The 144,179-nt window shown below is 34.0% G+C and overlaps 14 protein-coding genes across 21 annotated transcripts; 3 read left to right on the top strand and 11 right to left on the bottom strand.

The window, feature by feature from the left end:
* Positions 1–17,434: 17,434 nt before the first annotated feature.
* LOC136413742 (fork head domain-containing protein FD4-like) lies at positions 17,435–18,620 on the bottom strand. The gene has a single exon (XM_066397441.1). It carries the CDS (start codon positions 18,539–18,541, stop codon positions 17,774–17,776), a length of 768 nt encoding a protein of 255 aa, XP_066253538.1. The 5' UTR covers positions 18,542–18,620; the 3' UTR covers positions 17,435–17,773.
* Positions 18,621–28,651: 10,031 nt separating this feature from the next.
* Positions 28,652–47,437, bottom strand: LOC136413731 (uncharacterized). 2 transcript variants are annotated; one of them, XM_066397430.1, is made up of 4 exons: positions 47,190–47,437; positions 30,346–30,538; positions 30,063–30,281; positions 28,652–30,009 (listed from the first exon to the last, which is right to left on the bottom strand). In XM_066397430.1, exons 1-4 carry the CDS (start codon positions 47,217–47,219, stop codon positions 29,228–29,230), a joined length of 1,224 nt encoding a protein of 407 aa, XP_066253527.1. In that variant the 5' UTR covers positions 47,220–47,437; the 3' UTR covers positions 28,652–29,227. The 2 variants fall into 2 exon arrangements, with proteins under 2 accessions (XP_066253527.1, XP_066253526.1); XM_066397429.1 differs by having other exon boundaries at positions 28,653–30,012; positions 47,190–47,435.
* Positions 47,438–57,102: 9,665 nt separating this feature from the next.
* Positions 57,103–64,255, bottom strand: l(3)mbn (lethal (3) malignant blood neoplasm). 3 transcript variants are annotated; one of them, XM_066397432.1, is made up of 11 exons: positions 64,118–64,255; positions 62,027–62,150; positions 59,174–59,305; positions 58,919–59,122; positions 58,749–58,859; positions 58,569–58,688; positions 58,430–58,519; positions 57,968–58,378; positions 57,777–57,914; positions 57,595–57,724; positions 57,103–57,352 (listed from the first exon to the last, which is right to left on the bottom strand). In XM_066397432.1, the coding sequence occupies exons 1-11, from the start codon at positions 64,133–64,135 to the stop codon at positions 57,172–57,174; spliced, it is 1,659 nt and encodes a 552-aa protein (XP_066253529.1). In that variant the 5' UTR covers positions 64,136–64,255; the 3' UTR covers positions 57,103–57,171. The 3 variants fall into 3 exon arrangements, with proteins under 3 accessions (XP_066253529.1, XP_066253530.1, XP_066253528.1); XM_066397433.1 differs by having other exon boundaries at positions 57,968–58,519; positions 58,569–58,613; positions 58,674–58,688; XM_066397431.1 differs by having other exon boundaries at positions 57,968–58,519.
* A 13,484-nt stretch (positions 64,256–77,739) lies between these two features.
* Positions 77,740–78,342, top strand: LOC136413697 (flexible cuticle protein 12-like). Its single transcript, XM_066397381.1, has 3 exons — positions 77,740–77,845; positions 77,969–78,090; positions 78,150–78,342. Exons 1-3 carry the CDS (start codon positions 77,837–77,839, stop codon positions 78,340–78,342), a joined length of 324 nt encoding a protein of 107 aa, XP_066253478.1. The 5' UTR covers positions 77,740–77,836.
* A 2,403-nt stretch (positions 78,343–80,745) lies between these two features.
* Positions 80,746–81,197, bottom strand: LOC136413688 (cuticle protein CP14.6-like). The gene is made up of 3 exons (XM_066397371.1): positions 81,189–81,197; positions 81,022–81,137; positions 80,746–80,955 (listed from the first exon to the last, which is right to left on the bottom strand). Exons 1-3 carry the CDS (start codon positions 81,195–81,197, stop codon positions 80,763–80,765), a joined length of 318 nt encoding a protein of 105 aa, XP_066253468.1. The 3' UTR covers positions 80,746–80,762.
* Positions 81,198–86,076: 4,879 nt separating this feature from the next.
* Positions 86,077–87,289, bottom strand: LOC136413695 (cuticle protein CP14.6-like). The gene is made up of 3 exons (XM_066397378.1): positions 87,145–87,289; positions 86,918–87,039; positions 86,077–86,593 (listed from the first exon to the last, which is right to left on the bottom strand). Exons 1-3 carry the CDS (start codon positions 87,151–87,153, stop codon positions 86,404–86,406), a joined length of 321 nt encoding a protein of 106 aa, XP_066253475.1. The 5' UTR covers positions 87,154–87,289; the 3' UTR covers positions 86,077–86,403.
* A 6,852-nt stretch (positions 87,290–94,141) lies between these two features.
* On the bottom strand, positions 94,142–94,641 carry LOC136413687 (endocuticle structural glycoprotein ABD-5-like). The gene is made up of 2 exons (XM_066397369.1): positions 94,514–94,641; positions 94,142–94,412 (listed from the first exon to the last, which is right to left on the bottom strand). Exons 1-2 carry the CDS (start codon positions 94,639–94,641, stop codon positions 94,142–94,144), a joined length of 399 nt encoding a protein of 132 aa, XP_066253466.1.
* Positions 94,642–97,729: 3,088 nt separating this feature from the next.
* On the bottom strand, positions 97,730–98,305 carry LOC136413738 (cuticle protein CP14.6-like). The gene is made up of 2 exons (XM_066397436.1): positions 98,103–98,305; positions 97,730–98,027 (listed from the first exon to the last, which is right to left on the bottom strand). Exons 1-2 carry the CDS (start codon positions 98,228–98,230, stop codon positions 97,742–97,744), a joined length of 414 nt encoding a protein of 137 aa, XP_066253533.1. The 5' UTR covers positions 98,231–98,305; the 3' UTR covers positions 97,730–97,741.
* Positions 98,306–98,911: 606 nt separating this feature from the next.
* Positions 98,912–122,521, bottom strand: LOC136413735 (histone-lysine N-methyltransferase SETMAR-like). Its single transcript, XM_066397434.1, has 2 exons — positions 121,950–122,521; positions 98,912–99,331 (listed from the first exon to the last, which is right to left on the bottom strand). The coding sequence occupies exons 1-2, from the start codon at positions 122,307–122,309 to the stop codon at positions 98,999–99,001; spliced, it is 693 nt and encodes a 230-aa protein (XP_066253531.1). The 5' UTR covers positions 122,310–122,521; the 3' UTR covers positions 98,912–98,998.
* Positions 104,323–105,007, top strand: LOC136413746 (uncharacterized). Its single transcript, XM_066397445.1, has 2 exons — positions 104,323–104,586; positions 104,655–105,007. The coding sequence occupies exons 1-2, from the start codon at positions 104,414–104,416 to the stop codon at positions 104,941–104,943; spliced, it is 462 nt and encodes a 153-aa protein (XP_066253542.1). The 5' UTR covers positions 104,323–104,413; the 3' UTR covers positions 104,944–105,007.
* LOC136413737 (cuticle protein CP14.6-like) lies at positions 108,472–120,021 on the bottom strand. The gene is made up of 3 exons (XM_066397435.1): positions 119,934–120,021; positions 111,683–111,855; positions 108,472–108,937 (listed from the first exon to the last, which is right to left on the bottom strand). Exons 1-3 carry the CDS (start codon positions 119,940–119,942, stop codon positions 108,682–108,684), a joined length of 438 nt encoding a protein of 145 aa, XP_066253532.1. The 5' UTR covers positions 119,943–120,021; the 3' UTR covers positions 108,472–108,681.
* A 4,619-nt stretch (positions 122,522–127,140) lies between the features above and the next one.
* LOC136413760 (uncharacterized) lies at positions 127,141–128,600 on the bottom strand. Of its 3 annotated transcripts, XM_066397465.1 has the most exons (4): positions 127,975–128,600; positions 127,848–127,916; positions 127,595–127,790; positions 127,141–127,538 (listed from the first exon to the last, which is right to left on the bottom strand). In XM_066397465.1, the coding sequence occupies exons 1-4, from the start codon at positions 127,979–127,981 to the stop codon at positions 127,493–127,495; spliced, it is 318 nt and encodes a 105-aa protein (XP_066253562.1). In that variant the 5' UTR covers positions 127,982–128,600; the 3' UTR covers positions 127,141–127,492. The 3 variants fall into 3 exon arrangements, with proteins under 3 accessions (XP_066253562.1, XP_066253561.1, XP_066253560.1); XM_066397464.1 differs by having other exon boundaries at positions 127,595–127,930; XM_066397463.1 differs by having other exon boundaries at positions 127,595–127,916.
* An 843-nt stretch (positions 128,601–129,443) lies between these two features.
* Positions 129,444–130,501, top strand: LOC136413849 (uncharacterized). Of its 3 annotated transcripts, XM_066397586.1 has the most exons (4): positions 129,444–129,601; positions 130,037–130,105; positions 130,163–130,358; positions 130,415–130,501. In XM_066397586.1, exons 1-4 carry the CDS (start codon positions 129,595–129,597, stop codon positions 130,458–130,460), a joined length of 318 nt encoding a protein of 105 aa, XP_066253683.1. In that variant the 5' UTR covers positions 129,444–129,594; the 3' UTR covers positions 130,461–130,501. The 3 variants fall into 3 exon arrangements, with proteins under 3 accessions (XP_066253683.1, XP_066253681.1, XP_066253682.1); XM_066397584.1 differs by having other exon boundaries at positions 130,037–130,358; XM_066397585.1 differs by having other exon boundaries at positions 130,023–130,358.
* A 599-nt stretch (positions 130,502–131,100) lies between these two features.
* On the bottom strand, positions 131,101–134,773 carry LOC136413686 (uncharacterized). Its single transcript, XM_066397368.1, has 5 exons — positions 134,750–134,773; positions 134,070–134,185; positions 132,523–132,709; positions 131,800–131,943; positions 131,101–131,749 (listed from the first exon to the last, which is right to left on the bottom strand). The coding sequence occupies exons 1-5, from the start codon at positions 134,771–134,773 to the stop codon at positions 131,216–131,218; spliced, it is 1,005 nt and encodes a 334-aa protein (XP_066253465.1). The 3' UTR covers positions 131,101–131,215.
* Between the last annotated feature and the right edge of the window lie 9,406 nt (positions 134,774–144,179).

Genomic DNA, 144,179 nt, shown 5'->3' with positions numbered 1-144,179 from the left:
GTTCAAATTGTAAAAAATTTTTTTTGGTAGGGACGACTAAGAAATGTTACCTTATCTGCACTAATTTTTGAAATTTTTGACCTCTCTAGATTTCTCCTTTTGGAGTCACTTAAAATCTAAAGTTTATGCTACACCATCTGCATCTCCGCAAATGCTTCGAGTACGAATCGTCGTCGAGTGCCATTTGATCATGCCAGAAATACTGTAAAACGTTAAAAAAGCTTTTCAAAATCGCTTGTATTATTGTATGGAACATACAATGGATGTGGTGGACGTTTTGAGCAATACATTCGTTAAATTGAATTGTTTTTAATAACCACTTTTATTTCCTTTCACAGTCATCTAGGCAATGTTATGAAAAACCAATCAATGAAAGTTGAAAAAAAAACATGGATACATAGAGAGTGGAAGCAGCTTCAAAATGATGTGTCACCCAACCCTTCTTGCTATTTAAAGTGTTTGAAGGGGTTGTTCTGTGCGTTAAAGGGATGCAGAAATTACTTCGCAACCAGGATAAAATTTGGTCCCTCCTCAAGTTAAAATTGACATATTTTAGCATTTTTCCCTCATTTGGACGAAGTCGGAGATCTCGTGGGGTGCAAATTTTAGTTGGGCTACCCTGTATATTGTTCACGATTTTTGTGATGAATTTTATAATGAAGTCATTTTTGCAGAAATATAATATTTAGTACGTGACGAAAAAGCTGAAATTCACAATTGTCCATATGAAAGGTAAAGGGGAAAACTACGATGTCACGAAATTACTTTTTCGATAAATCCACTTTATTTTCAAAAAACGTAAAAACTACTTTCGGGCAGCTAGTTAGTTTAAATAAAATTGTTACACAAATTTCTCATTGTATGTATGTATATACAGTTGAAACAAAGAAAAGTGAAATTTTCACATTTTTTGCAAAAAATTAAACATTGTAAAAATTTGAAAAATTGTCGAAAAAAAAGGAAATCTGTACAAGTTACTGCAATTTAACGATAGATCTGCTACGTATTTACATACAACTTTTTGTGAGGCAGCTTTTTGTAGAAACTTTGGACTTCCTGGCTACGAAATTTTTTCAATATTTGAAGTTCTTTGTATTTAGGCTTAGAAATCGGCAGATGTGTCTGATATGTTGAACTAGATAATTCGAACTCGTTATCGGGGAAATATCTGGATAACACTGAATGTATTTTGCCCTTAATGCTTTTTTTTATGGTGATTTGATGACATACTCACTGGCCATTATAGATTATCTGCTGCAGAATTAGTCCACGTTTGGCATGAAACGCTTGAAGTTCCCTAACCTTTTGCAACGTTATAGGGCATTTGCAAACAAATTTATTTTGCAAAAATCAGGTTCACGCCTTTGTCATTTCAAGAGTAACCTCTACCGCTTTAAAGGGCTCTGGTTTTCGCCTAGCCATCTTGAATGTAGTGACCCAATTTTGAGCTCCATTCTAATCTTCAAATTGACTAATCCCACGTTTTTGTGTCGACTGGATTCAAGTCGTTTCGTATTGTGGACAATACAAGGTGGCCCAGTTCCATCCGGCCAAATTTAAAATTTACACTCTTCTAAGCACAGTAAATAAATTTGATTCTATAAACTTTAGTTGAATTCTTCATCAATTTCGAGATATTAATGCTCAAAAAATGTCTAATTTGGCCTTGCTGCAACCGTTTTTAAGAAGTTGTAAATGAGATTTTTGCTCATTTCAAAACATAGAATTTTTTTTCGGCAATGTGAGTGAAATATGATAATAAAAATCCTTAAAGTGTTTGCTTCATTGAAATTTTCACCTCCGAAATAAAAACAGGGTCCTTATCAGTCTGACTGAAAAAAGTTTCTACTGCAAAAAATGCTTATTTTTTACAGATTTACGTAAAAATCGATAATTTTAATTGTGATTTGATATTGTTTAGTGTTAATTCTTTTTGCCAACATTTTTAATTTCCGAAGTCAAAATCTCTTACCTGTACTCGAATGAAGAATATGCTGGCATGCATTTTTATTATGGTGTTCAGAGTATTGCTAGAGAAGCCCGAAGGTTGAACATAGCTGCATTTACTCAAAGAAGTTATCCCCATTGTGAACTTTTTGTACGACTTCATAGAGTTCTTAAAGAAACAATATCGTTTAATATAATGAGATATGATTATAAATATGAGCTTCCTGTTGCGCCTGAATGAGATAATGTTATCCTCAATCAGTTCAACAATGATCTTTGTACAAGTGTTACATGAGTCTCTAATGTGTTAAACGAGCCGCAACATTTTTCACGAAATTATCAGACGAACTTTAAAAAGAGACGAGTAGCACCCTTTTCATATTTGCCAAGTGCAAGAACTTTTAGCTGAAGATTTTGGAAGACGTATTAGATTTTGCCAATGGTTTATTAATGCTGTTCAACTTGGTAGACAACAATTGCAATTGATTTTTTGGACTAACGAAGCTATGCTTACTCGAAGAGTTCTGTTCAATATGCGTAACGAGCGTATATGGCTCACATGAAAATCTTTACTCAACGCGAGAAGATCGCTTTCAAAACCAGATCAGCGTTAATGTTTGGATTTGACTGACTCATTAACAATTGACTTGTAAGTTCATTTTTTCTGCCAAATCGAATTAATAGCGAATATTTTTTGCATTTCTTGTAAGAAGAGCTTCCTGTTCTTTTGGAAGATTTGATGTTGAATGTAAAACAGCATCACTGGTTTCAATTAAGTGGGTGTCCTGTTCATTCATCACCGCAGATTCGTTCGAAACTGGCTAAACAAGAATTATGCTCTACGCTGGATTGGAAGAAATGGATCTGTAATCCGGCCTGCTAGATCGCCAGACCTTACCTCGCCCGATTTTTTTTTGTAGGGAACTTTAAAACCTTTGTTTTACAGAAACTCTCCTGGAACAAGAAAAGAGCTAATTGCTTCAATCCGAGCTTCCTGTCAACTAATAACACCATGTCAGATAACAGCTGCAACGCGTTCGGTACTTCAAAGATATCGAAGTTACGTAGCCTACAATGGGGTCTCTTTGACGCGCTTCCTCGTTAATTAACGATTACACAAGGGGCAAAACAAAAACGTTGGAAACAACGAAACTAACGGAAAAAAATTATTTACAACTTCTTAAAAACGATTGTAGCAAGGCCAAATTGGAAATTTTTTGAACATTAATATTTCGGTATTGATGAAGAATTAAACCAAAGTTTATAGATTTAAATTTGTTTACTTTGATCAGTAGAATCTAAATTTTGAATTTCTCTGAATAAAACTGGGTCACCTTCTATAGTGAAGCAGTCGAACTATCGTGAGATTTTTATGTTGCCCGTCTGCAGAATCGCAAAAAACGTGAAGGTGGCGGACTAGAGGATCTAGCTCGTTAAAGATGTAGAAAAAATACTACTTGATTTGATCCCTTTTTGGCAATATATTCCGGGGATGTGAAAGACTACATCGAACGCTGCCTTTGGTAATATACATGATTTTGTCGAAATGTTCGGTAATTGAATACTTTTTTGAAAGTCCATTGCGGTTACTTCATAATAACTGTCTGTCTCAGCCTTTAAACGAGCTGCTCTTTTCCTCCGATAAAACACTTCAGCACGATTTTTGTGTAATTTATTTTCTATTTTAAGAGTTGTTAGTTTTGATGCATCTTTAACTGAATCCATGTTCTTCGCTTTTGCAAGAAGCTTGTCGCAAGTAGGGCACTTAGGGTACCCCAAGAAAATGTTAAATTTTGTCTTACTGATTGTACGATATGTATCGTACGAAACAATCACGTTTTTATACTTCCCTTGAAACAACTTAAAAATTTTTGAAACATTCAGCTCTCCACTCAAATACAACCTCTTGGAGTATGTGAACTATGGTGACTTTCTCTTCTTCAAATGAAGCGATATGTTCTTCAATTTTTTTGCAAAATGCGTCGTTCAGCTTTCGATGTTGTACTAAATGTTTACCCCTTTTATCTTTTGGACCAGATCCAAAAGTCTTCAAAGACTTTTGAATATGAATCAATTTTGATCTTGTAATTCCGGGAATAGACGTAAAAACCTTATTACAAGAATTTATCCCTTCATAAACATCGTTCCTTTTTATCCTTACCTTATAACTTTATGTTGAGTCATGATATTCTTCAATGCTCGCTTGTCTTCCTTGAAGTTTCATAACATGCAACACTGCAATTAGCCCAGCTAAATAAGAGTTTTGAGCATTCACACATTCCAAAGAATTAAACGCACTGATAGATTGTCTATCTTAATAAGAAATTATTTGAAAATATTTTAACCTTTTGCACCTGCGGTCTTTACCTATCTCGTGACTCTGCAATCTTAATTTCTTCGTTATATCTGCAGTGTGTCTCGTTTTTTTTCGTTTCTTTTAACTGCTCGCACTCACTAAAATTTAAATGGAACTTTCATCCGAACTCATTTTTAAATTGCTTTTAACAACGTCTGTGTGTGGAGCGGGTATTATAAAGTAAAAAACCAACAAAAAAGTAATATTGTTAAAATTTTGATATTTTTTTCTCTTTTTTCGCGGAAGGTTTGAATTATGTCGGTTTAACCCCTGTATGCTGCAATAAATATAAATAATATATTATAAATATATATAATATAATAATATTTATAAAATTGAATCTATAGTATATATAAATTAAATTTCTATATTAAATTTCCAGGGGAAAATGCATGTACAGGATGTCCTACGCTCGACTCTCAACATGGGGATCTCGGAAACCGTAAGAGATTGGTTACTAGGAGGTTGGTTAAATGGAGGCAAAGTTGTGTCTTTATGAGAGGAGTCTTTTGCTTTTCTAATTTAAAAAAAAATCGATTACTCCCGGAGATATCCGGAAAAAACTGAAAATTACTATTTTCTTTTTATATTTTTTTGCCTGAAATTACAAAGAAACATGAAAATGAAGAACTCTTCCTTAAGGCACATTTTCCCGCACTACAATATGAAAATAGTTTGTCGGAGATACGATGTTTCGGTTTTTCAATACCATCATCAACTTTTTTTCAAAGAGGGATCTAATTGTTTTTTTACGAATTCGGCAAGTCATTGAAAATAATTGAAAAACAACCATGCGTCATATTTGCCGATTTGCAACGTCTAGATCAAAAATATTTATTGTCAGAAAAAACAATACTTTAACATTTTCACATTCTTTATTAGTGCACCTTACTTACTCCACTCTTATGGTAGAAACTGAAAACCCCTATGTCAAAATGAATAGCTTAATAAATATCAGATATTGATTACATGACAGGCATAAACGGGTAGCGATTGGTATCATAGACGCGGCCTACTTTTCTATTATTATTATTTATATTATTATTGCTAAACTGAATATTTCCAAATAAATGGATGGGTAACCGTAGTGCGGTTCATTGGCCTGCCCGCAGTCCAGATCTGAATCAAACATCAGAATGTTCAAAATATATTTTCAAAACCTTGACATGGGTTTTTGAATCAAAATTCTGTGTGAATATACATCTATAGAGGGTTGATCTCATGGAAAATAATTAACTCCTAAACAATATTATGAAATTTCGAAAACTGTGTAAATAGGAAGGTTGTTTTAATTTTCGATGCATTTCCCTTCTGTAGCTGTAGCTATGGACTCATGATTTTCTAGCTTACATTTTATTGTTCACCTATACAGGGTTGTGTGATTATCGAACTGCGCAAACTTCGAGAAAATACCTCATTCTTAAGGAAATTTACGAAAAATTGAAAATTCAATTAATTCATTGTCATTAATTCATTTTCATTTCCTCAAGCCTCTCCCTTCTGCGGCCTTGGACGCACAGGTTCGTTGATAGAAATTTAAGGCAGAATTTGGTACAGGTATTGAACGGTGCAAACCTTGAGAAAATAACCAATTCCCAAGGAAAGTTTTTTTAATTGAAAAGTTGAATTAAATGGACAGTGCGCTAGATTTCGTAAACTGCCTTCTCTGCAGCTTTGAAAAAAAGGCTCTACTGATCAAACTGCCTATCGTCACATGTACAGGGCGAGCCAATATATGGCTGCAGACCTGAGATTGTTGGTAGTAAACGTAAGGTTAACACGAAAATTTGAATTTTTATACACTCCTAGAACACAGAAGCTGGAACATATAAAATTTTTCTGATTTTTTTTTGATACTGCATTGCATATTTGGTTTCCTAACATATTTGTGGAAGAAACTCTGCTCAAAAATACATAAGACGATATGGATATATCCTCCAGCATAATCCAGTTTAAATATGTATTAAATATGCATCTCTTATGCGTTTTAACTTAAAAAAAGTTTTATTAATTTTTTTTAATTTCCATTTTGGACACTCCATACTTATGCCATATTATTGGCATTTGGGTCACAATTAATATAACAAATGGCACAAATTCATTCATCAAAAACTGCACCAGCAATATTTTCGTGGGAATCTCAATAACGCGAAGCGTTGGGAACAAAACCTGGAAAACGTGCGCCTTTTCGTGGAAATGAAACAAGATAATCCTTATTAACTTCACTTTTATTGTTCTAGCTTATAGATACTAATATACATGAATATCCATTAAAAAGGAAATAATTTATTACAATTTACAACGAAGCGAAGCTCGAGCTTGTAACAGAAAAAAACTTCTTATGCAAATGTGTAACATCGAGAGATTAAAATGAAAAGCTTCCGGTTACAAGTTACATAATGAACCGTGAAACCAGACGGTTGTTGTTACATTTTAATATTTCATTACATAACATTCGAAAGAAATTACTACATTTTGTCTTAGTGTGATTTAATCGCCGACAGAGACAAAAACATTTCAGTGGTTAATTCTCTGGAATGTTATATTGTTGCTATCTCTTTTTAAGGTCCATTAAAGTGAGCTTTAGTTACAATCTAATACATAATATAATTGCACTAAGTCTTTAAGAATATCCACAAATGGATAGTTATTGTTTACGGATATGTGCAACCAAAACGTTTTCAATAAATAAATTTGAAAAATCAATGAAGCAAATTATTGACATTACAGCTACGCTTGGTGATGTTACAGTTCTTGAGATATCGATACATTTTGGACTAAGTACATAATTAGACATTTTCCTACGAAGCATATTACACGATAGCTTATATGCCTACAGGGTGTCTCACGTAAGTGGATTTCTGTGCTTCGTGTTTGAAAATTTATAAAAACGAAAATATCGGTTTTTAAGCATTTTGCCGCGAAGAATACTGTAGTTCCTTTTTTATAAAAATTCAACTATTAAGCAGATACATCCTGTATTTATTTGCTTCTGACTACAAGTAGGAGGTATCTCAAACCCTTCTCTTTTTAACTTAAAATATTATCACATTTATTCGGTTAAGTCTATACAGAGTAATATAATTTCTAGGCTATTTACATAGTGTGGTGAGTAATAAAAAATTGCAAAATAAAAGTGTAAATTTTTCATTACCCGTTTTAATCTCTTGTTGAGGAACTATACCATTATATTTACATCAATCTGAAAAAGAAGCTTTAGTCCAGGTCGTTACGGAATGGTACCTATTACTACACAATTTTCCATAAGAGAACGCGAATAACTTGGACTTCGATGCACAGTTTATTACTGGTCTTTGTCGAGCAGTTGCAGAATTTGCAGTGGCAGAATCGAAGAAGAAATAGTTGCGAATGAATGACAAATCAAAGTAAACTTAGTTTTAAATAAGGGAAAACTGAAAATATGTAGGAGAAATAAATTTAAAGATACAAAATGGAAAAGGATGAAAATACAGAAAATGGAAGGTAAAATTAATATAAGATAAAATCACAAAAACGAACACTCGGTCTGTCTCAAAAATAATTTGTGTACTCACTGTTCTCTATTTTAGTTCCACTTTGTAGGAAGAGAAATTAAGGGAGAAAAAGGAGCAGCTACAATGTGTATATTTCTCATTATTTATTACTGGTGAAATTTAAAATATTTCTATTAACATATCCCTGTTTGGAAGCCCAGCTCTAGCTAACAAGGGTCCAATATAACAATGAAGGCATGAGTTAACTTAAATTTGGTTTTGTTTGTAACGTTTTCACTCCTTTTATTAAATTGTTAGTTCGTGTTTAAAGAACCGATGTAAATAAAATACATGTAGAACACATTTAAAACTGGAATCTTTGTTTTATGTTAGTTAGGGAACCCTATTAAAATAACTGACATAGATTTCATTAATGAAGTGCCTAGCACTGATAATCACAATATACAGGGTGTCCCTTAATTAATGGAATATAAGTACACCACAGATTCCTTAGGTAAAAATTAAAGAAAATGACTTAACTTTCCTGCGTCGATAAGTTCATAATAAACAGTGGCAAAATTGTTTTTCAACATTTTGAGAACTAAAAAATATACAGTGTGAACATAAAGTATTTATTGAGAATTTATCAAATAATTTGTTATGTAAAATAGTAAAAAAGTTTATGTCTTGTACGTAAAAAAACGCGCCCTTTTTCGTAAAATTATTAACAAATTTAACATATCTGGAACAACGATAACGTCACAGCTAACATTATCCAACCAAAATATGTGAAATTTTAAATTAAAGTCGACGTGTCTAAGCATTTTTTATTATTTAAATTCCAGACCGAGAAAATGAATTTATTCCATACTTTATGTAAACACTGTATACAATTGTGTATAAGCTTGTTAAATGCATTTAGAGCGCTAGTAAATTAGGACCCTGATAAAGGCTTAAAGTATGGGGTACATATCTAGAGTTTTATTTTAAGTATATGTTGCAAATCAGGAATTCAAGAGTGCACTGAATACTGAAATTGTCAATATCTCGAAAACAGACAGTCGGGGTCACATTTATGAGTTACATTTATGATTACACGTTTTTTATGTAAAAAGGTTGGCGTAATTAAGTTTGTTAAAAATTTTTTAAATATTCGAATTTTTCATTAAATAAATATCCTGGAGGCTAAATTTTGAGAAAAATTCCGTTTTTCCATGAATTTTAATAAAAAATGTAAAAATAATTTTAAACTTCGGCACCCCGCATTTCGGCCGTTGTTATCATTTGGGCAATCATAAGTATTTGAGTTATCATAGGTATTTGGGTAATTATAGGTATGTGGGGATAATAGGTCATCATAGGTAAATTCGGCTAAATCTGGATACTTTTACAGAAGAAATCTGCCATTTGGTCATGTACCATTAATTTTGAGATACCTTGGATAGGTTTACCAATTAAAGATGTGTTGTATGAGCAGGATTTGACGCATAGTTTCACTGACAAAAAATTGAAAAATCTTGTTCTAATATAACACATAATACATGTTTAGAGAAGGTAAAATGTAACAGATAACGTCGGTACAAGGAATCTGGTAATTAGTGATAGGACAAATAGTTTCTATGAGTTAACATTTAAAGTGTGAACATTTGAGGAAAATAACTGTCAATGCTTAATAAATATTCTCCTAAAAGTTATAAATGCAAATTTGAGAATAAAGTGTAAACGTTTAGGTCATTTAGGGTACCACAATTAAATTAAATTACCAAATAATCATATGGTACTAAGTTGGATTATAAAAGCGGTCCTACTGAAAATTTCAATTTATCTGAGGTGTCCATTAACACTAAGATCTCGTTGTTGCTATTTAAAAAATCTAAAATAATTAAAATTTTTCTCTATAATATACAAGGTGTCTCCGGATATAGTGCCATAAATTCAACCACGTATTCTAAGTCTCAAAATGCGACGAAAACTTCTTATAAACATATATCGAAAGGCGTTTTATTGTCGATATACAGGGTGTAAAAGTTGATTCCTGAGGATGATTTTTATTAATATTTTCGAAACGTATCGATATAAATTAATGAAATTGAGTATTTTATTATAACTTTTTAGTCTCTTTTTAAATCTCTATAAAGAAATCGCCACATTTTCCAGGAGCGGGTAATGCAGGGGGTACAAAAACGTTTAGGCACTTTTTAAGCATTAAGCCTTTCTGTCACCCACTCCTGGAAAAATGTGGGAATTTTTGTAAAGATTCAGAAAGAGTTTAAAAAGTTATAATAAAGTAAAAAAAATCACTAATTTATCTCAAAACGTTTCGAAAATATTAATCAGAAAAACCATCTTCAAGAACCAACCTTCCACATCCTGTATATCGAAAACGAGATACCTTTCGATATATGTTATATGTGTATAAGAAGTTTTCGTCATATTTTGGGACTTAGAATACGTGGTTGAACTTATGGCACTCTGTTCAAAGACACTATGTATATATACATACATATAGACTACACAACTGCTTAATATACCTGCATTAAGCAGTTGGCAAACTTATTTTGAAATACCCTATATGCAATAAACTGAAAGCCAACCTCAGGTTCCTCATTTAAGGTCTTTGGATTTTCATCATTTTATGCATGTGTACACGTTTTTTCTTTATAGAGAATTAGAGAATTTGCTTCCAGACATATGGGCTTGGCATAAAGCGCTATTATGTGCCCACATGGTGTTGGGTTGGGTTCCCTCCAAGATCCTCGACCGACTAACCCTCTTTTCATCTCTTGCCCACTCCGAGACCGCCGCTAGGCATTACGCCAGACGTGTATGTGTATACCTGAACTAACCTGAACTAACCTGAACAAATTGCAGGTATTCCAACCTAACAGATAGATTTCATATTATTTTCGATACCGAAAAAATGTCGAGTTTAGTTTAATGCGGGGGCACTAATGTATTTGTGCTTAAAAACATGGATTGGCACGAAGTACCGAGATTGGCAATTTTTAGTACAACACAGTCAACAACACAGCAATGGAAACTGCACAGGGCAGTGGAAAAGGGATGAGGCCTAGACCTCCATGTCCAGATTGGCAAATTCACTCCGTTCTCCATCCGACTCAGGATAACCCAGGAGCGGCATTGATTGCCTTGTTGAGGTTGGAGGAACTCTCAGGGGGTCTAATCAAGAAGGATGCTGTGGCATATTATAGGATAATTGAGGTCTGAAAACAGTGAAAGCAAACACTACTGTCGTTGTCGTACTGTCGGAGGAGGAGGAAGGCCCAAATTACCGACTAAGACCAAAATAGTCCGTTACAGTGAACATTTCAAGGAGAGAAGCGCTCACGATATATTCAGCCACTATTGAAAAACAATTAAGTTTGATATACTGAAAGATCGCAAATGACTGATACTTTCAAGTAGAAAAAGAGTGTCCCAAGCAGTTATTAATCTGTGAGGAATTTGCGGGAGGGGTGCGCATCTGTTTACCAGCAGGTCCTCCTAAGTGGAGTTGGATTCTATGGGCCAGCTATGTTGATTAGATCCAGGAAAAGCGGGTTGGGAGCCCTTGAGACATTGTCACGGAGCCCTATGTGTGTCGGTAAAAGTAGGATGAGTTTAAAGCTCGTCGCTTCATCAGGAACTGGCTGCCACAAAGAGAGTTAAGGATGGCCCTGGGCTTTTCGGGGACTATTTCTGAGATCGCAAAATAATTTTGGATGGAAATTATAAATTTGATACATGAGCAGTATGCAGGTTTACCACAAGGATCAATATTAGGCCCATCGGTATGGAATTTTCAGTATGACCCAGTACTAAAATGAGTGAACTCTGAAAGTGTAAAGGTTGTCGGATATGCGAATGATGTAGTTCTGGTCGTAAATGCAACGCAATCTAGGTACAAATTAGTAGGAAGACAAATCACGCAGTGTAGAGGCTAAATTAACGGCTCGCTGTGGGATTATTACAAGTCGGACCGGAGAAGATGAGACAGTGATACTGAGTAACAGAGGAAACCGCAAAGATTAGTTACTGCAGTAGGTAAACCTACAATAATCTCTAAAAGGGCTATTAAACATGTGGGTTCAGAGGTTAATGTTAAATCTTAATGAACAAAAAGTATTTAAGAATAATTTGTACGACGCGTTATTGACCCTCATTTTGTTCACAGCCCCGATTTGGTGCGATATAATTAAAATAAAAAAGCGTGAGGAACTGCTGCTCTCTGTCCAAAGAAGAGCGTTTTTACGAGTCATGATCAGCGGATATCACACAGTGTAAATGGGGGAACACAAGTATGATAGCGGGTGCTCCACCCATATCTGTTGATTGCAGAGAGGGTGCAGGCGCACGAAATGGGCCTAACACCAGGAGCGCGCAAGACGAAACGCTACGTAAGTGGATGGGGAAATGAGATATCAAAACTCAATCATTTTAAAATTGGAATTAAATTATTTTGAACATTGATACGCCAAAGTTACAAAAAAATATTAGGGTTGACAGATTTTAACATTTGTTTATCAATTTTCAAAATTTGTGTAGTTGGTGTTGCAGAGTTTTGGCAAATTGTGAATTGGCATTTGACGTTAAGTAAATGGCAACGCCGCGCAGTTCTTAGTACAAATATTGACGCACGTCAAGAGTTAGGCAATGTTGCCGAATTTGCATTTCTTCTGAATATTCTACCTTCTCTCAAACATCTATATTATAATGATAAGTATGGTAAGTAGGTTGTTATGGCAGGTGAGTGAAATTTGCAAACCGAATCGGTAAGTCGCAAGAGAGAAGGTTTCCACGTTTTGAAGCCCCCAGTACTTGTTGTTTCAAATTTTAACCTAAGCTGACCTGACTTAACTTGGTTTTGCCTTGGAATTTAAAGTGACTTGAACTATTCACTTTTTTTTCACAATTTCACCAACCGGCCAGTCTTTTCTTCAGGGTTTGAAGTAACATGAATCAAATAGTAACTTTTTTTGCCACATCTCATCTGAATTTGTTTTATACATTCAATTCAGTTGAAGTGACTTTATTTTTTTCTGAATTTCAAGTAACCTCAACTTTAGCAGTTCTGATCCTTTTATAATAGAAAATCTGTGCTTATGTGAGTCTTCTATTTAAATCGCCAAACACCGCGTTATTTCAGTATAAAGCTTCGCTTCCAAAATACAAATTCTCTTGTGGAGTGAATCACAGGAAAATTCGTAGATGAACACAAAATTAATTCCTAAAATAAACAAAATGAGTAAATTATGCAAACATCCAATCAAAAATTAGTCTTGGCAGAGAGCGTGAACTTCTGCAAATTTGATTGGTCGCAGCAAATTAAATCTGAGGTTGAGTTCATTTTATGATCATTTTAGCACTTCACGCTGTAGTGTAATAGATTATTAATAAAGAGGTTTTCATTACGCTTTTAATAATGAAAAATGCAACGAATATTGTAATTAGCTCATGGTTTGTTGGGTGAATTAACTTTACACAATTCGTTAATATGTATCTTGGCCATTGTTCAGACTTTCTGTGACCTTTCCTATAGGATAATATACCTTCACATTAGCTGCTTCTTCTTAATTCGTAATTTAAATAAATTCAATTTAATATTTTCTCGGTTTTACAGACTATAATTTGAAGACCGGTTGAAAAACAAGCGGACCTTTGTCGGCCCGGTTTGCCGGCCATGGATGTGTCCAAAATATTAATAGTTTTTACGGATTCTTTCACGTCTAACTACCAATTATGGTGGCTGCCGCTGGTATAATTTTAAGAGCATCTAAATCATAACTTTGGGTCTATGGTTGGGGAGATTAGGTTTGGATGGAGCAGCGATTTTTATGTGTTTTTATTTACTTATTTAATAATGCATTATAGAGGAGTATAATCACGGTTACAGAGGGATTCCAAAAAGGCTCGGACACGGAATTATTCGTGATCATTAGCCGACATAATAAATTTATATCATAGAAATATGCTAGATCGCTGATTATGAGATATTTTTAAGTAAGATCGACGGTCTAGCGAGTGGGCATATGCTACAAGAAACAAAAGTTATGTATATAAGTATCTGAACTCGGACACGAGTTCTGCCACTGCCTTCATTGATGAATTCGCACTTTTCAAAGCTAAGGGGCCATAAACTGAATTTTGCAATTTTTCTTGTCATCATCGAGAATCTCAGAGAAGGATTATGATAGTACTTCGTCCCTTCTGGCACCTTTTCTAGTACTATTTTAATCAATTTTTGTTTTTAATTTGTTTGAAAATGTTATAGTTAGAATCTATGCCCCAGAGGTAATTTCAAGCGTTTTTTTTGGATGAGCTTTGTGTGCGAAAACTCCACTTTTCTCCAAAATCAAAGACGCGGCAAATAGGGTTTAAATAGTTGATTAACACGATTAAGTCAAGAAAATTTCTCTCTTAATTTTTTTAAATTTAAACATTATATTTGAATTTAGTGACCATATCACTTGGCCTTTCTAAAACAATTTTAAGCCAAAATCTTATTCGCAGGCACAAGTTTAATTAATTCATCAACTGATTGATGCTTTAATTTCTCTAGTAACTATACAATTCTTGGCAATCTAATCTACCAACGCTAATGACTTTACTGCCGTGTTGCAATCCATAGTTTCCTCTATAACGCTCAATTTTAACAATATAATTCAGTAATTTACTGGGCCATGCAAGAGGGAATTCGTGAACTTTGAAATTTTCATTTAAACTTAACAATTTTTGAAACATTTTAATAGTTACAAGGAACTACCTACGCCTATGACCTTACTACAGGTTGATAGGTCAGAGTTTCCTCTATAATCCCCGATTTTAATAATTTAATTTAGGGATTTTCAGGGCCGTACTACTCAAAGAATTTGAAATGTTAACCTAATTTCACTATTAGAGATTTTGATATATTTGACACTATATTCGCCAAGCATCTACGTTAATGACTTTAATAAGAGATGCTAATATAATCCTCAGTTTTGATCATTTAATTCAGGACTTCAAAGGGTAGTATTACAGGGGAACTTCGCTAACAATATCAATTTGATAAATTTGGGATTACTTATATCTTAAAGGGCATGCACGCCAATGAGTTTGTTGTCCTTAGGCATGTAGACTATTTATTCCTCCAAATTCTGGGAATTTTATAATATGATTAATAAATTAATAAGAACTTATACGACTAACATTAGAAGAAGTAGAACTTTTCATTTATTTTCAACACCAAATTTGAATCTGTTTAAGATTTATTTGTTTAGAGTTCCCTCTATACCCTTCAATTTTGATCATTTAATTTAGGTATTTACAAGTATTCGAAGATGTTGAAATTCTCAATTGATTTAACTTTAATACTCGTTTATAATTCATAAATTCATTAAAAATTTTTGATTTTGATAATTTAATTCACAAGTGTCGTACAAAAGAAAATTCTGAAGAAGTAAATAAAATTTCCTTTTGGCCATAAAAGCTGAGGCCGGATTCTTGAAGTCTCTATTCGATTTTAAGTGTCATTTTATTAACTTTAATTGCCCTATTAAAAAAATATAATTTATTATTGAAGCATAAAATTAACTTTCGGCAAGATTTGGCAGACATGTCAAGAGCTATAAAGATCTTCGTAACACTTAAGAAATTTTGTGCCAAATTCCCATTTAACTTTCATTGAATTTATCTCCCATTAAACTCTGTAAAATAACCATTCAAATTTAATTTAGTTTTCAAGAATATGACTTCAGTACTGTATAAACATTAACGTAAGATACGCCACTGTGTTTTCCAGGTTAATTTTAATGCGAAAATTGTATCAGTTTCAAAAATCATAAATGTAGTAAATGAAGATTCACTCGGGAGAAATATGGACATTTCATTGTAAAATGGAGAAATTTACATAATTTAGCTTTAGATTTATTTCACTTTAAAGTTCTATTATTGAACCTGCTGACAAGCTCCGTCACTACGCTTTTGAAGTTAACTTCGTTTGTAAAAATCAGAGGTGTAGCAAACGAAGGTTAGCCGGGCACAAAGTAAAATCGTTTATTAACACAATTAAAGATCTCAAATTATGTAACTTTTAAATTTATATTTCTGAACGTAGAGACTAAACATCCGACTGCATTTTTTGAATGAATTTTACATTTAAAAAACTCATGCTATTTTAAAAATCAGTCGGGTAGCAAATTGAGATAAACCAGAAGAAATTTCAAGAATTAATTGCAATAAAAGTTGAATTAAATTGATGCTTTATTAACGCACCGTCACTGCTGTTTTTGAGCTAAATTTGCCAGTAAAAATACTGACCTTTTCAAAAATTAGACTCGTCTAAAATGAAAATTGTTCAAGTTAAATTTAAGCTGTTGAAGAAATGAAGAAAAATTGTTTCTAAATTTATTTATCTTTAAACGTTGTTTAATTGCAACTGGGGAAAAATTATTGCAGCGATCTTATTAGCAGAAATTTTACTACCGAACATTGTATTTTACTCGGAAATTAGGGCGTGCCGAAAGCTTCTTAAACAAGAATTAAGTAAGCGAATGAAAGTGAAAGAAAGCTATATTAATTTTAAACATTGAATGATTAAACTTGGATAAAAGTTACGCCACTGCACTTTATGTGCTAGTTTTGATTCTTATATTTTTAAAATCAGTAACGTAGCAAATGGCATGCCAGGAGGAATTTAAACGTATCATTAACACGATTATAACAAAGAAATTTTACGAACATTATTTAAGTTTAACAAGAAATTTGAAATCGATGAAAATTAACTACGCCACTGCACTTCTTGAATTAAGAGATCCTTAAATGGTTTATTAACAGGATTAAATTAGGACAATTTTTGCCTAAATTTATATGACTTTCTGCATCAGTAAGTCTGGAGAAATGTGACGTAACTATACTTTTCGGGAAAGAACAACCGTGTTATTTTTGGAAATTAAAAGCGCGTAAAATGGTGGTTAGTCGATAGGAATTTAAACATTAACAACAGATTGAAGTTAACGACCTTTTACATAATTTTTTTAACTTTAAAAACTGCATATCTGAATTGATTGAGACCGGTTGCGCCACAGCGCCTTTATGTCAATTTTACTAGTAAGAATCTTATTCTTTGAGAAAATCATAGACGTAGATAATGGAGATTATTTAAGAGGAATTTCACCTATTGAATGTGAAAACGATTGAAATTTGAATTAAAGTGCACCACAGCGCTTTTTGCGGTACTATTGCTGGCAAAATAGTGTTTTTGTTCGAAAATCAGGGACGTAGCAGTCGAATATTATCCAAGAGGAGTTTAGTTAAATTACTTTATATCTAAAATTACGTAAATGCGTGTAGGAACACGCAACAGCGTTGCTAATTTCTAATTGATTTTTTATCCAAAAATGGCATTCTCTTTGAAGACCAAAGGCGTAGTAAATGGGAGAAAACCATGAGCAGCAGGCGGTGGATAACAGGAATAAATTAGAAAATTTTGGTAGACAAATTGTGAGACCTTAAAAACTGCACGCACATATAACGGAACCGAGAGAAAAAATTAGATTATTTTTCAAAAGGAATTGTTAATTTTTAATGGTGTAGATCCTTCAAAGTCATTGGCGCACCAAATAAAAAGGAGACTAATTAAATTTCAGGTTTAATTCCTGTTGCTTTAACACACATTTGATTGTGTTTCAGCCACAAAATCTCTTCTCCTTGATTCAATGAATTTTTGCCTAATTTGTATTTTAACACACATGCAACTACTGACAAAGGCTTGGAAAAGTCTGACTTACAATAATTATTACAAATATTTTATTTGCACAAAGCCTCTAGCTCTTCCTAAATTAAAATATCCAGGAGCAAACCAAATTTCCTACCTTGAATATTCTACAAAATCTCTGGAATTTCACAAATTCTGCGTGCTTTCAATTCTCCTCTTCTTGCAGCCAAATCTTCACTTTGCTTTCATCTTCACAGCTCTGACGAGTCTTCCAAGACGAATTTCACACTCTAAGATCTAGAGCTATAACTGGGACACTCTAAACAATTCTTCGCTAGTATTTGTTAGTCCATAATCGAAGCTATGGGGCGGCGCCCCTTGCAGCAACATTGGGGCCGCATACGCACTTAAATCGTAACAAGATGTCAGCATCCAGGGATGGACTTGGGGGATGAAATGGTGAGTGGTACTTGGGGTAATTGGTACCGGTTTGTCTGGTGAGATCAAGGACTCTATCGTAAATGACCTTTTAGGCCGAATTATTGTCGTTTGTTCTGAAGGTGTTTTCGCTAGTGTTGGAGATGGAGGTTCTATTGCTGGCTGAATTATTGTGGTGGGAGCCATGGTGGTCGCAGGGTTGATCACCTCTCCAGGGTTGGCAGGAGGGGTGAAGAACAGTCTGTTGATGTTGGTTAGAGCGGCCAGCTCATTCTCGAGGATTTCTTTATCGCTTTTTGGTAATTTAAACCTCTTTCTTCGCCGCAGGAGACTTCCATTGACAAACATATCGAAAGCTGCAGGGTGCAGGGCCCAATAAGCTCCCTTTCCAGGCCTGTCAGGCTGTCTGGGAATTTTAATAAAGCAGTCGTTAAAGGACAGGTTATGTCTCAAGGAATTCTGCCACCTCTGCGTGTTTTTCCTGTAATAAGGAAACCTATCGGTGATAAATTTGTAAATTTCCGATAAGGGGAGCATTTTCTCCGGGGAATTCCAAATTGCCATCGCTGTGAGGGAGATGTAGGAGTAAGGAGGCTTCTGATCACCATAACTGTCCCTGCTGGGTCTGGGCATTGTCACCAATGAAAGTCACCACAATTCAACAACACATTGCACATCAGATAAGCACTACTCAAGATACTACCAATGTGAGTTTACCATCGAAACTGTTTGAACTGATCCAGTGAAAACATTTACACAAGATTGAAAGGACGAGTTACGCCCCTGCTTTTCATTGGTGATCATTCAACAATGGCACGACCGGATCCGCCCTTTGCCCATATTCCCCTTTGCTTCGTTATCCTTCTCCCTCTCACCAATAGCAGGAGGTTGAGCTTCGGTTAGGTCTAGCCAATGGTGTGGTGAACGCTGCCTTAGTAATGAATCGCTTATTTAAGCAAAGATTCGGTTTGTTATGGCTGGTACTTGAGCAGGATTTATGTGGTCGAGTTCGAGGATGTGTCGATGGGTCGGATGGGCAAACGGGGTGGCGATTTGGCTCGATTCGTATGAAAAGAGCTGAGCAGTATGTGTATATAAATTACAGTAATTGCTAATGACAATGAGGGTCAATGATGCATGTAAAATAGGATTTGTTACTTGTTTAGACAAGATCCAACTTTTAAAGATATTGTGTGATGTTTTGATTTGAAACCGAAAAAAGCTTCCAATCGATTAAGCAGTTATGTATTTTCTAAAGTAGGACGCAATAGCCGTATTCGGTAGAGGTAACAGTTGTGTAACAGCCAATATATCAGCTCCCATGTAGATCTATTTGAAGAGTAGAGCGTGTTATTCAGCAGGAATTCCAACGGTTGACCAACTGTTGACTCGGCAGAAGCCAAGCAATGACGTTCAAAGTATGATGGAATTTAATCTATTATATTTATTATTCAAGTTTGATGTGGGTTGTCGATATCAAACATCACCTGCAAATTAAAAGTTTATTTATAAAGATGTTTAAGCAAATACCAAACGATGACGTTTTTACATCAATTTACTTTTTTATGGTGGAAATGATGAAAATTCATTGGAGAATGAAAATGAGAAAAATCTCTTAAAAATAGAGTCTGTCATAGGAATGGTAACAAGTCCCATCAGGATTATTAAGTTATGGGAAAACTGTACAAACGAACAAAATTGAAAATTTGGATCCCCTAAAAGGTCTTAGAGAGAAATTCAAATATTCTCCGAAAAGGGGAAAATCTGTTATAAATGCCAGCGGTCGATACAAACCTTCTAGGAATTTTGAAAAATCATTGAAAAATTATATAGCAACTTCGTAGTTCGAAAACTTCAAATACTATGTCTTCGAAATTTGATTGAGAAAATTTCAAAATTTTAAAAAATAGGAAATCTCTATATAACGCCAACCTGTCAACAGTCGAAACAGGTCGTTGAGAAATTTTTCCTCTTGAAGAAATTTAAAAAAAAACTCTTCAAAACTTGAGAATTTCAGACCTTTTTCCTTATAATTAGCTGTTAGAGTGGGTTGGATTATATTGCAAACAAACTGAAGACTGTACAAACTCGTTAAGAGGCTGAAATCTTTTGTAAATTCCTTAAGGCAAAATTTTTTTTTCAAACGAAGACAACACTATTTTTTCCAGCAATTCTCTAGCCATTTGTGAATTGACTTGATTCTCAAGCTATCTGACTTGATTTAAAACCGAATCGATTGAAACTTGACTGAAAATGAAAATTCACATATACTTAGAATATCAACTCAAACATCCGCTTTAAAAATCAACTATTAAATGCAGAAATGATGAAGACATGTTTTTTGGCTACTAAGATTCATGTAATGCAATCATGCAAATTCATGCAATCTTCTGTTAGGTGCTCAATTGCTAATCATGCCCAATATATGGTAAAGATGCTGATGAGAGACTGAGAATGACTCTGTGGAGTGCCCTCTGTGTGGGCAAGCTACCAATGGTGAGTGGGGTAACAGGAAAGACCGTAATCCCTATGAAATTTGGCGCAATTGATTGAAATATTCCCGGTATTGAATATTTAGGGGTGATATCGAGTGCACTTGGGAAGGCCGATGGGGTGGCGAAGCTACAGCAATACATCAAAACCTCTGAAGACGAAGATTCACTATCATCGGCTAACAACGGCAAACTTCAGACCACATTTTGCAATGCAAGGACTAATAGCTTGTATAGAGGTCCTATAACAACTCTTTTAAACCTGAAGAGAAACCTACTCTCTGGGTAGATCTGGGTCTATCTGAATCTGGGCCTCTCTGGCTTTGAACTTAATTCCCTACTAGGGGATATATTACTTACTATAGTTTTTTTGTGTAATTGAGAATACTAAAGACATTTTTGACTAGGAGCAAAGAATGGTGAAATAAGACGTTTGAGGTGGTTCTTCACAGCGTGACATCTATAAGTAGTATTAATCCATTTTATGTACTTAGGATATGAAGCTGGATAAACATAGAGTGTGATTGAATAAACCTATTATAAGAATTTTTAAATGTCATTTGGAAAACCAGCTCAAATTCTTAAAAATATGGACATTTAATCTGAAAAATTCCTGAAATTGCAATTCTTTGAATTGCAATTGAATTGTCACTGAGAAAATTAAAAAATCTCATTAGAAAAAAGAGGAAACAATGCTTTATAATCCCAAAAACAGGAGCTTTGAGTCAAAAGGAATTCTGAAAAGTCATTGCAAATCTTAATAAACTACTTAAAATTTTGAAATTTTCAAATCCTTTAATAAATACTTTAAGAAATATGCCGAAATTTCACTCGAAAAACTAGTGAAATTTCGTTATAACTTTAAAATCTAATAATCGAGATGAACCAGTTTAAAAGAACCATAAAAAAAACTAAAAAACCTCAGAAGTTCGAAAATTAAAAATCCTTTGAAGATCTTGAGATTGAAGAAAACTCCAAGAAATAAATACCAGAACAAATCATATACGGGATTCCACTAATATAAAAAACTGATCAGGAATTTTGAAAATCATTGGTAAATTATACAAATTCCTGAAAATCCTTTAATGAGGAAAACTACAAAATTTTATCAGGAAAAAAAGTTAATATCTGTTACTGATTCTTAAAAACGAATATAAACCCACAAGATTCCGAGTTAAAGAAACTTAGAGGAAAAATGCAAAAACTTCGTAAAATTTCGAAAAAGTCAAATCATTAAAAATTGGTACAGAAAAATTTCAATTCCACAAAAAATCTGCCATAAATCTAATATTACCAAGAATTCAAATAAATCCCCTCAGGAATTTTAAAAACTGTATAAAAACTGTGAAAAACTTTCAAAAGTACAAACATATCCAAGTGCTTCAAAGATTTCTGAAAAAATGCCAAAATTCCATTATTCCTCTAATACATCCCAGATTTATGGAAAAAAGACTCTCAGGTGACCGTAAATGTATTTGGAAAGCTGCAAAAACAGCTTTAAAGTTTTAAAAATTTGTGACAAACAAATTCTAATAATCTCATGATAATAGAGAAAAGTCCTTTATAAATCCGAGATTCTAAAAAAACATTAGGAATCGATAGGAAAAGTTTTTAAAAGACCAAAAACTCTACTACAAAAATTGAAAAGATTGACTTGATATTTTGAATCAAGTTAAGCTTGAGGTATACTCAACATATCAAGTAAAGTACTCCAGAAATCAAATGCTCAGTATTAATATCTTCACATGCAACAAAGTGAATGTATTACGTGACAAAGAAAGGTAAACACCCATTAAAAACCATTTTATTTTGATAATTTTTTGCATGTTGACTTTTCTTAAAAAAAGAAAGAAATGATCAAAATTTCAAGTTTATCTGTTAATTTTTTTTTTAGTTTCCATGGGTCGTTTCTTAAAAAAATAAAATTTTGTTTAAACATTTTTGTTCACATTTGCATCGCAACTTTTGTGAAGTGTGTTGCAATCGGTCATAATTTTTACTCATTATGCCTAGAGTGCGTAGAATTGAACAGATCCGTCAGCTTAGTGACTTTGAGAGGGGGCGGATTGTTGGGTTGCGCGAAGCAGGTCTGTCGGTCAGAGAAGTGTCTAGAAGAACTAACAGATCCGTAGGAACCATAGTGCGGTGTTACCAGGCGTGGACTTAGGAAGGCCGTGGGCACAGAGCCAGAGGCACTGGGCGACTCAGAGGAACCACAGAGCGCGAAGATCGTCGATTGCGACTTTTGGCTCTTAGAGACCGATTTAGCAGCAGTCGAGCTATTGCAAATCAGTGGTTTGAAGAACATGGGAATAGGGTTGGTATGCGTACAGTATATCGCCGAATACGAAGTTTTAGCCTTTTGTCCTATCGTCCGCATTGGGTGCTGCCTCTCACTCGCGAATATCGATCTAACCGCTTACAATGGTGTAGAGAGAGGATTCAGTGGGACCAAGAATGGACTCAGGTGATCTTAAGTGATGAATCCCGCTTCTGTCTGGGGATGAACGACGGTCGGGCAAGGGTGAGAAGGCGACGGGGTGAAAGGCGAGATCCACAATTTGACAGAGAGCGTCATGTCCACCGTACTGTAGGCGTTATGGTATGGGGTGCTATCGCATATGGTAGCAGGTCACCCTAGTTTTCATTAGAGGCAACATGACTGCCCAACGCTATATCCAAGAAGTGTTGGAGCCATATGTGATTCCATATTTTCGAACTATCCCGAACGCTATTTTCCAGCAAGACAATGCGAGACCTCATGTTGCTAGGCAAACAATAACGTTCATGGATCAACATCAAATCAACCGTTTACCCTGGCCACCTCGATCGCCGGATCTGTCTCCTATTGAACATGTCTGGGACATGATTGGCCGCAGACTGTTGAATTTACAGCACCCTCCACAGACTTTAGCAGCCCTTACTCATGAAGTTCAGATTGCCAAGAATGAGATACCTCAAGAAGACATTGACAATCTTATTAGATCCGAGCCCAGGCGTATCAATGAGTGCATAAGGAACCGTGGATGCTCAACACACTATTGAAAAAAAAAATGAAGTTCTTCCTCTGATCTTGCTGAAAATGTAATCATTGAATAAGTATGTGGTACTGAACACGTACAAAAAAAATTATCAAAATAAAATTATCTTTAATGGGTGTTTACCTTTCTTTGTCACACAGTATATCAAGCCCATGTAATGTAGAAATGCTTGCTGATTAATGAGAAGTTTACTTAGTTTCAAGTTATGTCTCCATCCCTAAAAGTTTTCCATCAAAAAGGGACTTTTGTGTGATTTTAGGTGATTTAAACAAGCTGATAAGGATAAAAAATCAAAAGATTATTAAGGAAAATTTTTAAGGCCGATGTTTCCAATCAAATAAGTATAATCTAAATTCAATCTGAATTTTCTGGGACCTTTTCACGATCATAAATTTGAAGGACCATTTTCATAGTTTCATCGAATAGAATCTTTCGTTGATTTTTTTTTTCATGTCGATTTTCAAGATATCTCATAAGTAACATTTTACTGCCGAGCTTTTACGCTTATTAAGAATATCTACCAGCTGTCTCAACAATACTAAATACCTGTAATTAATGGTAATTTTAATTTCTGCAAATACTTTTTAAGCCTGCAACAACTTTTCCAAAAAGCTGTAATTTCCTCTAGAAACTGCTTAATTTTACAGCTAATTTAATTCGTGCAAAAATTTAATTGTGGGCTTATTACGAAGATAAAAATGTGGGGTTTGAACTCATGTCTTTGCCATGCAGTTGGGAAAATTGCTGCCTCTCATTGAAGCAGAATAGTGTAGTAATAAATTATTGTAATAACAGTAACAACAGTTAGATTTTTTAAAAATGTGTCAATTATAAGGAGAGATCATTAACGAAGTCATTGTTTAAAGGAAATCGTGTATTATTTATAGTCCCCCAGCGGCCACTTTTCAGATGAAGATTTTTCAATCTTCTATCTCTGCATTTCTTCTTTCCCAAGCAAAAATGTGCAAGTTCGAGGAGAGGGTATAAATTTTAAAAGCGACATTAAAAAGACATTAACCTTTTTGTAAAATATACATTTCGTAAACCATATGCCATCACGTTTGTTGAGTTACTTGACCAGTCCTAATACATGCCTGTGATCTTCGTAATTGAGTTATTTAAAATACAGTAAATCATCTTAATGTGTATACATAATATAATGTTCAACAAGCAGTTCTTGTTTCATTATGATGCTTTGTGCCATCGCATAAATATTTTAATTGGTCATTAAGAGGTCGTAAAATGGTATTGCATATGTAGTTTCTTGTTTTGCGATGTTGATATTAACGGGAATGGAGAATTTGATGGTATTTCTATTTGATGGTATTTCTTTTTGATGGCTAAAATGTCGAGAAAAAAGAATATGAAAGTTGGAGCAGAATTTGAAGAAATGAACGAAGAAAATACACTGCTCTAAAGAATTAACGCACCATTAACGCACACATTGTTAAACTTTAGAATGAATTTTTCGCCGAAACTACCGGTCCGATTTTAATATGTTTTTCTTACAGAAATGCAGCTTCTGTCTTTCTAAATTGACCTGATGTTTAACATGCCATTAAAATTTAAAGTTCAGGCATATACAGGGTGTATAAGTAAAATCATATAATTTTATGTATGTAATTTATTACAAAACCATTTGTGGTTGGTTTTTGAATCACGCTTCCATTTCTTTTCTTAACTAAAATATTCGACTTTTAGTTTTAACGATCTAACTTAATTAAAAACACTTAAGCTATGGAGAAAACGCGATTCATTTGTTATTTTTTATTTGCTACGAACTGTCAAGACACTGACTTACTGTCAAATTATGAACAGTTGTAGACTTAATTAAGAACTAGTGTTTTCACCTCTGCTTCTAACGATATTCTGCCATTTACAATTCATGCTCGAAATTAATCTTCGAATATCGTCTTGAGCGATTTCGTTCCAGATTTCGACCAGAAGGTGCCCCACGTCTTGGGCGGCGGTCGTGACTCGATTTGTACCTTGTTCATTTCTTCTGATACACGCATCAGTTTCTTTTCACCGTTCAATCATTCGCAATATTGAAGTATGGGAAATACTAAATCTGTGTCCTACTTGGCGATAACTAAAAACTTCTTCGTGCAAAGCAACAACTTGAGCACATTCAGCAGACGTCAAATTTCTGTATTCGTGTTCCTTATTAACAACATTGATTCAATGATATTGAAAAACACTTAAATTTAAATTTAAGATGCAAAAACCAAATTTTGAAATGGTTTAAATCTCACTTTAACGCACAAAATGGGACGATTTGACAATAAGTTATCGTTTTGACAGTTTATGGCTAACAAAAAAATAACAAATGAATCGCGGTTTCTTCACAGCTTACTGTATTTTAAGTGTCTTTGATTAAATTAACACGTCAAAACTAAAAGTCGAATATTTCAGTTAAGAAAAGAGATGAAAGCATGATTCAAAAAACAAGTTCTTCAAAAATACACCAGTTGGTCGACATTATCGATAAATGACACACTTGATACTCACCACAGATGGTTTTGAAATGACATAAAATTACATGATTTTATTCATACACCCTGTATATTCCTAAAATTTTTATTTTAATGGCATGTTAAATATCAGGTCGATTTGGAAAGAAACAAGTTAAATTTCTGTAAAAAAAAACATTAAAATCGGACAGGTAGTTTTGGAGAAAATTCATTCTAAAGTTTAGCACTATTTTAGGTGGTACGTTAATTCCTTGGGGCAGTGTAGAAGCCGCTTTCTCTATTTCAGCGGAATCGTAGAAAAGTCTACATCAACCAAATCGAAGAAATATCTGTTGAAAAACTTCAAAAAAGATAACAAGCTGAGGAAGCTCCCGGCATGAATTAATTTCGGAACATCGAGACTTCATCCTGCATATAAGAGTGCTAATGGTTGCATGGGTTTAATGAAGAAGTAACATTTATTGGTATTGCCTGAGAACGTCGCCGCCAGTGTTTTCGCAAAGGAAAATTTACTGAAGAAGCCTATTTAGGAATTATTTCACTCTAATTCTCAAGCAGCTCGTTGAGAGAGTAACGAAGATGATTGAAGAACCGAAAAAAAACAGACAGAAAATATTATAAAGTTTATTCGAAAGCTTTATTACTGATAAAAAGGAGGAAAGTGAAATATTTTGATTAATAGGAATATTCTAATATAGCTTCCCAAATCTCACTTAACACACTACAAAAAATCATAATATATAGCTGTGTATATTAAACAAAATCTACAACTAGTTCCATCTTTGAAGAAAAGTGTGGTACTACCCAATTTTATCTTATTAGAGCTCACAGTACCCGCGTGACTTCAATGGTACTACCAGTACATTATATTGTTCTGGTGATTGCAAGCTTTCCCTAGCGTCTTACAGATGGCTCTGAGGTAACCAACATACTGCCTATTACAGGTAGTTTTCTTAATGAGGATCGGTAGAATTTGTCACATTCGCATAAAAGCAAGTAGATGTCGCTTACGTCGTCGTAGTTACTAGGGTCGAGGTATCATAATCACCAGCCACAGACTACAGTACTACATCTCATATACTCATATAGCAAAAAGTATGTTGTTTTTTCAAGAACTTTGACCGCCAATAGCATCTAAACGAGAAACTTTCTTCAAATAACTTTTGACCTAAATCTTATTGTTTTGACCCAAATAATCTCGTGATAGCATTTTTGACATTGATTTTCAGGATACCCTGTATATTTCTTTTTCTCACAATGATCATTCTGCGTTTATCTTGGTTGCTCTTAAATCAATAATTTTCTGATAAAATTATTCCAAAATAGGACCATTTATGACTGACAAATCTTTGTTTTCAATTTTGCTCTTGGAAAAGTCCAGGGCAATTTGACAACGAAAGTAAAGTAGAGAAGGGAAAATAACTAGAGAAATTATATTAGATCTAAAGTGAAAATTTTGGACGCAGAGATTTCAAGTTGATTATAGTAATAAACATTCTTTGAGACGGAAAAATTATCTCTAAATTTTTTTAAAAATTACCAAATAATTAAGTGGAGCAAATAAAAAAAAATTCATTGACTTGGCGGAAACAATTTTTCATCCAGTCAATTTCGATTGATTCTCGAGAAATTCAAGTATTAAGCGTAATAGACCTGCTCGCTCGCTGGATCTAACCCTTTCTGATTTTTACTTCGGTATTATCTAAAAAGTAATAACAGCTTGCTATAAAGATCACATTCTTAAACTCTTTCGTTTCCGCAATTTAAGGTAGTTACACTTTATATTTTTTTAAAATTTTACTTTACAGCTTTTTCAATCGCGATCACAGACTGGTGTTCCTGGTGTAATAAAATGTATCTTTGTTAGCATATCTTATATACTTTTATAAGCGGAATAATTTAAATATGCACTGTACATTAATAAATCTTAAAAATTCCGGTTGTAAACTCTCATTTTAAACACGAACTGACGCTTAAGTTTCGGATTTGACGTAGGTAGTATCTCTTTTTATGCATTACAATCTTGATTATAACTGGCAATTGCTTTTAAAATTAAATTACATAACTCACCTTGAACGATTATTTCATACACCTTTCATAGTCTAACAAATAACCATTAGATTACAAGAAAAACTATCTTGAATCTAAAAAGACAAAGACACGAATTAATAAATTAGAGACCCATCATTGTCTAAATACTCTAAAAGCAAGCTTACCTAGAATATTAAGGTTTTTTGAAAACTTTCTATTTCAAAGCAATATACCGAGTGAATATAGAGAGTGACGAGATCAGAGTTCTGCGGCCTGATGGTTCTATATTCGGTGGCAGAGGTAATGGCAGTAATTATTGGAGGAACTTTGAGTGTTTTGGGTTTATTATGCAAAATGAATTCTTTATGAGGTAAATTAAATACCCAAACTTATTTTTTAGGTCTGGGTCTTGAAGAACTTGTCCTCTCAGGCGAAGAGCTGGCATCTTCAAGTGAATAGCTCTCTCCACGGATTACCACACAGTAAAATTGAGCGTATAAAAGGAGCGTGAAGGACAGAATGAATAGAACTGATGATCAAAGCTGGGCCTTAGTTTAAGCCCTCAACTAGGGGTTTACGTTTAAAACCGCTATAGATAGATATGGATGTCGAAGTTCAGGTCCGGGGCTCCTCCAGATTTGCAAAGGTAATAAAAACTACTCAAACAGTACTTTAACATACATTTTATTACATTTCACTGAAAATGGAATGTGCATTAAACTAGTTTTATTAGATAATCTACTATTGTTACCCAGAACATCTATCAGTAGTGTTAATTATCCAATTTTAAACCGATGAGAAACCTCTAAATTCTATATACAGGATTTTGCAGAATATTTTACTTTATATGGAGTACCACTGCTGAAGCATCTCTTGATTTCAACCATCATTAAATATTCTGCAAAACGTGGGTTCCTGGACTAGAGCTCACAATAGGAAACAATAAACAATTGGACTTTAATCCTAGGGATCCAGTTATGGCACCTACTGGTCGAAGAACTACTAGAAATAAATATCCAGCGTCTACTAAAAAATAAAAAAAGCGCCCTAAAATACTCGTTTCCCTATAAACAATGTTAATAAATAATTAATGTATTAATAAATTACGAAGTTGTTAAGACCTTTAAATCACAAAGCTCAACTCAATACCGAGAAGGAATCTGGAATACTCCTGGAAATTAATGAAGCAATGGTAACCGAATTGGCAAGACACGTGAAGGTCTTTTTCAATTGAAGGCAGCATAAAAAGAAGATCACAGCATTGACTACACCTCGGCATCTTCAGTAAGGGTTAGGGTCATAAGGGGTGGCTCGAAAGCCCACATATCTGTTGTTTTTCCTGTGTTGAAATCCCTCTCCAGGTTTCGCATTGTAGTAAATAACCCGCCTAATCCCGAAGGGATCGATGTAGCCAAAACTGCCAGTTTTCTCCTCCCCAGGCCCGGTCTCCTCCTCATGATACGCCCTTGGAATATAATACCTGAACCCATCATTGGTCACCGACACTCCATCATATTCAGGAAATTGCTTCTCATAGCCATTTCCAATTCTAGCTTGACTAGTGTATCTTTTGGTTCCCCTATAGGTGTGTCCGTTGCGGTCTATTGGATAGGTAGGCCCATTCTGGAAGAACACTTTCTGCCCCAAAGGATTCACGTAAGGATTATACTCTAGAGAGTTCTGGCCGGCCTCAGTATAACTGGGCAGTCCATCATAGCCCGCATAGGGCCCCGTGGTGGACGTTTCATGGTATTGCAAGTTGTTGATGTCTTGCACGTTTGTTTTGAGGTACTCCAAGGGGAGGCCTGTTGAAGGTACCAGATCTGGTGCTATTGTAGTGCTCACGGTACTGGCCAACAACCCTGAAACGCCTCCAGGGTTGATTTCCACATATGGCTTTTCAGTGGTGCTGAGCAGACTTATTGAGGCTGGTAGAGCGTTGTTTGAGATCTCAACATGGGGCGAGATTTGTCCGATTTCCGGCTTGTAGGTGGTCGAGGAGACGATGCATGAAGCACAAGGGGTGGAAGGGGACGATATTGGTGGTAGAGGAGTAGACGAGACTACTAAACAGAACGTTTTTCATTGGTAATTAATTCGGATTTAAAGTACTTACTTCCATGAGGTGAAGGAGTGTATCCAATGGTCGATATTGATGGACGGACTGACACAGGACGGGCCTTGGCAGAAACCAAAGTCCCAGCTGATGCAGGGTATTTTTTCGCTGTTTTAATGGCATCGGCCACAGGTACGTTTCTTCCAACATACAAATTCTTGCTTTTGGTTATTCTGTAACCCGCATGGTCCGCTATGTAGTCTCTTTGCCGTAGAATTCCTGAAAAAGTAAATACAATGAAGATCAATATCATCGAATTCTTCAAAAGTTTATGGTTACAAACCATCATCATCTATCCAGGCATAAGTTCCAATCACGGTGCCATCTTCCAGTCTCTTCTCTTTCCGAAATTGGCCGCTCAGTGTTTGGTATCGAAAGTACCTTTCTGGTCCCTCATCGGTTTGAATGTGGTATTGGGGGTTAGAGGGTGTGTCGTAGCTGTTGGTGGTGCTGGTCAGCCAGGTTGCGTATATCAACTGCAAAGGAAATATGAGTGAGTCCAAGAGAGGTCAAATAAATTCAGAAATTGGGATATTTTCAATCTGAATGTGATTATAAGTTCTTTAAAGTCACCGAAGAAACTTACTGTAGAGCCTAGAAAAAAGTCGTAGGATTTGAAGGGATTGTCGCAATGGATCCAGACCATGGAACCATTTAAAACCACCCTATAAAAGTGGATGTCTTGACTGGGCCAAAGTTTCCAAAATATTATTTGGAACACTAATTTTCTTGAGACTTGTCAAAATCGTTGATCGCCATATACAGGGTGTTATGTTTTTTTACTATTTTATGCTTTTTACCTTTTTTTGGAACATCTTGTATGAATTCTGGTATCAAATTTAAATTTCTTTCTCAGTTTTATCCCAGTCAATTCCTTTTAATTTTTTGGTTTCTTGAAATATTTTCGTATCTTTCACCATTTTAATAGAATTTACAAAATATCTATCGATGGTGGGACCGTAAAGGAAGTACGGAAAAATAATCATCCGAGTCAGTTATCAACTATCTGAAGCGATTCGTTATACTTAATCAAATTTCTTAAAATCAAAATTATAAAAACTGTTAAAAATTTTCTTTAAAAAATGTAAAACTGCCACCCTGTATATTGAAAATGGTGCGTTTTTGAGTTACGATTTAGATATTTGGCCTCTCTTAAAAAGTAAATTGACTGCTGAAAAGCTCTTTAGAGATTTAATTTTTAGATTTTAAAATTAAACACAGACACAAATAGGAATTAAACCCATAAATTAAATAGACATGACTGGATCAAGGAACCAAATTACGTATTCGTAACCACTATCAAATGGTAATGATCTTGATCGCGATTCGTGGTGCTCGTCATCGTTTGCTCTGTGCATTTCGGTCACGTAAATAGAAATTGAAAATTGGTGCCGTTTTGGGTCAGTAATGAAATAAACAATGACAAATCTCGCGATTTTGCGTGAGTTAATGGCGATTTCCCTTCCTTTTATGGGCCTAATTTAATCGTCGTTACGTCGTCGTGCTCCTGGTCTCGTTTTGAAATTTTTGTTGACAATAATAGAAATGCAGACCGCAGCCAGCATAAAAAAATGTACGCAATTACGATTCCTATTGCTAATTCGGCTGCTAACACAAGCTCAATGTCATTACCATCAGCCTACGATTATTCAAAATTATACGTATTCAAAGTTTTGCTGGAATTTCTTTATCCGATTTCCGCGGTTAGGCTTCTGAACTGGGTCCTTTTACTATCAACCATGAAGTGAAGTAGTGACATCATCAATCTCGTTTACTGACAAATTATAAAGTAGGCGAAATACCCGCGATGAGTGGGCTAGATTTCAAAATTCCTGCCACCAAACATGGGCAAGAGTGGACGCGTAGCACGCCCGACCCAGCCTTTAGTGACTGCAATTGGCTGCAAAATTGGTTAGCAAATTTCAATGAGATCTTTGTAATATTTTGCAAAAATTCATGGAAACGTGGGTTTTTATATATTTTTCCACTTTGAACTACATGATCTTGCAAATACATCGGCCAATTATCCTCATAAGCAATCCTTGCACCCATTATCAATAGGAACTCCTTGAAAGGCGAAACATGATCATCAACTATAGATTGAAAAGGCATTCTTGTATGCTTTCCTTTCGCTTAATATGTTGCAAATGACAAAAACAGATATTGAGATAGGATTGGAGAAAGTTGTTCGGCAATAGTAGTTGTTGTCCCTTTCAGGAATAATATCTCTCAAATATGGTGTGAGTTATGGCACTTCCGGATATGCTGACACTGAACATGATGTATTATCGAGAATGGCGAATTTGCTGATAAATACGCGCAATCCTCGAGTAATTGGTAAAATTAAGTTGTTTACCTGTTAAGCAGCTGTAGTTTCTAATCAATTACCCTTCGTCAGGTACCAATGGAGATTGAGATTTGCGTTACTGTGGGCCAGAGCCAAATTAATTAAAAAAAAAAAAACAGTAATTTCAAATTTTAAACTCATAACAATAATCTAAAAATAATAAAATCTCGGTTCAATTTTTGTTGAATTGCACGTAAAAACCCGTGAATAACGGATATTTCTGACGCAGTTTCAATGTTCACTAACACCAAACAAATATTGCCATGTAAGGAAAACCAGGTCAGGAATTAGTAACAAGCTCAAACGAATGACTAAAAAATGCGATTGATTATTGATTGTTTCCTTGGGTGCTCATTTGAATATTAGCCGACCTTTGATGCGGTTTATTGAGATTAAATATTCTCAATTCACGTAGAAAATTGCAAAATTCATGCATGGTAAGTTTTCATCAAAATCGAGATATTCGGATAGACACTTTCAACTGAATAGCAAACAAATCAATTAATAAATAACCTTATATTTAAATGATATTAATTAGATTGCTAATCGGAAATCAGTTAAACCGCTTCCTCTATAGGGGATCAGGCAAGAACCCGTTATTACGTAATTTCATAGTCTTATCGATGTTATTTAACATTCAATAAAATTGCTTAAAAAATACTTTCTCCGCTGCTGGTGCGGCATAACGACCGTAATTATGTCAGGAGGAAATTAAAAAAGGTGCGAAATTTGCACAACGTTTTTAAAACCCATTTTCCGCATTATTTAGTCGTCAGACCTTTGTCTTAGTGTCTTCATTTTCTGAGGCTTAGATCAAGATCTGGTCAATGTAAGTCACGAGAAAATGCAAATGAACTGATAAACTGTTTAAAGAAAATCAAGTCGGGTTATTGAAACACCTCCATGTTACGCTGGGGTGGCATCGAAAGAAAAGTTGTGACTAAAAATCATAAAAAATGTTCGGGCTACCGAAAAGTGTTAGAATAAAAGCAGGTGAATTTAGATTGTTGGGAAGTCATGGGAGCATTCAAGGTAGGTTAGAGAAACGCAGGAACGATTTCGGGTTGAGTCAAGTGACTATACTGAAAGTCAAAATTGCCTGAGATTTTAATTTTTCCAGAAAACAAGCATTAAAAAAATATTTACAGTATTTTACTAGTTGAAAATTTAATAAAATTAATTAAAAAAAGTGGAAAGAAGAAAAAAGAAAACAAAGTTACAAAAAAACCAAGAAAGTCTACAAATCCGCTAACAAAAAAAGGTCATTTTTTTCTAAATGAAAAACAACACATTTAGTAACGTGTATTGCTTCCGTGAGCCACGGCGTCCATGCGATTTTTTCTGGTGAATTTGCTCCCATTTCAAGTTATTTATATATTGAGACTCAGCAAGATTAAGGAATATCCCATGCATGTTCTATTAGGTTCAAGTCTGGACTCCTCGGGGGTCACAGTAATAAAGTACTGCCAACTTCATTCACATACTCTCACGTTGTGTTTGCAATGGGTGGACGAGCATTGACGTACATTAAACAAAAATTTTAAATTAAAACAACATAAACAAGATATATACAAATTTAAGTGTTCGGTTAATTTTGCGCTTAAGTATAGAAAAACAAATCAATATACTGAGAAACCTTGGAAGAGTTAATGAGAGAGTCAGGTCACATCAGGATTTTGAAAAATCGTTAAAAAGTTAGGAGTCACGGTCGAAGGGTGTTAATAACTTTTTCAAGAGAATTAATTATATCTTGAAATCAAGTCCTGGGTCTCTTGGAAATAAAACTACAGTTATTTGCGTAACCTTATCAGGGTCGTAACATTTAAGAAGTAGAGAAGCTTTTAGGGTCTTTGATCTCTTTGAAAGCCATTCTATGCTTTTGGGTCAAATATGGGGGAAATTGATGTTTTTCACGAGAAGTTTTTCCAGGTTACCTTCAATGTTGGTCGTGTTTAATCGGATTACTTGCCAAAGAACGGATCTCGAACTACCTGAAGAATCTCATAATAGACTCCATCCGATCGGATAGTATAAATTATTGAATAAAACAACTGTAATGACAATTAGATTTTAACTTATTATACTTAAAATAAGTTTTTGATTACTGCGTTAAAACAACTCAGTTCGGTTATTTATTTCGGCAGATCTAAAGCGGTTGTTGTTTGATTATTTTTCGGTGAAATGATTATTAAGCAAAACGGCATCACAAGCCAGTCCGGCTCCAGCAATCATCCGAATAAGCACAACATAACGGGAACAATCCTTTTTTGTAATAGTAATACGTTTTTTAATAAAATAATTATCACTGTGTTCATCATTATCCTTTTTTTTCTGGCAACATAAATTGACAAAGAATTCGAGTTCTATATAGCAAAAGGAATTACGCAAGGATCGGTTCTGGGCTCACTCCTGTGGAACATCCTGTACGACGCGATACTGGAAGATCCGAAAGTCACCCATGTCGAATACGCTGATGGTATAACCCTTATGGTCTGTGGAGACGGCAGAGAGAAATTAATGGAGGAAACGGACTTTGCCATCTGCAAATGCGAGGGTGGCTCTCGGAACACTTGTTGAAGTTGGCCTCGAAAAAGCAGAGGCCGTCGTTCTCTGAGAAAAAATATATAGAGAAAATAGGTATTTCAGAATGAACGCTTTCCGGATAAAACCCGAGAAATTCATTCGATATTTAGAGATTCAATTTAGAGCAAATATGTACTTTGCGAAGCACGTCGTGAATGATTGCCAAAGTAGCTTAAAAAAGCTAGGCCAGCTTCAAGGGATAATACTAATGATAGACTTACAGGCAGATGTTCCCAAATGTCTAAAGGAAAACCCCGATACTGGTCATCTATGAGGGCCACATGATAGCCTCATAAGCAACCCAGGCGGCAGGACTGCACCAATCGATGTCCTCTTGGAGGAGCGAATCATGCTTAGTGCTTTCCCTCGGGTCACGATGGCAGACAGACGAGAGGTCAGATGAATGACCATCCTGAAACGGTACACAAGCCTGGAGGACAAGGGACAGAGGGCTAAACGACTGATCGCTGACTTAGATCTATGGACCTCATGCAAACATAGACGCCTGAACTTTTATTTAACTCAGTGTTCAGCGGATATGGTAGCTTCAAGACCTACACCCACTGAATAGGGAAAATGGGTCTGAATTAAGGGAACTGCGGAGTCGTCGATGCCGCAGCACGCTGCATTTTTTAATCCCCGTTATTCGAAGACCAGCAAGACGTGCTAGAAGAATACATGAGCAATCTAACTCCAACATCTCTCATCAACGGGATCTTGGTACCCAAGACAAAGTGGCATCGCTGTAGCCATGCCATTTCTGGGATGGTTAAGGAAAAACGTTATTTAAGATAGACGATAATCCCCAGTTTAGAAGTAACAGATAGCAGAATCTCTAAGCCCCCCGACACTGACGTTTTATCCCTCAGTGACTAATTCGGGTCGTTGTAGGCTGCAGGAAAAGGGAACCCGAAGTGGGTGCCCCAGCGAATCCCACACTATCTGGTCACCAGAGCATCAGATCGGATGTCTTTAGAAGATTTTCCTCGCAACAAAAAAAGGTTACCTTGAATGTAATTTGTTGATGAACTATCCTTAATCATTTATTTGCACTATTAAAAACGGACATCTTTCTGATTTTCAGGACGACACAATTGTTCAATGGCCTCTATCGAAGTTTAATTGGCGATGGTATCATTTCCTAAGACAATTATACCAAAGTACTTGACCTGGCCAGCATGTAAAACCTGCATTTCTGCAGTTAAAAACGGAAACTGCAGTCCCGTAATCGTTGTAAAATTTGTTGAAGTCGACGATTGTGCTCGTTATGGTCAGGAGCCATGACCAGAATGTTGTTGAAGTAAATAACGACGCCACTGAAAGGTTTCAATGGTGTGTTGGAAAATCGGAGGAATCTTCATCTTTGGGCAATTACTCATGTTCTGCGAAACAGGTTGGGAAAGAGCTTTTGAAGTGAGTCTTTGATCATATAAAGGTTCACTGATGTATTTATTACCTACGCAGTATAAAATAGTTTAGAGTCTTTTTCGATTTGATCAAAAAGTATTAATTTTTGATAGTTATGATGAATATCATATTTGTTCCTTTTTTCCCTACCAATTGAATGGTACAAAAATAATTGTAGGGTGCTATTTAAAAAAACTCACTTTTCTGAATTTAAAAATTCTAAATTTCAACAATTTTTTACTTCAAACTTTTTCAAATATTTTTCTTCATTGTTAAATTGTCTATAAAAATGTGTTACTTCAAAATTTACTTCATCAATTTATGTCAAATAGCCTTGTAAATCATTGAATTTTAGTAAACCTCTATAAGTCGAAAAAGCTCGAAAAATCAAAATAAATCAAAACCGTTGAGAATCAGTATTATATTGTATTATGAAAATTATGTTTATTTCCAACAAGAAATTTAAAATTATTATATTTAAAAAATGAAGTAAGGGTTAGTTTCCGGTGTAACCGGAAGTTATATGAGGTTGAAAATATTTTTACATCAGGTTTTTTCTACAAAACAAAAACACAAACTTAAAAAGTACATTAAACTTGTAAATTTCCACATACGGAATGTGTCAGCTCCCAAAGACGCACCCTGTATAATTGGACCATGTTTTTTGGTGTGTAAAATTTTTATTTGTAGTTTCCTACTTTCTGATGAATTATTGTAATAAAAAGTTAATAAAAAAAGGTTTGATTACGGTCGCTATGGAAATGAGAATGGAGCTTAGAAAAATGTTCAACTAAGTGGATCTATTTTTCAAAATTTCTCTGTAACAAAAAGGAAAATTGTAGTGGTGAGGGTTGATTGAACCGTTTTGGAACAAGCAAAAACTTTCGTGAAAAGTGAAAAACAAGAAACTTTCTCTTCCTGGCAACCCCATCTGGGTACATACTGTATAATCACTGAATTTTCGTGTTCCTTGCATTTTTTATTTTTTAGAAATTATGTAAAAGTTGTTTGGGGTTAGCTATAATAAAATTTATATATGAAATTCTGTTAGATCAGTTCATGGCCTTAAAACGGCTTATTAACATATAATTTTCGCACCATCTCTTCTTACCAGAATGAAGCAATTATTCAATTACTCATTTATACATGTTATGATTACAATTCGCTCTATTGTAATGAATAATCTTTGCCGACATTGAAATTCGTGGCAAGGTTAGCTTCATTATTATGCATCGGTATTGGTGACATTGAGTTTACATGTGGTGTGTTAATTGAAGAGCAACGATGTTATCGAATTCCTATATTTATGAGCAATTATGTATTATATCGAATGTTCTAAAGAATATTAAACCATAATAGAAAAATTAACCAATAATTTGGCTTTAAATCGCAGATTTCTCTGTGGGCAAATAAGTAAGAGAAATTATTATGGGGGACAAAGTTTACCCACAACAAAGGCTGTGCCTAATCGAATCGAAAAACGAAAGTAGTCTTTGGTTAAAGCAAATAAACGGTTAGTTTTTCACTAAAATACTAATGTATAGGGAAATGCAACAAAACAAGAGGATTCTGGTAATAGCCGTGTAATATGAGTGAAAGTGAATGAGTAATGATGGGTTTTGCAATAATGTCGAGTCGTCTGCCCGATTTAACTTCTTCTGAACTGAATTGGTCAAGCTCGTGTTCTACTTTCGTTTATCTGCTCATTCAGAAGAATAACGTTTGATACAAGATATTTCATATGACCGCCTTTGAATGTGTTAAAATAATGTAATATAATATACAGGGTGTTTAAAAAAGACGCCGCAATATTTAAGGAGGTGATTTCTCAGGTCATTTAGTGAAAAAGAGTCCCTATAAACATAGGTAAGGAAGTGTATTGTTTCCAAGATACAGGGTGTTCAATTTTTTTTAAATAACGGTTTTTCAAAAATAATTCAAAATCTTTTGACTGATTTTTGTGAAATTTAGTAACGTTGTTTGTGGTAATAAGGAGCTGATTTGGCCCTAACTAGATTAAAATTATTAGTGGCGTCAGGGGGGGACTCCTTACCCAAATTTATTAACAAAACAATGTATGCTACTGTCTTTAATTAAATTTCTATATTTTTTTAAGATAAAGCTACTAAAAATACAACTTTTTTGTCTCTTGAACTTTCGTCGCGTCTTGCTTCGTTTACGAGATAAAAAACAAAAACTATTTTATTGCTTGCCCGTTTATCATGCAAAAACGCCACAGGACTTAATAGTATTAATCTAGTTAGGGCCAAATCAGCCCCTTATTGCTACAAACAACGTTACCAAATTTCAGAACAATCGGTCAAAAGATGTTTGAATAATTTTTCAAAAATCATTATTAAAAAAAAATAAATAACACCCTGTATCTTGGAAACAATACATTTCCGGACCTACGTTTATAGGAACTTTTTCCCATTAAATGACCCGAGAAATCACCCCCTTAAATATTGCCGCGGCTTTGCTAAACACCCTGTTAAGGGGGTGGAATTAATTCGTAGTGCTTTCCAAAAGGTGACCTTACTCAACTACCCATGGTTACACATAGAAAAGTAAGTGTTCTCCATAAAGCTACTGAAAAGTCGCATTTCTTCCACTATGTGCCACTTCGTTATTGTGTTCCTAACATTTTGTTGTGCGTTATCAAACACGTCGATGTTTGTGCCTGAAAAATTATTTTTGTGGAGAGCGTTATCATCACTTCCACATGAAGAAAAGTACCGTGGAAAGTCACCGTATTTTAATAGATGTTTATGGTGAATATGCTCTAGCTGAGCAAACGTGCAGAAAGCGGTTTGCGCGGTTCAAAAATGGAAATTTTGACTTGGAAGGCAAGGAATGTCCCGAACAGCCGAAAAAATTCGAAGATGAAGAATTGATCACATTGCTCGACGAAGACTGATGCCGAACACTCCTAGAGATGTCCGAATCTTGGAGTTGACTCATCGACAGTTGGAAAACGCCTCAAAGCCAGTTAAATGATATAAAAGCAAAGAACGTGGGTCCCACATGAGTTGAAGCCAAAGAACGTCGAACGAAGTTTAGTCACCAGTGAGCAGCTATTCCAACGGCATGCAAAGAAGAGATTTTTGTATCGAATATTCACTGGCGACGAAAAATGGGTGCGGTACGAAAAAAATCGTGGAGTTTGCCCGGTCATGCATCGATATCATTTCCCAAGCAGAATATTCATAAGAAGAAGATCATGCTGTGCATATGGTGGGATCAACTGGGCGTAACCATCACTGGGGACCCCTACAGACTTCAATTGATGCACTTGAGCCAAGCATTAAAGGAACAACGTCCGCGATTTGAGAATCGACATAAAGCGATTTTGCTCTACGACAATGCCAAACCCCATGGTGCAAAAGTCGTGAAAACTTATTTGGAAACTCTGAAATGGGAAGTTCTGTCCCATCCGCCATACTCACCTGACATTGCTCCATGTGATTTCCACTTGCTCTGGCCCATGGCGCATTGCTGGAGCAGCGCTTCGATAACTACGAAAGTACGAAGAGATGGATCGATTTATTTATCGAATCTAAAGATGGAGAATTCTTTCGACGTGGTATCCGCGTTTTGCCAGAAAGATGGCAAAAAGTAGTGGAAAATGATGGACAATACTTTGAATAATGCCACTGTAATGATATTTTTATAATAAGCCATCGAACTTTGTGAAAAAACGCTACGAATTAATTCCATCCCTTTATAATATAATATAATATAATAAAAATAATTAAATAATTTTTTGTGTCAAATGTAGAATTTAGCGACTTCGTCATGGGGCGTAGTTTCGGAAATCTTTGAACCATCCGACTGTTGAACCAAATACTAAACCATATTACGTAATGGGGACAATTAATGTTGAGAAGAAAAATGTCAAAAGTGCAACAATAATTTGTACAAATCGTGCCAAACATGAGGCATCTTAAACCATTTATTTCTTGCAGGTTTTTCTCGCTTCTACTGATGTTAGCTTCAACTTTCACCCAATTGTGTCATAAGAAATAATTATTTAACGGCGGAAACATGTGTGAGTGCTCGATTGGTTCTTGACCAGCGTTTTATTGTAATTTAAACTTCAACTGAAATGCAATTAAAGCAAAATGAAGAGTTAAAACAGAAACAGTTCGATTTTATCCTAAAAGGAAATTTAAAGATGGCCTAATATTACTAATTTGCCCTACTTTTCAAGTTTTCTGTTCAAAAGGTTCTTTAGTTATATTTGATTCACATAAAAACTTTTCCTTAGAGACGCTTCTTCAATTGGCCAAATGTTCCATCTGGTCATCAGCCTACGCTTAAAAATGATCTCGAAAACGTGACCTTGATAAAAAAAAAGTGAAAATCGTCTGAATATTGATTATTTGTATGTTATCGATTCTGTAAATAGGCCTTTCTCACAAGATATCAAAAAACTCACCATGGAAGTTACAGATATTACAGGAAAGATCACAAGAATCCAGAACATGTAGAGAGGGACCATGCGGTAGACTAAAGATGTGCCGAGATTTGGGACAACTAAAAGACAACTTTTCCTCTTAGGTAACTCACTTACCAAAATCCGAATAGCGAAGGATAGGTACTACTTATCACCTATATGCCCAAAATTCGCAACACAAAGAGGTTCAAGTTTGCTCTGTAAGGGGGACAAAGCTCATTAGCGAACGCTTGCTTATTTGGGAGTTGCAAATCAATTTTACTTCATGGTTGAAGTATGACTGATTCAGATTTAGCTGACGCGACCTTGAGGCTCATTGAGTTTAGTATGTCGAATATTTGGGATGCATGGGACATAAGACAGGCAACAAGAGATTTCCTGCAGTGCTGCTTGGTGTACTGTCTGCACTGTACAGGATGTCTTTAGCTAAATGGTCATTGGAAGTATTTAGAGAACCTCGGAAGCTAGATTTGAGAGAGAGGTGTCAAAATTGACAAAAGATTTTTGCTAATTTTGACATAAAATAATTTTTATCTCTAGAAATTTACTCTTTAGGTTATCAGTATGTTACATAAAGTTGACTTGAAATTCAACTTAAAATCATTAAAAAAAATTAAAAAACAGTAATTCCAATTAAAATAACAAAGTTGTTATCAATTTTCGACACTTCCGGAAGAGCCGTCTTTTTCTTTCTGATTGTAGACTTAAATGGCCGCATACCAAATTGTGATTTTCCAGCTTTCGCGGTTCTATAAATACTTCTAGTGAGCACTCAGCTATTGAGCACCCTGTATGTATATGATGAAAGTCAATTCATTTTAAACGCATGTCGCACGAAGTATCGACCAACAGACTAATGTATTCAAATGTTGTTCTGGAAGATTTGTCAGAGCAGATTAATCGATGTCTTGTCTCATCCATCATTGGTGTGCTGGTGAATAAACCTCTTATAAACCTTGAAAACTTGTTATCGAACTGTTCTCTATTTTCTGCTTTGATCATGAGCGGCAAGTCCTCCGCATATACAAATGACTGATAACTCCCTCCATATCTTGTCGCAGGACCTTGTTGTAATAGATGTCTCACTGTGTTTGTATCATTTGTCTTCACTGTGCTCATCCTCACTATGCTCCAGATGAGCAAACTACTGAACTTATTCAGCAAAGTTGGGTTGCATTTGGCAGACTTCCTGCAGGTTCTTCGCAGACATGTTGAGGTGCAGTCACCATTTTTTGAGGCATCACTGATAGGTCCTCATGTTTGATCATTTTATGGAAATTTTGAGTAAAATTCTTTTTTTTTTCGTTGTATTTCGAAATTCAAATGACAGAGTCATCCGCATATACAAACGAATGAGCCCATTTTCTCCATTTCTTCTAAGATCTTGTTATTGAAGATAATAGTAGAGGACGCTCTACGCCTCTAATATGAAGGTGCCTGTATGGTTTTTCCACAGCGATTCTATCATCCTCGGGGTGCTCTAGACGAGCGATTGATCGCATTCAGCTGAAGCAACGGTACCCAACTTCAAAAAAATCGGTTAAAAGATGTTTGAATTATTTTTCAAAAACCGTTAGTTAAAAAAAAATTAACACCCTGTATCTTGGAAACAATACATTTCTGGACCTATGTTTATAGGAATAACCATCATCATAAAATTCCCATAAAATGACGTGAGAAATCACCCCCTTAAACGTTGCCACGTCTTTCTTAAACACCCTGTATTATATATTTTTTACGATTTATACGAGGTTTTATAAAGGTGGCAGATCAGATCGTGTTCCGGGCATTATTCCATTCTCGGTGCTTAATATTTCCTCATGCACCCAAGCCGCGGCCAGCCTAATCTAAACACCCGCAAAGAGAACCTTTTATTTCAATTAATAATATTACTCAGCCATTAAGTTTCGCCATTACATTTGATGGTTTAAGTGTTATGCATAATCCAATTACTTAATGAAAAGCTTTAAAGAGATTCGGAAATAAAGAGTTACATAATTTGAGGAAACGGATGGCTGACGTGGAGGAGAAAAAACTTGAGGAAATTAAATTAATAAGACTAGCTATTAAAAAAACAATGAACTATAGGAAGGAAAGAACAAAACATTATTAAGAGCTTTCGATGGGCAGTTATGAATTAAGTTTTGGTGAATGGCTTCGATGTATGTTATAATCTATTGTGACCTATTAGATTACTTATTTAATTGCTTAGGTTTATGATCAACGATAAAATTGCGTTTCTTCAAATAAATTACTAAATTTAATCAATTTTTCGTTTGTTTTTGTTCTAAATTATAACCGTTTTTTGACGTTAATTTCTTTGCTTTTTTTTATTTCTAACTTTCTGTACTTCTCAACTACTCCTTAACCATTAATTATTTGCGAACAATTCCTGATCAACGTTATTTGTAATTCTTAATGGCTGGGTTAAATTATTTCATACTTCACCTACCAGGTTAAATTTTACTGCCTCTTCATCAGCAAATATTAAAAGGACATCCCGCCTATTCATTTCATTGGGTTCGCATTTGTGGAGGTGTTAAGTCGCGTTAGTTACTAAATCGCAGAGTCTACAGGGTGTTTCTTAAGCACACAGTCCACATTTAAGGGCATAATTAAAATAAGAAAAACAAGTTCGTACGGACTATGTCCAAAATATATTTCTATAAACAGAAACAACAAACAAAAAATACAAAATACAAAAAAGTTGATAGAAACTTCATAGAAAAAGTTTCTAACAACTTTTTTGCATTGTTACCCTAGGTACATCTTAAATTTGCACCGTATGTTTAGGAAACATTCTTTATATAACCGGGATTGAAAACAATAAAAAATCCGTGAAATTCAAGTTACTTGCACCCAAATTCTGAACAGCCAAAATAGAACTAAACTGTAAGCGGTCGAAGACAATCAATCATTTAAGTTGGACTTATGAATTTTTTTTTGTGCTGAATTAAGATGACGAATCAGTTTTTAAATCAACTTATCAAAATACATAGTGTTTCAAAAAGGTTGTGCCAAACTTAAGAAGGTTATTGGATACCTTACAGTGAATATTTTTGCATAGAAACCCCTAAGGCCGTTTTGGCTTCAGAGCCATTTCTGTTCAAAAGACTTCGATATTCAACTTAAGCGAATAAAATAATTGTTAAGAAAATACACTCTTTTTGTCTCCTCTGTTTAATTAAGGACGTTTATTAAAACGTTCCTATAGAAATACAGGATAAAATATTATTTTAATGTGACAGTGCACCTGCAATTTTTGTCCATACTGTGCAGGATTATGTAAATCAATATTTTTATGGGCGATGGATCGGAAGAGGCGGACTTATCAGGTGGCCAGCGCGAAGTTCCGATTTAAGCCTGTTGGATTCTTTCCTCTGAGGTTACATCAAATCATTGGTGTGTTAAACTCCTGGAGCCATCCAAGAAGAACTGTTAGAAAGAGTGGCGTAGCCTCTCTTTTGGTGCAGCAAGATCCGCACATCTCACAAGGGGTGCACGATTCAATGATTGAAAGAACAAATTTATGTAACCAGGTGGGAGGTTATCATTTTGAACCTTAATTATATACTTATTTGCATTATCTTTAATAAAAATGAATTAAATGTCGAAGTCTTTTGGTGTCAACGAGTTACTATTACATTTTTGAACAAAAAATTACTCTAAGCTAAAACTGCTCATTTTTGACTAGAGATTTCCATGCAAGAATTATTTACCGCAATGTCGCCTATAACCTCCTTAAGTTTGACACAGCCTTTTTGGAACACCCTGTATGTAGAGTCCATTGAAGATCGCTTCAAAACTTCCATTATTAGTTTTCTCTACATTTTCAGTAGTTCTCTTCGCGACCCAACAATTGTACGCAACAGCCCGGACTGGCTTCAAGAGAAATGGTTGTTCGATTTTGGAAAAATCCGAAATAACTTTTGAGTTATTTCGGACTTTCTTTGGAAAGTTAATCAGTTAGTTAGGAGTAGTCTCACCTGATCTAATGTAATTTTCCGGGTTATTTCGAGGGAATCACCTGAACCAACCTGAGATATGGTAATTTGGAGGTAATTTCTCGCAGGGAAAACTCTTCTCCAAAAAGGAGATTTCCATAGTTGCGCTGTATTTTACAATTTCCTGCTCGAATCAATTAAAATCGCTTAGTTACAGGTATATTATTTGTGGGTTTGCAATTCTCATTAGCTCCGACCATACATATGTTCAGCCTACTATACGCGGACAAATACACTTCGTTTCTGCCTCCCACAAACTGTCCTTTAATTCCTCACACCCTTGTATAATTAACGCTTTTTTAAGCTACTTTGTTGCGGCCGACCTTGTATCTAATCGCTGAAATGTTTAATTCATCGCTGAAAACTCATTGTTCGGTGCCGCCAGTGATTTGGCAAAGAAATCGCTTCTAAAAATGGTAAATAGTAATGAATTGGGTAAGAAAATTCTTAAAAGAGAATCAAACTTGTGACCAAAACAGGGCAACTTTTACTACAGCGTTACCGAAACAGTGGCTGGGCAAGAGACATTCAGAATTCTGAAGCGATGATGAAAACATTATTGTAAGTGTTCGAAAAGGTTATTTAATACCGAATTTGAAATGTTGAGACATTAACATTTTGCTTAAGTCCGTTTTCTAAAGCCGCTGGTTAACTGTTGCACGCTAGGGCGTCCACGCGGCCCAAGTACCTCAAGCACCTGAAGACATTTCTTAGGTGAAACGTTGCATCAATCTATGGCACAATTACCAAATTTAAAGTCGCCTCACTTTCCTATGAATGAACGGAATGTCGTTATGATCCACGTAAACGAAACCATAATGATCGAATGCTCGCTGAGGTCATCGCGAGCAGTCGTTTTGGTCTAGAGAAAAAGGATGAGTAAACGTGTGAAGTGGATCACTAGGCGGATCTCGCTCCAAATTTCTTGAATTCATTTAAATGCGCTTCTGGTGGTCTATTGACATTGAATTTTTATCAATTCGTGAATCGCATTCTCGAGCCTTTTTAAAGAATTTTCCTCGGAATTATGAAAGTTGGCGCATATTCCATTGTGGCGTGTTACGTAACGCGCTTAGCTAACACACACATTATTCTAATTATTATTCCCATAGAGAATAAACAAATACCTGTATAATGCCGGAATTGAAATTAGTGCATATGTGCAAAAAATTTAAAAACCATTAATACGAGAATAATGGCTTTTCAGTAGATAAAACCGAGTTATGAGGCGGAACGCATTGTTGAGAAATCTGATGAGAAAATTGGGAAAACCCTGGGCGTTGGCAGATTATTGTTTTTGCATTACCCACTTCTATGCGTTTTCTTCATCTAGGTCAATTTGCATAATGTTTGCATATTGTCAATTGAAGGCTATCTGCTCGCGGCTTGGGAAATGCACGACATATTTTCAGATCCTAACCGAGTTCAAAGTGAAAAATTTCAGATGGCAACTTGATAGGAAGTAGTACTATTATTCAGTACTTTCACATAACGACACACCCTAACATGACTTGAATATTCGAAGTTAGGTAAGTGGTCTCTTGTAGAGGCAATTCGCTAGGAAATTGTAGGTCTAGTTGCATATGTGTAATAGATCCCTCAATTACTCAGATTACTCCTTAATTGCCTTAGCTAATTTCTCAATTCGACCTCATCAAACGAGGGAATTTGCACCATCGCGCTATTAATACCTATTAACCCATATAATCCGTAATAACTCTAGGTTCCCTTGATTTGTGGACTGTCCCTGTTCTTTTCGCAATATGTTATAATTTACGTGTTATATGCTTTGGCGTAAGCTTGGTATGCTGGTTATGCAATTTTTAATACCACATGAACTTGCTGGGACACCAACCTTTTATAAGGTCGCCGATTAATAAGTCGATTTCTTCGATTAAATATATGTTTACACAATCGCTTAGGAGCTAAGGTTTGCGGTATGATTTCCCCGTGGACTCTCACTGGAAAGCTTTTGATGATGCTCCAGCAAGTTGATGATTTTAGGCACTAAACGAAGTTCTAGTCTGAATTGATTTTCCGGGAAAAGGTATTTGCGTAACTTTCGTCGAAGCAAAAAGCACCCTGCAGTCTGCAACTCCCCTCATTTGCACCGGAGTCGCGTTGCTTGCCAGGAACCACTTACAAGACTCCACTGCGTCTCGTCTCTCTGGACCAAAGCTGGTCGCTAATGTAATATCTAACATTTTCATCCATTTCCTGTTTTGGTCTTCAGGGAAATTACTATAACTCCAGGGAAATTGCTATAACTCCTGATCCACCTTCATGGTGATATACTATGAATTCAATGGGCGTCAAATTTTGAAACTCACCAGAACCAAAGAAACCCCAATATTCCTCATGATTCCCTCCAATTATCACAAATCACTCGTTCGCGCTAATAAAAAAATTCGTTCGTTTATGAATAACAATGCTAGAGCATCTGCATCCGCAAACAGCTCTGTATCATCCGCGAAAGTCCGAACCGCGACCACTCACCGACATGCAACTTCTGCACGAATCCCGGCCGGCATGTTCGAAATGGTCTCGGATTGCGAATTGGTTGTGGTAGTGCTGGTACTGCTGGTAGTATTTTCCCCGCCAAGTCAGAGGTCGACTTCATCGTAATCTACGTAATCTACATTGTTAGTTATTTGGTTATTTATGTTCCTGTTGTTTTATGGTTGCGGGTAACGAGAGGCCCTCAGATGGAATGCCATAAACTCAAAGAGACATTGATGGAAAATACAGGGTGTTCGTTAATATCGTGCCAATTTTTCAGGGTGTGATTCCTCAGGTCACTTTATGAATAAAAGTTCATATTAACATACGTCCGCAACAATCCAGGTTTTAGTTGTAGAGGGCTGAAATTTTTCATTAGATATTACTTTAAATGTTACTTTCAATTTCGGCGTTAATAGGACATGAAATCCCGTACTAAGGAAAGTAATTCTATTGCTTAACCAGTGGCGTCCCTGCGCACATGTCTTCCGATATTATTTAGGAAAAAAGAGACACGCCCCTGGCATTCTTTCGCAGCAATATTTTTTCTGATTAGGCTGGCCAATTTTACATGAAACAGGTCCCTTACGCTTTTCTTTTAGACGAGCCGTTCTTGATTAAAACAATAAAAGTTTATTATTTTACATATATTAAATATTATGTATTTTATAGTCGATTATAAGAAACCTTTTTCATGTAGAATCGGTCAGCCTAATTAGAAAAAAATTCCCGCCAAAAATGTCAGTGACTTACCACTTTTTTCCTAAATAACACCGAAAGACATGTATGTAGTGACGTCAGTTGTTGACTAATTTAATTACTTTTTTTTTTAAATTAAAACACGGGGTTTTATGCCCTATTAACATACACCGAAACTGAAAACAATATCGAAAGTATTTTCTGAGAAATTTAAAAATAACGATTTGAAAAAAACTTCAACTCCCTGCATGGACATATGTTTACTAGAATTTTTCTGCATAAAATTGCCTGAGGAATCGCACCCTGGAATATTAGCACGACATTAAGGAACACCCCGTATAGTCACAGTTTCGATTATTTTTAAATTCCAATGTTCTGGAATAAAGCTTTTAAGAATTTACCTAAAATACCTGAAAGCAGAAAAGGGACGCAAAGGAAAAAAACTGAAAACGGTAGCTACTAATATAAATCAGTAAGGGAATGCATATTTTGCGAACTAGAGCGATTTTGCAAGACAAGTGGAACGAGTTCCGATACGAGTTGCACAAAATAACATTTTCTAATGATTTTTTTTACATATTTTAAAAAAATTTTATTATGCGGCAACCACGAAATCAGACGAAAAAAAGCAGAAATTTGGACTTTTGAAGTTGTGCTGAGTATTCGCAGAACAATTACAGTAACTATTTTTGTTACTGGTCCCATTTGTTAGCTGTGTTTCGAAATGAAGCTTTTATTGTGTTTAAGGTAAGAAATGAAACCCGTTTAGTCACCGGTTGCAGATGAAGAAAATTGTCACTTATTTGTCAAATTGAAAGAAAAAAAACTTCCTAATTTTTGCAAATATATTAACAATTTTCTTAATAAAAACCGGTAACTAAACAGGTTTCATTTCCGTATTAGTTAAATAATCATAGTAGGTAGATACTTTCATTTCGCAACGCGGTTAACAAATAGGACAAGAAACACAATGGTTGCTGCAGTTGTATACATACGGGGGCAACTGGAATAAGATCAAGTTATACAGTGTGTCTACTTAATTTGGAATCATATGGAAAACGTTTTTATTATTAAGTTTACAAATAGGTTTATTCTTCATAATAAGTTCTGCATGATTTTAAACCTAAAATGAAATAATCAGACATCAAATTTTTAGAGTCGTAGATCAGCTTTTTTATATACGTAAATTTTACCCAAGAAAATTTCATTATTGTCAGTTTCAATCATATACATTTATCTCTTGTTTATTGATAACATGATGACTTTTTGTCTCTTAATATGTTCCCATAACAATTGCGCAATTTAAATACGTTATTAATGCATAACAATTATTTATTTTGCTAATAGGAGAAGACAAAGAGTAAATAATTTGTTTAACAATATAGGATTATTTACTTTAGTTTTAAGCCATTCCATTAGTGCCTTTCTTTCAAAATATTTAATAGTTCTTTGAAAGTGAAGTTTAATATATGCTAGAATATTAAACTCTGACAAAAACATCGGCAAATTTGGTTCCAAGAAGATGGGGCCACAGGCCACAATACGCTAGCTGCTAAAGAATACCTTCAAAATATTTTCAAAGGAAAAGTAATTCATAGACATTAAAATATGTTTTGGCCTCCTAAACCTCCTGAATTAATCCCTATGGATTATTTCTTATAAGGTTACTTAAAACAGGAAGTTTACCAACACATGCCATTCCAAGATATTAATCATTTGGAAAGGATTATTTTGGAAAGATGCCAGGAAATTACTCCAAATATGATAATAAATGTATTAAGGGAATTTCGCAAAAGAACGATTAAATGTTTCGAAAGAGAGGGTAGATATGTCGAAACATTAGTGTAATGACTTGAAACTAAAATAAACAATCCTACATAGTTACACAAATGTTTAACTCCTTGTCTTTTCCTATTAGCAAAATAAATAATCGTTATAGTTTAATTGCCTATTTAAATTGCGTAATTGTGATGAAAACATATTCAGAGACGAAAAGTTGTCATGCCTTCAATAAACAAGAGATAAATGTGTGTTGTTGAAACTAACAATAATGAACTTTCCTTGAGCAAAATTCATATTTTCAAGAAAGCTGGTATACGACTTCAAAAATTTGATGTTTTATTGTTTTATTTTAGGTTTAAGACCATGCAGAACTTTTTATGAAAAAAACATTTTTTTCGAAAAATTAATAATAAAAAATTTCCCATATGGTTGCAACTTAAGTAGACACTGCATATATTTAATGCATGGAATGCATGGAAATAAAACAAAAAAAATTGAAAATGTTCCAATAGAGTGGTTGAAGGGAAAAAAAGCAGGTTTATCTTGTAACACAAAGAGTTCAGAATGGTCTCGGTAAGGAAGAATTCTTTTCATCTGGCCTGACTTTGCAACAGTTTTTCAGTTATTCCTGTTATGGGTATGGGTTAATACACTACTTGGTTGGGTGCTTTATCTTTGTGATCAGTCTTACTGCAATCTGTTGTGTTGTTTCTCTGTATTATTTCGCTTTTTCCGTTGCACTTGCCCTCATTGTTTATTTGTAATCTAACAACGGTCTGCCAACCAACTTGTAATTTTGTTGCAATTTTTGTACTGATTTTGAAGAAACGATGGACTAGTTTCTACTGGTCAATTTTCAATATAAACCTACACAAAAATGAATTTTTTTTTAAATGGAAAAATGATGCGTTTCAGATATTTGTGGACTATTGTTATGATATTATATTATATATTAGCGATTTTTTTTTATGAAACAAAGAGAATCATTTTTTTTTCGATTTTTTCTTATTTAACTCCAATAAAATTTGATACGTCTGTGTGCGCAAATAAGTGTAGATTCCATAAAGTAAGTCGGAAATAGAAGGTCACATTTGAAAAACTAAAATTGAACCTTAGTGAAATATTTTGGGTTCAGAAAAAACTTCAAGGTCATAAAAAAGAGACAACAACTTAGCTTTGTAAATTTTACTTAAAACGTTTTTTAATATAAAAATTATTTAAAACGTTATTTTCATTATTTCATATATATCACGCACCCTGTATACAGGAGAGCGTTTATAGAACTTCCCCGTCCCCAACTCTAAAATTTCAAAAGAAATAAGTTATTATCATTTCAATGACAAATTTTCAATGAATTTAAAAACAGTCTCTTCACAACTGTTAGGACTTGCGACGTATTGTTATATCATGGATTATAGTTATGTTATTTATTAGTTTAAATGTTCAAAGTGAGTTTAAGAAACTGATGTTACGCCCATGGACAACCCCAGCCATTGGGTAATACTGTTGGAATTCCCAGCGCTTAACACCCATCTTCGGCTGAGGGAAGTTATTTTATGATTGGGATTTCCAGCACTATTCTTTGTCGAACTAAAATTGCGAATCTAAATTAAAGGTACCGCCAAACGAATACAATGGCTGGGCTCCAATAAAAGCCCAGCGACCATACCTCTAAGTGCTACGCTTCAACGCGACAAGGTAGCCTAGAAGCCGCTAATGGGGCCTTATCGGGAGTACGTCTATGGGTGTTACACCTCCGTATCAGTACTTAAGGAGGGTGCGAAACTGAAGAGGCTCTTTTCTCGCTACTTCATCACGGACTCGTGCGCGCTAGATTCTTCTCGTCAACATTCTTTACATAACGTATCTCTCGATATTGTATGGTTGTTACTGTTACCAATAAACCTTTATTAAGTTAAGAAGGTTTAGTTTATTTTATACGCAAAAACGGTGTCTCTAAGACTGCGAACTCAGGGTGGTCCTTCATAATCAATCAATCCAGTCCACGATCTACGTAGTTCACGGTTATCGTATCGAAAGAGGTGAATCGACCCAACCACGTACACGCGCCAAATTTGGACCAAACAACAACTTTTATTGCAAATTATCTGAAATTAGTGCAAAATTCGAACAAAAAACGAAAAATATTATTATTTTTGAATGCAACAGGATACTCAATTCTCGAGGTATTCACGTCCAGTGGCGCACGATAAAAAGTTTGGGGTGTTTAAAGGGAGCCTGACTCCTGAAAAAGTATATTGTATGAGACAAAAATCGGAAAAGAATAATTATGTGTTGTGCTTTCTAATATTGCCCGTAATCTCCCACAATGTCTGAAAATTGCAAGAAATTTATAAATGAAATGGTGACAAGAATATTCCTCAGTAGGTTCCAGGAACCATTTTATCGTCTTTGTTTGGTACGAAGACGATTTGTCCATGTTCCGCCTGATTTTATAACCGGATCCGGAATAAATTAATAAATTTTCGGATTCAGTAATTTATGTTCATTATTAAAAATACTTCGTTAAGTTAACGCCACAGGTGTCAGACGACCAGAATCAAAAACGCAGAAGTAGGGTGCTTAGTAATGATGTTCTTGGAGGTTCAATGTGATTTTCTGAAAGGTATTAAGAAGCAAAATTGCTTGGTAGAAAGCAAATAAACAATTTAATTTCTACTTAAACCAGTTACTATTAAGCTACCTATCTAAACAATAACATTCAGCCGACAGCCTAAAGCCTTGTTAGGATCGAAAATGAAAGTATTTTCGGTACTTTTCTCTTCAGTAGCAATTTAAATATTAATTTATAAATACCTCTTAGCATGGGAAAAATTTGATTTTCACTTTCAAAAACGGTATCGCGCTTTCGTCATACAGTTATCGTATATTATGCATGCGATTTATGAGTACCCCGCAGCCATTGAATAATGATTATATGAAAAGGGTCCGATTTTGCCACTTTGGGATTGATGATAACATTTACACGTTACGAAATTTTAATGCAATGGACATTAGGGCTAGTTTTCCAAGCTCTTATTAAGTTTTATCAATAGGTCGAAGCCCATTCTTAATTCGCCATTTCGTCAGAAATTGTTTAATAAGCGTTTTTAATCCTCTCGCGGTCTGTTTCATCTTTAACATGGTTAGTATGATGTTACAGTGTATCTTTACCACGTACCACTTCTTTAATAGATTAATAATTTCCATTAGTGCTTTGATCAGCCTTAATAGAAATGCACTAACCAACCACGATCTCCATCAAAGGTGTTTATTAACATAATTCAGCACACCTATTTATGCTTTGTTATGTGGATGAATAGATGCGTATCTCATCTTCAACAAACATTGGTATGTTTATGCCTTTCACATCTATTCCGCCCATTGTCAGCGAAATTCTAGCAGCATTGTATCATCATCAGTTCGGATATCAAGGCCTTGATTATTTTTCTTTTTTAATGCGTATATTCAAACTGTTTTATTCAGATATTCAGGATTTTGTTTTGTTTACAATTTCCTCTTAGTCTGGCAAAAAAAGGAATGATAGTGACGTTAACGTATAGCCCGGAGATTGAAAATCGTGACTTCATGGCATAACAATCCTTAACCTTAAGACTGCGTTTTTGACCTCATAACGTCTTTCTTATCAAGATTTATCGTTCTTTATTGTTTATTTAAATACCTGGAATGAATGCTGATGTGATGTGATTTACATCGTTTTCTAATTGCATCAAAACAGTATGGAGAAAACGCTCTGTGTATGCGTCCTAGAAACAGCATTTTAGAGGAGCTTTTGAAATAGAATCTGGAAACTTCAAATTTTTGGAAAGCTGCGCTTTAGGTATAGCACGCCCACAACTTTGGAAGGTCGTCATTCCAACTGAAAAAACCCGTATGTTTGAAGCGGTACAATTTTTCTGGACACCCTGTACGGTTCTTATAATTTTTAGAACGCAGCCCGAGCTCTTCGACGCAACACGACATCTTTTCCCCCTTTTTTACCCTGTATAATTACTGTTGTTATTCATAATGCTACACTACCATTATTCCCATTGAAAAGAAAATCATGGGATTATTCTTGACCATTACATGATACGCTATAATCTCATTGTTGATAGCAAATTATTTCTTTCGAGCTTAAGGTCGGGAATTACTTAGCATAAAAAAGGCAGGAGTGGTTGATTCAGATAATGAACCATGTTTGATTCTTTGAACTGTGACCTGGCGAAGGTCTCTGTAGATGTAGATATCGCTGTCTATCTCAAATTTCACATCAAAGCCATCAATATCTGTTCGACCTTTACCCGAAAAACCTCTTTATCCCATATCAATCTGAGGATAACTGTTCTCTCGAACATGTATTGCTTCAGCAAGTTCTTCCATTAGAACCTAATCGATCTTCCGTGATTTCCTTCTTCGCATAAAAAGGTCAAACTGCGTTGTTTTGTTATTGTTAATTGTATAATATTGTTCTTGGCATTGGTATTGAATTGATATGAAAAGTTGGAAATCTCAACAGTTCTTGTAGATCCGTTTCTCAGGCTGCAGTGAGAAAAAATGGCGAAGCCCACGACCAGCCTTGGTCGAATCGTGGTCAACAACCATATAACTCTTTTTATCTGTAACAACCAACGGTCTCTTTGGTTAGTGGTACTTTTAATCACTTACCATATTAGTACGGTGGCTCCGATAATGGCAACCACACACCCACTCTCTGCTGACTTAACGCCTCGATATAAACTTGATATACCGCCGTATCCGTAGGGGGTATAACATAATAACATTGTTTTGATACCATTTACAGTTTATAAATGTAGTTTTAATGGATCTGGTAACGAGCAATTCAGTCGAGAGTCTTTGGCCTTTGATCAAAATGACAATCAAAATTAGTCACTTTTGTTCTTAAATTTGCCTGTTCAGGAACTGGAATGTTTAATATGCAGTAGGTTCATTTAAAAATTACCATTTCAATAAGTTCAGAACGAAAAGAGATACTGAAATATGGTTTGTGGGAATCTCTAAGGTTGCAAGGGGAAACATTTTTGGCAGCAGTTATGCACACCCTTTCACCTCCAGCCACCCCAACTTCAGAATCTCAAATGACCTTATACCTCGATATATATCTCATATTAAAGGACATTTAAAATGCATTATTTTCACGTAAATTATCCTAAAATTGATCAAGTTGTTTTTGAAAAATTTATGAATAACTAATTGCAACTTTTTAATTCGATTTTTATAATATCAAACTCAATGTCTTTTCGACAAAAACAGGAAATATTCTAAAAAAAATTACAAACTTAAAAATTAATGTATTAAATATTCAAATATTCTCTCATTATTTTCCAAACAATGATATAATCTTCTTCCCACCTGTTTTCGCACTCTTCTGAAAATTTCTCTTGTACTCTTTCGACATTCTGCAGTTATTCAATTTTTTACATCAATAATATCATTAGAAATCATTTTGTAAACTACAGATTTAATGTAAGCCCAAAGGAAAAAATCAAGTGGCGTTAAATCAGGAGATATTGCCGGCCGTTCTATTGCACTTATTCTGTCAATCCACCATCAGTTTATGATTTTTTGTTACTTTGTGCACGGAATCGACAGAAATTCCGGTTTCATGGGACATTTTCCTCAGAGAGGTAATTGACTCAACTGCAAAGTATCCTAGCACTTTGATCTGAGCAACTTTATCTAACACCCTGTGACTACTTCATTTTAGGTTCACTACAAATCCAGTCATTCTAGATTTTTCCAATAGATGAATGGCGTAAACATGCAAAATTATTTGTCAGTATGTCTTTCTTTGAATACCGCCGCAGTTTGCCTAGAAGATTCATTATTCGCACCATAAATTAACACAATTTCGACTGTTTCTTTTATGGTATAAACCATTTTTAATAAACTAACACTTTAATAATAGTAGTAAATTATTTATTAATCACTAAATAATACTATTCAAATCTAATTGGGTTCTGGCAAGTTTCTTTATTCGGTTACAGATTGTTTTTTTTTATTTCTCGCAAGAACTATCAATTGTAGAATTATTTACTTCAAAATAATGCATTTTAAATGCCCTTTAATATGGGGCGCATATCGAGGTAGGGTGTCGTTGAAGATACTGAAGTTGGGGTTGTTGGATGTAAAGGGGTGTGCGTAATATTAACGTTGCTACTGCCAAAGATATTCCCCCTTACAATCTTTAAGATCCCCACTAATGGCATTTCAGTGTCTCTTTTCGTTCTAAGGTAGGTAGATGAATTGGCAGAAGAGGGGCAACTGAATGGCCTCCAAGATCTTCTGATTTAACGCTTCTTGATTTTTTCCTTTGGGATCGTCTTAAACCAGTTACATATAAATCACATTCTGAAGATATTGATGAACTACAAAATCGCATAACCGCAGGTTGTCGGATTATTACTAGAGACACTTTTCGAATGGTCCGACAAGAATTCGAAAGCAGATTGTATTTGTGTATATCATTTTGAACATGTAGTGACTTAAATGTGACAAAATTATAAGTCTAAAAACGTTATTCCTCCACATGTACTACCGGTGAGTTGATGGTTTAGCCCCATTGATAAATAACATTAAATTGACTTTTCTGTCGTTTTTCCTTGATTTTTCGAAAACGCTTTGACAAATCGAGTTTCTTAATGCACCAATATTTTTTACTTTTAATTACCTTTAATATGAGATGCAACTCTTCGGGGGTTCCGTTTAAAATTTTCAAGCAAGGGGTGCGAAGTGGCAAGGGGTGAGAATTAGGTTTAAGCAGATAATACCCAAAGTATTCCTCTTCACAACCTGGAAGACCACCTTATTCAGTACTTTCATATGCATTTCTGTTTTTACGATATTTGGGGTGATTACTTTTTAGTTGAACACACTGTATATAATTTTTACACTTAAGAGACACTACACACTAATCTGTGGTAATCTAAAACTAAATGTATTGAGCAATCTGAAGTTGCCTGATGGGAAAAAATGAGAAAGTACTTTGGGATCACTGGTATAAATCTACGTTCTGGAATGGACTTTGCTTTGCCCTCTGTTCGTATAACCATGCAAGGTGGTTCTAATTTTTGGTAGAAGTTCTTGCTTCCTACAGGATTTTAAGCACAATTTAGTAACTCACAAGTCTTGATTAAGATATCTATGAATTATTAAATTATGCTTAAAATCCTATAAGAAGCAAGAAAGGTTCTCGGATTGTTGTTGAAACTACTGAAAAGAAACAATAACTAAAACGACAAATTTTGTACACAAATGTATTTATTCTTTAATATTAAAAACTCTATAAATAAAACAATAGCAATTCTCCTTTTATATGGGATACCAAACGAATTCAAAACTCTTCAATCCAAACGTTTTCTCCGTTTCAGCCTTAGGGGTGTCTTCAGATTCCAAACCCAAGTTGATAAACTTCACTTTGGGCCTATAACCATTCTCATCTGCTATATAGGTCACAACTCTACTGATTCCATCTCTTCCATTCACGAAATATCTAGAAAATCGATTAAAATTGCAGAGAAAGTTTTGTTGGAGCGAGATATCAAAGAAATGTGGTGTAGATACAAAATGTGGGTTTGGGAAGATTTCGTGAAGAACCTCTGTGTTGGAACACTTAAAGAACGTTAGAATGTGTTGTTAAATCGAAAAAAGCAATATCTCAAAAGTCAAAATTAGAGGTAAATGATACTTTTGCAGTAATCTTTTCATTTTATCAGTAAACATGTTTTTCCCTACCCTCCAATTTTGGCCCCATTCTTCAGACCTTTCTCGTAATGTCCATGGAAACCAACAGTGTAATGGAACTTATACAGGAGGTCAGTGATATCTTTCTCATCAATCCCTGCAGGTAGGCCATCTTCCATTCCTGAAGACATTTTATTGCCAAATTGAATGAATTTTCCTTTTTGAGAACTTACCGGGAAACTTGTCTTTTATAGGAATGTCTTGCTTCCTGTCCCCATCTACATGGATGACTCCATTAGAGACTGCAATGGGGGGCAAAGTTGATACTGGATTTTGCACTGGGAGTTGCAGAGGGTTTGGTTCAAGATTTCCTTAAAAAAGAAATCTTATTAGGGTAAAAAATAGAAAACTTAAAGTTTTTAACCTGATTGAACCTGACTGAATAACTGGGGCAATCCGGCAGGATTCTTATCATTACTCAAAGCACTTCCAATTTGTGCAGGGGTTTTTTCACCTATGACAGAATCTTCATTAGCAATTCCTCGATTGGCAGTATTTACTCCCACTTCGCCAGTATTCAAGACATTATTGACACCAAATTTCTTATTTTCTTCAGCAATTCTTGCATTGCTAAGAGAATTCACATTACCAGTAGCACCAGCATCATCATTACCATTGATTCTACTTGGAGTGTCACCAACTGCACTTGAATAAGGATTGGGTTGAGCAGCAATATTTTCATCTAAATTGGAAATTTGAGAATTCTCTTTTCCAACGACATTCTGATTAGTTTTCTCTTGTGAGGATTGAACATCGTTAAATGTGTTTTGAGGGCCTGCGGAAGGTTTGAAGGCATTGAATTCCCCTTGCGGGGCCTGAATATTACCAAAGGTGTTGTATTTGGTGTTTTGAGGGCCTGCAGATGTTTGATAGGGAGGTGGTCCATTCTGGGAGACTCTGTTTTGGGTAGGTCCTCCTGAAGGAAAAAATTTAAATCATAACGATGGAAGAAAATTTGCTCTCACCATTAGCAGGAATTTGTTCTTCAATTGGTGATGTTTTTGGATGATCTGAAATAGTATGAATATTGGTTGAGAGGTTGGGTTGTTGGGAATTACTTTCATTTTCACCTTCTGGAAGTGCATCTACGAGGATTTCAGCTGATTCAGTTAATGCTTAACTTTGGAAGTGTTTAAAATTTTTACCTACTGATTTGTCCTCTACTCCATTTCGATTTTGCCCTGCGCTGCTTTGGAATGGTGAGAATACTCTTTGACCTGCCTCAGGCTTTCGAGTTGTGATATAACCACAGCTGGCTGAAAATACATATTCATTCAGTATTAAGGAAAACTTATAGGAAATGAAAATTTCTTACCACATCCAGGTTTTATAGTTGGTTGGGTGGTAAACTTAACATGGTCAGGTTTGCTAGTTGATGTGATTTTCTCCCGAAGGACTGGCTGCTCCGCCAAAGAAAGGGGATTAGGGGATGGTTCAGGTAAAGGTTGAAGGTTGGCTTGTTTCCTGTATTTATTGGCCTCAGGGGAAATTTCCCCTTTAAATGGAGAGCCATCCAACGCTAAATTTTCTCAAAAATTAGACTGATTCGTTATCAACTTGAGCTACTTACGAGCGCTAATTCTGAGATTTCTCATGCTCAAAATTTTGAAACTCCCATTTTCGTCTGTAGCATAAACTGTCACGTGGTATATTCCATCTGCTGTGATGAATCCAAATTCGCCCTGGATTATTCCCTTGTCATCTAAACGGGTATTCATGAATTGGTTCTTAAGCTCGACTTAACTTGAAATCAGTTGGAGGAATATCGCAAAATGTCCTCATAAAATTCTCTGAAAGTCAGTTTGAACTTCCTGACTGAAATTAATTTGGGTTTGGATATTTTCCAAAAAATCTTTTGGAATCTCTTGGAATCCCGTGGATATTCTAGAGAATGAATGTTTGTATAATAATTGTTGAAATCTGAACATAAACTAAATTTACGAAATTTAATGAAAACGTTCTTAATATCAAAATCAGCGAAAAGAATTTCAAATGTGGCTGAAGCTCAACTGCATGAGCTTAAATTTAACGACTCAAGTTGGTTACTGAATGAGGATTTGATTCTGGCAGAGCTTTACTTGGTGGTTTTAGGTGAAAGCTTGAATATGTTTTTCACATTTAATCACTGAAAAATGGACTTGCTGAACAACAATGACAAGAGCAAATTCATTATGAATGCCGAATGAGAAAGCGCTTTAAGGGAAATATTGGAAGTTTTAAAGCTTTTAAAATAAGGGCTGCATTAATTTCAACGTGCTCTGAAAGTTAATTGTCAGCAGGAAAAAAATACGACCCTTCATCTGGATGCAGAACATCCGGAGCATTTTCCTCACATTTGTTGCAATTTCCAAAGGAATGTGTGTATATGACCTACGATTTTTTTGCCTTTCCAATACAGGGTTTCACTTCAAACAACCCAATTGAACCTGAACGATCCAGGGGAAGTATGGAAAGCGGGCAACAAGGAAAGCTTTTATAATATTTTCCAACGGAATAAAGACTTGAAAGGCTTTTATTATATAAACGGTCCCATTCGTTGGAAGGCCCTTTTATATTCATAGAGTTAATATTGATTTTTTTCCGCCATTGTGCATTGTTTGGCCACGCTGTTGAAAAGGTTTCGCTGTTTTAGTTTTCGCTGTTTCATTTCGACAATGGATTTTTGACATGGCACAATACATTTACGCAACGATTTCTTGAGAAAATCCCCACAAAGAGAGCGGAAATATTATTAATAGAGCTTTTCTTCGATACGCAAAATATGATTTATGGAAACGGGCAGGAAAGGGAAATCGTGGTTGAAAGGTCGCGAGGAACAAGGAAAATTAGCTGCTGATGTAATTTCATTAAGTTATAAGTGTGATAATTAATTAAAAAACAATTGAAACCTTGAGGTTTGCAAAAATGCATTGCAGCTTCAAGTTCTATTAAAGAATCGTAAAAATTCTTCATGACGTTTATTAAATGCGGAGATTCATCAAAGCGAGTAATGCTTGACTTGATATGCGATCAAAATCAAACCATGAAAGTTTTTTTTTACTTTTCTAAACCGTATTGACTTTTTTTGATTTATGCTTTTTAACGAGCTTTTTCTCCTTTAAATTTTAAAAAATCTTGAGGAATTTTATGAAAAATTTTAGGGATTCATTAGATTTTCAACCCAACCTAAGCAATTCATTAAAGAGTTCTATAGATTTTTTTGAAATGATCATAGGAGTTTCGTATAGACGTTCAAGCAATAGTCAGGGATTTCTAGGGAGTTTGAAACCAGTTTTTTTAAGGTTTTTTAAGGTTAGGTAAAACTGAACTTTACTTTCAAACAGTTTTCCAGATATACCTACAGGGCGTCTGGAAATAACGCTGAAACATTTTGGGAGGTGATTATAGACATTAAAATAGTAAAAAAGTTCTTATATACATATCCCAAAAATTGCTTCTTAAAAGAACTAGAACCCCTAAAGGGAGAACTCTGAAGATGGTTTTTTCGCAATATTTTAGAAACGGTTTGTCCTATAATTATGAAACTCTGTAATACTGTTATAAGTTAAAATGGAACATTTTTTTATGTTAATAATTGCAAATTTTGGTCAGGGACGTCACATACAGGGGGTCCCCTAGGTAAATGTTGCCATACATTTTTTGTTTATGATATTTCTTAATTTTTTAAATCAAATTATTGAAGGGCAAATATTTTTAAGCAAAAAAGTTCCTCTTATTTCATCTTGTTAGGGTAGACAGTTAATCAATACCTGTATGTTTTTACCTATATGTAACGTCCCTGACTAAATAAATAAAAAAAATCTGCAATTAATAACACAGAAAAAGTTTTACCTCCTCCAATTTATTACAGTATGTTGAATTTTATTACTTTAACGCAAACCGTTTTGAAAATACTGCGAAAAAACCATCTTCATAGTTTTCCCTTTAAAGGGTTCTGACTCGTTTAATAAGCAATTTTTGGGGTATTTTTATAAAAACGTTTTTTATTATTGTAATCTCCAGAATCACCTCAAATATTTCAAAATATTTCAACGCCATTTCAGGACACCCTGTATATCTAGATTTTTAAGAAATGCAGTTCTATGAGGCTTTTTAGTATATGAAATGACTTTTGAAAATTTTTCGGAAATTGTGAAGTCAAATATTTATAAAATGACTTCAGTCTCAAGACATTTTAAAGAGGTGCTATTGAACTTTATGACATCTTAAAGATATTTTCAGAAATTGCTTGTGATTTTGAATATATTTTTAATTCAATTTTATGAAATTTTATTTAAGTTTCCAGAACCTTTAAAGTTTTTCTGTAATTTTTTTTGAAGTTTTGGACAATATATTTTTCCATGAGGAAAATTTATTAAAGGCATTCTATGGATCATCTTTTTGAAGAATTTTAAGAATTTACAGATTATATTTAATGTTGTACCTTTCTTTTCATGCCTGTGTTGCTGTCCGTCTATGGTAAATCCGAATTCATAAGGACTTTCTTCGTCTGGATCTTTCTGGGCTATAGCAAATGATGTGCAGTAGAACATTGTTAGAAAAAATACCTAAAAATTGGGTATTTTAAAAAAATTGCAAGGAAAATAGACTTTAATTAGAAAAAGTCGTAAAGAGAGGAAATATAAAGGTACTATCTAGGCAATTGCAAATTTTCGGGAAACTAGAAACTTGGAAAAAAGAGAAAACGATGTTAAGACGTATTCATATACTTTTGAAAATAGTGGAGAATCTTCACATTCCTTTGCGATTTTAAGTAACGTTAAGACACACGATTGTCCAATTCGATTATTTTCGTCTAAATTTGTCCATATTTTAAACATTTTTTTATATGAAGCCTTTGAAAAAAATGTATAGACTTTATTGTTGAAGCTCAAGCAATATTCCTAATTTTATTACTCAAACTTAAGTTTTTAACTTAAGTATTTTTTAATCTTTGAATTCCCACATGTTCTTCGGAGTTTCAAACCTTTTTACAAAAAAAAAAAAGTTCTTATGGATCTAATACCAATTATAAATTTGTGTACTTCATGACTTAATTTTTAGATTTTGGCTTTCATTTGAAAATTTTGAGAAGAATTTTGGAAATTGCGAAAATATATCAATCCCATACATATTAAGAACTAATTTGTGCAGGCTTATAATTTTCACCGAGACGATTCAGCTTCAGCCATTTTCTAAGGCAATTCCTCACTAATTTCTGAGATATCGAGGATTAAAATTTGAAATGTGGTAAAAAATAGAATTTTTCAAGAAACTGAAAATTTGGACGAAAACTTTGAGGCACTGTTTTTCGCTTAAATTACCTGATATGGATCATATATTGTTTCTGAATATTTAAACTTAGATTCTGAAGTGCTCGAAATGAATTTTTAAACCACTAATAAATCAATTGAAAATGAGATTTTCGATGTCAATTCATCCATACATAAAGTAGACTCTTCGAGTTCTATCTACAAAGAATTAATAATATTCGGAAATGCAAATATCTCCAAAATGGATAGAGTAAGACAAATAATAATTTACTACATCTGATATTTCTTCATGGAAAAAATGAATGTAACTGATGAAGATACCCGATGATCTAAATGAGAAAATAGAAAAATAGTTCAATATCACCAAAACTGCTAGAGTTGTAGAAATTTGAATTTAAACAGGGTTTTATAAGAAAATATGGTTGAAAACGGGGGAAAGTCCATGGGTCTAACGTTGCAAATAACTAAAATGGAGATGGAAATATTTCCAAAACGGCCAAAGCAAAGCAGTAAAAAATAGTGAATTTCATATTTAGGGTAAGTTGTGTTGTTTGATTAATACTGGGGTTTTAGGTCTGCTGGAGCTTTTTTCAGAATTTTTTCATGTGTTTATTTTTTAATTTTTATTTTTAATTGCACCAAATTTATGCAATATTTACTTAACAATTTACTCACAACTTCCTAGATTAAAAACTGCTTTGTTTGTCAACCTTGTACGGGGTTACATGCTAGTTCAAATAAGAGATACTCGTCATTGAATTATTACTAAATGGTACAAAATATCAAATATCCCAATAATAATTGAGGTAAAGGCAAATTATTGCGATTCAATGCCATTTTAGGTGCCTAAGAACAAATCAAACTCTTCAAAGGTAAATTACATATGAGCAACTGCGAAGCTCGAATCAAGCTAAAAATGAAGCTACTGAAATTGCATGTAAATGAAATCTTGAGGAACCAGAGAGGTCTAAATTAAAGGTGAGGTAATATATGAATTCAAATCCGAGGGTCCAAAAGGTGCAATTAATAAAATTTTAATAAACTCAAGGTTCTATTACATTTAAATAAACTGACACACAGGAATTCGAATTTAAATTTTAACAATATAAATGAATGAAGAAATTTAGCTAAAAAAATTTCGAAATTGTATTAAGGCAAGGATGATCATTTTTTGCAACAAAGCCTGAAACGAACCAAAAATTAAAAATTAAACTCTACGTACATTTTATCAAAATTATAGCTTTTTGTATAAATTTATTTACCTTGTAAAACACAACCATGGTGCACTATGTATTACTCACTGAGGGTAATTTTTACCAATGCGAAAATACGCACTTTTCTGCAGCTTAAAAAAAAATTATTATTAATAATTTGCTTACCCTCAGCAGAATGAATTTTCAGCATCTTTCAGCTTTTATCATTGCTCCCTCCACTAGGCAAAGAAGATGAAGCATAATGTTGCAAGAAACGAACTTCGAGAACTAGAGAAGGTTCGTGGGATTACCAGAGAAACTTTCGAAAGTTTCGGAAGTTGCGATTTGAAATTTTCTCTTGCAGTTTTATTTTTTCTGACTTGTTTTCCAGATTTTCCTCAATTTTTTTGCAGCTGAAACCGCCACAAAACTTCGTTCATTTGCTTATCTCCTACCTAAATCTTCATTGGCAACAACAATTGGAATCAATAAATAGAATCGCCAGCGCTATCCTTGAGTGTTCAATATTCTTTTCATTAGCGACATATGGATAAATAACAATACTTTAATTCACAAAACACCTTTACACTATAGAAACTATTTGTCATAGGAAATGTACTGCACAATATTATAAGTATATAAAGCCATTAAAAATGGTTTTAACATCATTATTTATATTTGCAAATTCGGTAGTTTTTGCCCACGGTCACCTGCGCGTCTTCCTGAGAGATCTTCCTGAGGTCGCACGCGAGGAAGTACCTTAGAAAAATGGAGAGCATGAAAAATTGATTTTATGATTTGTGGATAAATTGAAGAAGAATGATATCATACTTTGTGAAAGATCACGAGGACTGAAGGTTGCAAGGGCTTGGTTCTAATGAAGATATGTTAATTTTGCTTGTTTTGCCTTGATTGGTGTGTCGGTTGGATGAAAAGGTTGTGAAGAAGAGCAATTGATCACAGAAATACGTATATTGTGTGTGTATAGGTAGTCGCAATTAACTGTTATTAATATTCCTATGTTTAAAATATTCTACAATATATCAATAAGTGAAAGAGAACAAATGTTTAAAAGTTCATCAGTAATGCCCCATCATTTATTTAAAAATCAAAATTGATTTTTCTCAAAAAAAATGGGTCGTGAGTTCTTTTTTTTCTGTCTCCAGGAAAAACCTTCTAAAAGACACCCGGCCCTGGTATTCTGGTGGCCAATGCGCCTACCCTCTAAAAAACCTCGGGACTTCCTTCCAACCTGTGAGGACCCGGAACTGTCTCTGGGGATGATACTTCGGCGTAGGGTCGTGAATTCTGAGGGAGGAAAAATGAAGATTTTAATTTCCAAAAGGTGGTGCCATCTGTTTGAGGACCCTGGAAAAACAGATCGATTCTGTGACAGAAGTTTGTTCAAGCTTTTGCCGTCAGAGTTTTATCAGAATAAGGCGCAGATCGCGATAAATCATACCGACAAAAATCTATTGACTCGATTTTTGGCGGCACCTATGGGAGACTAGCGCAACTGAAAAGCAATCTTCGCTGCACTAGTGACTTGATGTCCTTACTCACCTTCCCTGCAGATGGCGTCAGCAATATCCATTATGATTGCGCTTCGCAGCAGAATGGTAACATTGTCATAATCATTGATGTCAAGCTCTGTAAATAGCTGCTTGAGGAATTATTATTAAGAGCCAATTGATCAAACTATTGGCAACTTTACCTGGAGAATAATTTCTATGGAACCAAGAAAACAGCTAATGATGTGCGTGATTTCATGATTTCTATAGGAATTAACTTCTTCTGGATAAATTCAGGCAGAAAAATCTAACTTTCTAACTAAAGTAAGAATTAACTTGGAAGTTGGAACCATGAAGGAACCGGATTATTGGATATGACAAATGCAACAGGAGCAATCTTGAGATGTCCGCATGCCGCTTCAACCGTGGTGGAAATTAGCATATTCTGGATTTTGCAGTGTTAAAAACGCCTATCTTTGGACAAAGTTCTGGCTTAATCCAATAATCCTCACAATTCCTGAGACTGTCAAGACCAAATCAAGAACTGATCTCTTGCCAGGAGTACAGATATGTCCAAAAGTTTGGAATATGGAGAATTACAAGACGTATTCCCCTCGTTTCCGATGAAACTAGAATTGATTTGGTTTCTGGATTTAAGAAGAACGCTGGTTTAGAGAGCTCCAGGAAGACAAGCCCAACTGGATATATGTCAAACCCGTGGCCCTTTTGAGAGTGGAAACGTTATGTTTTGAAGTGGAGTTATGAAAGGAGCACGTAATTTTTTACTGGCCCTTTAGCGAAACATCAGTAGTATTGTTTAAATCGAGGAAGTTTTACATCCAATTATGCATTTATTTCAAGGAGTAGTTGGCGAAGGGTTTATGTTTATGGATGACAATGCATCTCTTCATCGAACCACTGCAGTACAAAATTATCTCGAAGAAAGAGCACAAAAATTACCCTGGCCTGCTAACTCTCCCGATATGAATTGCATAGAACATGTCTAGAATATGTTAAACAGCCGCATTTACAAAAGGAATAATCCACCTTTTATTCTACGGGAACTTAAAGACGCTGCCTCGTTACTCGTTATTTTAGGTTCTGTTTGTTTGTTTTTTAATATTGTTATTTGTTTAAATACATTGTTCTTATTTGCCTGTCTAAGAAGTTTGTTAATTTTTTTAATGAAAAAGTGTTTTTTTTTCAATAGTTTTAATTATTGCAATTTTCTTTAAAATTTTCATTATTGACTTTTCTTATGATCTAATGAAATTCGTTAAAAAAATTGTTGTGATTTTTTAAAGTTTATTTCCAAGGATATTTTATTAGGATTTACAGTGACAAACTTTCCTTTTTGAATTTGTTCATTCTTATATAGGTCACCCTGTATAAGTAAAAAATAAGTAAATGCGAAAAATATCGACTTTAAATTAACAAATGAACTTTTACTGCTGAAAAAAAAAGTTGCTTCAGTCAAAAGTCAATCACAATCCTTTCTTCATATTCATCATATTTCTATCTTGATCCATCTGATAAAACATTATGATATTGTTAATTATTGTAGTATAAAAATAGCTATTTAACATCAATCTTGTTTTGTAATACTCGATTATTTGTATGTTGAATTAATTAGTAAAAATACCATTACGTATCAATAGTTGACCTTAATGCCCGATCGTTAGCATGGAAAATTTCTCCCATACTGGCAGATACCTCTTGAGACGCACACATTTCTCCTTGTTTCAAGGCCTTCACCTGCAGCTCATCCTCTTCGTTGACATTTAAAGATTAAATATCTGTGTAAATGGTTTTATTCTCACGTAAAGATTTTTACATATTTTTACACGAAATGGCTAATTGAGCCGGAATTTCGAGGAGAAGCCTTGATCGTTCTCCATTCCCCGAGAAGACAAGTAAAATGTCGAGGAAATTCTTCGTTAGTTTTTCGATTACTGGAGTGGATTTCAAATGCTGATATACAACAAATAATCATTATTCACCTTAGCTAACCAGCTAATGAAGATCAATCACGATTAGGGGCGAACTTTGGTATTTTCCATATCCATCATAATATTTCCTCGACTCAATGGGAGGTCGTTTCTTGCGTCCAGTACAATTTAATCAAGGAAAGTAGTGTGAAGGTCATATACCAGTTACCTTGAATCATCTTCACTTTCATTTTCTGCTGACGATTGATCGAAACGGAAACCAAGCATTGTGGAGGTGGTACGTACAGCCATTCTTAAATAAATGCCCAGATGTAGGTTTTCAAAAATTTACTAATCGAAAAATGTTCATTTAAAAAATAATTTTCGCAGGTTTTCCCGGATTTGATTTTAAACAATATAAGATGGAAAGTCAGAAAGTGCTTGCAGTAAAAATCTTAAATGAATTTTAACGTATAAATTTTCGTCTTTTTTTTTGGTGTACAGCAAAACTTCTTTCAATTTTGTTGCTTATGGTAGACACACAAATCTATCAAGTTATTTTTATTTTCAAAAATATTTAGGCAAGGTCCTTGATTCTTCAAAGAAACATACAAAACTATGAAAAATCGTGCAGATTTCATATCCATATACAGTATGTCAATTTGACAAGGAACCACCCTCGATATTTCGGTGATTATAGGAGATTTATAAAAATGAAAGGACATGTCGATTTTATTTTCAAGGGGGACGTTCTTTAAGTCGGTTTTCCATTAAATGCATGCACCCTCTAGCTAGAAACAAGCACTAAAATCTTAAATGAGAAGGGGGGGTTGAATTATACCTCATTTATAAGGTCTTTCAATTATCTTTCAAAATGTACCTTTTTTTTATTGAGAGGTTTTCAAAAATCATGTCCAAACCGTAAACGAGCTTCGGTATCAATTGTATTGTAGGAAAATTGTTTGTTAAAATTTGAAGTGTCCAAAATGCTGTCCATTATTTTCTAAACAATAAGAAAGTCTGTTTTCAAACCCCACTTTAACATTCACAAATTCACAAATTTTCCCACGCGCAGCTGTAACTCTTCAATTCTTCCAAATCTTGAAGGTGGGTTTTATAAACTACAGATGATTATTTTGGTTTTTACTTATTTATTTGTATTTGTAAGCGCATTTAGTTAAATATTCTACTAGAAAAAAACAATAAGAATAAGAATGTTCGAGTAAAAAAGGACGATAAAATTTTTGACTTTTTTTTATTAAATTTTATTTTTTATTGTAAATTTTGTTTCACGAGTTAGTGGTTGTGTCTTTATAAGGTTATTTATAAAAATGGTATACACGCTTCAACAAAGAACCGAGATTATTTTCATCTATGGAGAATGTGGGAAATGCGCAAGAACAGCAAGAATTTTTAATGATAGGAATCCTACCACTAATTTGCAATATAAACACGTGTTGACGTTAGTTGCTAAATTTACTGAAACTGGTTCCGTTTTCAACGAGAAAAGAGCTCATATGCGTGTTTTGAATGAAGCAGCTCAAATTGAAGTTTTAGGCCTTTCTTTGCCGAACCAGCCAGCTCTGTTCGTACTGCAGCGCATGAAGTAGAAATGTCTGATGAAACAGTAAGAAAAGCGCCAAAATTAAATAAATTCCACCCACATAAAATACAAATTCTTCAACAACTTTTTGACCACGATTTTCACAGATGGATTCAATTCTGTGAAACAATTTTGTCAATGACAACCGAAATATTGACAAAATATTTGCTTTAGTGATGACTGTACGTTTTTCCTTAACGGACATGTTACCAAACAGAATTGTCGATACTGAAGTGATGAAAATCGTTAACTATTTAGAGAAGATAATACACAATATCTACAAAAAGTAAATGTTTTGACTGCTGTTCTTGGGAATGCCGTTACTGGTCATAGAGGAAAACTTAACTGGCGAGCTCTACTTAAATCTACTAGAAGAGATAATAGATCAATTAATAACAACAAATTTAGAAAATCAAGTTGACACGGCTGGTAATAGCGTTTTACACGGAGATCTTCTTTATTTTCAACGAGACGAAGGTCCACCACACTATTCTGTTTCTGTTAAGCAATGGTTACACGATAGGTTTCCTGACAAAGGGATTGATCGAAGAGGACCAATGCGGAGTGGCCACCGCGATCGCCCGATTTAACACCTTCGAATTTTTTTCTCTGAGGGCATCTTAAGTCTGTTGCTTACAAAGCCCATCTTCAAGATTTGAAAGAATTGAATAGAAGAATTACAGCTGCGTGTAGGGAAATCCAAATAGAAATTTTTGTAAATATTAATAAGAAATTTCTTGATGTTTAAGTATTATTCCCGCTGATTTCCTTGCTATTTATCGAAATTTTTGTCTTCACCTCCCACATTTTCTCCCTTCTCAGTACCCAGTTAAATGTTGGCAATACTTATTTGTTCTAAGAGTCGCTCGTTGCGTAATACACATATGTTGTGATGTCTTCAGCACAGATGAGTTTCAAATTTTAAGGTGAACAGGTTTATTTGGGCAATAATTAATTATCTATTTCAAACTTATTATGCACGTTTTTAGAGTGGGCCATTTGTTTTTGTAAGAAATTGACTTCTTCGAAGGAAAAAAACTCATTTCTTCAACAACAAAAGACGTATGTTCATTCATTTTGCATGCTTCCAATACCAGAGAACTCACTTGCATAATTTATCACTAATTTTAGATTTATTGAATAATAATAATGTAACTCCGTATTCGGTAACTATGACACAAACAACAAAAATTGCCTGTTTAGAATAATTAAAGCAAGAAGTAAGTACGCGGCAATCGAAAATGAAAATACCGAAAGGTCAATATGTCAGGTATGAATCAGTTGATCATTTTCATGTTATATAAGGACGTGTGGTTGGCTAACGACAATTAGAGACAAATACATAGATCTCTTAGGTTTGATAAATAGGATGGTATTATGATCATGTAATGCGAGAAAACTTATTGCAGTGCGATACAGACGTTTGAGAAGCTCATTTACGTGGTTTAATAGCTTCTTCATCGCAGTGATACTAAATATGTGGCCTAAAAACCAAACAAAGGCTGAAAACTTGTAGCTTTTAACCACTTTTTATATAGGTATCTATGAGAGTTCATCGTGATATTGGTAGCTTAGGCAGGTATACAGGGCGCGTCTAAAAGGTATGTACAAAATTCTGTCACAGGTTTTTAAGGTGAAAACATGACGATTTCACCCAATTTACCTTAATGCGAAAGTGGGCGGTTTCCAAAATACAAGATGCCATAGGGAAGATTAAAAAAAGCAAAAAATGAATTACTTCGTTTGTAATGATACCATCGGAACAAAATGGTGTATCGGGGGTTTTTTAGGGGCGAGAAATCGAAATCCGTTTATAATTTCGATGCACATTGTAGAGGGTGCTGTCAGCGCTAAGTGAACTCTTTTTAGAGAGGCACAATTTTTTCATTGCCCGGTATAAAATTTATTTATGACTAAATTTGTGTTTTCCTACATGTTTTATGAAAAAAAGGTATCTTGGCATCTGCGGATATTTCTTCTTGAGATATTTGAAGTTTAAGTTCGCAAAATGTCTTGAAAAATAACTTTAAAGTATATATTTATAGTACAGCAGAATAAATAATAAAAAATTGGTATAGTCAAATAAAAACATGAAGATTCAAAAAAAGTAATAAGAATTAAAGATGAATTGAAAGTTTCGATTTTTTTTCGTTTCGACTGTATGAATAAATGTGTACTTTTAATTTTCAAGACATTCAACGAACTTTAAACTTCAAATGTCTCAAGATGTGATGCCCATAGGGACTTGTACCAAAATGTCTTTTTTTCATAAAACATATAGGAAAACACAAATTTAGATACAAATAAATTTTATACCGGGCAATGAAAAAATTATGCCTCTTTAAAGAGAGCTCACCTAGCGTTGACAGCGCTCTTTAGAATGTGCATCGCAAATGTAAACGGATTTCTCACCCCTAAAAACCCCCCGATGCACCATTTTGTTCAAATAAGAGTATTACAAACAAAGTAATTCATTTTTTTTTCTTTTTTGAAAACGGTCCACTTTTGGACTAAGGCAAATTGGCTTAAATCGTCATGTTTTTGCCTTAGAAATCTGTGGTTGAATTTTCTATAGACCTTTTAGACATCCTGTACATATCTATCTACCATTAGTGAGGCGCAAATATACGGAATGATCTTTTTTAGACCTATTACGATTTTTACATAAATGAACTTAATCACGTAAGAATATCTCGCTGAAAATGCAAACATAATATTGTCTTATTATAAGATTAGCATATTTCACTATGTAAATATCTTACCGTTTAAATTACATAACCACTAGTAATCACATGGAAAAGCTTTTTGTATTTACCAGGTATACAAGTTAGAGGTGTTACCTAATTAAAATTTAAGTGATCGTTTATTTAAACGATTTAATAAGAAAATTTAAAAATACATACTCAAGGAGCATTTCAACTCAAAATCGTAGGATTATGAACTGTCCATGGTGAATCAATCTCTAAGGAGTTCTAATTTTCAATCAATGATATCTTGAAAACATGAGGAGCATTCAAAAATCCTTTTTTAGTTTTCTAAATGAAGTGGGTTGTGTTTTAGATTTCTTCCAATTGTGCCATGACTTTGACTTACGAGCCACTTTGGGTGGATCTTTTGAATTTATCGTAACATTGCCAAATTAGAGACATGCAGGTTTTAATCTTTAATTTTTATCTATTTTTACTGTTTGATATACCTCTATTCTTTTTGTATCATAGATTCTTCATTTGCTTCTCTTTCTAAAGGAATCTTGAGACTTTGAACTATAATAAAATCAGTAGTATGCTTGCATAGGAAGGCAATAATGGTTTATTTCAGTGTTGAATGTTAATGTTGTGTGTTGAATGAAAGTGAGGGAAAACTGAACATCAGTCTCTCCTGTTAAAACCCCATTAGATACGACCCTGTTTTTGTACCAAGAATTCTTTTTTTTATGAGGGAATCCTAAGAGTTTAAACTCTAATAACCAGTGACGTAGCTTTCACAGAAGGCAATAACGATATTTTAACATAAAATATTAATAGGGAAATTTAAGTTTATTTCTCCTGTTTAATTCTGCAGTTGATACATCCCTGCTTTTATGCCACGAGCTTCCTTTTTTTTGATATGGAATCCTGGGACTCTGTACTGCGATAAAATCAGCGGCGTATCTTATAACCTGGCCTTAAAATGGGTATAAATCTGCATATTTAACGATGATTTTTTAACATCTAGACGTGATTTGTGCGGGAACAATATTAATAATTCAAAATATGAAGCGAAAATGAAGCCTTAAAAATTTTTTTAATTTAATCACCCTGTATCTCAACAACTAAGTATTTACAATATCATGTTGAAATGAATAATCATTTTAGTTTACTCCAAATAATCGCCTTCTCAAATATTTGGGCGACATTCTCGGAGCAAAAAAGACTCATTTTAAAGTATTGTGGTTCTACAATCACTCCCCCTTCTCCCCCCCCCCACTTTTTAATAAAAAATTTTTTTTTCAAAAGCAGCATTAAATAGAACAAAAAAGTACTATCTTTTGATATTTTTTTTATGCTACTTATGTCACCGGTAACACAAAATGACTGATTTTTTAAAAATGAAACATGAGTTAAGTAACACCTCATATTAAAGGTCTTTCAAAGAATCATTCAATGGTGTATTGCGATTCAAAATCTATCGATTAGTTTCTGGAAAAAACAGGTATAAATTTGGTAAAAAACGCAATACAAACTCAGTTAAATAGTACGTAAACAATGGAAAAACTGGTTTATTGATAGGAAATTGGCATATCTTGTGCAAAACATAGCTGAAGAAAGAAATTCTGTCATTAAATAAAAACCAATATTTAGTTGGAGTCATCTGTAGTAACTGAATTATTATTTCTTATTGATTAAATAATTTACTTGAGAGTAGTTCAACTACTTCTGAATACCTCAGTTCCTTTTAAGAGCAAATACATGCATAATTGAATTAGAGTCAACTACTTTCTTGGAGCAATTGGTAATTCAATTACTGTTGTAAAAGATTAGTAATTAGTTGTTCAATGACGTCACAATTTTAGGAGTAATTTGTAATCATGAATCGATTACTTTTTTACACTAGTTGCGACAGCTCTGGCTGAAATCAGTCTTCATCGGCCACATAGAAGACACTGTAGATAACCCCATCTTGATCAATCTATAAGAAAGAACCTCGAACTGCAATTATCTCATTTTCATCTCCAGCACTGATTCCTTGTTCTTTTCACATCAACATTTTATAAAATCCAATTTCTTTACTAAATTTACCCATAACTGTAGCGATTTACTCCAATATTGTCCAGATGGCTCTTGAGGACTTCAGCTTAGGATTTAGGGCTTCGAGGGGCAGCTACAGCAGCAGCAACGAGAGCAAATAAGGCTATTATCTACCGTGTATCCTCGGATAGGTGAACCAACTCTTGTAAAGGGTAAAAAATTTTCAATTTAAATTTTCGTTTTTTGAGGTTCTGCCCTGCTTGATTAAAGACTAATTTTGAACTTAATTTCACTTTTAGAAAATCAAGTATGTCTTGGAAATTTTCAAAAAACCTATTTTCCTGTAGAGTAAAGTATTTTTCTGTGTAAAATACAACATTATGTTATTAAGAAAAGTTGTTTAGAATCGGTACTTAAGCTCATACACCAAATTTGAAAGTCCTCGGCCAACTTTCATTTCTCATATTTTATTGTATTTCCCAAATAAAAGAATTTTAATTTTATTAATTATTTATTAACGAACTTCCTTTAAACATTCGGCAATCGCATTACTTCCAAAATTACGGTTACCCTGCGAATTCTACACAAATGATTACTGATTGGCTAAATGATGAATTCGGTGAAAGATGGTTTGGGAGAATAAGCCGGTCATCTTGGCCGCCCAGATCGCCAGACCTTATGATAATGGATTTTTTTGTGTCAGCAAGAATGAAATAAATAGTTTATGAAGAACACATTCCAAGTGCTGCAAAAATATTAATAAAAGGATAACACAGGCAGTTTGGTTAACTCCTAGAGAACACGTATAGGCAGTTTTTAAAGAATTCCGACACGGTATTGAAAAATTTGCAAATTTAGGAGGAGATTTAATAGAGCTTTAAGTTTGATATGAGATTATACATTTTTTGATTTTTCTAATGATAATAGTTTAACATTTTAATGAAACAAAAATTTATAAAAATAAAATTCGTTGATTTGGAAAATACGACAAAATGGGAGAATTTAAAATTGGCCGAGAACATTCATATTTAGTGTATGAGCTTAGGTCCCGATTCTAAACAACTTTTCTTCGTAACATTATGTCGTATTTGACACAGAAGAGACACTTTACTCTACAGAAAAATAGGTTTTCTAAAAATTTCCGAGACATACTTAATTTTCTAAAAGTGAAATTATGTTAGAAATGAGTATTTAACCAAACAGGGGTAAACCCCGAAAAATTGAAATTTAAATCGAAAATTTGTTACCTTTTACAAGAGTCGGTTCACCTGTTCGGGGACACACTGTATATAAAATTAAACTTGAATTGGCCCTAATTCACTATACCTGTACAATTTCGCTCATTCGACTATTTCCAAATCTCATAGTATGCAAATAAAGTGGTAGAAAACATGGAGTATTAGAGATCTATCAATGCAAATATTTTACGTCTCATTGTTGGAGATGAAGCCATTAGATAATCGTTGAAAGTGGGACATTCAGAGGATGGAATGAGCTATGCTGTAACATTACTTACTACTTTCATGGTGTATTATGGCGGGTGTTGATACGTTGTTGATGAAACTATATCTGATGCTGATTAGCAAAGACAATTCTTTATATATTCATTAGCGTTGCAATTTTGGGTATTAAACGGGTTTTTTTTAACCTTTTCATAGTTTTTGTTAAGGACATCGAGAGATGCAACACATTAAAGATTTGAATTATTCATGTAAACAGTGTGGTTTTAACGTTGGGTATTGTTATGTAAAGCTCTGCTTCTATTTAGGAGAAAGTAATCTCAGAAGAGTGGGCTCGATGCCCTAAGATGAGAACTACTTCAAATTTGAAAAAACAAAGTGAAAATAGAAATAGTAAAGAGCATTGGGTGAAACTACATTAAAAAAAGGCCTGGGTAGTGGTTGAAACAAAAATCTTCATTATTCAACATAAAAATGTTCATTACCAAACAACATGATTTATTTACAGTAGAAAAACCAACATGAAATTTATCTGTAAGCTCTAAAAAGCTACTCAAACCTGGCTGTGACATCTCTTTTGGTTTTCAAAAATCCGGATGCAGAAATATGTTTTTACTCTTTCAATATTTTCAAATTCAATATTTCACTGGCCGGATATTCATTTTGTGGCCCGCACTTTTGATAGTGCAAAATCAAGGGCGTTGTATTGAAAAGATCTGTTAAATCAAAAAAAATTTCAATTAGTTCCTTTGAAGTTTTATGAGGAATGATTATTTTTGTTACAATACGGCCCTTGAGCGGACGGAGAGTGGCTCAGTTGTAAAACATAGAAAATTGCCAAATTTTAGCATGTGGCTTTTCAAATTTTACTAGTCCCTTTAAAGACATACTACAGAAGTGAGCTTTATGAGGTTTCTCTCTGATGTCTGATGTCTGAAGTCTGATGATTCGGTCTGTAATCTATCCGTTATTTACTCGAAAGTTAAGGTAGTATCGATAAAATGTTTTTAACTTCAAAATACAGAAAACCTATTAGCCTCACATTTTCCAAAAAATATCACGCCACTGGATTTTACAAAATCTCAGAGTCTGAAGGATCATCCCATTATCTATCCATTTGGCAGATATTCAAGTAGCAAACCCGTACCAAGGAAATTTTCTTAATGTGCAAAATTTCGAATTCAAAAAGTCAAACATAATATATTAAAAACAATATTTAGTACATACACAGGGCATTTCAAATTCTGCTCTCTCCAATAGGATCTCGGAAACTAGAGGAGTGGCAAATCTGAAAACATCATCGCGTAGCTGATATAAAGTGGCAATGAAACTGTGCTTGTAGTTTTTGGCTTCCTTGTCAAATAATGTTAAAAAAATAAATCTCTAATGTTTGTTTTTTTTGGATATCTTCGGAAGTACTCGGGAAATTTAAATTTTGAAAACGGCATTTGGTTAAGCGCTGAATTGCGTAATTTTACCCCCATTTAAACTTCTTCGAATTTCTTCTAGTTTTTGAGATCCCGATGGTGAGGATTTAATTTGAAATGCCCTGTTTATTACTCCACTGAGTTTTTGTAAGGATTTATGTCTAAAGATTGGTTCCGTGATCCATGAATTTACTCCTCAAAATCAGAGGCGTGCTGAGGAGATTTCTCAGACACGTGAAACTTCAAAACCTGTGCATCACATCATTTATTACATTTGATTAATTATTTCAGAGATATATTATACCACTTTTCAAATAAAAAAATCAAGAAACCTTTTTTGTAGTACAATGTTAGCAGAGTCCGAAAATAATAAAAATGTCAAAAAATTCATTGGCGTTCTACATTTTATGACGAAAACATCGGCTGATTCGCGCCTAACTACGCCACTGGCGGCATATAAAAATTGGCTTTGTACAAAAATGTAGCTCTTTATCAACACACAATAACTGCAAATTTTTAAAAACTGGAAGTTTCGAATATGGACTGTTTCAAACCTATTTCAAATAATACTTTTTTCTTATTTAAACAACCTGCATCTGGGAGTCTAAGCGTCTCCGGTCACATCGTTGTAGGAGCTTTTTTTTCCTTAAAAATCATAAGAAATTGTGTTCTGAAGTTACGGACCGTACTTGGGAAACACCCTTTGTACAGAACGAGAAAGATTTTCAAGAAAATTCTCTGGCAAATCTCGTTATGATCACCAAAATATTCTTTCCGCCCAAATGCAATTTCATCTAGATAACCATCAGAAGAGACAAATTCTTATCCGAAATTTCGCGATACTGTTACATAATACGCACAAATTTGGTACTAACAAAGGTAACACATGAATCAATCCTGCATCATACAGACTATCATCTCATTAAGCAACAACCTCTAAAAATGTTTATTAGACCGTGTTAAAGGTCAAACAATTTAAAATATGGAAAGAAAACTACCAAAATACGTAAAAGCATTGTGCCAAATCTTGGAAGGGGGACGATTCGTCTCGTTATAAGAAGAAGATCTTTACTATTGATATCATCAGTTGTTTGTCTGATAACTATCTGAATCCAACAAAAACCCATTCAACATGAAAGTAGTGAGTAGTTATTAGCATCTATTATTAGCGTCTGTTTTTCGGTTAATGAGTGGCGTAGAAAACTTTCGATTTATTTCAAAATAGGTTTCAATAACAATAAAATATAAATTCTTTGTGTTGCAGGCAATCGCCTTTGTTGCCTTGGTCGCTGTTGCATTCGCAGCCCCTCAAACCAACCCCGATGCATCGGCTCAAGTGCTCCGATACGACAGTGACAACATTGGAATTGATAAATACAGCTATGGGTAAGCAATTTCACCTCTCACCCTGTATACTTTTCAGCACAACATGTTCAACTTTCCAGATTTGAGACCAGCAATGGCATTTCCCAGCAGGAACAGGGAGAACTGACCAATCCAGGATCAGAGAACGAATCCATAGCTGTTAGGGGCTCGTTCCAGTACACTGGGCCTGATGGGGTGGTTTACCAAGTCAACTATGTAGCAGACGACAATGGCTTCCAGCCTCAGGGCGCCCATTTACCAGTTACTCCATAGATCCGTTGTTAAAATTATGTTTTGTTGCAAAATAAAGAGGCTGTGTCAGACTATTAATGTTTCTTACTTATTTCTTAATTTAGTTGAATTATTAATCCAAATGATGGTTAAATCTTTTAAAATATTTATTGGAAAATGCGAGAGAAGTTTTATGAGATAAACGTAGTCAGTATTGCAACAAATGATTCTTGATTAGATCACATGTCAGATGTCATAAACACTGACAGAAGAATGAACTGTATTGGTTAGATTTACCTCGCAGATTTTCTGCCACCTATATTAATGAAGGATCTGCAGTTGATTAATATTCTTTGTTATGTGGTCTCTCCAGTTCCTTAATCGGTAACATCAAGTATCATAGTGATTTCAAAGGAAAGTCTGATTGTATTTTCGATATAGGTACAAAGTGAATTTTCTGTCTATCTGAAAGTCAATTTTTCAACCTGATGTCAATTTGGGGAGAATATCTGTTAAGTATTATACAGGGGCTTCGATCTGTAATATTCCTTAATGATAAATTAAAAAATCTGATGCCAAATATTTTGCAATGCAATAAATGATTAGAGGAACGCATACAAATAACAAGAACAACTGAAAGACTACTGTAAATTAGATATGCACTACCGCCCATAAGAATTTGCACATCTCAAAAAACACGCTCAATTCCAGTTTAGATTACAGAATTTCAATGAAATATCTATTTTTGATTTAAAAACATAAAGATTTATATTTTTAGACCACAATTAAGATATTAGGTACTTTCTAATTAAATTTTAGATTCGTCGATGTGGCCGCCTTTATGTCGAATCACAGCGGCACACAATCTTGGCATTATATTCAGTAATTTTAGAAGTGTTTCGCTGATAATTTCAGACAACGCTTCTTTCAGCAAATTTCACAGCGTTTCTGTTGACGTTGGGCACATTGTTTTGACCTTCTGATCTAACTCATCCCATATTAATTCTGTCGGGTTTAGATCAGGCGATTGTGCTGGCCAGATCATCACATCTAGCTTATTTGCCTTCTTCTGTGACTTCAAATATTCACAGCAAATTTTTGAGGAATGTTTCCAGTCGTTATCATGTTATAATATAATAAATTTGGACCCAAAAAATTCGCTCCCAGATGACAACATTTGATGCTGCAAGATACTTAAATATTGTTCTTTCCTCATTATTTCTTCCACCCTGTAAAGCTTTTCAACGGAAACTCCTCCGAAGCACCCCCAGACTATCACTGAACCTCCTCCATATTTAACTCACGACACCAAACATGGCTCAGTACAATGTTCGCCCGGTCTTCTGCAAAGATCTCACGCTTTGACCCAAATACTTTGAATTTAGATTCGTCGCTCCGTAATTATTTTTTCCAATCTTCACATTTTCAATCTTTATGCAACTTTGTCCACTACAGTCTTTTCTGTTTATTCGATTTTCTTAAGAGTGGTTTTTGGCCAGCGATTCTTGCATTAAGGTCACTTTCTGCTAGTTGCCATTTTACCATGAAGCTTATAGAATAATCAGGAGATAAGTTTAGAGTTGCAGTGATTTCCAGAATATGAGTGGTTAGTTGAAACTTAGTAAAACGTGAAAACAAAGTACTCTAATCAGGTTTCAATTTTTTTAGAATTGCTCAAAAAGGACAATTCTCTTTGATAGGGAAATAAAAATTATAGTCTTAGCCAAATGCAACTAGAAAATAATTTTAAGATTAAATTTTGCGTTATCTACATTAAACTATCGCTTGATTGAAGATATCGTACCCCCAGTATTATTTAATGCAAAATAGAGGGTGTTTGGTTAAGTTCCAATGTATTCTTTCATTAAAAAAATGTTTCCAATGCGGCGCTAGCTTAAGAAATTCCAATAGTTTTAATCAATAATCTATGTGCATCAAATGGTCACTTCGTTTAAAACGATTCAGTGATACCTAACTTTTAAAGATCGTTCCACCCTCATTTTGAAGTCTGCTGCTCTTATTGTGATAAGTTAATTATTAACTACATAAAAGCTTTTTTCCTCGCAGACTGACAACCTGTCATATCAGCGGGAATAATGGCTGTGAATTCAAGTGTTGAGGTTATAATGAGGGTGCAATTATCTTTAAAATGAGATATCACTCAGCAGCCTTTCCCATTAAAAATTTTGGGGGTAACTGCCGTCCCTCTTCAGGGGTTGAATTTGAGGGATTGAAAATATAATAAAAAATTGTCCCTTCTAAACCAAAAATCGACGGATTCGAGTGTTTTTACACATCTTCATTTTAAATATCGAGGTGCGAAATTTTCGTTGAGCCACCCCGTATTTTTGTCGAGACTAATTGGTATGAAGACCAGGTATCGAATAACTGACACAACTTTACAACAATTCTCTATTTTATTATATATATTTAATTTAAACCATTTTGAACACATTTTTAACTTAAGGAGCAACAGGTAAGTGCGCTGCCGAGGGCTGGAATCCATTCTCATCAGCTACGTAGCTGACTTGGTATACCACACCATCTGGACCTGTGTATTTGAATGCACCACGAACAGCCAGAGATTCAGCTTCACTTCCTGCATTGTTAAGGTGACCCTGTTCGTCTGCGGAGATACCATTACTGGTTTCATATCTAGGTCAAGAAAAGAATATCAAAAGACGTTTCTTAGTCATGATGATAAATTTGTTTTTTGCTTACGCATAGCTATAAGCATCTGGGGCTACATCTGCATCATTCTTTAGAATGAACGCTTCAACATCCTCTGCAGCTGGAGCAGCGACGGTTACAGCTACAAGTGTAGTCAATACCAAGATCTGCAAAGTTTCCTGTTATAGTTTGAAATTAAATCAATGAGCTTTACTTACAAGTTTCATGTTGCTTTAGTTGTTGTGTTCTTGTCACCTAAACTCGACTAGATAATTTCGGTGCTTCTCCTCTTCTTTTTATATTACAAAAACGTACCCTCACCTGAATCGCAATTTTAAGCTGGTTTCGGGCATTTTTTCGTTGATATTTAGAAATGGTAATAATTTAACCTTTGTGACTAAGTTTTAATATCATGGATAAAAGCGAATGTCATTGTAACTAAATCGTAAAAATCTACATAATATTAATGAACTTTTGGTGTACCTACGTAATATTCAGAGTTAGAAGATGCGTTTCCCATTTTCAATATTCAAGTATTCTTTATGAGATAAATTCAAGTGTGCAGTTCGCAATCTTGAATCATCAAAATTGCTTTTATTTTAAGGCACTCTTTAAAAGTGTCTTTCATGGGTCATCAACTGATTCAATTCGTTAACACCTACACGAAGGAAAAGTGAAAATACTGAGTAGCATTGAACTCAAAAGGCTGTTGTAAAATTATGCAAAATATAATTGGCCAAACTTATCGATGAAATTCAGATGAAAAAAATATATATATTTTAGATAGTCACTTTATTGGATTTCTTCACCTCACATTAATAGCCTTTCATTGGTTTCATATTGGACTTGTTAGCCAAAAATTACCTCTTTGAGACTCAAATAACACGACTCTGCTTTTTGAGGAAGTTATTATATCTTTTGTACAGTATGTAAGGGCTTTTTTCAGATAGAAGCTGGAGAAGATTCAGGTCACATGCAAGCACCTTGACCTTAAAATTTTTTTTAAAATGGGAGGCGTATCTCGATTTTTACAATTTTTGGAGCTCAATTTTAAAAGTTTTTATACATTTTAAAATCATTGAGAGGCACATAAAGTCACCTGGTAATTTTGTTTAATTTTTACTCCCATTAAAATTCGTACAAAAGTCATGTCTTTTAAGTATTAAACACTGGAAATATTCCTACCCATAAACCCACTTATGCACACAATGAAAAATTTATTCTAGTGGTGTACTGACCGCTGGACTTTTTGCTATTCGTTCAGTTTATTTGTATTTTAAAATCCAACGAGTTCATACTTTTAAGGAAATAGTCTAAAATTTCGACGAAATTGACTTCAGTTCAATCAACGCGTTTAACAAAAAGAGGAACAAATTTCTATGTTTTTGCATGAAATTTGTGTAGTACATTTTAAGAAATAAATAAGAAGATATTAAGACTACATGCGTTTCTAAAACTAAGAAAACTTAGTGGCTTAGTCTCGTTGTAACGCTTGAACGATTTTTTTAAATCGAGTTTTTCCCCATTTTAAAAATAATTCAGTACACCCCTGATCTTGGAAAAGAAAACCCAAATATCTCAGATCTAAGACACATTATCTTAATCTAAAAACCTTGTAAAGTATATATAAGGGCATAACTAAATATTCGAGATTTTTATGATTTTTTTAAATTCTACTGAAAGAATCTCGTTTTTGGCTAAATTTTGCTGACTTTGAAATTTAGATTATATTTAGATATTTTAACTTTTTAGAGGCAACCTGAACGCCTTTTTTATTTGGCACAGCAGATTGGTGGAATGCTTTACATGCTACTTCAGAGCATTGATGGTACAGCATTGTTCGACCTCCAAGTATAGGACTCCCTCTGTCCAATGTGTCTCTATATCAACCTTCTTACTCATCATCCCTTCATCTTTTAGATAAAAGGTAATACTGTTAGGTTATCCATGAATTGTCACCCATAAAATTGAAGGAGCAAATAGCTCTACTTATACAGGGTGTCTTTAAAAGGTCTATACGAAATTCCACTACAAATTTACAAAAAAATAAATTTTATATTAGGAGATAAATAAGTTAAGCTCCTTTAGAAAGAGTTCACCTAGAGCTGGTAGCCCCCTTTACAATGTGAGTTGATGATGTAAACGGATTCTGATTTCTCGTCTCTACCCCCCCCGGATGCGCCATTTTCTTTAGATGGTACCATTATAAACGAAAAAGTAATAAATTTTTACTTTTCTTTTTTAAATTTTCACTTTGACGTCCTGCATTTTAAAAACCGACTACTTTTGGACTAAGGTAATCTGGGTTAAATCGTCATATTTTCGCCTCAGAAATCTGTGGTAGAATTTTGTACAGACTTTTTAGAAACACCCCGTATACACTGAGGTAGGATTCACTTCGATCAATTGATGAATGTCTTTGGGACTGTTTTATTAACTTTGTGGGGTATATGGAGGAGGAGGAGGAGGAGGAGGAGGAGGAGGAGGGGGGGAGGGTAAATTGACGTTTGTTGCCAAAAGAGTGCAGAAAGGGGAAGGAAAAGTGTGTATGTACTTCCAGTTATTCATTCCCAGGCTAAATCGAATTAACTGAGTTAATACAATGTTAACTTTTATTTTGTTACTGAGCAGGTTAATGATAGTGAATTTATTAATCGTAAGAGTGATACAAATTCCACGGAGCTCTAAGAATTGCAACATTAAAATAAGTAGCATTCACGCATATTATTGTGTCCTTGTCCTTTTTCTTCAGGAATTTTAATTAGAAGATTATCACTGCGCATCTATCGTTTTCGTAATAAGAGCCTGAACGTGTAAACGTGAATCTGGATCAAAGGGCAAATCTGCTTTGCAACTGAATTTCTATTATCTAAAAAATATTGAACAAGTACAGATCGTCCAGTGCAAAAACCAACGCACGTCATAAACCACGTGATTTTATTGCCAACCCTCACATTCAAAATACGAGAAACTTTCAACGAGGAATTCGCGTCTAGGCAAACAATAATTATATGGATGAACTGCAACTAGTACTTGGACTTAAGGGCAACCTACCTGTTAACGTTTAGTAAAATATTTCAACTTAACATAAACATTAATAGTGGCAATGTTAACAACAATGTTGGCAACAGAGCGCGGTGTCGCCAAATTTCCTATACGTTTGTCTGTTTTGACATTATGTCTTTCTCATTCTGCCATTTTATTTTGTTGTGACGGTTGAGTTTATTTAAATGCATCCAATATTTCGCCGTATTTCAGTAAAATTCCCGTTTTACTAGTGATTTCTTTACCACAAACTGTTCTTTTAAGAACACAGGATAGTGTGAGTATACTCTACGATTATTATCAGTGTTCTTCGATATGCTAAAACACTTAAATAGCCGGTGTAAGTAGCTTGTTTACTTCATTAATAGAGTATTTTGAACAGGAAAGGAACAACAACGGCCCTTTATTGCCATCGAAAGCCGTAAGGGAAATATGTTAATCACTTGTATTAAATTACACAGATTGTGTATCTATATTTTGTTATTCGTATCGAATAGCTGCATCATAAGAAATATTTAATTAATCCTACAACCGGGAACACCGCTGGATTTCGGCGTTAAGATGTGCATCGAGTTTTGAATTAAACTAGCTATAATTTCGCACCAGAAACCTCATATATTTCCCCTTGCAATACATTGATTAACAGATAAGACAGGACATATTAACTTCGTCCAATTCACGACTGCATTTGGAAATATTGTACAATTTTTTTAACGCATCTAGTCGAGTGGGAGGGGGGAGGAGGAGGAGTAGTCCGTTACCATTGTCTTCATGGGGTGTACTTATATAACCACCTCCTCCGCCCATCCCCATCCCCACATAGACGTGCTGCTGACTAGCAAGTAGAACATGACATTATGTTGAGGTAGGATTGACACTAAAAAATACACCATCTAACTTCTGGTTATTTTATTCTCAGGCTAAGTCAATTTAATTATGTTATGTAATATCATATTCACGTTCCGTTTTACCAGTGATGTTAATGATTATGAATTTATTGATCAAATAAGCGATACAAATTCCGCTGAGCTCTGAGAATTGTGACATTAAAGTGAGTTACTTTCGTGCATATTATTGTGCCCTTGTCCTTTTTCCTCGGCAATTTTGCCTCGCCGATTATATCCACACATCCGTCGGTTAATCGGCTTTATAACAATAGTGCGGACATATAAAGTGCATTGCATTCCTCAAATTAAAAATCTCCCTTGAAAGGTGAATTTTTAAAATTTAAAAAGTATGTAGTTTTACGTCAAACACACATCTATACGGTTTTGGTTTCTATTACAGTTTTATAGGAACTCAATGATGTACTAGAAACACTTTTAAATTATGAAATATGGTAAATTTTCTAACAATTATAAAGAACGACACACCTACATACGTCTCTGTCTTTAGCAGACGTTAAAATCTCGATTAATTGACAACGAAATTAAAAAATTTTAGTTCAATTTAAATAGGACAATGTCGAAGGCGAAAAAAGTAGAAAAACTCTAGGAGAACTAAAAAATATTTTTTTTACAGTCTTCAAGATTTGAAACTTTTGTCAGTTATCTATTGAAACGTTTCATGTTAATGTTGCAAAGCTTGGTGACGAAACTAAAGAAGCATTAGAAATCTCATATTTACCGAAAATTGCACTTAACAACGATTCATAGGAACTATGAATACTTATGAGTTTCCTATTATTAGATTTATGTATCCCGCTAGTCTAGATCCAAAAGGAATAAATAATATTAGGTATCAATTAAAGCAAACGTCTAGACCCATTAAGAATATTGATGACTAGATAAAATAAATAAAATGTGAAATAGGACGTACATGCCCCATACAGAAGAGGTGTGTAAGTCAGTCAGTCTAAAGAGGGACGCTGCCCTTGCTTCTCATATATATATGAAAATAAAACGCTCTAGCTCGCATTGATATCTAGTGCTGTGTTTCATTGACACCCATTTTTCTATGAAAATCAAATACCCATTAATTGTAAGATGACGGAAGGATTAAATTACAGATTGAAGATTTTATTACACACAAATAAAAAACAAATAAATACAAAAATTCAAAGCTTCCACTTTATTTAAGTACTTCATAAGTATAAAACAGTGTATTTACAAAAAATGAGTGACAAGAATATACACAATAATACTCATCATAAGCTCCTGCTCAGATTCCAACAAGAAACCTGCAGGATCACATAATTTAAAAATACGTATCACCATAAATATCTTTTTAATAAGAGGTACCAATATGATATCAGTCAGTGATGATGTAGTGATGGTAGAAGTAAATCATTCAAAATGGATATAAAAGGCAAAGACTAAGAAGGATGATGTGCAGGAAAAGTTGAAAATGTGCTCGTTGAAGTTGATGCCATATTTATCTATTGATAAGTTATTTCGATGGTAAATGAGCCCCTTGAGGTTGGAATCCGTTTTCGTCAGCAATGTATGTCACAGTATAAACCACCCCATCGGCTCCAGTGAAGGAATAACTCCCCCTTACTTGCATAATCTCGTTTTCTGATCCTGCATTCTGAAGAGTTCCTTGTTCTTGTTGAGAAATTCCGTTGCTAGTCTCAAAACTATGACAAAGAAAAGAGCAAATAATGCTGACTGATGAATAATTGTAGGTTTTACTATTGCCCAATAAAGTAGTATTACTAAAGCATAATGAAAAACTTGTTAGTTGACCTTGTCCTTGATATATGCCAACTTATGCATCTGAAGAAGTATCAATTAAATTTGAATAGCTTAAGGTTAATACGATGAATTAATCATAGTAATTGTTATGTTGTTTTAAGGGCAAGGCTAGGTGATTTGAGAAATTGTTATTTTTGTCTTTTCGCAAGCATCTCTTAATTAAAAAAAAAAAACAATTATCAAGCATGATGTGTGATGATGCTTACTTGAAGTTATATCCATCGATTCCTGCATTATCACTGTCGTATTTTAGAACTTGAGCCTGAGCATCAGGGTTGCTTTGAGGGGCTGCAAGAGCTACAGCGAAAAGGGCGAAGAACAGTACCAACTAAAATTAAAAGAGAAACCTCAGTGAGAAGAAGAAAAACACTTTTCTATAGCCATCACAATCACTATAAAATCACTTTTCATCGCACAATCCCTCGACACTCACCATCTTCATTTTAAAATCAAAATTGAGAATTCTACAGAAGAAATGCTAGGAAGTGGTCAACAAAACGACTGTTTTTTAACATGCACAAAATTCTCTTTTATACCCACATATCCTTGTGCCCCATTAAGAGAATCCCCAATGAGTAATTGACATTTACCCCTCCTTCAAGGTACCATCTTCATTTCAGTGCTGCCGACTAAAGTTCATAGTGTAAGGAGGATGCACGCTGCTTATTGCAGCTTCATGCTGGTTACCACAAAGCAGTAAAATGGATTTTAATACTCGGTTGACGTATTGCGATACGTAATTACCAGCCTGGTAATGTTTCTGTTTTAAGTTCTTATTAATTACGCATTCTTTCGCCATCTAGGAACTGCCGCATTTCGGCTTTTTCATCTTGGAATTACTTATAGTCAATGGGTCACAGCTTAAGGTGTTATTTTCACGGGATTAGGCAACTTGAATATGGCGGAATATTGCCAAGAAATGTAGTTTTGATCTCTACAATATGAGACATTTTTAGTTTTGAGTTCTTGAGGAAGCACAATTCAGAATGAATAAATCCAGTTGACCTGGAAATCAAACAAACAAATATTTTCAACATTTCCGTACATGAAACCATTTATTAATAAAATCTAGATGTTTTTGTTGTCACCTGAGCAGTATTTAATTACAATTATTGTTAAAGAAAATTAATAAAAAGATCCAGAAAGAGCAGAAAAAGTTATAGTAAAGAACAAAATTTTATTAATTTATCTCGAAACATTTTGGATATAGTAATAAAAAACGACCTTCAAGAATCAACTTTTTACTTGTTTATTAAAAACGAATTGCCTTTCAATATACAGTGGCGGCAAAAAGTATTTGCACACCGCGATTTTCGCGATTTCTAAGTTTATTGTTGTCAATAAAAAAAAACACTTTACATATAAAGAGTATATTAAATAATTATATGGTCTCTGTCAACCAAAAGTTTATACAAATTGAATATTAGTGGGGAAAAAAAGAAATGATTAAAACCGCTTGGAATAAAGTATTTGCACACTGCAACTGGCTTGAATTTTTAAGGCTTACAAAGCTTTAATATTTAGTAAAAAGTCCATTTGTATCAATTATCGCTTGTAAGCGTCTTGGCATAGAATGGACCAGTATTTGTATATAGTTGCAATCAATTCTTTCCCATTCTTCAGCTAATATGTCTTTAATTTGATCGCGTCCTGAAATTGTATGTTTCCTGATTCTTTGATCTAAATGGTGCCATAAGTTTTCAATTATATTAATGTCAGGAGATTGTGGTGGTGTATGCAATTGTCTGCCAACATTATATAATAGCCATTCCTTGGTTTTTTTGGCAGTATGTTTCGGATCATTGTCCTGTTGGAATATATATTTATTTTCAATGCCCATTTTGACAGCACTTTGCCTTAAGTTATTTCGGAGTATGTTGATGTAACTTGTCGCATTTAAATTCCCTTCTATTGGAACAAGCATACCCACCCCATGGTAGGAAACACAGCCCCACACCATAATATGTCCACCACCATGTTTCACTGAAACTCGAACATTTTGTTTCTTTAATTCTTCATTGCGTTTTCGCCAGATTGTTTTCCTATCATCTGAACCAAACAAATTGAACTTGCTCTCGTCTGAAAAGATGACATTTTCCCAAAAAGTTATCGGCTTGCTGATATATTCCTTTGCAAAGGCCAGGCGCTTTTTCCGGTTTGCTTCACTGATGTATGGTTTTCTCCGAGAAACTCTACCATAGAGGCCTTCCGAATTCAAAGAATTTCTTATGGTTCTTTCACTAACCTGAACTCCAGTACTAGTTCGGACCATATTTGCTAAGGTTGATGCGCTTATGGTAGGATTTTTGAGAGCTTCATTTTTTATTTTCCTCTGTGTTCTCAAATTAAGCTTCCGTGGACGTCCTTTGCGAATCTTATTTTCGGTTGTACCTCGCTCCTCATATCTTTTGATAATGTATCGGACAGTGGAAAAGTTTAACTGAAGGTAGTCAGCAATTTTCCGATAAGAATTTGCCTGATTTCTAAGTAAAATCACGTTTGCTCTTGTACCAGCACTTAGTTCTCTTGTTTTCACCATGTTTGCGAACTGAATTATTTTTAAAACTACCTATAAGTTATTTGAAACATCGAGAAATATTTTAGTGATATCGATGGAAAAAAAGAAATTTTTAATACACCAATAAACAGATAAAAAAATCCGAGCAGTTGCAGTGTGCAAATACTTTATTCCAAGCGGTTTTAATCATTTCTTTTTTTTCCCACTAATATTCAATTTGTATAAACTTTTGGTTGACAGAGAGCATATAATTATTTAATATGCTCTTTATATGTAAAGTGTTTTTTTTTTATTGACAACAATAAACTTAGAAATCGCGAAAATCGCGGTGTGCAAATACTTTTTGCCGCCACTGTATGTTTATATGAAGTCTTCGTCACATTTTGAGACCTAGAATACATGGTTGAATGTATAGCCCTTTTTTCAAAAACAATATAAACTCTGGTACAAAAGTGTTACTCGCCGTAGGTTTACTTCACCAAGCTGTCAAGAAACTTGATATTTCGTTATGTGTAGCTTTTCCTTTGCTTCACTACATGTCCATTTTGTATGTTATTTAATGGTTATTTTAACACTTGGAGAAATCAATTCATCTTTGTTAATTATCAGAGGCGTATTAAAAATGACAAGGCTGTCCTAATTAATCAAGCACAAAAAGATTTCTAAGTTTTCGGAATTTTAGAAAAACTTCCAAGTCATTTAAGGCAAAACTTTAATGCCAATGAATAAACATTAAAATTTTAATTTTTCTCTGCTAAGAATCTGAACTGATCGTTTTAAAGGTCAAGATTATAAACTGTTGTAAAATCAACCAATTTATTGTTTTAGAAACTTTCGTAATTTTTCTAAATTCCCCCTGGACATGTCAGATTATCTTTGCTCATTTCAATTTTTTGCTGTTGCAGAAAACAAACATTAAAATTTTCAACGTGTTTAAAAGTAAAATTTGTCGTAAAAAACATTAACTGATTATTTTAGAAATTCTCCTGGCCTTTTTAGGCGAAGTACGCCAATGAATTTTGTACATTTTGTTCTTTGGAGGTTGCAGAACAAAAATTAAAAATTTCAACTTCTTATGCTCAACATTAGTAATGCCCTGAAAACGAGCAGCTTGACTTAAGTTCAAGCAAAATGTCACTAGTTTAAAGGTTTTTATAATTTTTAAAAAATTCTCCCACCATTTGAGAATATCTACGGTAATGTTTTTTGCAGATGTAGTTCTTTGAAAGTGGCACAAAAAAATAAAAATAGAAATGTTCATGTTTCTCTAATAAATATTGTAAATTTCGTAAGGAAACTAAGGCAGTCTTAAAAATGAAGCAGGCATTCATTATTTCTAGCGGTTTTCGCAATTTTTGGAATTCATTCCCGATTATTTGAGACTTAGTCAATACTTTTTGCCCAATTTTTTCTTTGGATCTCATAGAACAGAAATCGGAATTTCAATGTCCTCTGCTTAATATGAGGAGCGCCTTGAAAGAATAAAAGTTGACATAGAATCGAGCAAAAGTTATTTTGAGGAGCATTCGTAATTTTTAGATATTTCTCCCGGTTATCCGAATAATGTAAACAAATTTTCTTTCAAAATCTACGCTAACGAATTTTTCACATTCTGCTCTTTGACAGTTGTAGAGTAAAGGCAAATATTTCCAACCTCTTCTGTTGTAGGTCAGGAGCGTATTGAAAGTGTCAAGGCCGTCTTATAATCACGCAGTTTCTTAAAATAGTTTTCGCAATTTTACATGTTCCTTCAGGGCATTGCAAACAAGACAAGTCATTTAACAAAAATTTAAATATTACAATATAAATTTTACTGTTCGCCAATACAAAAGAACATGTTAATACTCTTATATTTAGAATCACTACCTTTTTTTTAATGGGTTTTCGTAATTTTTCGAAAATTTTTTTGGTCCTATGCGACTATGTCCACGCTAATGAATGTCGCACATTTCGCTCCTCTGACATTGCAGAAGCAAAAACAATCATTTCAAAATCCCGATTCTAAATATCAGGGGCATACTGAAAACAATGAAATGATTGCAGTTTGGTTTTGGCATTCATACCCTATACGATTTATCTGATCTTCAATTTTTTCTCATAAAAGGACCTATGAGTATTATTCATACACATCTATAATGTACAGTCTTAATGTCACATTTACTTACATCAGAGTACAACAATTGCTCAAGAACGATTATATAAGACAATTTTCGTCCATTGTTTGTTGACATCAACATGCAAGAAAGAAGAGCGATAATTGATTTCATCTGAAGAGATGATTAAGGACTACATTGGCGTGTCAACCATTCAGAAGAAGTAACTGCAATATATTTCAAGATTTGATATCAAATCTTCAATTGAAATGCCGTTTGTTGTTATGTAGTTATGTTATTTGACACAAATCTCTCTTAGTATTGCAATTTGGACGTAGTTGATTTACTATTATAAATTCTTTGAAGCAACACAATATCTTCACATTAATAGAATGCTATCGGTAAACTATAAAGGTTTTTAACGATATGCCTATAGGCGATAAAAGTATCTTGTTATCTCAGCAACGATTCACCCTGAGAGTCAATCAAATGTGTGTACCACTTTCTATGACCGTGTTTTAATAACTATTAGAAATAGTTCCTAATTACCATCGAAATTGGAATGAACATGTTTGTGAGCGCGTCCTTGCCCTTCTATGAGAGGTTTCACATTATGTTTATTGCCTTAGGTCATCTACCTCAGGTTTGTCTTAGAACGGTAAGTATTTATATTTTGTAGTTTGGTGTTTTATACAGTGTGCTCATTTAGAAACTTATCATCATTTTTACATTAGCTCAGAACGAAATACTGAAATGCAGTTTGTGAGAATCTCAAAGATTATAAAAGGGAACGTTCTTGGCAGTAGCATCGTTAATGATACGCATACCCCTTCACCTCTAGCCACCCCAACTTCAGTATCTCAAACGGCACCCTACCTCGGCATGTGCCCCAAATTAAAGAGCATTAAAAAATGCATTATTTTGAAGTAAATAATTCTAAAATTTATAGTTATTTGCGAGAAATAAAAAAAAACAATCTGTAACAGAATAAAGAAACTTCCCAGGTTAGATTTGAATATTATTTTTTAGTGATTAACAAATAATTTACTACTATTATTAAAGTGTTACTTTATTAAAAATGGCTTATTCCATAGAAGAAAGAGTCGATATTGTATTAATTTATGGTGTCAATAATTGATCTTCTAGGCAAACTGTGGCGGTATTCAATGAGAGACATGCTGACAAGCATATTTTGCATGTTTGCGTCATTCAGCTATTCGAAACATTTTAAAATGACTGGATCTGCAGCGAACGGAAAACGAAGTAGTCACAGGGTGTTAGATGAAGCTGTTCAGATCGAAGTGCTTGGACACTTTGCAGCCAAACCAACCACTTTCATCGTTAATTTGCTGAACAGCTAGCAGTTCAGGATATTGGGTGGGTTGGACACAACTGTTTGAGTTTATGTCCCAGAACATGCTCTTTGTGAATCGGACAGTGGTCTGTGATACCACAGTATTTACACTGGGAGTCTCTTCTTCCTCCAACTAGGTAGGCAGAGTCGAGACTATTATAATAAATACCCTCTTCCTGCTTATAATATTTCCTTATATCAAAGATATCGTCCTCGAATGCAGGAGACCATTCTCAAATGGCCTTACAGTGGGTTTTCCTTTATTACAGCTCATTCATCAACCGCTAATTCAGAAACCATGTTGTACAGAATATTTTACATTCTTTAACATGGATCCAGTTCCTTGCTCTGCTCTAACAGATTATGTGTCTTATAGAGCTGCCTATGGGACACAGCAAAATAATTTCAGTTTTTGTTTTTGTTACGGAGGCAGGTTCGACAAGGGAAGCGAATTAAAGTCTTTATTCAGATCAGAAGAATACATTTTCCTTTAAATTAAATCCCCAATTGTATTCAGCTCTCAAAAATGGCTATTAGACCTTTCAATGCAATAAAATAAAATTTTTAACGTATTAAATTTAAACAGTCTAAGAAATTACAACGATAAAGACAACCATGCCGTGATAGATGTGAAACGATAATGATAGATCTTAGATTGTTGTATATTAACTCTTTAATACAAATCCACAATGTTTAAACTATAAGCTTTGCAGTGTATAAGAATTCTGCAAGATTTTAATCTCTGACAATGAGCAAAACATGTTAATCTAAATTAAATCTGATTTATTTTTTAAAAGATTTGAGACCTAAAAAGGACATTTGCATCCACCATTATGTACAGATATACTGTTATTCAAAATTATTTTTTGATAATGAAAATTGTTCTGAGCTAATAAATTAATTTAATATTTTAGAATACATGAATAAATCTTCTACTCTAGTACTGAAATTCGTTCAGAACTTATCAATTTCACCTCAAACCGAGGTCTGAGAAAGATATTTTTTTTCTAAATGTGAATAACTGATTTTGGAAGCCTCATTGATTCAGTAAGTATTTATTTTCGAACTTAATTTTTGAATTATTATTAGAAAATTCACCACCATCCCAATTTTGAAAGTATCCTGTATAGATAGAAAACCTAGTTACTTCTTTTCATTAATTCGGCAAGTAAATATGCCTAATGAGTACAATTATCAAACTCTTCAAAAACTATTTAAGTTTATTAAGTATTATTAAAGCGTTAAGTTGTGTAATTGGCAGAACTATTCTCATTACTTATCCTACTAACATTTGAAATACGTAAAAATTCTTTAAACTAAGAATGCAATAAATAAATGCTCAATTACTGAAGTGGTGTCTAACACGATTTTATGCATTGCAGATTACATATTTATATGTTCGGACAAATAAATCAAACAAAACGTTGATTATTAATTAAATTTATTACCTCAATTCTTGCAAATTTTAACCTAAGCCACCTCCTGCTAAAGAAGCCAGCGCTGCTGGTGGGATCCCGAGGGAGGGAACATTTTTACGAGGTGGAAGAGTGGCTACTTCTTCCATATTATGTATTAAAGGGAGATATCCATTTTCGTCCGATGTGTAAATCACAATGTATCTCTTACCATCGTCTCCAGTAAAAGCATAGGAACCACTTACGGTAAGAATTTCTTTATTATCTTTTACTTTGATTTCTGCAACTTCGTTTCTAGAGATTCCATTATCAGTTTCAAAGCTAAAAATTAATAAATGTCGATAGTATCATTCATGTTACTTATAATACTTTAAAGTGCTGCAACAGTTTTTTTAGCATCAGAAAAAGTTATTTCTTTTTACCCATATTTATAGGTATCCAAATTCCGATCGTCTTCATATCGAATTAATCGACTCTTACTATCAGAAATAGGCACTGACTGACATGCTCCTATGAAGAATACTACCAAAAAATTTAAGACACTATTCATCTTGCAGGACGTAAGGTATATGAATTACATACATAGGTATAAAGGTTTTTATAGTGCCCTCCAATTTACGTCACAATTTACAAGCTACCGGTTAATGGAACTAGTTATAGAAATTTTGATTAATAAGTAGAGGCATGAAGGAAGTTTTCGATCAGCTCAAGGAAAAGGTCAACTACACTTAAAATTTTTCTTACTATATGGGAGGTATGAACGAATTTTTATTCCGAAACCAGTTCTTTGCGAATTCTTGTTTGCAACTTTTATGAGATGATTGCAGTACCTTATTAAAACCATCGGTACTTATGGCGAAAAAAAAGAAAACTATCTTTATGATGCTTGCAAGTAATAAGAAAAAAGAAAGACCTTCATAAGCTTTTTTGTTCTGTTTGCCGAATTAACAGGTTTTTTTTGCAGAAATCCCCGAGCAACTACTGCATTTTTCATTTTTAAAGTCAGGGAAACGAACAGTCGCTCGATACAAAAAAAGTGTTCTAGAGCAGAAGAAGAAAAATTCGGTATTGTTTTTCGCATTTGAGGATTGAGAAAAAGTCTTGAAAATTTATTACTTTTGTAACGAGTTAACATAAATAGCTTTCAATACTTATCCCGAAAATAGATATAAAAGTAAGTCCCAATCACGAAAAATAATGGAGTTATAAAAATTTTGGATATATGGGCTCTCTCAGGGCACATTGTAGCAGTAAATTTAATTGTAAAAATTATTGAAAATTAGTGAAATTATTAAACTTAAAAAATTACAACTTATGCTTACATGCAAACTTATAGGCATCTCCCCCATTTTTAAAAAAATTATTAGGAATTTTTGTAATTCTTGAAGTGTTTTCTTCGCTCAAATTGAGAGATTTAAATCCTATACTGCCTCTGAATAACTCATTTGAGACGAACAGTCATGGAAATGTACTTTGAGAAATCTTTATTTAATGCTACTTTTAAAATCACAATAAATTTTTCACCCTCACGAAGCCCAAAGTAAACCTCTCTCCTTTTCTAGGTCAATTGCTAGTAAATGCAGTGCAAATTCAAAAAAAAAAGGTTGTTAATACGTTTAAGGCAATCGACATACTTATATCGATATTTATATTGAGACGATTTTACAAACTTTGAAATATACAAGGTGACCTATACATATAAACTTGTAAAATTATGGCTGAGGACAAATCATTAATAGTGAAAAAAATTAAAATAAAAAAAGTTTCGGAGATACAAATTTATTTTAAATAAAAATAAAAGAAGTAAACAAAGCAGGGCGATGTGTTTAGTATTTTTAGCAATTTTTTTTTAATTGTGGTTGTATTAGAGTTTATTTTCACGTGATTAGAATAAAAGTATGGCGCATAATTTCTCAAACGAAGAAACTTCAAGTTATTGTATTTTTATTTGAAATAAATTGATATCTCCGAAACCAAAAATGTTTTACTACTATGTTAAACTACATTTTTTCCAGTATTAATCATGATTTGTCCTCAGCTATACTTTCCCAAATTTATGCATATAGTTTAAGAATCACCCTGTATACAGAGGTGCTGCAAACTTTTATGGTTCATACGCAGTTTTTATTGCAACACGAGTTATTTGCAAATCTTTCTAAATCAAATAATGGACAAGAATCATTTAAAAATCTAAAGGAACACCAACACTCCTGATGGGACGGATACCAGGCAATCTGACCACATACTGAGAGGCTGATGAATGACCGTAAAGTGCACTTTTTGGGCAGAGTATTCAGAATAGTCGAGAGAAAGCCACAAGCACCTATTCCTGCTGCATGCAACCGATACAACCTATTTGACCACTGTACAGAAAACTGCAAATAACCAACTAAATGCAACAAATGCCAAGGACCACACACAGCGATGTCTTGCAAGTCACCAGTCCCCGTAAAATACAAGATGTCCCAAAAATATATTCACAAACCTTAAGGAGTGATGGGGGACATCAGTGCAAAACTATTTTCTTTAATAAACATATATCCACAAAAGCACTATTAGGGCTGTAGGGCAAATAAAATATTTTAATTTATATCAAATAATGAAATTAATTTTTGATATAGTTGGACACTAGTTTTTCATAGAACATTTTTTGTTTCAATTATGTTTGTTGTTGGAGAACACAAACATTTCACAATTAGATATTGCAAAAATGCCAATTTTAGGAGTGTAGTAGGTATTATTTGTATATTATGATTATTCAGTTGGCAGAGTAACAATCGTTTTATTGATTTTTAAATCAAAATTTGTATTGAAAATGGACGTTAATTTTTCATTGGGGAATTTATTTATAAGCACCAGTGGATTGGAAGATGAAGCCCTGTAGCCCGGTCCGCGCGTTCTCCCGATCTCAACACCTTAGAATTTTTTTGAGATTATCTCAAATCTCTGATCTACGAAACGCTTATTTAAAATGAGGAAGATCTCTTAGCAAGAATATTCCTGGAATATTCCAAGATCCGCGAGTCAATGAACCGACGGTGCAATCTTTGTATTTAAGCAAATGAACAACATTTTGAACAATTACTGTAAGCCATCGTTTATTTATCATAATAACAAAGTCTAACAAGAACAAAAAGTGATTACAATGACTAAAACCATATTGCCTTTTTTTCTGATCAAACGGCTCTTTTGCAGACGTATGTTTATTTAAGAAAAAAAGTTTATATTAATGTCTCCTACCACTCCTTAAAGTGTGTCGATATATTTTTGGGACACCCCGTATACCACTGGTAATTCAGAGGATCATGTAGCTTGGAACATGAGATGTCCAAGCAGGCCGACAGATTCAATTGATGGTACGTGAACTTAAACTTTCTCAATAAGGAAACAACTGATATGTCAAAAACACATGGGGGAACGAAGTAGAATTCACTCGCCTATCAAGCTCATTTACTTCTTCAATTATTTCTACACCGGGAAGCGCAAAAAGTGAAAACAGAACTGTTTCCAGTAATTACCTTATCCTACTAACATTTAAAATACGTAATGCATCAATGCTCAATTGTTGAACTCTTTTATTACTGCAATGAGAATGAGAAATACAAAATATTTATTATTAATTCAATTTATCACCTCGATTATTGCAACTCTTAACCTAAACCACCTCCTGCCAAAGAAGCCAACGTTGCATACTGTATTTGGGGAACCGTTGGAAAACCTAGAGAAAAACCTTTATCATATGGGAGGGAGACTAATTGTTGCTCATTTTGTATTGAGGGACGATATCCATTTTCATCTGATACGTAAGTCACAATGTATCGTTTTCCATCGTCTCCAGTAAAGGCATAGAAGCCACTTACGGTAAGAATTTCTTGATTATCTTTTACTTTGATTTCTCCAACTTCGTTTCTTGAGATTCCATTATCAGTTTCAAATCTAAAAGTTAATAAATTTTGGTTTCATTCGGGTTAGTTATAATACCTTTTATTGTGTGAAAATGTTTTTTCTTACCCATATCTGTATTTATCCAAATTCCGATCGTCTTCATATCGAATCAATCGACTTTTACTTTCAGAAATAGGCACTGAGTGACACACCCCTATGAAGATTACTACCAAGAAATTAAAAATAATATTCATCTTGCGGGAATTGTTCAATTATGTCGAACCAAAGGCAGACTAGCCTTCGAATTTTTCTTACAAATGTTCTTTTTCAAAACAAGTTGTTTGCCACTTTGTACTTAGCGCCTTTATAGGATTACTGCTGCGTCTCATCAAAATTGTGGGTTTTTATAGCAAAGTCAAGTGTACAGTATTCAAGATGCTTGCAGGTAATATCAAGAGAGACCTTCAGAAGATTTTTTGTTCTGTTTCCCTGATTAACAGGTTTTTTTTTACAGAAATAGCCGAGTGACTAGTGCATTTTTATTTTTAAAATCAGATGATCGACAAACACCTCGATTCCCCAAAAGAAGTGTTCGACGATAGCATACTTTTTTTTTCGTTTGGTTTGTGACATTTGAGGATTGAAAAACGCTCTGAATTATTTAATAGTTGTTTAGCGATTTAAATAAAATTACTCTCAATCTCTATCCCGAAATTAGATACAAGAGTGGATCTCAATTTTTTTATAAATTTTCAGGAAAATTTTTAAATTCTTGAAGTGTTTGTTTCCCTAAAATTGAGCGATTTAGATCCTATACCTCTAGACTCTGAATAATTCATTTGAGGCCAATAGTGGTGGCCAAAAGTACGGAAACTTTATTTATTTTAAAATTCTACAGTTTTGTACCATGAAAAGAAAGTAATAAGTATTTAATGGAAAAGATATTAGGTCGTGTAGTATGAAATGAGTAGAATTGAATTGAAACTTTAGTCATTTTTTTTTCATAAGAAATGTTTTTATTGTCAATCGAAATATGCACCACCATTATCAATACACTTCTGCCATTTAACGGGAAGTTCATTGATTCCCCTGCTGTAACAGCCTGCAGGCCGGGAGTCGATAAACTCTTGGAAGGCAGCTTTGACAGCCTCGTCGGAGTTGAATGTTTTCCCTACCAAGAAGTTATCCAAATTTTGAAAGAAGTGGTAATCAGTAGCTGCTAAGTCGGGTGAATACGGTGGATGACGAAGAGTTTCCAATTCCAACTCCTGTAGCTTGGCCAAGGTGACTTGTGCGGTGTGTGGCCGAGCGTTGTCGTGCAACAATAGCGGTGCGCTTCGATTGACTAATTTTGGCTGCTTGGCTGGCGTCAGTTGCCTCATCATTTCGGTCAGTTGTCGGCAGTAGACATCAGCCGTAATCGATTCACCAGGTTTCATGAAGCTGTGAAGGATGACACCTGCGTTGGACCACCAAACGGACACCATAAGCTTCTTTTGATGAAGATTTTTTTTCGCACAATGTTTTGGTGGTTCATCTTGATCCAACCACTGCGATGAACGTCTGGTATTGTCGTATAGGATCCATTTCTCATCACAAGTAACAATCCGATTCAAAAATGGATCGTTATTATACCGGCACAACAAAGAAACACAAGCTTCAAGACGTCGTTCTTTCTGTGTGTCGCTCAACTCATGCGGTACCCACTTGTCCAGCTTTTTCACCATACCAATTTCAGCCAAATGAGTCAATATTGTTTTTTTGGTTACACTGAATATTAACGATAATTCGCTTGCACTTTGACGTGGATTCGCTTCCACCACGGCTTTCAGATAATCGTTATCCACTTGAGTTTCAGGTCGTCCACGTGGTTCATTTGTTCAGGATAGTTCAGGTCAAAATTGCCAGAACGAAATTTCATGAACCAACGAGATACTGTTTGCTGTGAAGTGACTTCAGTACCAAACACATCATTAATATTGCGAGCCGTCTGAGCTGTTGTGGTTCCACGGTGGAACAAATATTTCATTAACACACGAATTTCACTATTTTGCATGGCTGCACAAAAATGTTTATAAAAATAAAAGTTTTCAATAATTTTTAACACTTTAAACTCTGATCGAAAGAGGAAGAATGTGACTTTTCCACATAAAAAAGTCAAGTCCAAATATAGATTTAGAGTGAAGTTATTCGCAGTTGAATGTGGCATTTCAAGAATCTACTCATTTCATACTACACGACCTAATAATATCAAATAACACTAAAAAAAATGAAAATAGAAAACAACCTACATTGACTTTATTACACTTTAATGAAAAACTGCTGATCAAAAGTATGGAAACTAAAACAGTTACACTCTTTTTTGATAACTTTAATTAAACGTTCAGTACTTTGTTGCATAACCCTTTGCCTTAATGACTGCTGCACATCATCGTGACGTAGAATTTACCAGAGATAATGTTGCGTAGAAATCTTTTTCTATTCTTCATTTAATAAATTGAATAGTTCATTAATGCTGGAATTCTTGTTTTGATAAACTTGTCGGTCTAAATGCTCCCAGAGATTTTCTATGGGATTTAGATATGGTGACTAAGACGGTCAATCTATTAGAGATATATTATTTTCATTTAACGAATTTTTAACTAAATGCAATTTGTGCTTAGGGTCATTGTTGTGCTGAAAAATCCATTGGAACGGCATTTCTTCTTCAACATAAGATAACATGTTATTTTCCAACACGTTTTGATAGACAAAACGATTCATAATACCTTTAATTTGAATTAATGGCCCAGTACCAGATCTAGAAAAGCAGCCCCACACCATCATGAGTGCCACTTTCGTGTTTCACAGTAGGTAATTAACATTTATAACCATATCTTTTACCTTTTGGTCTTCTGACATATTTTTTGCCATCACTCCTAAATAGCTGGAACTTACTTTCATGACTAAAAAGGACAATACTTCATTTGGTCGGTGACCAGGATAGATGTTCACACACAAATTGAAGTCGCGCCTGTCGATTCTTTTTTGAAATTAAAGGTTTGTTTACTGCAACTCTTCCAAATAATCCCTGAGCATTTAGACTTCACCTGACAGTTCGTGGCGATACCAAAACTTCTTGACAATAACACAGTCTACTTTGAATTATTCTCTAACATTCGAAAACATATCAGCGGCAAGGGTGCTTCATTTCAACACAGTGCTTTGACCTAAAGCTTCGAGGTTTGATCCTATAAACCTTAGATTTCAAATACCCCTATGGAAAGAAATCCAGGGGAGTGAGGTCTGGAGAACTTAGTGGCCATTCAATAGGACCTGTTCCATTTAACGCATCATTAATAAAAAACGGTTTAACAATGTGATTGCCCTCGATTGCAGCTCAAATATTTATTTTTACCGGATACAAGGGTTGTGCTTTTCTCAGTAAATGTGGATTATTATCAGTCCAGTATCTGCAGTTGGTGCCTATTGAGTTGTCCAATTAAGAATAATGTACATTAATCGAAAAAACATGTATTGTAAAATAAGTTGGGATTATTCAACAACTGTTCACTAAATGTTTCACAGAATTGAAAACAAAGATTTGGATCATCTTGAAACTACAATCAGTGTGCCCTAGCGAATTGTCATAAACTGTAATGAACTAGTTATTCGGGGTGTCTAGTCTTTGCTGGGACACCCTGTATTCAAGCCAATGGTTGTTTATCTAAAGCGAAATCCGTGTTCAATAATTTCATTCGTTACTTCCAGTATTCCTACATCGGGAATTGTAAAAAGTGAAAACAGAGGTGTTTCATTACTTATCTTATCCCAGTAACAGTTGAAATATGAAGTGTAAATTAGCATAAATATTCAATTAATGAAGTAGTGTCTTATACCATTTTACATTGCAGATTATAGTATATTTACATGTTTCAACAAATAAGAAAAACAAAATGTTCATTATTGTTAAATTTATTAACTCAATTGTTGCAGTTTTCAACCTAAACTACTTCCTGCCAAAGAAATCAGCTCTGGGGATGAGATTCCGGGAGGGGGCACATTTTCACCAAGTGGAAGAGGGGCTATTTCTCCCCTATTTGGCATTAAAGGGAGATATGTAAGTCACAATGTATCTTTTTCCTATATCTCCAGTAAAGGAATAGGAACCACTTACGGTAAGAATTTATTTATTACTTTTACTTTGATTTCTCTAACTTCGTCTCTTTAGATTCCATTATCAGTTTCAAATCTAAAAGTTCATAAATATTGGTAGACTCATTCAGATTAGTTATAATACCCTTCATTGCATGTTGTTTCTTTTTACCCGTATCTATATTTATCCAAATTCCAATTGTCTTCATATCGAACTAATAGACTTTTACTATTAGAAATAGGCACTGAGTGATACACTCCTAAGGAGATTATTGTCAAAAAATTAAAAATAGTATTCATCTTGCGGGAATTGTTCAATTATGTCGAACCAAAGGCAGACTAGCCTTCGAATTCTTCTTACAAATGTTCTTTTCCAAAACAAGTTATTTGCATCTTTGTATTTAGCGGTTTTATGAGATTACTGCTGCATCTCGTGAAAATCGTGGGTTTTATAGCGAAATGAAATATACCATATTCGAGATGCTTGAAGGTAATATGAAGAGAAACCTTCCCAAGATTTTTTAATTCGATTCAAAATTAGCAGGTTTTTTTTCACAGAAATCGTGGAGCGATTAGTGAACATAATGCAAAACATTATTTCACACCAGTAGAACCTGAACTGAAAGGACTGAAAAAGATCTTGGAAATTTATTACTTTTCCAACGACTTAATGGAAAATCACTTTCATAGCTATCCCGAAAATAGGCATGAAAGTGAGTCCCAATACCAAGCACTAACGAAGTTATAACACATTCGGTTATACTACAGACTCTATCAGGGCTCTTTGCGGCGCTCAATATGATTTTGAGGTCACCAAAAAATATAAAATATAGAGATCATTAACCTTGAAATGTTTCAAATAGTTAAATTCATACTTCAATGTTTTCAGAGAAATTTATATATTTTTAAAGTTTTTTTGTAAAAAAATTAATTCTTATTACGGCCTTCTAGACAAAAAGTGTCACTTCGAATTAATAAGAATCAAATGCGCACAAGTCTACATTTCCAATTAAAGCATATATTTAACTTTATTTGATGAGAAACGTTGTGCTAAGCTTCAGCAATATGCTGAGATTACAAGTTTATAAAACGTAATTTTCAAAATGAAAAAAAGAAGGCCGTTTTGACGACTCGTAACGGTTTCCGCGTCAAAAATTAGTTGCTCTAACCCTCCAGAAAGAAATGACCCCTTCGAATTAATATGAAAAATCACCCGGCAAACAAGTCCTATTTTAGACCTATTATACAGGGTGTACCACTGATTATTTTGAACTACGATCAAAATATTAGAAATTAGGTTTTATTTTCGATGGGGGCACATTTTAGCGTTAAATACAGGTTCGATAAAATCACCCCTTGCGCGGGGGTGCATTCAACTTCAGAATCTCAAATATCATTTTAGTTTGAGTGACATTTAATTTGAAAGGGTTTTTAATTCCAATTATCAGAATGTAATTTTGTTATAAATATTAGGTCATCTATTAAATAATATACCAACTTAATCTGCAGATTATCAAGAAGGTTAATGTATTATACCAAGGTTAATAAGATCGTACCTAACACTTCTTTCTACATCTGCAGGGAGGCGGATGGGAGGCTACCCTCAACTCCTCTATCCCTAAACTTTTAAGGTCTTGGGTTTTTAAAATTATTATATGGTTTATTAGATTTCCGGCGTTCCTGAAGAAAAGTACTCTTGGTTAATGAACAAAACCCGAATCGTTTTTCAGAAAAACACCATTTGGTCCAAAGGCGGTTTTACAAGAGTAATGAAATTTTGCGTGTATATTTTGCTCTATCACCTATATTCTAAATGAAACATTTTTATGTTAAAATTGTTTAAAATAAATGTATTACTTTGAAATAAATTCATTAAATTTTATCAACTGGAAGAAAACTCATTTAGAAAAAGCCATTTTCGCTATCAAATTTTGAAGAACTGTATTTCTTTAAAGGTAAGTTTTTGGAAAACAATTTATAAGCATAAGTACAATCTTTGGTTAAGAATTTTTCGTTTCCAGCATTTCCCCCACATTTTTGAGAACACCCTGTATTATCATACGAGAAAGCATTTTTTTAAGAAATGAATTACAAAAGTTGTAAATTCCTTGTGTGCCTTGTGTTCTTATTTTATTTGTTATTCGGTAATTTTAATAGGAGGGATAGACGGAATATCAAATTCTTGAAGAGATATCTTAAATGAAAAATGAAAAAACCTATCATCATCATAAATAAGTATAATTTTATTATTGCATCACTAAAACCGATTACTATTGCTGTTACCTTGGCAAAATCACTTCTAAATGCATCTTTTCCATCAGAAAACATTACATTTGATCTGCAACTTCACTATGAAGAACTTAAACAAAATAATATCGCTAATTCTTCTTGTGTTAGCAAGATCTCTTTATGCACTTCCAGGTGCAAAAATAGTGGAAGAAGTTAATGAACTGACTGAAAATGGATATCACTTTAGGTAAGCCATCATTAAACTTAGTGTACCTAGATCTACCTTTATTATCTTAATTTTCTTGCGTTTCATAGATATTTAACAAGCGATCTTCAAGAACGAGAGGAATCTGGAGAGCTTGTAGAAGTAATGGGGCGGAAAGTGTTCAGGATTAAAGGATTCTTTAGCTTTGTAGTTGATGGGAAAAAAAACACTGTGACATATTCGGCTGACGACAATGGGTACTTGGCTAAACAGAAGTTCGGTGTGGGTGCCGTTAACAGAACAGTAAAACCTGAAAATGGGTCAGCTAGGTCCCAACCTGTGGTGCTTCGAATTGGTTCTTCGACTTTAGCATCTTTGACTGGAGGGGGTCTCGGGTAGTTTTCCTTAAATTTTGGTTATATTTTCAATAATTTTCATGGAATTTGAAATTAAATAATTTTTTGTTTATTAAAACTATAATTTGAGACACGACAGAACAAGAAATCGTGTGAAGGCCTTTATCTTTACCTATTCGTGTTATGAAAATAATCTCATGACTTTCGCCATAAATTCAGACAACATTTAATAAAATACCGTAATCATCTCATAAAAGCGACAAATATGGATTTACAATCAACACGTTGTGAAATAAAAGTTTTCACATATAGTACAGAATATTACACATTACATAATAAAATTTACTAAGAAGGTGGGCGGTATTTGTAAACTGCTTTAAACCCTGATCTGCTATCATCATCATACAATCCTTATTCTTTTTTCATTTGTTTGCATTGTGAAGTATAAATTAGATGAATTACATTATATGCACTATACAGGGTGTTTTATGACGAAGGGGAAATATTTCAAGGGATGGTATAACCCATTTCCAATAACAAATGGGTTTTTAATCTTTTTGAATACATCTTCGTCAAGAAATCAAACTAAGATCACAACCAATTTCCCTCGGATTTTCACGCATGGGTTCGCACGCTTCTTATATTCGCTTTATCAATTTTTCTCTGGAGTTGATGGGTTGCGAATACACTTAAGATTTTAGGTGGCTCCAGCGTAAAAATCCAGAGGTGTGTGGTCTGGGCGTCGCGGGGGGCAAAAGGAAACGAGTAAAGTGGCCAGTTTCCCTTAATGTTTGGTAAACTCTCATAAATATTCTATGATTAGGAATTTGTCGTTCTGGAAATCAACGTTGATACACAGTCTTTGGTTAAAAAAAGATGAAATAATAAATAAAAGTAACTAAAGACTGCTTGTGAGCACAAAATTGAAAATAAACCAATTTCCCATCAACAAGCAAGTTTTTTCATTGTTTACGTACTATTTAACTAAGTTTATATTGCATTTTTTACGAAATTTGTAGCTGTTTTTCTAAAAAACTAATCGATAAATTTGGAATTACAATACATCATTGAATGTAGTTTTGAAAAATCTTTCAAATGAGGTATCATTTGCCCTGTCATTCCTAATAACGTTTCAGGGATTGTGATCACAGCGCAAAGAGGTGAAACAATTTGGAAGCGAATTTTATCGCAAGAGCTGTTGCCCTTACAAATAAAATTGACGTGTCCCAGCGTTTATAGAAAGAAAAATTCTTTGACACAAAATGGTGTGTTTCGTTTTCAATGGGCTTCGCGGTATATACAGTGTGATTTTTAAAACATTCTTTACCCAAAAAATCTCAAAACTTATTATAATATAAAACATTTCCAAAAACATGTAAATCTGAATTTTTTGGGAGCCACCTTTTCACCCATAAATAAATATCTCTCACCCTCTCACTGCCATGTACCCCAACTTAAAAAAAGGTAAATGAAAACACCCCTCTTGTGACACATCGAGGGATGGCTAAAATCTATCTGTAAAAAATTCTGTATGCATTTCTGCTTTCTGAAAGTGTTTTTTTTTAATCATCCTTCCACCATGGTCCTTCATGATAACTGCATACCTCTTGAGCAGTTTGCAAGCCTTCTACCATTCCAGGTTTGTCCATATTCTAGAACGCCTTGAATCTGGACGAACACCAAACCGAGATTCATCGGAAAACAGAACTGTCCTTCATTGTTCATTCGTCCCATTCCAATGTTCATCATAGCACACGACTCTTGCTTCTTGACTTCCACGTGATAAAGGAGGAACTCTGTGTCCAGCATGAAGATTGGATGCATGGAAACGCCTTCTGACCCGAGCACTATCCATCGCACTATGTGTAAGTTATAATTTAGATACCAACTTGAATGCTGTTTGAAGTCTGTTTCTTTTGGCTTGAAAAGTTATAAAACGATTTTGAATCGGGGTTGTTATTCTTGCCCGACCCAAGTGTCCCTCACGTACACTGTGTGTTGCATGAAACCGATTCCAAAGTTTACTAATCAGACTTTGAGAGCTTTATAAATTAAAAGCAATGTTGTTGGGTTGCGACACCTTCAAGCATCCTAACAGCCCTGTACATTTTTTGACCTGTTAAATGTCGTTTTGTCATAATCCACTGAACTAACTCTCAACTGAACAACTTGTGAAAACTTGTTATTTTTTGAAAAAAAGAACGAAAAACATCTGAATCTACCAAATTTGATCTTTTTATACATTCTAAACACTTTTTCAGTTTTTAAACATTCAACTGATAACACCGTGTCTATTTACTAACAAAAAAACTGCTTTCATACGGCAATAAATAATTTGTTGTGATTTTTCGCCATTATTTTTAGATTCTGTTGATGTGTATATTTCGCATGTACTACAACAACGAAACATTTACCTCAGTTAAGTGAAGTAGAACGCATTTGCCACACATTGGTTTCTTAATGTTATTTCCAATATCGTTTCGGGATACTCTATGCTACTGATTTTTTAGAAATTAAAATCCTGAAGGGTTCTCTAGGTTCCTTAAAATTTACAACAATATTTCGGAGAAAGCAAAGACTTGCAGTACTAGAATTCTAAAAAGAGTTAAACCGTGAAAGGATATATACATTGATTTTGTAATAATATTTGTAATTTGCAATGTCGCTTCGAAATACTCTACGCCACTGATTTTTTAAGAATGAAAATGCCGAAAGATTTTCTGCATTTTTTTAAATTCTCAACAAGATTTCCGAGAAAACAGGGCTCTGTCAACATATAATTCAGAAGAAACTTATGACATTTTGGAAAATGTTTTGATCAAACTCATAAAATGTTTGAAGCCACACTAAGTCAATAACTTTAATAAAGTGGCTCAAAGTATTCTCTTTATATGAATAAATTCTCGAATTAATTTACTACAAAACAGGGGCGTCTTCTACTAGAGCGCAGATATAAAATCATTTCAAAAAACCAATGAAAATTTTGTTCAATTTTGGTTGGATATTTATGAAAACTTCTTGATTTTCGAAATTTTCAAATTCAAAATTCGAAGAAAAAACAACCTACGTACCGCTCTTTTGTTAAAAATGAGTTCGTGTTAAAAAGCACCAAAAACAAGAAGTTTAGTGCGAATAAATTAAAACTAAAGACGTCGTGAGACCGTATTAATAGTAAAAGCAGAAATATAACATTGAAATATTTTCCTACGAAAATGGCACGAAAAAAATCTATTATTAAGAGTATCAAAAGTCATTTGCAAGTTCATGAAACTCAGGTACTAAAGTCGTATTTTTCATTTCAACAGGTTTAAATCAATTTCGTGACAAAGTTATTTTTAGAGCTCTCTGTATTTAGAAACTTAAATCACGTCACTGTTTGGTCAAAAATGATATCTTGTATTTTACTTTAAAAAAATGGCATTATCAATCAGTGAAAACCAGAGGCAGGCTAAAGTCAGGAGCATACCCAGTTCATGTTTTTATGAATACCTGTGAATACCCGTCAATACCCTGAGTCGACATTACCATGGTTATAAATACACATAAATGGTTAAATACTGCTTGAAACGCATTTCAAACTTTCTTAATGGTTTATTATCCACGACAGTCTTACAATGGTACATACATTCATGAACAAGCAGAATTCAATGGTAAAAAATAGTTGTTATTAGGTAGCTCTAGGCAGTGAATATTCAAAAACTGTACAAAACCTGATAAACCTAAAAAAATTACTGTGTATTTTTGAACAACATTGGCGCATAATACTGAAATCTTATCATGATCAGCCTAAACCACCTCCCGCGAGGGAGGCTAGAGCTGCAGATGGTATGCCCAACTTTCTAGTGTTGGCAGCAGGTGGTATGTGCTGACCAGCAGGTTGGAAACCATTCTCGTCCGCCGTGTAATGGACCAAGTATGTTTGACCATCGTCTCCGACATAAGAGTACTGGCCTTCAACCGCAAGGGATTCATCTTTTGTACCTTGATTCCTCACATTACCAATGACAGCTTCGCTGATACCATTACTCGTGTCAACCCTGCAATGGTGAGAAAAAGCGTTAATTAAGTATTAACAAGAAAATGTTTCAATTGCAACCTTGATGACCTTGATAGAAAATACTTAAAGGAAAATTAATTAATTGAAACGAAACAATTTTCTCGTCGCATATAGGAATATTGTATTCAACCTTGATTTTTTCATTAGTTTGATTGTGCATAGAAAACAATGTCGTAGTCATCGCCTAGGCTTAATTAGCCCTTATTGTATACATTGACTTGCGAACGAATAAATCTTGCGAACTATACAGTGTTTGTAAAAAGTATTGCAACACATTTCCAACTTTCACAAATACGATATTTAAAAAAATGTTTAAACGAGTATAATTTTATTTCAAAAAAGGCATTTAATGTGTTATTTTCAATGTTAAAAATTTTCACCCCTATCCAGCTACCCCTACTAATACCCCTACTAATAGGGGTAGCTGGATAGGGGTATACTAACTTTCTATTTTCAAATGAAACTGTACCCAGTGTAGTGTATCAAATGAAGGATAATTCAATAAGAGATATAACGAACTAAAATTGGATCTACAGTTTCCTTAAAAAATAAAACTATTAGAAAGAAAATAAAGTAACCCATTTAGAAATTATTGCATCAAGCAAAATTAAAATTCCTACAATAAATACTCAAATTAGGCTCAAGTAACAATTTGGCAAAGGCTCGGTCGTTCCTCGAACTCTTTTATGCAATTATCGGTGTTGCCTCTGTTATTAATTTTAGTTCTGTTTAAACTTCAAGACGTGAAATATCTAAATTTTGTCGTCGATATTTTCCCCTTTAAGTGGCCCACAAAAAAAATGAAAGGGCGTAAGATCTGGAGATCGTGGCGGCCATTTATTGCGCCTCTTCTACTGATCCATCTTCTAGGGAAAATTTCATGGAGACCATTTTGCTGGAACCAAATATGATTGGCCACTCGTTTCCCATTTTCTCGAGAAAGAATTGCAGCAATTGATATAAATTATTTCGTTTTGCAATAAGTGCAAGTATGATGTGTTGTTTAAGTTCCCTTCCATGAAAAATAGACCAACGAACTGGTGGCCAATTATAGCAATTTATACATTTTTTACGACATTAAATTTTTGCGGATGTTGTATATGTGGAGTTGGCATCCAATGAAGATTGTTTGTAAACTAGTAGCGACAAATATGTCAATAGATAAATCCACTTAAGCAAAATATTGCTTCATCCAAAAATAAAATTCTAGAAAAGACCGTATTATCTTGAATGCCTTTTGCTTGTATCAATTCACAAAATTTTATTCTGCGATAAAAATCTTCAGGCGACCTCTCTTGGGCAAGAGAAATTTTATATGGATAAAATTTTTCTTGTTTTAAAAGATTGCTTACTGATTTTGCAAATACGTTAAATTCATTAGCAAGTTTACTGATAGACTATATGGGGTTTTCATCGACAGATAAAAGAATGTCTAGTACTTTATCGTCGCCAGTTGCTGTTCGAGGTCTTCCACATTTTAGAGCAGCTTTCACACTTTCAATTTGCTGAAATTTTTTATTAATCCGAGAAACTACAATATCATCAATAAGATATTTCTCGTTAAATATGAGACATACCTCTTCGTAAGTTCTTTTGTGATCTCCATGCCCTAAAAAGATTAGAATTTTAATTCTTTGCTTCCCAGATGGACGATCTGTTTTTTTATATTTTAATTGTGGCAAATGCCTAATAACTGAATATAGCTATTACAGTTCTATGAAAAATAAAATATTTTGTACCTAAAAAATTGTTTACATTGAAAAAGATTTGGAATTTCTACGTTTTGTCATTTTTCACTTTTTCAAAGTAAAATAAGAATGGATTGTCTATCTAAGAAGTAAAAATTGACAGTTTTAATCTTTTTAGGATATGGACTTTATTTCTTTTTTTAAAAAAATTTTAGATTCAATTTTAGTTCGTTATGTCCCTTTGATTATTGAATTATCCTTCATTTGATATACCACACTGGATATTTTTCCCATTGAAAATAAAAAATTAGCAAGGGTTGTTAGATAGGGGTGAAAAATTTGAACATTAAAAATAATGCAATAAATGCTGTTTTTTAATAAAATTATACGTTTTAAGCATTTTTTTTAAATATCAGATTTGTAAAAACTATAAACGTGTGGCAATACCTTTTTACAAGCACTGTATAGTAGCAATACATGTCCAATTCCGTATCCATTGAAAATATTGTAGTGCTAAGTTGATTGCACCTTAATGATCTTTCCACAGACGACCCCCCGAATCAGAAAGTAATCTCGTTATACAGTGCGTAATGCGTGGGAACATCTGTTATGAAGTCCCAAAATCAGTTTTAAAGTAAAGGAATTAGTGGAAAGTTTTAAATCGGTTTTTTGGCTAATGTTCAGATTTTTATGAAATTATCGTCTTATGAGCGAAAGTAAAACACAAAAGTTTCTAGTTTTCTTCAGACTTTCAGTAGGAAATGACGACGAGAAGAGAACATTAACATATTGGTGCGGATGGAATTTTGGAGCATTTTATGGAGGGATAATAAGTTTCCCTCAAGGGAACCTCCATAATACAACATTTGTTTCTAGATTTTTCACTTTACATAAACCCATTTAGTACATATTTCATAGTTTTCCCCACCAAAGATTGGCCTCAAAATTGTATTGGCATCTTCTTCCAATATCATCATCCCATCATTGGAATGCCGTTTTAGGTATAATTCTCATAATAAACATCAAACTCAACTTACGCATATGAAAACCCAGTGGGCAATCCTAAATTAGCATTATATCTAAGAATTGTGGCTAGAGGTGCCCGGGCTACAGGCCTGAACTGAGGAGGCCTATTTTGGGGCACCTGTGGAGGATGTTGGAATTGTGGTCTAGCCCAGGTTAACCCAATAAGGGCGAGAAGTAATAGAACCTGAAACAAATAAGTCGTCGTTATTACCTAAAAATTCCTATGGAATATCGTAGAATATCAAAACATGATAAGACCGATTTATTTACTAAACCTGAATATAACAGGTGCATTCATTAACCTTGATCATGTCCCAGATACCGGTCGTCGCACATTTTAAATAAATTCTATTGATTCATGGATTTTAATAATAAACATCTAATTTCAAAAACTAGGAGAAGGTGTTTTGTTTACCTTGACACCATGGAGGTACCAGAAACCACTCCTGCAGGTTTTTGTGTGAAAAATTAACATAATATCGGCCCGATTCTAAATTGCTAGCATTTTATCATGTGGTATTGCACAATAGAAGATCACTCATATATCAACAAGATTGTGTTGAAATCATTAACGTATGAGGATAATTAATCATAGAGAGTACGCATCTTTTGTTCTCAGATCTGTTATATGAAGAATGTCTAGACCTTGAGCGTGAAAGTATTTTCAGCTACAAATTATAAACTTGTGAGTAACTACTAGAAGTAACTTGACCTTTCTCATTCAAACTACTAAACTAGTAACCATGCCTAATATTGTGGAGAAGCATTAAGCAATAAGCATAATAAAAAAGCAATGCTTTTTGTACTGAAATGTGCTAGAACCTTGAGCACATATGCAAAATTAGCGGTCGTTAACATTTAAAGGAAATTTATAGCTATTCTTTTGCGCAGAGATTTGCTTACATTATGCAACATTGATTATTAATTAAAAAAATATTTCGGCTAAGAGACACTTCTTGCATGCATCTCTTTAACCAATTCCTTATGAATTTCGTTATCAATGCTTTTATGGTTGGAGTCTGGAGAAGAGATTAAAAGTCATTTTAGTTTCTAAAAATGGCAACATGTGGATAAAGGCAAGGATTTCTCTTCTAATGGAGAGGGAATTCTTCGTATATCACCCCGGAGACTCCTCCTATCTCAACCCCTTTTTTACAGTGTGTTCCAAAAATGTTGTACCAAACTTAAAGAGATTATAGAGTTCCTTGCGGTGAACAATTTCTGCATAGAAACCTCTAGTCAGAAATGAGCCGTTTTGGCTCCAGAGTCATTTTTGTTCAAAAGATTCAATTCAAATGGATAGAATAAAAATAAACAAAACAAACGCTTTTTTGTCTCTTGACTTTCTGAGCTATTGGATAATGCACACGTTTCCATGGGGGGGATAGAATGTGGTTTTAACATTACAGTGCACCTGCACCTTTTTCCTGTGCAATGCAAGATATTTATTTTTCTTTTTAAATCTATCAAGTAACCAGCGCGAAATCCCGATTTAAGCCCATTGGATTTTTCCTTTGGGGTATATGAAACTGCTGTAGGCATCCAAGAGGCACTGTTGGCAAGAATGGTGGCAGCCACTCTTTTCGTGCAGCAAGATCTTACATCTTGCAATGGCGATTCAATGATTCAAAGAACAAATTTAATCAATTCAAAAAACAAATTTAAAAAATTGCTACAATTGTAACCAGATTGGAGGGTCGTCATTTTGAAACTTCATTATATTTTCTTGTACTATTTTAAATAAAAATGAAGTAAAAATTAAAGTCTTTTTGTATCAACGAGCTAACATTACGTTTTCGAATAAAGATGACTCTGGAGCCAAAACAGTTAATTTTTTATTACAGACTTCTAGGTAAAAATTGTTCACCGCAATATTGCTTATAATCTTCTTAAATTCAACACAATCTTTTTGGAATACTTCGTATATCTTTAGTCAGGTCTGGTTCGATCAAAATTTAATTCTTGACTATATGGTGGATGCGAAGTTTGATGTACCTCTAATAGAAAATTTATAACTTGGAACAAGCGCTACTATATGGGAGGCGATCTTTTACGTCCTGGAGAACTTTCTGTTACCATTTTTAAAAATTACAATATTTTCCTTTAGTAGTTCACGAAACTGATATTAAAATTTAAATTTAACATCAAAATTGATATTTAGCTTCTCATTGGATTAAAGTTACCACACTCTATGTGTGTATGTGAATGTAACTAAAAAAAAATGAAACACAGGTAAAAAGCCAGTCTTTTTGGCCACAAATTAAGTATTGGGAATCAGCTTAACTGGAGATATTAGACAGGCAATAAAAATTGAACTTCACCCATTTTAGTCAATCAAAATCACAATGATTGTCTGTGAGTTTTCAGAAGTTTCCATGAGGATAAGGAGGTTTTTTGAAACACCCAAAAGTATTTGAGACATTTTAGATCCTATTCCAAACACATAAATTACTTTGATTTAACAAAATTTAAAAAAAGCGAATTGAAGTGGGGTTCTACTCATATATTATGTTCATATTCCAAATAACTCTTACAATTAGAGGTATTTGGTTTTTCTTTTTTATTTTTTGCTTCTGCGAAATTTTTGGATTTTTGACAAATGATTTAAGGTCTTTTGAAAATGCAGGTAACAAACGTGTGACATATTTTTAGTAGTTTGGATAATGGAATTTCTGTAATTTTGAGTACAAGATTAGCTCAAGCTTCAACCTTGAATTTGAAGGGTTTAAATTTTCAAATTTTGAGCACTGAGGTGGATATCTCCAATATCCAAATCTGCGCAGCAATAAGCAATTGATTCCTTTAAGGTTTGAGTACCTCCATTTCTCTATTAGTTGTTTTTTCTTCTTCGCATACCCCACCTCGAATCAAACTCCATGAGTCCTGAATTTTCTTGAATTCATTAGGAATTATAGGTTTTACACTCAGATTTTAAATAATTTTCATCAGAAGTTTCAAATGACATTGATTTATCTTAGAAAAAGTATCAACGAACGTCGCACTTGCGTAGGTACCATTTAATTACTATTTAGCATAATAGGTACCCATTGTTATAAAAATAAGAACGACGATCCGTAAAATTACGTTAATTTCTTGGGAACCTTTGGTACTGAATAATAAACCCATTTGTCAGATCACTGACGAACAAAATGGGAAATCCAAACGTTAATCCTCGTTAGACAATTCCGCATTGTTTTTTTCTGGAATTTCAACGTTTTCCTTGGAAATGCATAGGGGAAGCTATAATGATTCCACGTAAGCTTGAAATTGATATGGGTAAATACATCTGAGTAAAGACTTTTTAATTAACTGGTTCCTTATACAATGTGTATACACACACGCACATCTGGGAACCTGTTATAAAATAAAGTGAACTAAAAAAGTAATATTTTATTAATTATCAAATTTAAATTATTTTAATTGTTTCACCTTTTCTGTTCATTATCTCAAAGTTCTGGTCTGAATTTAATCCCTATAAAAATTTATAAAAGTCTTGATTTGTGGCCGTTCATTGTCAACAGGATTTCCAACATTATTCGATTTGACGTAGATACATAAGAAATTATACCCTAAAGGCAATTAAAAATGATATGCACCTAAACATATGTTTAATTACATGTTTAAATCTGTAATAAATACATGTTTTTTATAATCATGCTTTTTATGTTAAACAGTGGGAATTTTATTATACAAGGTGTCCCTAAACATAGTGCCATAAATTCAACCACGTATTTTGGGTGTCAAAATATGACAAAAATTTCATATCGAAGCGCATTTCGTTTTCGATATACAGGGTATGAAAGGTTGATTCCTGATTGTGGCTTTTTATTAATATTTTCGAAACGGGTTCAGATAAATTTTTCTGATAAAAGTACAACTTTTTGTGCTCTTTCTGAGTCTCTATAAAGAAATTAGCACATTTTTCCAGCAACGAGTAATATAGGAGAGGAGTATTTAAAAAAGAGCCTATATTTTTTTGCTCTTAACGTTGACGACTAGACGATTTTATAGGAAAAATAATAAATTTGAAGATTTTTACATAAAGAAGTTCTTGAAAGTGGAAATCTGTAACAGTTTTCGAGGAAATTGAGGTTTAATAAGTCGGTGGATACCATGATTTATTAAATAAACATCATATATTACACCCAGTTGACCTTGAAATTAAAAAAATAACATTTTTAACATTTCCGTATATGATAGCATTTATTAATAATGTCTAGCGGTTTTTCATTGTCACTGGACCAGTGTTTAATTACAATTATTCTTTTTTAAAAATGAATAAAAATGAGTTTTAAATCTAATGTTAATTAAATTCAATAAAACATAATGCCCACCGATTTGTTAAATCTCTATTTTCTCGAAAACTGTTGGAGATTTCGACTTTTTACAAGAGTACATTTTTTATGTACAAATCTTCAAATTTCTTTCTTCACATTTTTCCTATAAAATCGTAATAAAGTTAAGTACAAAAAGTTTAAGTGCTTTTTAAGCACTACCCCTCCTGTATTACCCGTTCTTGAAAAAATGTGCCTATTTGCAGAGATTCAGATAGAATACAAAAAGTTATAATAAAGCAAAAAATTTCATTACTTTATTACGACACGTTTCGAAAGTATTAATAAAAAAACCATCCTCAGGAACCAACCTTTCACATCCTGTATATTGGAAACAAAGTGCTTTTCGATATACCTATGTTAATATGAAGTTCTCGTCATATTTTGAAACCTAAAATACTTTTTTACGGCACTATGTTCAGAGACATCTTGTATACATCTTGAAAATTGTAAAATCCTATTAAGTAATTTTAGATAATTAAATAAGATATTGCAAGCCAGAAATCCCAACCGTTTTTATTCTCTCTAAGAAATTCGTCATACACATTTTTGCTAGTTTTAACAAACATCAAATAAAATTCAGGATGGTTGCATGCTGCGTGAGAGTACCGGCTATGTTGTCATATTGTTAATTTTGTCTTGAGATTAAGGAATTTTGTTGCGTTTCTAGAAAAAGTCATTAAAGCAAAACGACCCGAGATTGCTAAGTAGAAGAAGGCTTGTTTTTTTTCACAGGGTTTTTAATCTTTTTCTCTGGCTACTTTATTCGATTACACTTCCTTGGTGGTCACTACGAGAGAGAACAAAAACAAGTGTAAGTCAGAACGCACACACCTGCTGGGGGAATAATTCAGTGTAAATCTTGAAAGTTGAAAAATTGATATAATTAGTGATTGGGTGTTGAAGGAGTCTGAGTGTTCTGAAGAATGAATCATTACCTGGTGAATGTAGCGTATTGTAATCGCATAGTATACGTTCATAGCCCTTTCGAAACCTGTAAATACGTATTGTTGCTTTTCTCAGTCCCTTCTTCAAAAGAGACTGCAGCTTCACTTACTGCCATCAACTCTCCTGAACAGATGTCAGTTGCATTTAGCAGCCTTGAATTGTAAATATATTTTTCTTTTGAGCATTGAAAGGCGTCTTCTTTCTTTGAAGCACTGGTCAAAATAAGATGTACTCTTACTTACTAAACAATATAACTTTCTCCCTGAAACTATGCTTGCTGTTCGAATCTATTATTTTTTAGATTTAATTGGGTAGTTTTTATCTCCCTTACGTAACAGTATGGTATCAACGTCATAGTAAAAAGGTTTTTTACTCTTATTCATCCTGGTTATGTAGGGGTAACAATACTAATAGTCCTGACCATAACTTAAACTAACTAGGTAGGGAGTTTGTGTAAGCCATAATCGTCTATAACTTAAATAAACCTATGTCACCTCTACTCTAGCTCTGAGTACATTTCATAGGGAAGACCTTATTCATCTAATACTTAATCGCGGTGACTCTGGTAGTCGCTTGAATCCTGTTGAATTTTACTATGCCGTTTTTGCTTATGGACTTTAACAGAAATGAATCTAATACTGTCAAAATGGTGACCGGGTCTACCCTCACCACACTTAGCAAAAGATTTTTGATAGATTTATTCACTTTGGGCTCCTCATATTATTAGCTATTTGTGCTCATTCTAGTTAAGATTTCAGTTCAGTATTATTCCTAAATATTTTATTATTTTTCTCTTATGACTATTTTTCTGTTGTTTTAAGTTTTATATGTCGCATTTCATTACTCTGTCCACATTTGCAGATTTATACATTTTTTATACAGCGCGTCTACTTAAGTTGGAATTATGTGGAAAATTATTAAAAATGATTAATTATGCGAAAAAAAATTATTTTTCAAAAAAAATTCTGCATGGACTGCTAGATCTCCTGACTTAATCTCCATGGATTATTTTTTATATGGTTACTTAAAACAAGAAGTCTACCAGCACAGGTCGCTTTAAGATGTTAATCATTCGGCGAGGATCATTTCGAGAGGATGTCAGGAAATCATTTCGAATATGATAGTGAATGTATTAATGGAATTTGGTAAAAGAACGATTAAATGTTTTAAAAGAGAAGGTGACTATGTCGATATACATAATAATCGCATGTCAATATGATCATATGCAGATTTTATATTCAAATTGACTTCTGGACATACATGTTTTTTTTAATTAAAGGCCAGGTTCACAAAGAAGATTAAATATGCCAAGTTGCTGCAGATGTCCATATTTTTCCTAAATTCAATTTGGTATATGTCGTAGAGAGAAGAAGAGGTCTTTGGATGGTGTAACTATAATCGAACTGCAAATTCCTGTTAATTCAATTCAAGCTCACATATCAGGATGTTTCAAATTAAAACCACATCATTGATCTCTCAAAGGCGGTGAAGGATATCAGAAACGCAAAGGGAGAATGAGGTAAGTTCTTTTTTACTTTGATTCCCCCTCATATTCTCTGTAAATCCACAAGCTGACTTAACTTTCAAAAGTGACTTAAATTAATCATTTTGCGTTTAAATATGTCAAATTAAACCACATTTAGACTTAAGCTAGACTTGTGGACCTACCGAGAATACGTCGACAAAAGAGCGAAATTTATCGAATGATTCTAATAAAAGATATCTAATGATATCATAATTTAGTTAAGTCTAATACTGCAATATTGGTACTTCTACAAATATGAAAAAAAATTATTGAAACTTCAGATTTTGACTTTTTGTTCAGAATCTGAGAATACCTGACTTTTTGACTCCCGAAAAGAAACTCAGGGTTTTAATCATTAATGGTGAACTTTTATTTTGTTTTCTTGAGTACGAAATGAAGCCACTGAATATGGCTTTTTGCCTATATTTTAGTAAACTTTTGAATTTTTGCGCTTCAAATTGAAACTTCAGAGATTTGGATCTAAACCTTTTCCTACTTGACTCTACTGAAGTATCAGAAAATCAATCTTATTTGAATTCGACTACAGTTACTCGAAGAAATAATGAGAACATAGGTCAGAAAAATTAAAATGTTCTAATTAAAGATACTAAGACAATGTTTTGGACTAATCTGTCGATAATTTTATCCTGATATTCTCAATTTTTACATGTTCTGCATAACAATAATTTTACACTTGTCTAATATCACAGAAACAGGTCAGGGCTATCAGACATATACTTTTAATACGCAATTTTAATATCTGGTACAAAAACTGGTATATCATGCTCCCGCCCTACAGCCACTGTAATAAAATAATTAGTTTGTCTCTTAATAGGAAGTATAAAAGTTGATAAAATATAACTTCTTGTTGATTGTAATTTCATGGACTCGACCTGATAAGAATCATTGAAATCCTGGTCTGAAAACAGCAGGTATTTCAGCAATTATTAGACAAAAAAACCTTGACTATAATTGATTAGGGATTAAAAGACATGTATTTCAAAAAATTTTTTTAAAGATGAAATTTGATATACATATATGTATAGTTGGTTATAGTTACCATAGGAGCACGGATTGATTTAAATCATATAATAATTTTAGTTTAATATCCACACTTAGGATAGGGGTGACTTTTACCAAGAAGTTGCTGGGAAACCTTTATGGCATTTAGAACTAAATTACAATTTTCTGATATTCTAAGCAATAAAAATTTATGTCTCTTGCCCCAAAAGGCAAAAAAATCTTATATTAAAGTATCTCAAGGGGTGGGGGGTGGTTTTGAGCAAGGACAACTCAAGAATTTATTTAAATTTTACAGCAATTTTTTTGGCTTACAAAACTACTTAGAACCCATAACCCCATTTCCCGCATTCACTAAGCACATTATCCCTGCACCTTGCACTTCGCACTTCCAATGAACGAGCCTGCTTACCAACAAGATCTAAACCCACTCACCGGTTTCATTGATGTGGTTGAAACACTGACTAACAAATTATTCTTTTCCACACGTAGTTTATATACCTGATTTCCGCGGTGTCACGATTCCCCCGAATTTCGTAACGAAAGATCTAATCTTGATTAAATCACTCGTCCTGCCTGAAGATGTCATTCGAAATATTTTTTCAGTCAGTTAATCATTATTGTTGCATGACCTATTGTTTGAATGTTGGGACAAAAAGTCGATGCTTTGTTGGCTTTTTTTCATTCGTTGACTATTTTGAGAGCATGTTAGTCGAGGCGGAAATGTGAATTTTAGATGATTAAGGTGTGAGTGTAATCAGAGAAACAACAGAGTTTGCCTTAACCAGCTTTTATGTCTCAAAGAACTGTAATTGGATCAGAGTATGTTCTATTTTCATTCTTTCAGGAAATTGTTCACGAAGAAGTTTGCAATAAGATACTCTTTAATAACTTAAAATAACCAAATTTTCATTTAGAAAAGTTTCAAACTTAAAATATGTAAAAAATTTGAAACGTAGCGGCCTGAAGCAATTGACACGTCTGCGATGTAAGAAGTCTTTCAGCTACGTTCCGAACGTAAGTAAATAACTATTGACTCAATTTTGCAGGAATTAGAGCTATTCTTTCGCTTCCAGAGTGAAACTCAAATTGCTTTAGATATTCCAAAAACCGGAATTAATTTTATTATTTGTCCTAGATTACGCAGGTTTGGTTGTTGCTCAGAACTACTGACTTTTTTCACAACTTTTTCAGAATGAAACTCGAGTCTTTTCTTGATTTTTTAGGTAACTTAATTGACTTCAGAATTTTCTAGAACGATTTCTATTTTTTTGTACTGCAACAACCATGAATCAGTAATTTCCAGAATGGAAGCTAATTTGGATCCCAGACTTAGCGTCAACTTAATTCAAAATCCTCCAGAAATTTGATTTAATCTGGATTTGTATCATAATGTTTTCAGATTAAAAGATTGAATAATTTTCTAGGAACTTCTTCTTGGATTTCTAGAAAGTTTAATAGATAATTTGCCATTTACGAAAAACCCGAACTTGCAGCATCCCTGTTGCACAGTTAAGCCAAAAATTTTCTTTGTTACATTTTTCATCATCTGGAACTGATTAGAATATAGTTCAAATTTTCCAACACCCTGAGGCGACCTAAATCCCTGTGACAATATTTCTAGAGCAAAACTGAATTTTTTCCACATTCTTCCAGAAACCTATTTTTCCTGAAAATTGCTAAATTTGCCATGAATATTTCCAAGGTGTATTCGTATTTTTCAAAGAGCTGAATTTCAGGCAACAATATAAAAACCCTTGTTGATTTTAACTATCTGAAATTAAAAAATTATTATTTTTATAATCTTGTATTTCAGACAGGAAACAAAAACGACCTATATTCGTATTAACTTTATTTCTTACTTCGATCACAGGGACCTACATTAAACAGTTGACAGACTTATTCTGAAACGCTCTATAGAAGAGGAAGTTCAAAAATAAATTAAACAATCATTAAGAAGTCTAAACAGTTTTAGAAGTAAAGAATAAGGAAATATGACACTCACAGTATATGAGAGAGACAAAATATATATCCAATGAAAAACAGGAAATACATATTATATTAGGTCGTGTAGAATGAAATGAGTAGAATTGAATTGAAACTTTAGTCATTTTTTTTTCATATGAAATGTTTTTATTGTCAATCGAAATATGTACCACCATTATCAATACACTTCTGCCATTTAACGGGAAGTTCATTGATTCCCCTGCTGTAAAAGCCTGCAGGCCGGGAGTCGATAAACTCTTGGAAGGCAGCTTTGACAGCCTCGTCAGAGTTGAATGTTTTCCCTACCAAGAAGTTATCCAAATTTTGAAAGAAGTGGTAATCAGTGGGTGCTAAGTCGGGTGAATACGGTGGATGACGAAGAGTTTCCAATTCCAACTCCTGTAGCTTGGCCAAGGTGACTTGTGCGGTGTGTGGCCGGGCGTTGTCTAATCTTGGCTGCTTAACCGTCAGTTGCCTCATCATTTCGGTCAGTTGTCGGCAGTAGACATCAGCCGTAATCGATTCACCAGGTTTCATGAAGCTGTGATGGATGACACCTGCGTTGGACCACCAAACGGACACCATAAGCTTCTTTTGATGAAGATTTTTTTTCGCACAATGTTTTGGTGGTTCATCTTGATCCAACCACTGCGATGAACGTCTGGTATTGTCGTATAGGATCCATTTCTCATCACAAGTAACAATCCGATTCAAAAATGGATCGTTATTATACCGGCACAACAAAGAAACACAAGCTTCAAGACGTCGTTCTTTCTGTGTGTCGCTCAACTCATGCGGTACCCACTTGTCCAGCTTTTTCACCATACCAATTTCAGCCAAATGAGTCAATATTGTTTTTTTGGTTACACTGAATATTAACGATAATTCGCTTGCACTTTGACGTGGATTCGCTTCCACCACGGCTTTCAGATAATCGTTATCCACTTGAGTTTCAGGTCGTCCACGTGGTTCATTTGTTCAGGATAGTTCAGGTCAAAATTGCCAGAACGAAATTTCATGAACCAACGAGATACTGTTTGCTGTGAAGTGACTTCAGTACCAAACACATCATTAATATTGCGAGCCGTCTGAGCTGTTGTGGTTCCACGGTGGAACAAATATTTCATTAACACACGAATTTCACTATTTTGCATGGCTGCACAAAAATGTTTATAAAAATAAAAGTTTTCAATAATTTTTAACACTTTAAACTCTGATCGAAAGAGGAAGAATGTGACTTTTCCACATAAAAAAGTCAAGTCCAAATATAGATTTAGAGTGAAGTTATTCGCAGTTGAATGTGGCATTTCGAGAATCTACTCATTTCATACTACACGACCTAATATATTATATATTTATAATACATATGCGATATATATTATTTATTATATATTTTTTAAATATATTTTGAAACTCATATAAATACTTTTCCTAAAGTTCTAATTCGGATAAGTGATATTAACACTAAAAATACCGACGTAAGATTTAATAATAAATTCCGCCTTTTATCAGTTTATAATGCAAAAAAAATCTGCCAACTACAGTCCAAACGCAAAGATGAATGAAAAACATAAATAAGATTTTTTTATTTGTTTTTACCTTATATAATGTCGATTTTTAATTCAATTTAAAGATCAAATTCAGAATTTTTAATTTAATTCCAGGCATTTAAAAACAAGTGGACATTTGAATTTTAATTAATTGAAACTATTAAGAGTAATAATAAATAAAAAAATATAGATAAACATAATACAAAGTATTATTTGGGAATTTTCATCTTGAGTTTTAAATACTTCTATTACATACATAGATTCCAGCTTCCTCTATTCACTCAATGGATCATTGAATAATTAACATTGGTCAATACAGAAAAGACCGACCGTTCAGACGATTATAAAGCTGATGATTCAGTATAACACCGGCCAGATACTGACATTTGACTTCCATTTAATCTTAATGAAATATGTTAACATAATAAAAAATAGATGTTTAAAATAAATATTGATCTATCATATTGTTACATTTCTATAAGTAAATAAGTGAAATAAATATATAAATATGAAATAAGTGTTCAACTAGCATCAAACAATTCTTTTATTGACTTGAGAACGCTAAAAAATTAAAAATTTAAATTTGAGTCATAACCTTTGCCATTAATAGTCCATCTGCTTTGGTCAGCTATCTTATAGCTCACTAAGAAGACACAGATATCTAGCTGCAATGGATAATAGTTCACAACCTGTGTCTCCCGTTTAATAGTTTCCCCCTAAACACCCAATTTTATTCAGGGTGTCTTATTAACAATTTACCCCCCTCCAATTTTTTTATTTTTGACATAAAAATAGGTTCAAATAAGGATTCCTCCTTCATTTTAGATGTAGAAATTAACTCGGTGCCCTCTCCACACGTGCAACTTTCTTATTTTAAATGAGAGATATGGGAGTTATATGCAGATTATATTAAAAGTGAGAAATCCCTCAATTTTTTTGGCATTTTTGGATTTCTCGTTAAATTTTTGGGTTAGTTTATGTAAGGTGTTTTATCTTTAAAATTTATCGTTTTCGAATTGGTTTCGGAAATTTTGAAAATTTTGATAGCTGGAAGGTCCCACGGAAGTCAATTTTTCTTAACCGCTGCGAATTATGAAATTGGCCTTTTAGAGCCAAGAGGGGACATAAGAAGCTACGTTTTGACTTATTTGAATGTGAGAAAATGTTTTCCATAACCTTCGAAAACGTGTCCTAATTTGAACGATTTTAATCGTCAATTATTTCTTTATTTCTTGCAATTTCCTCGAAGGCATCGTGTTCAGAATTCAAACATCTAGGTGTGGAACCATGGGGAAATATTTCGGGATACATTCTAATGCTTCCTTTTAGTTATTTAGCAAATTCAAAATAAATTTAAAGCATGCCCTGTTCCTCTTTTTAGGATATTGCGAGGCATTTTGGCAAAAACAAACATTAAACTGTACAAAAAAATGTATTATAAAAGTTTTCGAATCTTCGTCGTTTTTCTTTTTTTTACTAAATATCAAAATTTGGTGACGTCATTTCAAAATTTTGACTTGATTCACAACAAAAAGGAACGATTTTCTGGTCACGTGTGGGAGGAGAGATCATACGGAAAAGGGCGACGAGGCCATTCTTAAGCTCTACCCCTAAAATGAAGGGAAGTCCATGTTTGAATCTTTTTCCTAATGTCAAAAATGACGAAATTAGACGGGGAACAAATTGTTAATGGGTCCCCCTGTATAAATCTTATCTAGTCAGTTTAATCAAATAACTCAACACTTGCCGCAGGTAAACAATTAATCAAATTAAGCACAACGCGGACTTTTCAATTTTAAGTTGTGACAAATAGAATATTTTCTGCTTGCTTATCGGATACTGAGAACTGTTGCTTTGTTCTTACAAATGCATTTGCATATTATTCTATAGGAACTAAAGATATATGATATCTCGCAAATGGATTTCTTGATATCGCTCGTCAAGGATATCGGATGAAAATTGCCAGCCCAAAAAGAAGGAAAAAGAGACAGATGTGATAAGTCTTTGCGCGTTGTATTTTTTATTTGACTTTAAAAATACGTAAAAATTATTACAAAGTAAACTTTTCAAGTTCCAACAGTTTGAATTTGCAAATTTTCATTAAATATAAGTCTCTAGGCAAAATACTTTTATTGATGTAACTGTGTCAATTATGAGTTCATTCATTTAGCGTCTGATAGAAATCACATCGTTATATTACATACCTAAGACTGAATTTTATAGTTGATTTTCCTAGTTAAGAAAGGTCATTGAGAGCCTTATAGAAGATCCGAGGGGTCAAGGCACATAAGCATATGAATGTGTTGGTTATATAAAAGCATGTACCGAATCAATTTTAAGTCCTATTGAGAAATTACATAACACACATTAAATAGCAATGTTTTGAAACTACCCTTTGTTCTTCAGTAGTTGCATAACAGTATTAAATTTTGACCCGATACTGAAAACTATAATTATCGAAAAAGAGAGTATCAGAAAAAATCTAGTTAAATTTTTTTTTGCGTGATTTTAAATTTAGTTCTCTTCCTTCTCTACGCCCATAAAAATTCTCAACTGAATCTGACATTAATCAGAGGCGTAGTTTTTTCAGATTTCTGGTAATGAAGCAAAATAGAAATATCTTTTTAAAAAACTGTGTTTAAAAAAACTTAAAAGAAATCTCCTATGCTAATGTGTTTTTGCAGATTTTTGATTCTATTCCTTCTCTAAACATATAAAAATTATTAACTTGATTTGACCGAAAAGAAGGCGTGGAAGACGCTGATACAAGTCAGCTGGAACGAAAAAAAACCAAATTCGAAGGAGAGAGTATTATTTAAAAATTTGAACTCCGAAGAAGCATGCTCTCCGTCAATGTGTTTTGTTTGATTTTACTTCCATTCTTTCAGAAAGCAAATAAAATATTTTAAAAATTATATATATAATATATATACAGGGTGTCCCACTAAGATGTTTGCAGAGAATGACTGAATTACTATTAGTCTTAGACTAAACTAAAAATATTTTCGTTTCTACAGGGTACACCATAAAGCAATGTGAAACTTCGTTAATTTTAGACATAAGACACCTTACATAAATTGATCTTAAAATTTAACGAGAAATTCGAAAATGGCGAAAAAATTAGGAGGTTCCATTTAAAATAACGAAGTTTCACATTGTACAAGCTTTATGGTGCACCCTGTATAAACGAAAATATTTGTAGCTGATAATATTAGAAAAATAAAGTAAATTTTATCTTCACATTTTTTCTCTAGAGCTAATAGTTATTGAGTTATCCTCCGTGAACACCTTAGTGGGGCACCCTGTATATTATTAAAAAAATTATGAACCTGATTTGACAGGGAAAAGAGACATGTCACACCAAGTAAAAAGGTGTATAATGATGAGTACAAGTTTATTTCAGTTTAACAATTTATTAATACAAAATATAAACTTTATAACAAACTCGTCACACTGTTTCTAAGGATAACACCACTAGATGGGCTGTTATAGCCCACGCCCCCAAAATGTCCATTTGGCACCTATTCCCAACCCATATTCGCCTTTATCTCGAGGTACCTACCTAGCCCCCCAATCACCGCACTAATCTTTTCATCTCACCCAAACTATTGGAAAAACTTTTAAGCGAAGGCACCAAAATCCTTTTCAAATCCCCAGGTACCTACCTGGGGAAAATTAAATAAACTTATTCCGAAATTATTTTTTATTTCCTCAAAAAAGTTACTTTGCACAACATATGACGAGTTGGAGGAAGAAGTTTAGGTGCATCTTTTTGTTAGGAAATTATTACTCTAACGTAAGCAACTGAATGTAACCAAATGTAATGTTGCACGCGAAGCGCGAATCCTGCGTATCCTTTAAAAAGATTATTAATTTTCCTTTGAAAATATGTGAAATATGGAATCAAGTGACTAAATTTACAAATATTTTTTCATTATTTTGACTGGTATACGGAATTGAAGAGTCCACGCAGAGTCATAGCAATACTGCAAAAATTTATATATGTCGGAGATTTATTAGTCTTTAAGATTTGTAAAAGTAGCATTAGGATAGACAATAAGATGAAGGGCAGGCTGACAGGGCCATCTGAAGACAAAGCACTGTCGAACGAGGTCACTATTGCCACGGCGCGCTTAAGTGGCCATGTGTGTTAATTATTTGGGTGACACTAAACTATTGGTTCCTTTGTAATAGGGACTAGCAGGTACTTTTCCCACGGTTCTGAAGGACTCACCAGAACTGGGAAAGTTAAGACAAGAGGGACAAAGAACAGGCAGTTAATAGATTGATGGGAAGAAGAGCGGTCGTGGAATAATGAACTGGTTTGTCTGTCTCTTCTATCTTTCTTTTCTCTGTTAATAAAAAAAGCGATATACAAAATACAAAAAAATGGAGAATACTTCTCAAATTACTCCGACATATATTATAAAATTAAATATAAAATACAAAAAATAAAAATCATTCGCTTCCGCTGGACATTGATGGCGTCAGCCCATGTTCTTCCCTGAAACATAATTAAATAATTAGTACACAATAAACTGCAAAAATCTCACTTATTACCTTTCGAAAATTCCATATTCACGACGCACAATCCTTTGTATTTCTTCATTTGGAAATCGCATTAATATAAATTCGCCATCAAACAGACTAAATCGGATGATTGATCCCTCTGGAGTACTTCCGGATATAACTCTCAATGGTATAGAAGCTGTATTGAAATTGTTACGAACTTCCATTCGCCGTTCTCCTTGAGTTACTATGAATGTTAGATTTCCATGAATAAAATCGCTAATGTTTGAGTGCGTTACCGTACAAGGGAAACTATTTGCCATGGTCAATTTTATGTTTTGGTACAGTTTCCACTTGTACAGCACCTCTTCGACTGAAAATAAAATACTTTACACGTTAAAAGTATAAAAACAGATTAAAAATATACCTACTTTCCATTGTGATTCCTTCTTTTGAATGTTTTTTTGTGTGAAATAGATCAACATTATATTAGGTGAGGAGAGTTCAGTGCAATGTCTTGTGGGGTACTTGTAGGGCACATGGCCAAAAATGTCATTATTGATTTAGGAAGGAAACTGTAATGCCGAGAAGTTAATATTTTAGCCGTAAGATTGCGCGATCACGTTGAAAACAGAATTATAAATATAATGTTGTGTGCAATGTGCAAAACATTTAAGATTCTTAGTTCGTCCTTTTGTTGTACTTATTTGATGTTTAGCTACACACAAACACATTTGTAGTTTGGTTTTTAAATTTTTAATTACTTCCTCAACTTGGTTTTTGGTTAAATTGCCATTTATACATTTATCGTTTAAATTGTATATAAATTTGTAGAGAAACGGTAAGTATTTTCCGCTAAATAGAAACGAAAAATTTATTTTAAAAATGCCGACTATTTATAGTGTTTTCGAAAAAGTCTAAATCATTAAATGATATTATCAAAGTCAAACTTATTGCCAAATTAGTAACCAAACCAAAACACTATAAATAGTTAGTATTTTTAAAATAAATATTTCCTTTCTATTCAGAGAAAAATACCTTACTGTTTCTCCATCTGCGATAGTTCGAAGTAAAGTAACTGTCGGCGACCGGCTCCGTTGGGCTCGGAACAGGAAGCTCGGAGTGGGAAGAAATTTGGCGTCAGTCAATTCGACCGGTTTTTCTTCGTGTTCGATTGGCCCGGAACAGTACCGTATGAATACATGATGAATAAACATAAATAAACATGGAAAATCCTGTAACTAAGTTGAAACAAGAACTTGAAAACGTTACTACTCAAATGCAATAAATGCGTACTAGTTCTAGTACTGATGCTTCGCATTCTAGGAGGTCGGAACGATCTCGTACTGAAGCGCAAACAGTTTGATTATAATGATACTATAATTAACAGTAACAAAGACGTTGTGAAAAGCAAACAAAACGAGCTATTGAGTCAATCATCGAAACAGTCAAATAATAATCATCAACCAGTGAAACATGAATCTGAATTGTTTAACGCTATAACAGAAAATGAACATGTACCTGATAAATTTATATACAATTTAAACGACAAATGTATAAATGGTAATTTAACCAAAAACCAAGTTGAGGAAGTAATTAAAAATTTAAAAACCAAACTACAAATGTGTTTGTATGTAACTAAACATCAAATAAGTACAACAAAAGGACGAACTAAGAATTTTAAATGTTTTGCACGTTGCACATAACATTAAAAGATTACATAATATAATTATATAACTATGTGTTTTTTTGGAAGAATGCTAATAAAATAATAATAATTAAACATTCAAATATATTTTTAATGAATAATACAGTCATTAAAAATAAATAATATATAACCCATATAACTTTAATTCTGTTTTCAACGTGATTGCGCAATCTTACGGCTAAAATATTAACTTCTCGGCATTACAGTTTCCTTCCTAAATCAATAATGATATTTCTGGCCATGTGCCCTACAAGTACCCCACAAGACATTGCACTGAACTCTCCTCACCTAATATAATGTTTATCTATTTCACACAAAAAAGCAGGCAAAAGAAGAAATCACAATGAAAAGTAGGTATATTTTTAATCTGTTTTTATACTTTTAACTTGTAAAGTATTTTATTTTCAGTCGAGAAGGTGCTGCATAAGTGGCAACTGTATCAAAATTCAAAATTTACAATGGCAAATAGTTTTCCTTGCACTGTGACACATTCGTACAATAATAGCTTTAATATCGGAATTTTATCCTTTAAAGCTCAAGGGGAACGACGAATGGAAGTTACTGACGGTTTGACAACTATAACTATACCAATAAGCACTATATCAGGAAGTACCCCAGAGGGGGCCAATATTCGCTTCACCCGATTCGATGGGGGATCTATAGTACTACAATTTGCCAACGAAAGAATACGAGACATTGTGCATCATCAATATCAAATTTTCGAAAGGTAATAATATTTTTAATCTGTTTTTATACTTTTAACGTGTAAAGTATTTTATTTTCAGTCGAAGAGGTGCTGTACAAGTGGAAACTGTACCAAAACATAAAATTGACCATGGCAAATAGTTTCCCTTGTACGGTAACGCACTCAAACATTAGCGATTTTATTCATGGAAATCTAACATTCATAGTAACTCAAGGAGAACGGCGAATGGAAGTTCGTAACAATTTCAATACAGCTTCTATACCATTGAGAGTTATATCCGGAAGTACTCCAGAGGGATCAATCATCCGATTTAGTCTGTTTGATGGCGAATTTATATTAATGCGATTTCCAAATGAAGAAATACAAAGGATTGTGCGTCGTGAATATGGAATTTTCGAAAGGTAATAAGTGAGATTTTTGCAGTTTATTGTGTACTAATTATTTAATTATGTTTCAGGGAAGAACATGGGCCGACGCCACCGACGCCTAGTGAAAGTGACTAAATTTTATTTTTGTATTTTTTATTTAAGTTTAAATATACGTATACATTTTTGCAGTATTACTATGACTCTGCGTGGACTCTTCAATTCCGTATACCAGTCAAAATAATGAAAAAATATTTGTAAATTTAGTCACTTGATTCCATATTTCACATATTTTCAAAGGAAAATTAATAATCTTTTTAAAGGATACGCAGGATTCGCGCTTCGCGTGCAACATTACATTTGGTTACATTCAGTTGCTTACGTTAGAGTAATAATTTCCTAACAAAAAGATGCACCTAAACTTCTTCCTCCAACTCGTCATATGTTGTGCAAAGTAACTTTTTTGAGGAAATAAAAAATAATTTCGGAATAAGTTTATTTAATTTTCCCCAGGTAGGTACCTGGGGATTTGAAAAGGATTTTGGTGCCTTCGCTTAAAATTTTTTCCAATAGTTTGGGTGAGATGAAAAGATTAGTGCGGTGATTGGAGGGCTAGGTAGGTACCTTGGGATAAAGGCGAGTATGGGTTGGGAATAGGTGCCAAATGGGTATTTTGAGGGTGTGGGGTATACAGCCCACCTAGTAATGATAACAATCTAACCGTCAGAAAACAGCAATCTAAAACCTTTCTTTTATTTATCTCTATATAAAACTCTTCATTAGATAATATATTATAAAAATAAAATAAAAAAATATGAAACTCTTCAAAAAATATCATGTGCATAAAGACTAGAAAACTCTTGAGTTCACAAACTCAATCATTGATACCCCTTTCACTGCGAAACAAGATGAGAATGGCGAAATCCCCTTGAAATCTTGGAATCTTTACTTTTAACCCTTGTGGCAAACCTATGCATGTTCTCAGTTGCCTCTTCCAGGAACTTTGGCAATCCCAAAATGGTTGGTTTATCCTTAGGAGTTGAGTGTAACAAAATATCTGGATGAGGAGTAGGCTTATTAAAAAATGCCTTCTTAATTATATCATTATCCAGAGGAGTTTCTGTGGCGAACCGACGACTGGATGAAGGTGTTGATGGCAAATATTGCTCAGTAGGTCTATCTGAACGTCTAAAAGCATCCAGAATATTCTCCCCTGAAGTGTAGGAAGGGGGAGAACTGGAGGATGGCAGGTACTTAGGAGTAACTGCCTCAGAGAGTTTGTCAGCTGTCAAAAAAGTATCCAGGATATTTTCCCCTGAAGTGTATTTTGGAGTGGATGAGGGGAGGTATTTTTGAGTCACGCTAGTAGGAGCGGTCGGTGTGGATCTGAAGGTATCGAGAATTCTTTCACCTGAGATGAAATTCTCCTGTAAGGAAAAAGTGTTATCCATAGTTTGCGGTATTAATATTAACATACCTCATTAGGTCTAAATGGAGGTCGAACTTCAGTGTCTGTCCCGTATTTTCCAGAATTATCAGGTTTGTATGCGCCCGAGTGGTCTTCCTTGTATTGGCCATCGTCGACTGGTTGTCCAGGGATCCATGGAGTGAATGGAGGGATCTGGAGTATATGAAATTGGAATTAAAATTGCAGAGAAGCGAGATAGGAGACACAAATTGATATTTTAAATACATGGGCTTTTGTTCCTAAAATCTCATTAAAGTCGATGTTAAAAAGATTTAAAAAATTTAGAATACCTTAAGCCATATAAGTATATTTTATATTTAGAGTCTGGAACGTAGCTGTGTCACTTTTTACATAACAAACATATCAAGGCTGTCAATTGTTATGGGCAACTATGTTCGATTTTCTAGGTTTCATATCAATTTTTTGAATTAAAATTTTTGTAAAAATGTTAATATGCGTTTCATGACACACAAAACAATATTTCATAGTATTTCACAAGTCTTTTGGGTACTTAAATGGCATTGCAAGCCCTTAAATTGTTTAATCAACGCAAGATGCATTCTAAAAATTATCCTTAGTGTACCAGAATTGTTAAAGATATACTATTTTGCATCATTGAAAAAAGAACAGATTTTTTGGTGAAATTTTATCTTTCACTGTTCAAATTATGTAGTCTTTTTAATGATCGTTTAATCTCTTTTTAAACTTCTCCTTCAACAGGTAAAGTCTTACATTTAAGTGAGCGCCTTCAGGATGAAATCCAGCTTCATCAGCTACATAGTTCACTGTATATAGTACCCCATCAGCCCCTGTATATGAATAGCTTCCTTTAACTAAAGCTGCAGCTCTATTAGCATCATGGATAGAAGGAATGTCTTCCCCAGTTTCGTTCCTTTGTATTCCATTGCTGGTTTCGTAACTACAGAAAAACATAATAGTGCAAACAGTAGAAGGACCAGAAAGGCCATGTTATATACAAGGTGACGCACCGGAAAATTTCCACTCAGGTTTTTTCTTGTAAACGAATAAATGAAAATATGCTCGGACACAAAACCTTAGTTTTCAAGGGGTCACATTTTTTACATATTTATACCCCCTCAGCTCTAACCCCTTCGAAGGGGTGACTGGCCCCCTTAAAATATTTAATGAAAAGAGAGGGAGGGGGGGGGGCGAGTAATATCTTATTTTAAAGAGAATTCCTTTTATTATGTGACCTTCCTTGTTGGAATCGATTGAATAGTTTGTAAAAAATAACGAAATAAAATGTAAAAGTAACACAATTTCTTGCCACTGCAATTATAAAGGCACTGTTCAAAATATTCGCGATCATTATGGAATATTTCAAAAGTTACTTGTTAGCACTTGTACGCTATTATTTCTATTACACTATATTTGTGGCCGAAAGTCTTCTAAAAAATTGATTTTGGTTGCATAAATTTTAGATTTCAAATGCTCCCACATGGAAAAGTCCAATAGTGACAAATCAGGAGATCTTGCCGGCCATTCAATATGATCCCAATCAATCTGCTTTTGCGAGAAACAAACTGATAATAGCAGGTTTTTCGAAAAATCAAGTGAGATTTCAAAAAACTATTATTAATACCATTTTTTGTGCCTTTTATTTATCCACCAAATAATATAAGGAAGGTCCCATAACAAAGGGAATTCAATTCCCTTTAAAATAAAATATTACTTATGTAGTTTACAATTGCTTAAAATATGAGCCCAATCAGTTTATCGCCAATCAATTATCTAGTTTTCCCGAGAAGTTGAAATCTGTAGTCGAAGATTTAACCATATTTAAAAAATTGTAACTTTCAAAGAAAAAATCTAGAAGGTTTCTTTCTAAGTATTTTATGTATTAGTATGTGATGTCCAATTTTTCAAAATTTCAGCTTGATCTGACAATTATTCTTGTAACTCGCCATCTTCAAATGCCTGAAAATGCGATTTAATAACTCAATAACCAACAGCAACAGATATCTGCAACTATAAATATTAAATATGTATATTCGTAAATTGGATACATTTGAGTTAATATATCCGAACTTTGACGTCTTGTTTGTTCAATATGTTTCTATTAATTTAAATTATTAATGTGTCGAAATGTCTGAAGAGACATTATGTAAGAGAGCATTCTCAAGATGCTAATGGCAAAAGGCTAATGAATACATTATTAAAATGATCAGCCTGTTGACCCACATGGATTGCTATAACTTGATAAATGAGACGGGATTTTTTAACGAATATTTACTTTATTGTCTATTTCCACCTTTTACCTATATTTATACTCCGAAGGGGCACTCCATAGAAACTCATACTGAAGCACCTTTGCCTTCCCGTCCTCAGCAGCTCCCCAACAGGACGAAAGGAACCAACTTATAACAAAATATAACTGGAATTAAGAAATGAAAATATCAGCTAAATCTTCATGGGTTTATAAATTAAATGATGAATCATGCTTGCGAAAAAAGAGAAGTTATGTCTGAAATGTTTTTTTGGAGTCGAATTTTTACGTTTTTTCGAGTTTAAAACGAAGATAAACTTCCATTGAAGCTTGGCTGCATTCTTAAATTTGTTCCATTTTAGCTTGTAGTTGCATGCATTTAAATTTTATGTCTTTAGACGAAAATATTTAGGGAATTCCAGTTGGACGCCGCCATTTGATGAGTTCAATTTTTAACCATTATATGGTTTTTTAATTCCACCATCCTTAACAGGAAACACTACAGTAAATACACAACAAATACGTATTTCCCATATGCGGTTTTCACATTAATAAGCCATTTTTTTATGATAAACAATTGGTAATTCGTTGTGAAGTTCTATTGCTATCGGGAATTTCATCGGATTAAATTTTTACACTTCATCTCTTCCGACAACCATCAAAGGATTGAAATATCTCCTCTGGTGCATTATGGAATTCCCCTCATTTGGGTATCTACCTGTTCTTTAATACCGCCTTGGATGGGTTCAGTACCATGCAGGATCCGACCTTTGATATCGATTAAAAGACAATATTATGGCTGCGTAATTGGAATTTCTTTCATGAGATCCGTTTCTGGTTGTTTACCGGCTCAACGTTGATCTGATATTTTCTTAGCAAAGAAATGCGAGAGTAGAAAGTAAATCATTTTATCAGTAAGGATTATTTAAGTAAATCTTTATTTCAAGGGATAAGGATTTTTCTTCATATACAGGGCGTTGCAAAATGTGGTCCGGGAAGATATCTAGGGTAAATTCTGCATCAAAATATACGCAAAAGTTGCGTATAAATTTGAGTCCGGAAATGGTTGGTCATAGATGTAAAGGACCACCCTCTAGGTAGTTATAGACATAAAGGACCACCCTTACGGAAATAAATAATTTAATTGTCAAATGGGGAATGAAATACAAAATACTATAAAGCATCTTCGCAAATCAGAAGAAAAAGGAAATTCTAATAGGCGGCGATTTCAACTTGAAAAGTTTAGTAGTAAAAAGTTAGAGAAGAGACGATACGAGGTGGAAAAATAGTAAGTTACCTGCCAGTTAGTGATTCACAACACGATAAATTTCACCAACTTTCTCAGGTCCACAAGGAAACTATTGCATCGATTTGACTTTTATTACAGAGAATCTTGCCAAAAGAGCGAAAAGAAGGGAAACGAAAGAAGAAAATCTATTGAACAAAGACATGAAACTTCAATAAAATCATGATAAACTTAAGATCGCAGAAAGATCAAAATGGTATATAAGCTATAAATTATTAATAACATGCAGAAAATAAATAAATAAAACCGGGTATACTCTACAATAGGCAAAAACTGTAACCCAGAAGATAAGCAATTGGAAAGTTTAAATTAAGCACACGCAAAATTATCATACACCCGTACACTAATGAATCGATGAAGTTGCCCCTACCCGCGAGACGACTCCACTCAATCGACAGAATAGCAAGACTAAACAAGAAAATATACACTATCCGAAAAAAAGTAGAGAAGGAAAAAAATATATCGACATGAAGGAAAAACTGAGCAATGATATTATAGATCGAAGAGAAGAAACGTGAAAAAACCTTTGCAAAGGGCTGACTAATAGTCACTGGGGGAATGTATACGAAATAGTTGGGAAGAAATTTAAGATGCAGTCAGCACTAAAGGACAGATGAGCAAACTAAGTTATTCAAGCATTGTTGCCTACGGCATGAATACCATACAACAATGAACACATTTAAAACCGTGAAGAGAAATTCACCCTACAGGAACTAGAATAAATACAACAGAAAATTAAGGCTAAGAAGGCACATGGACCAGATAATTAGTACCCGTAATAACAAGCAACTCGATATATTATTTACATCGGAATAACAATTTACTAAAAAGAGGAATATTTACTAAACCATAGAAAATAGCGAATTTGCTGATTTCTTACTGCTGACAGTAAAATTTCGTATAAATGTTCGCGAATAAAAAACGAAATGTTCGCCGATATGTTTCTCGGACGTCAAGATTACAACTAATCGATGAAAGAAGCAACACAAATTTCGAGGAGCACGTAAATCCATGACAATATGGCTTTAGAGAATATAGAAAAATATATGCTATAAATTCCATCCAAGCTACGTAATTATAGAAGAATCATATAAAAACACTAAGTTGACATCAAAACAGGAATTACCACTGAGATCTCGAAAACCATAACAGAAGGTTGATAAATGCAAAAAAAATTCAGATCCGTATTTAAAACACTGAAGTTGATGATGGTTCCCAAATTCCGAAACGTTGTATTTAAAATATAATGACTCTATCTTATAAAGGAGCAAAAATGTCCATGAAAAAGTGAAATTCGTTTTAAAAAACTCTTCAAATAACTTTTAAAAAAACTAAAAACCATTTGCGAAAACTTCGGTTTTTTCCGATTATCTTCGAAAGTAATCGGAATTTTCCAAATGTTAAAACGGCGTTTAAGAAATCTCGAAAGTGCTCTACTTTGACCTAATTAAAGCCACCTCGTTCCTTTTATGGTTTTTAAGATCCCAATTGTGAGCACCGAATTACTGTTTATATCACCAAAAACCCTAAATATACCCCACCTATAATACATACAGCTTTGTGAAAAAGAATATGAAGCAAGCTAAAGAAGAGTCTTTCAAATTTTTAATTTTATGGCCCAAAGCGAGAATATGCATAACCAAATTAACTACTTTAGTATATGTTCTGCCTTGTTAAATGGATTAATGCGGAATTTTGTTGGTCAAGTTTTACTTAATTTTTATCAAAATATTGTTTATCCATTTTTGTTTTTATTATCTTTTAGTAAGAATAATTAATATCTTTAGACTAGTCTTTATTAATTATTTTTACTACGTAAATTTACTTGAGCTTTTAATTTTTGCTGTTTTAGTTTTATATACAAGATTCAATTTATTTAATAATTAAGATTTAATGCTTTCTCCATGTATTTCCAATCTTTCATTTTTGGTGACGTTCAATTTTTATTTCACCTTTGTCCGAAGTTCAGATTAGTTCATTATTCATCGCTTTTTTGGCAATAACCCACTCTTTTTGCCATTTCTCATGTAAACATTTTTTTAAGGCTAACTGATGTTTTATTGGAATTATTGTAATGTTTTCCTTTGTCAGATTCTGCTTGTTATGTATCCTTTTATAATCAATTATCACAGTTTACGCTCTACTACTAATTCGGGCTTTATTTTAAATTTGTTTTTATGATAAATTTTGCCTTAACTTGCAGAAAACTTTAAATTTTTTGTCCACTTGTTAGTTGTTTTTATATTATCTTGCTTTTCCCCATCTTCCTTGTTTTCATGATTTGTTTCTGAATTATTACCAAATAATATTGGCAAATTTTTAATCTTTTAGACTTTTTGCACATCAATTTTGTAGTGTTGCCTTTTTTCAAATTACATATTTACATTTAAAGAAATTAGAAAAGTGCCTCGCAAAACCTTTTTTTAAATTTTTATATGATAGCGATTTCACTGATACTTTTAATCTCCTTTTTCCGATCTTACACACTCCCAACAATTTTTTTTTTTAATTTGAACATAGAATGACATATTTTTAAAGTAAACTTGGAACTTTGTAATATTGTAAGTATTGAGTATTATATTGAGAAATTCTATACATATTCTAACGAAAAAAAAAAAACGGTCATTAGCACATTTTCAGAAATTTTAGATTTTTTTTCTTAGTTTGAGTTTAATACATGTTTTTTTCTTATTTTGTCGCGCCATCCAAAAACCACATCACAAGAAAACAATATAAATTTAAGTATATTCAAACCGGTCCTTGTATTTGTAGAACGATCATTGTTGCTATCGGTTTTATTTGATAACTGAGTTAGGAAATGGAGATACCTGCTTTTATTATGTAACCAGTTACGAAATGAAACCCGTTTACTCGCCGATTTTGGTTAGGAGAACCGTCATTTTATTTGTCAAAATTAGAAAAAATATTTTTACTGAAGAGTATTCGCACTTCACAGGGAGTTAGAACTAAGTCGACACACTGAGCGCCATGGCAGACACCGGTGTCTGCTTCACGATTGCTACTTAAGACCACTACAGACTCCGATGTCTGCTGATACTTTTCCTCTTAGCTGTACAGACTCAAATTCTAAACGTGAAGTTCGTTCGACAAAGATAGAGTTCTATTCTTATGGTAACTGCTTTTGTGACTGCCATGTAAGTAACTCCATTTCTCTTATTCACATACCGTGTGTGCGTAATTTTCCGTTATGTTAACTTGTGTCCTCTAAACAAAAAGTGTCTGCCATTTCCCCTTCAACCAGTCACTTATGTATGCAAAAGGTATTTACTTAGTCCTCTGGCGCTGAGCGTGTTAAAAATTACATTAAAAAAAAGTTTATTTTAAAAGCGGAAACTCTGCAAAAATGTTTAAAGCACTTTTGATCTAATTTCTGGATAAAGCTCCTGATGCTTATTTTTAAAATCAAAAAGGAAGTTACTTTAGTCTCCAAAAACACACGTCCTTGGCAAGCCATTTAGCTTAGACGAGTGATTTGAAAATATTCAAAACCCATACATTTTGAATGCAAGTAAGCCGGATGGAACACTTTTTTATAGCCTCCTACTAGACTGTTAAAATCTTAGTCAGGAGTAATTTTACGTTTATTTTACGTTAATTTTATGTTAATTTTTGAAATAAGCATTGAGTCGCACGTCATAACGATGGTTAAAATTGAAAACCTTTTAAGAATATAACTTTTTTATTGTGCAAAAACTAAAATGACATTTTTGCGTGAGAAGGCATAAAGTTATATCATTATAAATAATCCGGTTGAGCACCAAAACATGAACGAAGAATTTTTATTTAGAGGAGATAACAACGGAAATCCCGTAATTAAAAAGTATTTTGCTTTTTTATTGAAGAAAAACTATTTAATTATGGGGTTTGGTATTCTAACCATCGATAACATGCAATCATAAGAATGTGTATATAAAGTCAACAATATGTCCAGTGATGTACAGTTTAGCTAAATTGCTCTGGAAAAACTGACTAAAACTTGAAGAATATTTTCTTTCAGCTGTAAAAAAAGTTTGCTGGAAGCATAGAAAAACCACATTAACTTTCGCAAAAAAAACAAATTAATTTTGCTCCCACTACCGCTAAATCTTACACCAACTTGGTTTAAATTCCCATATTTCTACCCATTGAAATTTCATTGCACATCTAATCACTCGACACAATCACCGGACACGTGATCTACAACCAAACCACCCTCCTCTTTTACTTACTTTAACTGGTACCATTGCTACTTAGTGGTATCCAAAATGAAACGACACTACCGTCCCCTAATACGTAATCAGAACTTTATACGATAAATATATGACCCCACTAAAAATTGAGTAAAAAAGATTATTTTTAAGGATTAGCCGAAACGAAATCTGCCCATTACCATAATCCTAAGACGGTTTTGGGTTAATGGGATGCATCTATTAAGAATGTGGTGCAATAGCCTTTATGGTTTATGGTAATTCGTTTCTGATGATGAACATTTCCGCATCTACTTAACGCCTCAGGATCTTTAATTTGACCACAGGGTGTGGTATGAACTTATTTAGATTTGACGAATTTAAAATGAAACCAAAAACCATAAAAACACACAGCGATATGAATTTTATTCACCGTTTGGTTGAAAAATTTCGGAAATCCGTAGATTTTTTCGAAATTAAAATTTTTTTCACAATTTCGTAACATGCAAGTTGCATAGTTCAGGTGGTATTAAGGGCCAAATAATCGGAGTACTGACAAGTTTAACAGGGGAATTAAGCTCCTGTATGGAAACTGAAGCACACCATTGCTTTCCTGCTCATTCACTCAGCCAAGCTTATCAAAGGGCATCGCCTGGTGTGATGTTCGGCTGAAATGAGCCCTTTTTAAATTTAGCACTTCAAATGTAATTTTTGAGTTCATAAGCTGAACATGAAGAAAGTTATGCTTGCTGCAGAAAAATTTGGTCCGCTTAACACTTGAAGACTCCGAAAGCTCCACCAATCGAGAGTATTTTTTTCGAACGATACCAAGAGTCGCAGTCGTTTGAAGGCTACTGGATACACCCTTGAAAGAAAGATGAGGGTTATTGCAAAGAAAAATAGCTGTTTCCTTTGTCTTAAGATTGGCCAAAGATTCCTTGGAGATGGCGAGACAACTTTGGCCAAAGATGGCCAAAGATGCTGCATAGAAGCGTACAAAAGGGGTAAATTACACTTTATTGACACGGGATCACGAAGATCTTATGTTAGCATGCGAATGCCAAGAGAAGATCGTACATTGTCCATTTGGGAGAATATTCATAGAACAAGTTCATAAGATCTGTGACATTAAAGTGATACAAGGTGAATATAAAGGGTTTCCCATTAATTCCTTTATTTCCTGAAAATGCTTCATTCCTCAAGAAATCCAAAAATGCCAAAAAATTTGAGGAGTTCAATTTAAAATGAGGAAGTTTATGGCACGTGAGAGGTGTCAGATCGTGCGGGAGAGGGCAACGAGGCCATTTTTAAGCTCTACTCCTATAATGAAGGGGGGTCCCCGTTTGAACCTCTTTTCTAATGTCATCAATAAAGAGATTAGATGAGGGATAAATTATTAATGGGACACCTTGTATACATTAAGATACTGTGTATATGAAGACATCAGATTTTTGTTGACCATATTTAACGAACGTTTGAAGGCATATGCACTTGGCATAGAAGAGGTGAAAAAAGAACGAAAAATGTTGTCTTCACACTACTTAACGATGAAAGAGATGACTGGCACTTCTCTTACACCGTACTTTTTTCTCTTTAAGTACAATGCTGGATGCTGATGATATTCTGATAAACTGTTGAGGAAATCGACCATGTTGATTGTTCAGGTTAGTGATATTGGAGTAGGTATTGAAATGATGTGACTGATATTACCACAAAATCAAGCTTTAGGGTCATTAAGCTAGTGCGCTGTTAACTTTACCTAGGGAATTTAAATAAATATAAAACATTATCCAATTTTCCATAGGTTTTCATCTGTCTGATAAATTTACGTCAGAGCTTTAACAATCAGACTTTAACGAAAATTTCAAGCTTTCAAATTAATCTTTGTTAAATTTTCATATTGAGCACTGTGCACCTTTGCGATATACCTGTGCAATTTCAATGCCTGTTTTCTTGTATGAAGTTACCATTTTGAGCCTTTTCAGAGACATCTACAGCTAATCCGAAAACAAATCAATTGATTTATAGGCGAATTACGTTCAATCGAACTTTACAGCTTTCTCTCCAAGCATAAAATCGATATATCTAATATTATTTAGTTGAGACAGAGGACGCAGTACACCTCTAATGGTGCGATATACCAGTGAGGACCAGAAGACCAGAGCCCCCTCCCCCTTAGTTTTTGATTCGTTGAATATTTTTGAAGATATTTTAAATACAATTTTAAGACTGAAGTAATTTTTCTGGGAAGTGTTAATGATAATTTTTGCTCTCAAATTAACTGTTGTAGAGTCGCTGGACCTTTCGCTTTGAAAGTAAATCTTTAATATTTTGTCCCAGATCTCCCTAAAGTGTTAATCTACTAAGTCCATTTTTGTAAAGTGTATTTTAAATGCCCTTAATGTCTTTGATGTCTTTTCTTACAATAAATTTGAAATTTGCAACTATTTATATCCGATGTTAACGATAAATATGAACTATAAACATTCAAGTAATGAGGTACATATTTCCCTGAAATGCTTGAGAATTAAAAAAATATATATTTTATTTATTATTATCTATTTAAACGCTTTAAAGGTATGGTTTTTTACCTCTCCTCTAAAATCGGCCAAAATAGATTTAGCAGAATAACACCTTAGGCCAACAACGTCAAACCTTAACTAGTTCCGTTCCAGCAGGAAAGAAACCCATTCCAGATTGTCAGAAATATGCGCAATGAGCCCCGATCCGTGTATTGCGCATACTCTTGACAGGCTGGAGTCTACTTTGCTTGCTATTGGAACAGACAGATAACCAAGTTATTTCGTTACTGCCTTACCACCAGATATTCTCAAAGATACAATAGTTCCTATGAATAAACCAAACAGCATGACGATGGATAGCCCACATGGTGCCATTGCTGCAGTCTTAAGCTAAACCACATTTAAGTCTAAGCATCGGTTAAATTGACCGTTTTTGATGTAGATGGGTGATTTGGGAGCTTAGTTGGGGACTCACAGTGAGTACGGAGGTTCGTCTGGTACTGACCAACTAATTTATGAAGATCTTTGATCGACCAGAGGATCTCCTCTTCACAATGGAACCAGAAAAGGATGGTTGATTATTTCTCGTGGCTAGAAAACCAAGCAGACAACTAGAACAGACGTTGTACCAAAATCTAATACGTATCGACTAAGGAAACGAATCAGAATTGATGTGTGAACAGGGAGCTAAACAGACACACAAATCAAAGAGGAACTTACGAAACCTGACTTGAACCCTTTCGATTAAATATACCAGACTTGAGGTGACCAAAAAAGAAATAACTAGACCAATCTAGCCACACATTGAAATATACCAGACCAAAGAGGAAGTACCTAATCGATATTGATTAAAATAGATAAAAACTGATTTGAATATACAACATGTCCTGTTTCAGCTTGTGATTTGTATGTGGATAATATGTAATAACATACAGGACACTCCACAACATCAGGGAAATTCAAAACGTGTTCTTGTTTGATGTTGTTCGAAAACAAAGAGAGGATGCTATAGAAATTTTTTTAAAACCAATTAACCTTGATGAGTAGCAAATTTTTTATATTACGAAAACTGTGTGTGCTATACAGGGTGTTTTTAAAGTACGTGGCCAAGCTCAAGGAGTGATTTTGAGTAATTCTAAGATGAAAAGTTTATTTAAACATAGATCCGATAATGCTTAGTTTTCAAGATACAGGGTGTCAAACTTTTTTTCATCGTTCGATATTTTAAAAAGTGCTAAATAAAAAGAAGATGCAAGCTAATACCATGTTGAAACTTAATGACAGTTTTTAATGTAGTACTCAGGAATATTTTAATATAGAAATTGTTCCTCTTTTCTAGTGGTAACACAGGAGATTTAAGAAAAAGCAAACAAAAAAAACGCTTTATTAAAACTACACATAACCAAATGGTAGAAAACGTTGTTAGTAAACATTAACAATAAGTAACGCGAAGCTTACAAGAGTTACTGAAAATGTTTATTAAAATTTGCTGGGTTTGGGGAGGCTAATTTATTTAATACCCCAGCTATAATAGAAACGACTAACAACACTTCACTGCACTGTAACGTTCTCACTTTAAGCACGTTGAAGAAGAGACTGCGTGCTACTTCCCAGCGACTTTTTATATTCCTTGATCGTGTTTTCTAGAAGGGCCTGACCCTTCTCGAATTCGCCGGACAATGCGGGAAGATCCACGTACCGTCTAAGCGGTGGTAGAGAGAGAGCGCTAGAGTGGCGCGAATACAGTGAGCGAGAAAGCGCTAGAGTGGCGCAGGTGCAGTGAGCGAGAGAGCGCGAGACTCACATCCAGTAACGGTCCCAACAAAATTTTTACGAAAAAATGATGTTAAAAATAGTTTGACATCCAGTATCTTGAAAACGACACATCACCGAACCTATGTTTGCATAAAGTTTTTGTCTTAGAATCACTCAAAGAATCATCCCTGGAAGTCTGGCTACGTACTTAAATAACACCCTGTATAAAAATGTTGAGTTTTAGAAACCCAAAAATAGCGAAAATGTCTTTCCAACATTTTGAAAACATGGCTTCATGAAAGATTATATTACTCGAAAACGATCAAAGTAGCTATAATAGCAAAGTACTTTAAGAATTGCTCCATGTGATTAGTAGGTGCAGAATATGAAAT

Source organism: Euwallacea similis, chromosome 15 (assembly GCF_039881205.1).
Source record: "Euwallacea similis isolate ESF13 chromosome 15, ESF131.1, whole genome shotgun sequence".
NCBI lineage: Eukaryota > Metazoa > Arthropoda > Insecta > Coleoptera > Curculionidae > Euwallacea > Euwallacea similis.
Note: the sequence above shows the minus strand (reverse complement) of the source record. Positions and strands in the feature narration are given on the sequence as shown.

Excerpts from the sequence above, each read along its gene's own strand:
- LOC136413742 (XM_066397441.1), bottom strand. The coding sequence starts at position 18,541 with ATGCCCAGACCCAGCAGGGACAGTTATGGTGATCAGAAGCCTCCTTAC.
- LOC136413731 (XM_066397429.1), bottom strand. The coding sequence starts at position 47,219 with ATGAGGAATATTGGGGTTTCTTTGGTTCTG. Across the intron at positions 30,282-30,345 it reads TGCCTGGATAGATGATGATG|GAATTCTACGGCAAAGAGAC; the intron begins GTTTGTAACCAT and ends TTACTTTTTCAG. Across the intron at positions 30,013-30,062 it reads CACTCCTTCACCTCATGGAA|TAGTCTCGTCTACTCCTCTA; the intron begins GTAAGTACTTTA and ends CGTTCTGTTTAG.
- LOC136413697 (XM_066397381.1), top strand. Across the intron at positions 78,091-78,149 it reads ATTGATAAATACAGCTATGG|ATTTGAGACCAGCAATGGCA; the intron begins GTAAGCAATTTC and ends TCAACTTTCCAG.
- LOC136413688 (XM_066397371.1), bottom strand. Across the intron at positions 80,956-81,021 it reads CCAGATGCTTATAGCTATGC|ATATGAAACCAGTAATGGTA; the intron begins GTAAGCAAAAAA and ends TTCTTGACCTAG.
- LOC136413695 (XM_066397378.1), bottom strand. Across the intron at positions 86,594-86,917 it reads ATCGATGGATATAACTTCAA|TTTTGAGACTAGCAACGGAA; the intron begins GTAAGCATCATC and ends TCTTTGTCATAG.
- LOC136413687 (XM_066397369.1), bottom strand. The coding sequence starts at position 94,641 with ATGAATAGTGTCTTAAATTTTTTGGTAGTATTCTTCATAGGAGCATGT. Across the intron at positions 94,413-94,513 it reads TTGGATACCTATAAATATGG|CTTTGAAACTGATAATGGAA; the intron begins GTAAAAAGAAAT and ends ATTAATTTTTAG.
- LOC136413738 (XM_066397436.1), bottom strand. The coding sequence starts at position 98,230 with ATGAATATTATTTTTAATTTCTTGGTAGTAATCTTCATAGGGGTGTGT. Across the intron at positions 98,028-98,102 it reads TTGGATAAATACAGATATGG|ATTTGAAACTGATAATGGAA; the intron begins GTAAGAAAAAAC and ends ATTAACTTTTAG.
- LOC136413746 (XM_066397445.1), top strand. The coding sequence starts at position 104,414 with ATGCATCTTTTCCATCAGAAAACATTACATTTGATCTGCAACTTCACT. Across the intron at positions 104,587-104,654 it reads GAAAATGGATATCACTTTAG|ATATTTAACAAGCGATCTTC; the intron begins GTAAGCCATCAT and ends TGCGTTTCATAG.
- LOC136413737 (XM_066397435.1), bottom strand. Across the intron at positions 108,938-111,682 it reads CCCACTGGGTTTTCATATGC|GGTTGACACGAGTAATGGTA; the intron begins GTAAGTTGAGTT and ends TCACCATTGCAG.
- LOC136413735 (XM_066397434.1), bottom strand. The coding sequence starts at position 122,309 with ATGGTGAAAAAGCTGGACAAGTGGGTACCGCATGAGTTGAGCGACACA. Across the intron at positions 99,332-121,949 it reads AAATGATGAGGCAACTGACG|CCAAAATTAGTCAATCGAAG; the intron begins GTTAAGCAGCCA and ends CCAGCCAAGCAG.
- LOC136413760 (XM_066397463.1), bottom strand. Across the intron at positions 127,539-127,594 it reads GAATATGGAATTTTCGAAAG|GGAAGAACATGGGCTGACGC; the intron begins GTAATAAGTGAG and ends ATTATGTTTCAG.
- LOC136413849 (XM_066397584.1), top strand. Across the intron at positions 130,359-130,414 it reads GAATATGGAATTTTCGAAAG|GGAAGAACATGGGCCGACGC; the intron begins GTAATAAGTGAG and ends ATTATGTTTCAG.
- LOC136413686 (XM_066397368.1), bottom strand. The coding sequence starts at position 134,773 with ATGGTACTGAACCCATCCAAGGCG. Across the intron at positions 134,186-134,749 it reads TACTGAACCCATCCAAGGCG|TTATATTTTGTTATAAGTTG; the intron begins GTATTAAAGAAC and ends TCTTAATTCCAG. Across the intron at positions 131,944-132,522 it reads CTGAAGGCGCTCACTTAAAT|ATCCCTCCATTCACTCCATG; the intron begins GTAAGACTTTAC and ends CATATACTCCAG.